This window comes from Rhododendron vialii, chromosome 2a, assembly GCF_030253575.1.
Source record: "Rhododendron vialii isolate Sample 1 chromosome 2a, ASM3025357v1".
In the NCBI taxonomy this organism is placed as follows: Eukaryota; Viridiplantae; Streptophyta; class Magnoliopsida; order Ericales; family Ericaceae; genus Rhododendron; species Rhododendron vialii.
This window is the reverse complement of record NC_080558.1, coordinates 44,198,532-44,342,710: the sequence shown is the minus strand read 5'-3', so window position 1 is coordinate 44,342,710 and position 144,179 is coordinate 44,198,532. Positions and strand designations below refer to the sequence as shown.

Below are 144,179 nucleotides of genomic sequence, written 5' to 3'. Positions count from 1 at the left end.
CTGGCTGTGATGGAGGAGGATTAATTTATTCAACGCTGATTTTTGCACACAAATCGCGCACATATCACGATGTGGGATCCACTACGGATCTCACACAAACGATCTGAACCATTTATTAAATTTAAAATATTTTTTCAAAAGTCCCTATGAAAAATCAGCTCAATCCGATACCTATAAGTTCTCGATCCAATCATTCAATTCATTAAGATTTTTCGGATAATAAATAGTTAGATGATTCCATCGAACACTTGGAGCATTCCCAATGTAATAATCAAATTGGTATGGATAAGCAAACTTAATAACAATGCTAAAAAAATACCTCACATTGTAATAAGCAAAGTTACAAGTCTTTTAGCAAATAACCAAATTCTACTCATTCTATAACCAAACTTAACAACTTTTACCAATAACCAAAACTCAATAACCAAACCCAATAACTAAACTCAAAACTCAATAACTAAAAAATACCACACATTAGAATCGTCTCATCGAAACGAAGGGGGGGGGGGGGGGGGGGGGGGGGGGGTTTTTAGGGATGCAAAAATAACCAATGTGGAGGTAAAGGTTGTTAAGTTTGATTATGAACTAAATGGATAATCAAATGCTGACGTAGCACATTTTAGTTATTGATTTTGATTATTTCCATTGCGGATGCTCTTATAGGTATTAGATTGAGCTGATTTTTTGCAAGGATTCTTGAAAAAAATGTTTTACATTTAATGAAGGCGTAGATCGGATCATTTGTGTGAGAACCGTAATGGACCTCACACTGTGATCTGTGCATGATTTATGTGCAAAAAATCTGTGTGTAGACTGTAATTCATTAATGAATTTAGTTTTTCATTTGTTTTTGGCATGCATATTTATAAATGAATGACTACTAATTAATTAAAAAAAAACAGCGACGGAGCTAAAATTTTGATAAGATATATATTTTTTATCGGAACGTATACTTTTTATATGATAAGATTTTTGCTTTCCAATTCTTTACATTGTACATTGAAATGATTATTTAAGCTGCTTCAGTTGTCACGTGCTTATTTTTTATTATTTATGAAAAAGTTGGGAAATGAGAATGTAGAGATGCAAAAATAACCAATGTGGAGGTAAAGGTTGTTAAGTTTGATTATGAACTAAATGGATAATCAAATGCTGACGTAGCACATTTTAGTTATTGATTTTGATTATTTCCATTGCGGATGCTCTTATAGGTATTAGATTGAGCTGATTTTTTGCAAGGATTCTTGAAAAAAATGTTTTACATTTAATGAAGGCGTAGATCGGATCATTTGTGTGAGAACCGTAATGGACCTCACACTGTGATCTGTGCATGATTTATGTGCAAAAAATCTGTGTGTAGACTGTAATTCATTAATGAATTTAGTTTTTCATTTGTTTTTGGCATGCATATTTATAAATGAATGACTACTAATTAATTAAAAAAAAACAGCGACGGAGCTAAAATTTTGATAAGATATATATTTTTTATCGGAACGTATACTTTTTATATGATAAGATTTTTGCTTTCCAATTCTTTACATTGTACATTGAAATGATTATTTAAGCTGCTTCAGTTGTCACGTGCTTATTTTTTATTATTTATGAAAAAGTTGGGAAATGAGAATGTAGAGATCAAATCGAATCAAGATTATTAATATTATAAGTAGCTATACACGAATAATTATCCATAATATTTAAAATTAGATATATGCAAAATACAAATTTTAAAACTCGAATGCTCGGGGAGCTAGGGTCGGGGCCCCAACATAGCTCCGCCTCTGAAAAAATACAAAAAAAAAGTTTTATACAAAAAGTTTACAAGAATACAAAGTGCTCAGGAATTCGAGTATTTCCGCCTGTGCGAGGTGTTTTTTCCCTTGTATTTATTGAGATAAAAAAGAGAGGAAAACTCAGCACCATAGAAGTCCTATTTTAATTTAGTACTAGTATAATGTTTCTGGATGCTAGAATTTGTTTTTCAAAAAACGATATTTTTGGATGAGAGATCATATAATTTAGGAGCCACAACAGTGAAATACATTGATTATCAAGTCCATAGGCCATAACCCATTATGATATTACACTGAGAAATGCTACAAGCGATAAAAAAGAAGAAGGAAGAAATGCTTGACGTCTGAGGTAGGCCTGTTAATGGACCGGATCCGATCCGAAAAATCCAATCCGATAATGTCGATTCGATAATCCGAATCCGGTAATCCAAATACGGATCGGATCAGATTCGGATTAAATCCGTTATCAATCCGAATCCGAATTTTTTTTAATTTTTTTCAAAAAACAGTAAATTTTTTATTTTGAAAAAAAAAATGTTTAAGAAGTTGTATTTTTTTTTTAAATTTTTTTTTGGAAAATATTTTTTTTTTTGCTAAAATTTTTGAAGTAAAAAAGTTTTCGGATCGGATCCGGATTAACACTATCGGATTCGAGTCTTATCGGATTCGGATCTATCGGATCGGGATCGGATCTAGCCCATTGACAGGCCTAGTCTGAGGACTCGAAGGTCAAATAATGGATTTTTAGATATTGTAATGGTTGCATTTTTTTGGGATAACTATATGCTTACATTTTGTAATGGTAAATCTATTGTAATGGTTTTTTTAATGAAACTCTTTGTAGACCAACTTTTGTATAAAAAATATAAAGAGGCCTCATTCAAGAGGTTCGTTTCCGGCCTCTAAAACTTATGAGCCGGTCCTGTATAGTACGTACCTAAGCGGTGCTGTGGTAACGGACTCACCTTTCTAGACAGTAATTATGACTCAAATTGAATATTCCATAGTGGGTCGGAACCCCTATGATCTCGCCCAAGGACAGTTGCTACGCTAGTCGTCCTTTCCCACCTTTTTTTGCAGTTCAAAAAAAGGAAGAAAACTTCGTGAGTTTTACGTTTTGCCATTTCTCAATTTTTAAGTTGCACATATTCATTCTTAGCTATTTGGATTTTTACTTTTGTACTACTAAATTATGGAAGATCATCATTCTGCACGATCACTGCGCCACTTCATTTAGCAACATTTGAAGAAAAAAAACAGAAAGATCTTGTGAATCTTGTCGACCGTATTCTCATCATTCTCATCACAACGAATTTGCCCATATTTAGTTCTTTTTTTTTTTCCAGTCGATCGAGACAAATTGGAAAAATTAAATTTTTTTTTTTTTTTGTCAATATTGTATACACATCAGTAGGAAAATTTCTTCCATATTTTGGATAGGTGTCAATTAGACTCAATAACTTAAAGTTGCTGATCAAAAAATAACTTAAAGTTGAATAATTTAGAGATGACAAACGGAGCCTAAGTCAAATAGCAAACAAAATTCAGCTACAACATGAAAACACAATCTACCCATAAAAACCAATGACCTCTAGATCCAAGCTGCACGTGAATCAATGACAAAGCCTATTCAGGTAGGATTATCTTTGATCCTAAAGCTCATATTTTCCTTCTAGAATCCTCCTAGAACGAGCTAGCTAGACACAAGCTAAACAGAGAGAAGAGAGGAGGGCAAGAGAGCTTCTGATCAGAAGGAAGAATTTAACAAAAGTTCAAGTAGGTAAGCGATATCGTAAGGAATTAAACCAATGATTAAAAAGAAATAGCTCCAACGAATATATTAGGAGTGTTCAAGAAAACCGCCCGAACCGTAAAACCGGTCCAATCTGGACCAAACCGTCCTATTTGGTCTGGTTCTGTGGTTCTATGGTTAGGTTATGGTTCCAAAAAAATAAAAACCGTTAATTTTGGTTCGGTTACCGGTTCTCAATTAATGAACCGTGGTTAGAACCGAACCGGACCGTTTAAAACTAAGATAAATATAGTAAGACATGTGTGTGTGTGTGTGTGTAATTAAATATATATTTGAATTTGGTAGGTTAATCTTTTTTTTGCTAAACTTAATTTATTTAGAGATGAAATCTCATTTGTTAGTAGGGAAAGCTTTTATTTTTCTTTCTTTATTTCTTATTCCAGCAGATTATCTTCCTATTTCTTTAATTTTATGAGTTCATATTTTGTGAATAAGTGTTTGAATGCTTATTGGATAGAACCGGAATCGAACCAAAACCGAACCGGTCTTGCGGTTTGGTTTTGGTTAGGTTCCATGCATATTTTGGTTAGGTTCTGGTTCCCATTTTTTAGAAACGTTTGAAATGGTCCAGTTACTGGTTTTCTAGAGAACCGGACCAATCCGGACCGTGCACACCCCTAAAATATATATAGACGATGAAAATTGGAATTAGCCAATTTTAGGGCAATAAGATCATATCCATAAATAACCATTTCGTTTAATTGTTAAATCAATATTAAGACCCAATTTGATGCCAGTTTAAAACCAAGTGCGTACAAAGATTTTGTTCAGTGGCAGTACTGCTATTGTTACTACTGTAACATTCATCTTTCATTTTCCTTTCGTTTTTTTTTTAATTTTTGTAAATAAATTTGCAATCTCTCCAATAAATATTTGATAGGTCCAGCCAACAACTTTTGCGGCTATCTCACCCTTCACGGCTAGTGTGAAACAGCTATGGAAGAGATTGTATAGAATAATTCGAGGTGAGCGCAAGCCCGGAATTACCAAAAAGAAAAAACAAAATAGCATACACATACGTACTCTTCAACGAATCTCAAAACATTACTCCTATTTTGTGTATTATTTTTAATTTCAACATTTTCTCTTTTAAATAAAAAGTAGTAAGCAATTTGTCAAATCATACTAGTAACGTAAAACCAAACAGGTCCCTGTGCTTTAATTTGGAAATCAATAAATCTAGCACCACAAAGATTGTGGTCAAAGGCGACTCACTTGAGATTTTTCAGGCATTGACTCAAGAAGGGAAATCTTCTTAGACTGTAGCTCTGTCATCTCTGATTGCTTAGAGCTACTACCCTTATTCTCTTCTTGTTTTTCATAAACATTAAGCGTTCTTGTCATAGGGTAGCCCACGAATTGGCTAAAGAATCCGTATTAGGTTGTAATAGGGTAGCCCAAGAATTAGCTAAAGAATCCCTATTAGGTGTAAAATTGGAGAATTGGAGGGGGGGGGGGGTGGTGTTTGGTTTCGGCCAATTAGTCGATCTTCTAACTAATAAAATCTCCTTTTTTCGGGAAAAAAAAACACTCACACACACAAATACACAAACTCTCTCATATTAATTGTGGGCCTACACACTTGTATGCATGGGACTCACAATTAATGTGAGAGAGTTTGTGTATTTGTGTGTGAGAAGAAATTTTTCAATGCCAAGGGAGTACCACGTGGTACCTGCTCGGCGCAACTGGACCGTCCATTTCGGTTTTGGACGACTCGGATTTGGGGAGGGAAAAAGGAGATAGAGTGTTTCAATCGTGAAATTATACAATATTCCGAGAATACCGCCACGTGGTACTCTCTAACACTTTACAACCACACATTCATGTTGGATCTACCACTAAGTGTATGGACCTCACATAAAAGTGTGGTTATAAAGTGGTAGGGAGTACCATGTGGTGGTACTCCCGGACTACCTAATAATTACTCGTTTCATCCGATCCGAACTTCCTAAATTCGAACTCCCGCGCCTATAAATAAGGACTCATTCAAACTCTCGCCACACTCACTTGCAGAAGACCGTGGAGGAACGACAGCGACCACTCGCTCCTTTCGTCCTCGCTGCCCCTTCGAGTCCTCTCTCTCTTTCAAAATTGTTTGAGTTGAATTACGAAATGCATCTGAAATTGAATTGAATTTCGTTAGCTTCACTTTATCTGTATTCCAAATTTGATTTGAAATCGATCTGAATTCGATAGGATCAGAATTTCTTCGTACATCAATAAGCAGAGATTTGTCTGTGTGTGTTCTAGGTTCGTATTTGAAATCCGGAATACAAATACTCAATAGATAAGAAAAAGTAAAATCAATCCGTTCAATTGAAACAGAAAGCGTTCTTAGTCTCACAATCGATTTGAATAACAAAAGCAAAACCTTACACAAAATATAAGGAGTTTTTAAATATTCATCCTAGAATCTCATCGCATATAAGTATTCATCCAGGTCATTTTGAACAGTTATGTTTTAATCCTCATTTTTAAATAATTCCAAAATTAACCATTCTTATATAAATACATTGAGTATTAGTCACATGTGTAACTCTAGAATATCTTTATGAAATATCTAGAGTTTTTTTTTTTTGAGCATTAGTCACATGTGTAATTCTAGAATTACCTCAAAATTTATCTTGTATAAAAATATTTTTGTACTGGAGTCTTCCATCTTGTATAAAAATATTTTTGTACTAGAGTCTTCCATGAGTTAGTATAAATAGGGATGAGTTCTAGCCATTTTGTACTAAGCCAAATTTTTTTTTGAATTCAAGTGTAATACAAATACTCTTCTTCCCACTCTTATCTTTAGTATTCTCTCTCCCAAAAATTTTGTCCAACTAAATAATAAATCCTAAGGATGAACCGATCTCGATTGGAAATTTTCATGTGTATCTTTACATTCCTAGTTGTATTTTAATTTACTGTATGAAGACTATAGGGGTTATGTCCCCAAGACTTGTATCAGTTTAAGTTTTCTTAATGTACCTTTGATTACCCATCACCAATGCTACTGGTGACTCAAATATAATTCCTCCAATTCTCTCTTCAGATCTGATCCAGCCATCAAAACAGAAATATTGTTTGCGAGATCTGCAGGTCCACGATCCTCAAGTCCCGATGGCTTTCACACGGAAGCAACTCTATGGTTCAGTATTCAGCAAATGACTTAGACTTTACGAGCCTTCTTACGGTTGCATTTGTAGAGCAAAATAAATTTAGATAAATTGATGTGTTAATGAGATAGCGGTTTACTCCTTGATAAAACCCTTTTGGTAATATTTGTATTTTGAACATGGAAACATTTACTCCTTAATAAAATAGTAAATTTTAGCCAAGGAAAGTTGGAAACATTGATAACTTGGAGAGGAAGGTGAAGCATGATGTTATTCGGTGCTTTTAAGGACTCCTCCCCATTACAAAATCCTTCCTTTTTCCCTTCCCAAATCCAACTTGAAATCAAACTCGAGTTGCTCAATCAAATCCACAAAAACCAAGTCTTTGGTTTTTCTGCTTTTTTTTTTCTTTCCCTTTTTCTTTTCTCTGGGCTAAGGTATAGGCATAACAAACATATGGCAAATTGGGCAGAGCTCAACCAGGATCTTCTCATTCTAATTGCTAAAAGAGTGAGTTTTTTAGAAGATTTTTCAACTTTCGGTAGAGTTTGCAGATCATGGCGATCTGTAACAGTGAAGAAGAATTTCAAAGGGTCTCAACAGGTTCCATGGCTTATGATTACTGAAGAGACCAACGACGAAAAACCGATAACAAAGTTGCTGATTATCGTTGTTTCGTTAGCGCCGCAGACGGAAACTTAATCGGCAGATTGATGCTACCAGAAGCAAAGGGAATGCAGTGTTTTGAGTCACTAGGCTGGTTCGTAACCTTATCCGAAACTGGGGATATGAATCTACTCCATCCGTTATCCCGTGTTCAAATTCCTCTTCCACATATCTCTGCTCTCTCGAGAATCGCAATTAAGTCAACGCAGATACGTTGTTCAAAAATAAGAGTAACTTTTCTAGAATTTATAAGGTTGTCTTGTCTTCACGTCCTTCTCCTTCGCCGGAAGACAACTATGCACTCATGGTTATTCACAGCAAACGTATTTTGGATAGTATGAGCGCCCTGGGTTTATGGAAACCGGGGATGAAGGCCTGGACCACCATCAAAACCCGTGGATACACTGCTATGGATATGACCTATTACAAGGGCCAATTTTACGCGGTTACTGATTGGTGGATTTTAATTTTCGACGTTTGGGGAAGTGATCATCCAACCTTTATTGGAAAAAAAAGAATACCGAATCTAAACGGCTTGGACAAGAGCCTATACATAGTGGAATCAGAAGGGGAGCTATTCATAATTGTTCGATACGTCACCGAGATTCATTCTGATTGCCGTACTGGTGAGAGGGTGGGCAGAAGCAAGGGCAATGGCGTAAATATCAACGACGACGAGCTTAGGATTGGAGGGACTGAGAAATTTAGAGTATATAAGGTGGATTTAAGCAACTCGGCATTGGCGGAGTTACAGAGCTTAGGCGACAATACCCTGTTCATGGGGTACAATGGCTCCATCTCCGTTAAAGCCTCCAATTTTTCGAAAGGAATTACGCCCAATTGTATCTATTACGTGGACCTTTGTTGGATAGTTGGGACAACATTATTTTCCAACGGAGGAAGACTAGTGGTAGATGCGGGAATTTACAACATGTACGATCGAAGTGTGGCTCCTTGGTATGATCAAAGCGTGGCTCCTTGGGATGAAGGCGGGTCTTTTAGTTGCATCTGTCGACCTCTATGGGTCAAATTCTAGTATTTTTGACGTGTTGCATTGCTACAATCGTAACGCGCGGTTGTCCTATTTTTCCTGTTTTTCTAGTTTAATAATACACTCTAATTTTGAAAATACACTAACCAGACGAATTTATCCCATCACTAAGTTATCGATGCTCGATCTACTTGACTTTTTTAGAGTTGTTTTGTGTTTGTGAAGCTTTACAAAGTGAACTGTTTATATTATAATTTTAAGGTTGGTCGGAAGGAAAATCGAATGGAAGGCACGATAGGTCTTGTCACTTTATGTTGTTATACTAGCGCATGCTCCGAATGGATGGTCAAAAAAACACATTCTTTAATATCCCCCTAACCTTTTTAACGCAAAGGCCAAAAAAACTCAACAAAGCATTCTCCTTTACTCATCAATTTTGTAAGACCCGACTTTTTTTTTAAAAAAGAAAAGAAAAGAAGTAGGCTTATTAAAAGTGAATTTTATTTTTATTGTGGGCCTTCACTGTGATTTCCTAGAACTATTGGGTTCAAGGTGTAAAATAAAAGAAAGGCATGTGCTGTGTGTGCACGTGGAGAGCCCTTGTTGTGCATGTGTGTGATACAAACCTAGTGGAAAATTAAAAAAAAGGAAAGAAGAAGAAATCGTTCAGGAGAAGAAGAAAAGAAAAATAAGGCGCAGTGAGAGGCAACGAGGAAGATAGGTTTAACGATAACATAAGTTCTAATTTCGGAAGGTAATTCTTAGTTTTCCATATTGATCAGTAACATATCTGTAATTGAATTGAGTAATTTTAGGATTTTGAGAATCAATTGGGTTCCAAGTTCTCCTAACTAGGGTTATTCCTTGTTCATTTTCTCTGCTGGAATTGTTAGTTGTGATTGCAGGTATTCTTAGTCTCTCTAATATGAAAGATTTGATTTTGGGGTTAAATTTTGATTAAATTTTGTTAATGAGGAGAAGCGGAGGAAAAAAAAAAAAAAAGGAACCGACTTGGGGCAGTGTTGTTGCCGTTGTTTGTTGTTGCTGTAAAGTTGCTAATGATACTTTTGGAAAAATTATCCTGCGTGAGGGAATTATTAATTTATCTTGCACCTAGGTTGAAAACATTTCTAATGGGGTCTAATAAAGCTTTGTAATGGCTGTAAAAGAATGCTGGAAATAGTTTTTTTTGGATGTTGAAACTGTGAGTAATAGGTGCTGGAATTTTTATTAGTTGCTGGAAATTCGAATCCTGTGCTGAAAAATGGTTTATAGGTTGCTGAAAGTGATGTTTTATGTTGGAAACTGTTACTTAGGTGCAGAAATTAAATGATGAATATTGGGAATTGATTGTATATGGTGAAAATCTGAATCTAAGTGTTGAAATATTCATTTAAGGTTGTTATAGCTGAAAATCATGTGCTACACTTGACTGTGGGAAGGAGTATTTGAGTTATTGTTTGTTATTTCCTTTCGATTTAAACTCCATATTCACATGTGTGGATTTGTGTGTTCCACGCCAGGTTCGGAAGCGGCAACGAGCACCGCGACTCCACGTAGGGAGTGAGCTCGTGTTGGTACCTTTTTGGCTGGACCTCGAGGTGGGTGTTCTTATTTTTAATAGCAGAAGATGAGACACGGTGTAGAGTTGTTTTTCGTATTGAAATGGTTAATATTTGGCTTGAGCTCCTAAGCGAGAATATGATCGTAGCCTTAGTGGCGTTATAATATGGCCTTAGTGGCGTTATTGAATATTGCCTTAGTGGCGTGGATAAATATTGCCTTAGTGGCGTGACGACTCTTGCCTTAGTGGCGTAAAGAGAATTGCCTTAGTGGCGTTGATATGGAATTTGCCTTAGTGGCGTTATGAATATTACGTAATGGAACGTTATTGTGGGCAGAATATTCTTGTTTAAATTGTTGGATAGCCCTTGTCTTTATTGCTTCTCTTATTATGGATAAGTACATTCACTGAGCAAGTTGATAGCTCACACCCCCACAGTATTTTCTTTTCAGGTGCGTGACGGCACGTGGGTCCACTGCAGAGTCTAGACAGGAGTTGTGTATATAGAAGTCTAGCTTTTTGACTCTTTTGATTATGTGCCTATTTTTGGTGGTTGTATATGTTGTAAATATATGTGGGCACGTCTTGTATGACAGTTATTTCCGTATATATGCAAGTTAAGTTTTTTTTTATGAGCTGGACACCTAGCTGGTGCTTTTATTTACTTTTTGAGCAGGGCCAAGACGTGGGTCCATCCCATTCGGAAAATAAATTTAGTGTGGTATTTTTTTCGGGATGGGGTGTGACAATTTTTGGTATCAGAGCCTATGGTTATTAGGTTCTGTAGACATTTTTGAGTCTAGAACTTGCAGTGGACCATAGGGAGTCAGTTGAGTTAGTGGTTAGCTTATTTTTGCTGGCATGATAAATATTGAACTGCAATGATATTTATTGCTTATCTTGAGTTCAATGGCAGATAAAGTTATGGATGGTCAGGAGAAAGATTCAGGGGGTCAAGCGGGTCAAGGTGAACCTAGTGCTCAAAGTCAATCAGATATTTTGCAGGCTCTTGCACGGTTTATTGAGTTTCAAACGGGTGCACAAGCAAGCTCATCAAATCAGCCACGTAGTACCGTTCATGAACAGTTTATGAAACTTCAACCTCCAACATTCTCTGGTGGTGTGGAACCATTGGAAGCAGAGGAATGGCTAAAGAGGATGGAGTCTATTTTTGATGTCATGAGTGTTTCTGATGATCAAAAAGTTACTCTAGCCCCTTTTATGTTAAAAGATCAAGCTCGATTTTGGTGGGAAGCTACTAAAGGATTGCTGACTACACCAGCAATTGGGGAATCGGAGCCTCCAGTGCCGAAAAAGGTTACGTGGAAAGAATTTATCGCAGCTTTCAATGAGCAATACTTTCCTCTGTTGTATCGATATGATATGGAGCACGAGTTTTCTAGTTTGAGGCAAGGAAGTATGTCTGTTGCTGAATATGATGCTAAGTTCATCAAATTATCTCGGTTTGCACCAGACTTAATCCGTACAGAGGATGCTAAGTGTAGAAGATTTCAATTTGGTTTGGATCCCGACATTCGAGCTGGAGTTGCTACTCATGAAGCAAAGAGATATTCTGACTTGGTACATAAGTCAAAGATTTCAGAGAAGAGTGTTATTGAGAAGAAAGAAAGGCAAGCACAATATAGGAGGGGTCAATTTGAGGCTAGATCATCTAGACAGAGGTTTCAGGGATCTCAATTGAGCGGAGTTCAGGGTAGGCCACAACAGAATGTTCCATTTGGTGGTCACCAGGGGAGTTCTCAAAAGCAACAACCTAGACAACAAACCAGTGTTTCCTCAGGTAGTGGTACACGAGATATTACTTGTTTCAGTTGTGGAGCGAGTGGGCATATGGCACGAGATTGTAAGGGAAAACAGCAAGAGAGATGTTATCGTTGCAACCAACCTGGGCACAAGATTCGTGATTGTCCTGTGACATCTGTTGTTTCTCCATCGGTGGGTAGTGTGGCTAGTGGCAATACAGCGTCATCTAGGACTCCTCAGAGAGGTGGGGGATCTTCCAGTGGACCTCGCACTCAGGCCAGAGTATTTGCTATGACTCGGCAAGATGCTCAGGCGACACCTGATGTTGTTACAGGTACACTAAATGTTTCTAGTAGGGATGCACATATTTTAATTGATCCCGGCTCTACTCATTCGTATGTGTCCCTATCATTTGGCATGTGTTTAAATCAGCCCCTTACATTATTAGATCATTGTTTATCTGTGTGTACTCCTATTGGGGAAGTGGTGTTGGTAGATGTGACATATAGGGGTTGTGTGGTACGTGTGGGTGAAAAAGAATTACTTGTGAATTTAGTGCCTCTTGACATACATGATTTTGATATAATATTGGGCATGGATTGGTTGGCGTCATATCATGCTTCTATAGATTGTTTCAAGAAAGAGGTAATATTTCGGGTTCCTAATGAAACTGAGGTTAAATTTTGTGGCGAGCGCAATGTTACTCCTACTTGTCTTATATCAGCAATTGAAGCCAGGAAATTGCTCAGGAAGGGTTGTGAATGTTATTTGGCGCATGTGATAGATACAACAAAATTAGAGGTTAAATTGGAGGATATTCCAGTGGTGCGGGAATTTACAGATGTGTTTCCAGAGGAGTTGCCGGGAATTGTGCTGGATAGAGAGGTAGAGTTTTCTATTGAGTTACTTCCAGAGACTGCTCCTATATCTATAGCACCGTACCGAATGGCTCCTACCGAGTTGAAAGAATTAAAAATTCAGCTGCAAGATTTGCTTGACCGAGGTTTTATCCAACCTAGTGTGTCACCTTGGGGAGCTCCAGTGTTGTTTGTTAAAAAGAAGGATGGCACATTGAGATTGTGTATTGATTACCGTCAGCTCAACAAGGTAACAGTGCGCAACAAGTATCCCTTACCTCGGATTGATGATTTATTTGATCAGTTGCAGGGAGCTATAGTGTTTTCAAAAATTGATCTTCGATCAGGGTATCACCAAATAAAAGTGAAAGATAGTGATGTTCCAAAGACTGCTTTTCGTACGAGATACGGGCACTATGAATTCCTGGTTATGCCTTTCGGGTTGACTAATGCTCCAGCCGTGTTTATGGACTTAATGAATCGGGTATTTCAGCCTTATCTTGACTCGTTCATTATTGTCTTTATTGATGATATCTTGATATACTCACGAAGCAAGGAGGAACATGTGAAGCACCTACGCATTGCATTGCAGACTCTACGAGAAAAGCGATTGTTTGCAAAGTTTAGCAAATGTGAGTTCTGGTTGGATAGAGTGGTTTTCTTGGGACATGTGATATCTGGAGATGGAATTTGTGTTGATCCTGCGAAGGTGGAAGCTGTAGTTAAATGGGAATGCCCAACGAATGTCTCTGAGATCCGAAGTTTCTTGGGTTTGGCGGGCTATTATCGTCGATTTATTAAAGGTTTCTCAGCGATTGCTAGACCATTGACTAGATTGACTCAGAAAGCAGTGAAGTTTGAGTGGACTGACGCTTGTGAGCGGAGTTTTCAAGAGCTAAAGGCTAGATTGGTTTCAGCTCCAGTTTTGACTATTCCTTCTGGCGCGGGAGACTTTGTTATCTATAGCGATGCTTCACACCAGGGTTTGGGATGCGTGCTGATGCAGCGTGGAAAGGTAATTGCTTATGCTTCAAGACAATTAAAGAACCATGAACGCAATTATCCAACTCATGATTTGGAGTTAGCGGCAGTTGTGTTTGCATTAAAGTTGTGGAGACATTACTTATATGGCGAAGCTTGTGAGATTTTTACCGACCATCAGAGTTTGAAATATTTGTTTACACAGAAGGACTTGAACTTGAGACAAAGACGATGGATAGAGTTAATTAACGATTATGATTGCAGTATTCACTACCATCCTGGAAAAGCAAATGTTGTGGCAGATGCTTTGAGCAGAAAATCTTCAGGTAGATTGGCATGTGTTCAATGTACTCGTGTTGATATTTTTACCGAGTTGACTTCGATGGGTGTGCAGTTAGCCATGACAAATACTAACGCTTTGATAGCTCATTTTAGAGTGAGACCTCTATTGATTGATTGGATTCGGGAGACTCAATATCGAGATCGAAAATTGAAGAAGTTTATCGATGGAGTGAGAGATGGGACGCGGACAGACTTTGTTATTCGGGATGGGTTATTGTTATTTGAAAATCGATTGTGTGTACCTAGGGACCAAGCTTTGAAGAGAGAGATTTTGGAAGAGGCACATAGTTCAGCTTATACTATGCATCCGGGTAGTACCAAAATGTATCGTGATCTTAGGGAGCACTATTGGTGGATTGGGATGAAGAGGGAGATAGCTCAGTTTGTAGCTCGATGTTTAGTATGTCAACAAGTAAAGGCCGAGCATCAACGACCCGCAGGTTTATTGCAACCTCTTCCTATTCCTGTATGGAAGTGGGAGCATATTACGATGGACTTTGTGAGTGGACTTCCTCGTTCTCAAAAAGGCTATGATTCTATTTGGGTGATTGTGGATCGATTGACTAAGTCCGCGCATTTTCTACCTGTTAATACCACCTATACAGTTGATAAGTATGCTAAATTGTATGTTGATGAGATTATCCGTTTGCACGGGGCTCCAGTGTCGATTGTTGCTGATCGAGATCCTAGATTTACTTCCAGATTTTGGCCGAGTTTGCAACAAGCAATGGGTACTACTTTGAAGTTTAGTACAGCTTTTCACCCTCAGACCGACGGGCAATCTGAGCGGACTGTTCAAATTTTGGAAGATATGTTGCGTGCTTGTGTATTGGACTTCAAAGGCAGTTGGGATGCTTATATGTCGTTGATGGAATTTGCTTATAATAATAGCTATCAGACTAGCATTGGCATGGCACCATACGAGGCTTTATATGGTCGGAGGTGTAGAACTCCTGTATGTTGGAGTGAAGTTGGAGAAAGGTGGTTGTCGAAACCAGAGTTGATTCAAGTCACTGTCGATAAAATTAAAGTGGTTCGTGATCGCTTGAAAATTGCACAAAGTCGCCAGAAAAGTTATGCAGATAAGCGGAGGAGAGACTTAGAATTCGCAGTGGGTGATTGGGTGTTTCTTCGAGTATCACCATGGAAAGGGGTTATGAGGTTCAAAAAGAAAGGCAAGTTGAGTCCACGATATATTGGGCCGTATGAGATCATTGAGCGGATTGGGTCTACGGCGTATCGCTTGGCATTGCCACCGGAGTTAAGCCGACTCCATGATGTGTTTCATGTCTCCATGTTACGAAAGTATATTGCGGATCCATCTCATGTGTTGACTTCTGAGCCGATAGAGCTAAAAGAGGATCTAACTTATGTGGAGCAACCAGTAGAAATTTTAGATCGCAGAGATCAAGTTTTGCGTAACAAGACTATCCCATTGGTAAAAGTCTTATGGAGGAGTCACGCGGTCGAGGAGGCAACTTGGGAGACTGAGGAAAGTATGAGAGCTCAATATCCACATCTATTTCCATAAGGTAAGTGAATTTCGGGGGCGAAATTCTTTTAACGAGAGGATAATTGTAAGACCCGACTTTTTTTTTAAAAAAGAAAAGAAAAGAAGTAGGCTTATTAAAAGTGAATTTTATTTTTATTGTGGGCCTTCACTGTGATTTCCTAGAACTATTGGGTTCAAGGTGTAAAATAAAAGAAAGGCATGTGCTGTGTGTGCACGTGGAGAGCCCTTGTTGTGCATGTGTGTGATACAAACCTAGTGGAAAATTAAAAAAAAGGAAAGAAGAAGAAATCGTTCAGGAGAAGAAGAAAAGAAAAATAAGGCGCAGTGAGAGGCAACGAGGAAGATAGGTTTAACGATAACATAAGTTCTAATTTCGGAAGGTAATTCTTAGTTTTCCATATTGATCAGTAACATATCTGTAATTGAATTGAGTAATTTTAGGATTTTGAGAATCAATTGGGTTCCAAGTTCTCCTAACTAGGGTTATTCCTTGTTCATTTTCTCTGCTGGAATTGTTAGTTGTGATTGCAGGTATTCTTAGTCTCTCTAATATGAAAGATTTGATTTTGGGGTTAAATTTTGATTAAATTTTGTTAATGAGGAGAAGCGGAGGAAAAAAAAAAAAAAAGGAACCGACTTGGGGCAGTGTTGTTGCCGTTGTTTGTTGTTGCTGTAAAGTTGCTAATGATACTTTTGGAAAAATTATCCTGCGTGAGGGAATTATTAATTTATCTTGCACCTAGGTTGAAAACATTTCTAATGGGGTCTAATAAAGCTTTGTAATGGCTGTAAAAGAATGCTGGAAATAGTTTTTTTTGGATGTTGAAACTGTGAGTAATAGGTGCTGGAATTTTTATTAGTTGCTGGAAATTCGAATCCTGTGCTGAAAAATGGTTTATAGGTTGCTGAAAGTGATGTTTTATGTTGGAAACTGTTACTTAGGTGCAGAAATTAAATGATGAATATTGGGAATTGATTGTATATGGTGAAAATCTGAATCTAAGTGTTGAAATATTCATTTAAGGTTGTTATAGCTGAAAATCATGTGCTACACTTGACTGTGGGAAGGAGTATTTGAGTTATTGTTTGTTATTTCCTTTCGATTTAAACTCCATATTCACATGTGTGGATTTGTGTGTTCCACGCCAGGTTCGGAAGCGGCAACGAGCACCGCGACTCCACGTAGGGAGTGAGCTCGTGTTGGTACCTTTTTGGCTGGACCTCGAGGTGGGTGTTCTTATTTTTAATAGCAGAAGATGAGACACGGTGTAGAGTTGTTTTTCGTATTGAAATGGTTAATATTTGGCTTGAGCTCCTAAGCGAGAATATGATCGTAGCCTTAGTGGCGTTATAATATGGCCTTAGTGGCGTTATTGAATATTGCCTTAGTGGCGTGGATAAATATTGCCTTAGTGGCGTGACGACTCTTGCCTTAGTGGCGTAAAGAGAATTGCCTTAGTGGCGTTGATATGGAATTTGCCTTAGTGGCGTTATGAATATTACGTAATGGAACGTTATTGTGGGCAGAATATTCTTGTTTAAATTGTTGGATAGCCCTTGTCTTTATTGCTTCTCTTATTATGGATAAGTACATTCACTGAGCAAGTTGATAGCTCACACCCCCACAGTATTTTCTTTTCAGGTGCGTGACGGCACGTGGGTCCACTGCAGAGTCTAGACAGGAGTTGTGTATATAGAAGTCTAGCTTTTTGACTCTTTTGATTATGTGCCTATTTTTGGTGGTTGTATATGTTGTAAATATATGTGGGCACGTCTTGTATGACAGTTATTTCCGTATATATGCAAGTTAAGTTTTTTTTTATGAGCTGGACACCTAGCTGGTGCTTTTATTTACTTTTTGAGCAGGGCCAAGACGTGGGTCCATCCCATTCGGAAAATAAATTTAGTGTGGTATTTTTTTCGGGATGGGGTGTGACAATTTTTGGTATCAGAGCCTATGGTTATTAGGTTCTGTAGACATTTTTGAGTCTAGAACTTGCAGTGGACCATAGGGAGTCAGTTGAGTTAGTGGTTAGCTTATTTTTGCTGGCATGATAAATATTGAACTGCAATGATATTTATTGCTTATCTTGAGTTCAATGGCAGATAAAGTTATGGATGGTCAGGAGAAAGATTCAGGGGGTCAAGCGGGTCAAGGTGAACCTAGTGCTCAAAGTCAATCAGATATTTTGCAGGCTCTTGCACGGTTTATTGAGTTTCAAACGGGTGCACAAGCAAGCTCATCAAATCAGCCACGTAGTACCGTTCATGAACAGTTTATGAAACTTCAACCTCCAACATTCTCTGGTGGTGTGGAACCATTGGAAGCAGAGGAATGGCTAAAGAGGATGGAGTCTATTTTTGATGTCATGAGTGTTTCTGATGATCAAAAAGTTACTCTAGCCCCTTTTATGTTAAAAGATCAAGCTCGATTTTGGTGGGAAGCTACTAAAGGATTGCTGACTACACCAGCAATTGGGGAATCGGAGCCTCCAGTGCCGAAAAAGGTTACGTGGAAAGAATTTATCGCAGCTTTCAATGAGCAATACTTTCCTCTGTTGTATCGATATGATATGGAGCACGAGTTTTCTAGTTTGAGGCAAGGAAGTATGTCTGTTGCTGAATATGATGCTAAGTTCATCAAATTATCTCGGTTTGCACCAGACTTAATCCGTACAGAGGATGCTAAGTGTAGAAGATTTCAATTTGGTTTGGATCCCGACATTCGAGCTGGAGTTGCTACTCATGAAGCAAAGAGATATTCTGACTTGGTACATAAGTCAAAGATTTCAGAGAAGAGTGTTATTGAGAAGAAAGAAAGGCAAGCACAATATAGGAGGGGTCAATTTGAGGCTAGATCATCTAGACAGAGGTTTCAGGGATCTCAATTGAGCGGAGTTCAGGGTAGGCCACAACAGAATGTTCCATTTGGTGGTCACCAGGGGAGTTCTCAAAAGCAACAACCTAGACAACAAACCAGTGTTTCCTCAGGTAGTGGTACACGAGATATTACTTGTTTCAGTTGTGGAGCGAGTGGGCATATGGCACGAGATTGTAAGGGAAAACAGCAAGAGAGATGTTATCGTTGCAACCAACCTGGGCACAAGATTCGTGATTGTCCTGTGACATCTGTTGTTTCTCCATCGGTGGGTAGTGTGGCTAGTGGCAATACAGCGTCATCTAGGACTCCTCAGAGAGGTGGGGGATCTTCCAGTGGACCTCGCACTCAGGCCAGAGTATTTGCTATGACTCGGCAAGATGCTCAGGCGACACCTGATGTTGTTACAGGTACACTAAATGTTTCTAGTAGGGATGCACATATTTTAATTGATCCCGGCTCTACTCATTCGTATGTGTCCCTATCATTTGGCATGTGTTTAAATCAGCCCCTTACATTATTAGATCATTGTTTATCTGTGTGTACTCCTATTGGGGAAGTGGTGTTGGTAGATGTGACATATAGGGGTTGTGTGGTACGTGTGGGTGAAAAAGAATTACTTGTGAATTTAGTGCCTCTTGACATACATGATTTTGATATAATATTGGGCATGGATTGGTTGGCGTCATATCATGCTTCTATAGATTGTTTCAAGAAAGAGGTAATATTTCGGGTTCCTAATGAAACTGAGGTTAAATTTTGTGGCGAGCGCAATGTTACTCCTACTTGTCTTATATCAGCAATTGAAGCCAGGAAATTGCTCAGGAAGGGTTGTGAATGTTATTTGGCGCATGTGATAGATACAACAAAATTAGAGGTTAAATTGGAGGATATTCCAGTGGTGCGGGAATTTACAGATGTGTTTCCAGAGGAGTTGCCGGGAATTGTGCTGGATAGAGAGGTAGAGTTTTCTATTGAGTTACTTCCAGAGACTGCTCCTATATCTATAGCACCGTACCGAATGGCTCCTACCGAGTTGAAAGAATTAAAAATTCAGCTGCAAGATTTGCTTGACCGAGGTTTTATCCAACCTAGTGTGTCACCTTGGGGAGCTCCAGTGTTGTTTGTTAAAAAGAAGGATGGCACATTGAGATTGTGTATTGATTACCGTCAGCTCAACAAGGTAACAGTGCGCAACAAGTATCCCTTACCTCGGATTGATGATTTATTTGATCAGTTGCAGGGAGCTATAGTGTTTTCAAAAATTGATCTTCGATCAGGGTATCACCAAATAAAAGTGAAAGATAGTGATGTTCCAAAGACTGCTTTTCGTACGAGATACGGGCACTATGAATTCCTGGTTATGCCTTTCGGGTTGACTAATGCTCCAGCCGTGTTTATGGACTTAATGAATCGGGTATTTCAGCCTTATCTTGACTCGTTCATTATTGTCTTTATTGATGATATCTTGATATACTCACGAAGCAAGGAGGAACATGTGAAGCACCTACGCATTGCATTGCAGACTCTACGAGAAAAGCGATTGTTTGCAAAGTTTAGCAAATGTGAGTTCTGGTTGGATAGAGTGGTTTTCTTGGGACATGTGATATCTGGAGATGGAATTTGTGTTGATCCTGCGAAGGTGGAAGCTGTAGTTAAATGGGAATGCCCAACGAATGTCTCTGAGATCCGAAGTTTCTTGGGTTTGGCGGGCTATTATCGTCGATTTATTAAAGGTTTCTCAGCGATTGCTAGACCATTGACTAGATTGACTCAGAAAGCAGTGAAGTTTGAGTGGACTGACGCTTGTGAGCGGAGTTTTCAAGAGCTAAAGGCTAGATTGGTTTCAGCTCCAGTTTTGACTATTCCTTCTGGCGCGGGAGACTTTGTTATCTATAGCGATGCTTCACACCAGGGTTTGGGATGCGTGCTGATGCAGCGTGGAAAGGTAATTGCTTATGCTTCAAGACAATTAAAGAACCATGAACGCAATTATCCAACTCATGATTTGGAGTTAGCGGCAGTTGTGTTTGCATTAAAGTTGTGGAGACATTACTTATATGGCGAAGCTTGTGAGATTTTTACCGACCATCAGAGTTTGAAATATTTGTTTACACAGAAGGACTTGAACTTGAGACAAAGACGATGGATAGAGTTAATTAACGATTATGATTGCAGTATTCACTACCATCCTGGAAAAGCAAATGTTGTGGCAGATGCTTTGAGCAGAAAATCTTCAGGTAGATTGGCATGTGTTCAATGTACTCGTGTTGATATTTTTACCGAGTTGACTTCGATGGGTGTGCAGTTAGCCATGACAAATACTAACGCTTTGATAGCTCATTTTAGAGTGAGACCTCTATTGATTGATTGGATTCGGGAGACTCAATATCGAGATCGAAAATTGAAGAAGTTTATCGATGGAGTGAGAGATGGGACGCGGACAGACTTTGTTATTCGGGATGGGTTATTGTTATTTGAAAATCGATTGTGTGTACCTAGGGACCAAGCTTTGAAGAGAGAGATTTTGGAAGAGGCACATAGTTCAGCTTATACTATGCATCCGGGTAGTACCAAAATGTATCGTGATCTTAGGGAGCACTATTGGTGGATTGGGATGAAGAGGGAGATAGCTCAGTTTGTAGCTCGATGTTTAGTATGTCAACAAGTAAAGGCCGAGCATCAACGACCCGCAGGTTTATTGCAACCTCTTCCTATTCCTGTATGGAAGTGGGAGCATATTACGATGGACTTTGTGAGTGGACTTCCTCGTTCTCAAAAAGGCTATGATTCTATTTGGGTGATTGTGGATCGATTGACTAAGTCCGCGCATTTTCTACCTGTTAATACCACCTATACAGTTGATAAGTATGCTAAATTGTATGTTGATGAGATTATCCGTTTGCACGGGGCTCCAGTGTCGATTGTTGCTGATCGAGATCCTAGATTTACTTCCAGATTTTGGCCGAGTTTGCAACAAGCAATGGGTACTACTTTGAAGTTTAGTACAGCTTTTCACCCTCAGACCGACGGGCAATCTGAGCGGACTGTTCAAATTTTGGAAGATATGTTGCGTGCTTGTGTATTGGACTTCAAAGGCAGTTGGGATGCTTATATGTCGTTGATGGAATTTGCTTATAATAATAGCTATCAGACTAGCATTGGCATGGCACCATACGAGGCTTTATATGGTCGGAGGTGTAGAACTCCTGTATGTTGGAGTGAAGTTGGAGAAAGGTGGTTGTCGAAACCAGAGTTGATTCAAGTCACTGTCGATAAAATTAAAGTGGTTCGTGATCGCTTGAAAATTGCACAAAGTCGCCAGAAAAGTTATGCAGATAAGCGGAGGAGAGACTTAGAATTCGCAGTGGGTGATTGGGTGTTTCTTCGAGTATCACCATGGAAAGGGGTTATGAGGTTCAAAAAGAAAGGCAAGTTGAGTCCACGATATATTGGGCCGTATGAGATCATTGAGCGGATTGGGTCTACGGCGTATCGCTTGGCATTGCCACCGGAGTTAAGCCGACTCCATGATGTGTTTCATGTCTCCATGTTACGAAAGTATATTGCGGATCCATCTCATGTGTTGACTTCTGAGCCGATAGAGCTAAAAGAGGATCTAACTTATGTGGAGCAACCAGTAGAAATTTTAGATCGCAGAGATCAAGTTTTGCGTAACAAGACTATCCCATTGGTAAAAGTCTTATGGAGGAGTCACGCGGTCGAGGAGGCAACTTGGGAGACTGAGGAAAGTATGAGAGCTCAATATCCACATCTATTTCCATAAGGTAAGTGAATTTCGGGGGCGAAATTCTTTTAACGAGAGGATAATTGTAAGACCCGACTTTTTTTTTAAAAAAGAAAAGAAAAGAAGTAGGCTTATTAAAAGTGAATTTTATTTTTATTGTGGGCCTTCACTGTGATTTCCTAGAACTATTGGGTTCAAGGTGTAAAATAAAAGAAAGGCATGTGCTGTGTGTGCACGTGGAGAGCCCTTGTTGTGCATGTGTGTGATACAAACCTAGTGGAAAATTAAAAAAAAGGAAAGAAGAAGAAATCGTTCAGGAGAAGAAGAAAAGAAAAATAAGGCGCAGTGAGAGGCAACGAGGAAGATAGGTTTAACGATAACATAAGTTCTAATTTCGGAAGGTAATTCTTAGTTTTCCATATTGATCAGTAACATATCTGTAATTGAATTGAGTAATTTTAGGATTTTGAGAATCAATTGGGTTCCAAGTTCTCCTAACTAGGGTTATTCCTTGTTCATTTTCTCTGCTGGAATTGTTAGTTGTGATTGCAGGTATTCTTAGTCTCTCTAATATGAAAGATTTGATTTTGGGGTTAAATTTTGATTAAATTTTGTTAATGAGGAGAAGCGGAGGAAAAAAAAAAAAAAAGGAACCGACTTGGGGCAGTGTTGTTGCCGTTGTTTGTTGTTGCTGTAAAGTTGCTAATGATACTTTTGGAAAAATTATCCTGCGTGAGGGAATTATTAATTTATCTTGCACCTAGGTTGAAAACATTTCTAATGGGGTCTAATAAAGCTTTGTAATGGCTGTAAAAGAATGCTGGAAATAGTTTTTTTTGGATGTTGAAACTGTGAGTAATAGGTGCTGGAATTTTTATTAGTTGCTGGAAATTCGAATCCTGTGCTGAAAAATGGTTTATAGGTTGCTGAAAGTGATGTTTTATGTTGGAAACTGTTACTTAGGTGCAGAAATTAAATGATGAATATTGGGAATTGATTGTATATGGTGAAAATCTGAATCTAAGTGTTGAAATATTCATTTAAGGTTGTTATAGCTGAAAATCATGTGCTACACTTGACTGTGGGAAGGAGTATTTGAGTTATTGTTTGTTATTTCCTTTCGATTTAAACTCCATATTCACATGTGTGGATTTGTGTGTTCCACGCCAGGTTCGGAAGCGGCAACGAGCACCGCGACTCCACGTAGGGAGTGAGCTCGTGTTGGTACCTTTTTGGCTGGACCTCGAGGTGGGTGTTCTTATTTTTAATAGCAGAAGATGAGACACGGTGTAGAGTTGTTTTTCGTATTGAAATGGTTAATATTTGGCTTGAGCTCCTAAGCGAGAATATGATCGTAGCCTTAGTGGCGTTATAATATGGCCTTAGTGGCGTTATTGAATATTGCCTTAGTGGCGTGGATAAATATTGCCTTAGTGGCGTGACGACTCTTGCCTTAGTGGCGTAAAGAGAATTGCCTTAGTGGCGTTGATATGGAATTTGCCTTAGTGGCGTTATGAATATTACGTAATGGAACGTTATTGTGGGCAGAATATTCTTGTTTAAATTGTTGGATAGCCCTTGTCTTTATTGCTTCTCTTATTATGGATAAGTACATTCACTGAGCAAGTTGATAGCTCACACCCCCACAGTATTTTCTTTTCAGGTGCGTGACGGCACGTGGGTCCACTGCAGAGTCTAGACAGGAGTTGTGTATATAGAAGTCTAGCTTTTTGACTCTTTTGATTATGTGCCTATTTTTGGTGGTTGTATATGTTGTAAATATATGTGGGCACGTCTTGTATGACAGTTATTTCCGTATATATGCAAGTTAAGTTTTTTTTTATGAGCTGGACACCTAGCTGGTGCTTTTATTTACTTTTTGAGCAGGGCCAAGACGTGGGTCCATCCCATTCGGAAAATAAATTTAGTGTGGTATTTTTTTCGGGATGGGGTGTGACAAATTTATTCAAAAAAACTCAAAATAGTTCCTTTTTTTCCCGAAGAAACGCGTAGAAATTTTTTGTGTATTATGATAAAAAGGGTTGTTTTCTTCTCGCGTTTGAATAAAAAAAAATGACTGTTTCCTTTTTTACCATAGGAAAATCAACCTAAAAAGATTCAACTTAAAAGCAAATATTGAATTGAATGTAAAAAAAATCAACTTTAGAGAAATTAATTGAAGAAGGAAGGTGAGTCTATTTCTCTATGAGGGAAACGTGTAACTTCTTTGTCTCACATTAGTGTAGGTGGATATAATAAGAAATATTCATTCAATCCGACAGCTATAACCTTATCAGAAAGTACGATCGAACGACTACAGATTCTATTTTGTGTGTATGACTATAGAGATATATCCATTTAAGTTATATAAATAAACCTTTGTGAATGAAAGAGGGATCTACTTTTTGTGCTCGATTCCTGCCCGTTTTCCTTTACTATGCGTACAAGTATGAAGGTTAAATAGGTCTTCTATTTGGGTCACGCTATAAATTACATAAATAATTGCTATATACAACAACCGATGCAGAGATGCTCTACAGTGCCAAAATTTAAACACATCTAAATAACATTAAACCAGGCATAAGCCAACAATCATATTAATATTAGAGTTTGACCAACTAAGAGCATCTTCAGTTTTGACCCAATTTTTTAATCCAAATTTAGGTCAAAATTTGGGTACAAACTTATTTCGGGTCAACCGCACTCCAATGGCAAAATGATATTTTATCCAACTATATTATTTTTTAAGTATTCAATGGCAATAATGTAACTAATTAGAGAGGGGAACAAATTTGATTTCGGGTAGAGAGTGACTACAGTGTAAAAAAAGAGAACTCGCCCCACCTCCATAACCACCGCGAACATCTGAGGTTTTTCTCCCCCAAGGCTACCCGTGCTCTGGCAACCACCAATCACCACAACCCTCCGGCAATCACTCCAACAGTCCACCACTTACCACCACCCAAAGAACTCTGATCCATGTATTTACCTTTCTTTTCCATTTGTAAGAACTCGTTCCGGCGGTAGCCATGTGAATCTCCTAATCTCCGGCTCCGATTTCCATCATAGGAACTCGTTCCATCTATACGTCTCTCTCTCTCTCTAACTAGCCATTGGAAAAATAGAAAAAAGGGTTTTGGGTTGTCTTAAATTTGAGCAAAGAAATGGGTAAAACCCAAAATGAGGAAGGGTTTGGGTAGAAGATTGGAGATTTTTAAGATTTTTGTCCAAATTTTAAATTTGGGAAGGGTTTGGATCAAGATTTGAGATGCTCTAATAAAGTAAACTCAAAATGGGAAAATGATGGACCAGGACGTGTTTTGATAATTAATACCCTCCAAAGACATGCTAAGAATATTTGTTAATGTTGAAAATGTCCTTACCGGATATTAATTATCAAAACACGTCATTGACCGTCATTTTCCCAAACAAAATAATTGGAGAATTAAACCCAATTAATTCTGTGGGATAACTTGGACTTACGCATTCTTTGTGAGCAATAAAGTCACAGTGTGAATTAAAATTTGTTCCTGCATGCACAGGAGAAGCAATCAAATCTCCAGGAGCCGTGAGTGTCTTCGGTGTGGTGTGGGCGTCCAAAGCCTTCTGTCAAGCCCCTCTTACACGGATAGCAATAGTAGGCCAGCTAACTCATGCAACCGCCCTACCCAAGTATCAAAAAAAGAAGAAGATAGTTTTTGTCTTAAAAACGTTAAAATCATATTAGTTAGTCCGCCCAATATTTTTAAAAGAAAATCTAACATCCATCAATTCAAGATTTTTTTCTTAAAATCTTGGAGTGCCATCATAAAAAATTAAAGTGTCAAAATCATTTTCCTTAAAATAACTTCCTCGAAAGACATAAAGCATGTAAGGCCGAATCCAGTTTCCCCCACTAGCCCATGTTGTAAAAAGTGTATACACATACACAAATAGTGAAATGAAAAAGAAAACGAAAGCACTTCAAACTTTTTTCCTTTTTTTAATTTCTAGAGAGAATTCCATTAAAATTGAATAAATTACGGTAAAAAAAAAAGAATAATTCATCTTGACCAGCTATTAAAATAACCATATTGCACGAATAATTTATTATTCTTTACAAAATGCGGTGGGCCACATACAGAATTAGTAGCGATCATTGTAATTTAAATCTGAACTGTACGTTCACTATGTAGATCGAGTTTGACGCGTAAACAAACTTGGTTTTTTAAGGGTTTGTTTTACCCACATGTGGTTTGATCTTTGGGTTGGCTTTTACTCTTTTGTAGCTTTAATTAAGGGAAATGATATTGGCACTCCAAAAATTGATGCAAGCACTCTAAAATTAGTGAAACTCCAAAGCCATTTTCTTTTGTTTTTTGGAGTGCCTGCATCAATTTTTGGAGTGCCATTATCATTTTCCTTAATTAATGAGCCTATTTAACAAGCAAAGACTTCACATTAATTCTTAAGGGTTCTAATTACCTTAGGTTTCGGTTCTTCCTCTGATGCCTAAGATCGGGCGTTTTCAGTAGTGAATAAGTTTTGAAAAAGAATTTGTTGCAATCAAGGTGTTAGGTGTTTTCGGTAGTGAATAAGATGTGTCAAGTTATTTTCAATAGTGAATAAGTTGCATGTAAATGGGTTTGTAAGTAGAATTATTGTAGTAAGAAAAAATTTTGCTACAAAAGAGTAAAATTGGAAAACTATTTTCGATTGCCGGACACCGCACGCTGTGAGGGCCCACTCCGGCCTTGCACGGATGATCCGAGTCGTTCCATAATTTTAGAAAGAAAAAACAAGTGGATATCACGAAAAATTAGCTAGATCCGATATGTGTAGGTGCTCGGATCAAGCTTTTCATCTTTGAAAAATTGGAAAACCAATCTTTCTATTTTTTCCGAGTTTCCAAAAATGAGAAGCTTGATCCGAGCACCTACACATTCGGATCGAGTTGATTTTTCGTGTGACCCACTTGGTTTTTTTTTTTTTGTTAAATTATTGAACGACTTGGATCATTTGTGTGGGGCCCGGAGTGGGCCCCAAACGACGTGTGGTGGCCGGCCATCGCATTTTGCCTTGGATGACTGTAGCACTTCTCAAACAACAAGAAGCACGTGGTTGCTTCACTGATTTCATTGCTATTAATAATAAAGCCCATTTTTTGAACTTTATCTTGGATATTTGAAAGGATTGTGATTTTGGCATTCCAAAAATTGATGGATGAGCTCTAAAACTGAACTGTATTAATACACAAAATGACGTCGTTTTGGAGCCCCTCCATCAATTTTTAGAGTGCTAAAATCAATTTTCTATTTAAAAATATATTAGTGTATAAGTAAAAGAAATTTATTTTTTCGATTTCTCTCGTGGTGAAGATTTAATAATCCATAAGAGTTTGTTGCAAATGAACAAACGCGAAAAAAATATGAATAAGGACAAAAGGAAAAAAAAACCCAGAAATCTCCTCAAATGAACAAGGCCTAAGATAGTACTCATTGCGTTTGGTTCACAGTTTTGGAGTGAAAATTTTGTGTTAAAATGTAAAAACATGTGATTGAATGCCTCATCTCAAAGATGAGTGGGTCCCATTGACTCTCTCAGAAGAAAAAAAAAAAGTCTGTTCTGATCTCGTTCTTAAACACAAGCGTGATTTTCATGGTCTAATTAATTAATCAGTAGTCATTCATTAATTAATAGTATCAATATGCACGCGAAAAACAAAATGAAAAGTCACCCCTAACAATCTAGGCACGAGCCTCACGGTTTATCGTAATGACTATCCAAAGATTAATTTAATTGGTTAGATTTGACGATTGAAACTAATTACTAAGTAAAGAAACAGATGAAAATCGTGCTATTGAGATTTGCGAGAAACTAAACAAACAGTGACCATACTGACGTTGCACCGACAGCTACGCAGGGTCCATGGAGGGTTTTGCGTGAAAAATTCGAGCCATTCAATGATTTTTTTTTTTAAAATTGAGTAATCCCAAGAAAAATCAGCTCAATCCGATATGTGTAAATGCTCGATCCATTTCTCCAATTTTTCAATCAGATAACAGAATTGAACGACTCGGATTTTCCGTGCGAGACCCGTAGTGTGCCCCATGTAGTCGTCGGTACAAGTTCGGTATGGCCACCTAATAAGCACATAATATTGTATATTATTGTGCTTAATTCATCATGTTTATCATGTTATTATAGTTATTATTAATGTTTTATATGATATTGCGCGTGAAATATGTTTTTATTGGTTTCAGATAATTTAATATAAAGTATATCTGTTGACACCAAAATTTGACTTGACCACTCGCGCTCACAAAATGAAGCCGCTCTTGTTTGGGCCATGCAGGTGGATTTGAAGTGCAAAGATTAAAGGAATAAATAATGGGAAATTGAAAGTGGAAAGAATTTTTTTTTAAAAAAAGAAAGGAAATTGGAGGTGCTCATTGAATTATAACTACCCAATATACTCCTTCCGTCCCAAAATATTTGGTATTTTTCGATATTCGCGCCGTTCTTTAAACTCTTATATCTCCCAATTTATGATATTTTTTATAATTTTAAAAACTTTGTATTATAGATCTAATCGAGAACTATCAAACAAGATCCATATTGCATATTGTTAGAGATTCATATTGGTAGATACAAATGATTGAAAACTGACATAAATATCGAAAAAGTCCAAATAATATGGGACGGAGGGAGTAAGATCCATTTGCTTCAAGATTTAAATACGCCTGAAATGCCAGTGGCAAAATTCTATTATGCTTTCCGAAGTGAAGTGTACGCCCACGTGGCAGCTTTTCATCCGTTGGATCATCCCATGGTTAAGTTTGACTTCTCATCTGGACCATTGATCTCTTTGCTCACCTAGGCGCAATGCACTGGATAATTTTCCAGCCCTTGGTCTTGTTATAATAGACGACAACATATTTATATTGCTGGCATGGGTTCTAATTCAGCAGTAATGAATGAGCTTCCATAGGCCACGTGGTGATGGTCTGTACGTCCGATCGTGCTTTGGTTTGGATCTCGGCCGTTTATTCATTTCTCAAAGTATCGTGTGTGCGCCATACTGGATCATTTTGCTCTAAGCTCTCTCAGCCGACACCCTCACTCATGCATACACTCACTCATTTATGTGTATATATATGCATGGGTATCCGTCCAAAGGGAGTGGGGAGGAGGAAAAATTCCAAAAGCCTTCTATTTTGCCTATGTTCCACTCCACAAATGGCCAACTAAACTATCAGCTTAGGATGTAGGTAAGTCCTAGCTTTATATCTATGGTTTCTTTTATTTTGTAATTAGATCAATTAAATGTGGTGATGATTGTATAATCCAGAGGATTGTCTTAATCATTGGTTTTCATTGTCAAATCTCAACCATGTGTTTATTTTCTGTGATTATTATAAATGCAAAGGTTATACAATTGTTTTCACGTCACTTAGTATATTGTAAGTTAAGACAAACTATGCTCGTGAGAAGACGGGTTGTGCCCATGACCCTAGTTAGTGTTAGTTTAGCGTGGACAGCCCGTGCCTAATCAAAGATGGTTTGTTCTTAATTTACATGTACAAGAACTTCTTGAAAGATAGTATTTTGGCTTGTAGCTAGAATATATCACTGCCACATTGATTGACCTAATTATGAAATTAGTTCAAAATACCTCAAACCATTGATTATAGAGTTAGTGGCGGATCTGATACCCTAAGTCGTCCTTTCATTTGATAAAAATCTAAAACCTCTTGTTTTCAGTAAATTTAGTTCATAATCTAAATCACCAAATCTCTGCCTTTTAATTATTTTGAAAGTCAATTTTTATAATTGAGGCAATTCCTAGTCCCTGTAGATCGACACCCGTACTCCCGCTTTACTACTAAATCCATTTGCATATTTTACGGGTTAAATTTATCTTGATTTGTCTTAAGGAAAGCATGATTCGCGTGCCATCTATATTTTTTTTCTGTAATTTGTTTTCGTTTCGGTTTTTCCCGATTTTTTTTTTAAATTATTGAACGACTCGGATCATTTGTGTTGGGCCCCAAACGGCGTGCAGTGTCCAGCCATCGCATTTTGCCTTGGGTGACTGTAGCACTTCTCAAACAACAAGAAGCACGTGGTTGCTTCGCTGATTTCATTGCTATTAATAATAAAGCCCATTTTTTGAACTTTATCTTGTACTGTATATTTAAAAATATATTAGTGTATGAGTAAAAGAAATTTATTTTTTCGATATCTCTCGTCGAGAAGATTTAATAATTCACGAGAGTTTGTTGCAAAATGAACAAACGCGGGAAAAAAAAAAAAAATATAAATAAGAACGAAAGAAAAAAAAACCCCAAAAATCTCCTTAAAGGAACAAGGCCTAAGACAGGACTCATTGTGTTTGGTTCACAGTTTTGGTGTGAAAATATAAAAACATTTAATTGGATGTCTCATCTCAAAGATAAATGGATCCCCTTGACCCTCTCAGAAGAAAAAAGTTTGTTCTGATCTCGATCCCCCCAACCCCCCCCCCCCCCCCCCCGGCGGGGGGCTGCTATTCCGGATTTTTGGGCCCACTCCGGTCTCGCTCCGATGATCGGAAACGTTCACTTTGTAGAGCTTATCGAGTAGAATAATTATACAAAAAATCAGCTTAATTGGATATCATTAAGTACCTGATCAGAACCTTTTTATTTTAAAAAGAATGGATCCGAAACACTGAATCAAATCCACTGTAACCCATGGACTGAGAGTTATATGGGCTCCGATCAGGCACTTAATGATATCCAATTAAGCTAATTTTTTGCATAGTTATTCTACTCGACGAGCTCTACAAAGTGAACATTTCCGATCATCGGAGCGAAACCGGAGTGGACCCGAAAATCCGGAACGGCACCAGCCCCCCCCCCCCCCCCCCCAATTACTCATTCCACCCCCCTACACAGCTGCTCTCTCTCAGATCTCTTTTTTTCAAAAGTAATTGACAGAGAACGAATCTCACACCTCTGTCCGCCTCTTCCCTTGGTCTCTCCCGAACTGCGAATCTCTCCTGTTCGTGCCTCTGTCCGCCTCTTCCGCATGTCTCCCTTCTGTGAATCTCTCACGTTCGTGATTGGAATTTTTTGACCCATCTTCTCAAATCAGAAGGTAGCTAGTATAATCTTCAAGTGGGGAAGCCCAAAATGTTACGTGTAGCATCAATAGGACAATTTTTGGGTATTTCTAGGTATCTTACCTGGTTACATATTATTTGCAATTTCAATCAATCTTCAACAACTCCAACTTGCCAATGGACTCTAGTTCAATTGGCATCTTCTGATCCTCTCAATGTGTTAGATTAAGATTTGAGCTCCTACAAGCGTTTGCGATTCAAGGCTAAAGTTAGCCTCTAAATATCAAAGTAGACTAAACTACTAAGATCTCGCTATCCCCCGCTATTGATGTATTCAATATTGCAAAAAAAATAAAAATACTCCCAACTTGGTTGTGTTTCGGTCAAGACTTGTGTATCTGATGTTCAACTTCCAAACAGAACTTATCGGTTTTACTAATCACCGATCAAATACTCATGTAGGCCCCATTTGTTTGGGCGTAAAATATTTTCCGGTAAAATGTTTTACCCATTTTCTGGTGTTTGGTTGCGTAAAATATGATAAAAATATTTTACAAGTAAAACATTTTCCATTAATTGGATGAAAATGACTTACCCTTAAATCTTCCGTAAGTTATTTTCCAAAATGAACCCGCTGCCTTCTACTACAATTTTCACTACTCAGTTTCCATGATCGTCCGTACATACTGACCCATGTTCAATTATTCCAATATTCTTAGATCTCTCCATCGTTTAAGCTACCCCCCCCCCCCTCTACACTAATTTGTCGATTTCTGAAAATATTTTTCAAGTGCCAATCAAACACCGAAAAATAAAATTTTGAAATTTGTTTTCTGAAAAAATATTTTACATGATACAACGAAACAAACGGAGCTGTAATGTCAACAGAAAAAAAAAAAAAAGAATTCCATAACATTTTACACAACCCAAACCTCGGGAGAACCAGCACGGCCAAACCAGTCATGGCTCCTCACTTACTTTTAAGATACTCATCCGGTGGAGAATCAAACCCCTGATCAAGGAGAGTTCTCCCTAAGTCAATCACTCGCCCTTACCAATGGTGCAACCCGAGTGTGTGACCGTAAGCATTCTGTAAAGATGAATGGCTTTACAAAGGGCGAACTAATCCTACATTCATACGCTCTCTTGTGATATTATCTAGAAACTTAAACACAAGCGTGACTTTCATGGTCTAATTAATTAATTAATATCAATATGCACGTGAAAAACAAAATGAAAAGTCACCCCTAACAACCTAGGCACGAGCCTCACGGTTTATCGTAATGACTATCCAAAGATTAATTAATTGGTTAGATTTGACGAATGAAACTAATTAAAGAAACGGATGAAAATCGTGCTAATGGGATTTGCGAGAAACTAAACAAAGAGCCCTTCTACGGCCACATACGATGACCATACTGACCTTGTATCGACAGCTACGCAGGATTCATGGAGGGTCCTGTGCGAAAAATTTGAGTCATTCAATGATTTTTTTAAAAAAATGAGTGACCCCGAGAAAAATCAACTCAATCCGATATGTGTTGATACTTGATACAATCCTTCAATTTTTCATTCAGATAACAGGATTAAACGACTCAAATTTTCCGTGCGGAACCCGTAATGTGCCCCGTGTAGTCGTCGGTGCAAGTTCGATATGGCCACCATTGGTGGGCATAACATTTTCGAGAAACAAAATTAACACCATTAATCCAAAATTGGAAAACCGAATCAGAGGCACAAGAACACCGGTCCTAATATCAACCCGTTGCCAAGAAACCGAGCTCCGAAAACTCTAAGCAACGTGGTGGGGGTCTTTAAGGAAAGCAGGATTCACGTGCCATCTATATATTTTTTCTGTAATTCGTTTTCGTTTCGGTTTTTCCGTAATCAGTCAGTTTCGATCACTTTGTTTTCTGTATTGTGACTCTAGACCATCTATTTTCTTTCTCGGACTGACAATGGATACTAACACTTTTGCTATTTAACTCCCCGTCCAGAGCCTCAAATCACCAACGCCTTTTTGCTGTCTGGCCAGCCACACCGAATAAGTAAAGACAGCCGACATTCAGAAATTTCCATTCCTAGAAAGCAAATATACTCCAGGTAATCTCTCTCTCTCTCTCTCTCTCTCTCTCTCTCTCTCTCTCTCTCTCTCTCTCTCTCTCTCTCTCTCTCTCTCGGTCCCCTAACTTAGATTAATTAGCAATAATAAGTCTGGGATATTTGACCTCGACAAAATCTTCATGAAATTGAAATGACAAACAAGAAGGAACAATAGTAAAAGAACTAAAGCCGAATGGGTGATCCAAAGCTGTCTTAGCCAAGATGTCGGCTCATTTGTTGGCCTCCCGGAAGTCATGGTTGAGTGACACGGTTGTGAAGCTCTCCATTAATGGCCTGCAGTAAGATCGAAATTAGATTACTCAAAGGATGAGTAACTTCACATGTTCGGTCTTGGATGAGGTTAACAACAGTGATAGAATCAACACTAATACGAACGCAATGATAGTCAAGATCCTTTGCCAGCTTGAGACCATCTCTCAAACACCATAACTCGGCTGCCAAACCTTGAACAAGAACCAATCTTCCATTGGAAACCCACCAAGAGATTTCCACTGTGATCTCGGATGAGCCCCTGGATGCTGCATTATCCAAATGATCCAGTGCTCCATCCGTTGTGTGATACTTATGTTCTAATCGGCTAGGATTAGTTCAGTTAGTCACCCTTGTACATTTCGGAATGGGAGTGACCTCGGAATGGGAGGTCACGGGTCGATTCTTGCCGGGAGCAAAGATTGATTATGTCTTCCCTTTCAATGTGGGTTCTTTGTTAACTTATTTGTCTCGTTAATGGGGCTGTTAGTGGGGCTTAGTGTAATTGTGGGCTTATGCTTGGTTTAATGTAATTTAAATATTTGTTTTCTTCTAACGCTTGTAACAATAAAAGTGATACGGATGTTCTTGTTACTCTCAAAATTTTGGTAATTGTGAGTATGTACGATCTATATTTATTTTATTTTATTTTATTTTTTTGAAATTTTGTTGTCAAATGGTAGGAGAAATATACAAGTATAAGAGTTACATGAAACCTGAAACAATTCTACTATGAGAGTGTCTTTTTCACGAAGCCTCAATGAATATCATGTTTATGGAGCTGTTCAATCTCGCACATCTATTTCAGTTTTGCACGATCTAGATTTTAATGAAACTTTTTCGGAGAAAAGTTAATCACAATCAATTATGACCGGTCATAATTAGTTTTCAATCAGAATTGTCCAAAAACATTTTAAACGGTTGTGATTGAGCTTCGTAACTTCTTCTTTACGGAACAACCTTAAATAAGATTTTCTCTTATACTATTATTATAAGTCAAAGCCAACTACTAGGCCCCACAGGGGAAGACAAATAAATCTACAATCAGTATAAGCTCAACTCAACTACTAGTCCCACTAGACGGATAAATAATCTCAATAAATACAAAGGGAGTAACACCCACACGCAGGTAGGGGGATTCGAAATCTTAACCTCCTAATGAGATATAAGAGTACTAGCCAACTAAACTAGCCCCGGCTAGTTGGTTTGTTTATGGGAATCTAGATGATTTTTAGGGACGGAACCAGGATTTTATAAATGTGGGAGCGAACAATGAACAACATTTTGAAATTTCAAGGTTCGGAAATCTAATAGTTTGTTTGGTTTAGATTTTGCGGGAGGTTTTTTTGGTAGTAAGTGGAGAGAGACAGAAAAAAATGAGATTAATAATTGAAGAAAAAACTTATGGAAAACCGTGTGTAGAGAGAAAAATTGGGGTTTGAGATCCGAAACGAACACATTCTTAAAGCATTTAAGACTCTGTTCGTTTTGGGATTTTGGATTTATAGATAATGAGTGTAGAAAAAAATAGAGTAATGATTGAAAATATGGGTAATAATTAGAGAGAGATATAGAGAAAAAATGAGAGTAATGATTGAAAAAAAATATGATAATGATTAGAATCCAAAATCTAAAACCCCAAAACGAAAGGGGCATAAATGTCTAAATAATACCCAATACAAAATACAATAGTTAGGCGTTCTCAGCAAACAAAAAAACCTACAACTACTATTAATATTCATTTTTAAAAAAAAAAAAACACCCCGAAACCGCATGGGGGCTTGGCCCCCCGTATGCCCACACTTAAATCTGTCTCTGATGATATTACGTACCGCAATTACTGAGGTCTAGTTGTGCAATGGCTAGCTGAATTCCAATGGTAAAACAAGCGTGGATTTGATTCATGTCTCAGTTGGTTTGAGAGAAATACTTGTTGCTCAACATTTATGATCATTTGACTAAACTTGGAAATCAAAAACCCCTTTTCCTAGCTAGCTAGTAAAGTGGTAAACAACTGATCGATTTTCTCTGCGAAGTGTGAAGGACTAAAGATTTCTCGCGCGTTACAAATTCATTTTGTGTTTGTATGTTGATTTCACAGGGGCACACCATGTCAGGACTTCTGTCCCACGTACGGGGTCCATCGTATTGCATTCGCTCCGAGAACATCAAATGTATGGTGGACTGCAGCAGTTTTGTTTCCAACATAGGAAACAGTTCGGATGCACCCAAAACGGACACCCACCTTATAAGTTTCCCGTCCTTACGATTAAAGACGACGACAAGGATGATCATGCAGAGATTACATTTAGAGAGTTCTGGTTCTGGTTCTGGTGTGCAGTACTACAAACGAGGGCACCGTGTCATTGTCGGTGCGAGCCCGTCAACGGAGGCTGCCGCGATTGCTACAGCGCCACTGAAGAAAGAGGATCTTGTCGCATACCTTGCTTCCGGGTGCAAGACTAAGGAGAAATGGAGGTTCAATTTCTAGCTCTTATTTTGGTACTTTTAGATTCAAGTGGCCGGCATCGATCTCTCAGTTACAAATTTACTCAGCATAATTATGCTGAGTAAATTTGTAATTGAGACATTATGTTGTTTTGTTTGTTCGTCATAACACGACTATATTCTTTCTTAGTAGTAAGTGAGACAATTGTTTGGAAAATACAGCAATAAAAGAATTCTAAATAACAATTTCATTGACAATAGCGTAATTACAAGTTACATAAATAAAAGAGATTACAATGAACGGATATACAAACAGATTTACAGGAATATTAATCGTGTTCTGTGTGATACCTTAGTCTCCTTAAGAACGATTCACCGCCTACCAAGGGTGTTGTAGGATGCGTCGGTGTCTTCCTCCCAGGGTTGGCTCAGCTAAACCCCAAGCCTCCGGAACACCTCCGTCGACTGCCTTGGCGAACTGAACGAACATGTCACAAGAACGATATATTAGAGTGACTTTAGGAATTCGTGAACTTTTAGTACAGAATGAAGAACGGACTGCCCATCATATACACCTCAAGTAGCCTTTGTAACAGCTAGGAATTGAATTCACAGCAATTGAATTGGGGAAAATTGCTGTATTGAACAGGAGCTTCAATTCTGTCATCAACCATACATTATGGGGTATTAAGCAGCTGAAAACTGCTGAAAATTGAAGGACCTCGTCTAGATACAGTGAGGGAAGTCTTTCGATTGCCTCAAAAGACCCTCTGAATGCCCTTATTTTCATTTACAATATCTGGAAATTTCCCAATAACAATCACATGGTTAGGCTGTCACCCCTCTTATCTCTGAGACAAATCTTGAGGGTCATGACTTAGTGAGCATAGCCTAACGCTTCTACCTATTGACTATTGCTAAACTAATACAAAGGCGAAACCAGAAATTGATTTTGCTCTGAGCTAATTCAAATTTTTTTTTTCGGTGGGCAAAAATAGTGTAAATAATATCCATACGGGCAATCTCTAATAAATAAGGCCTGTAATCTATTTCATGCAGTGCACATATTGATAGCATCATCATACCATTAACCTCGCATGTTGTGAATGCATGTCCAGATTGTAACGAATGAGGACATTAGATATCTATTACTTAAGAGTTAATGCAGTAGTATCTTTAACATGCACAATATAAAAAAGCGCTCCCGTAAAAACCCTTGGACATCAACTAATCTCATAACAAATCTTAAAAAATACTCCAGATTTTTTTCCCAATTATACTCCTATTTTAAACCTAAAAGAGTAAAATTTTAAGAATCAACATTTTAAATTTAAGCACACCAGCCAGTATTCTGTATCAACTAAATCAATAAAAATCTAAGTTCATCAGTCAGTGCTCTGCATTTAAGAATATAAGAGCAAATCTAAGCAAAACAGCCAGTGTTGCATTTAACAACATAAATACAATTCTAAGTACATCAGCCAGTGTTCTGCATAATACGAAAATACTTACGAATCTAAAGCCTCACGATTCGAATCCTTGAATAGTATTCGGGGAAATGAGAGGCCGGTCACATTTTTCTGTTGGGGTTTTGTGCCAACCATTTTTTGTCATGCTAATTCAGTCAACGCCCATTTTATAAATGCTTTTACTATTTTGCCATTGTCATATTTTTCACCCACAGAATTTACACCCCAAGAATTCACAACTCTCAGAATTCATACCTCCAAGAATTCACAGGCCCAAGAATTCACACCCAGTTCCATTCTTAGGGGTGTGAATTTTTTGGAGGGGATGTGAATTTTGGCGGGTGTGAATTTTGAAGGATGCAAAGAGTCCTTTACAGAATTCACACTCCCAAAATTTCATACACCTTTACTAAATTCACACCTCTCAGCAGAATTCACACCTCTCAAATTACATAAATATGTCTAAATACAAAATTCACACCTCCAAAAATTCACACCCAGTTCCATTCTTAGGAGTGTGAATTCTTCGGAGGAGGTGTGAATTTTGAAAGATGCAAAGAGTCTTTTACAGAATTCACACTCCCAAAATTTCATGGGCGCTGCTATTCGCAGCCCTCTATTTACTCCCATAGCCCGTTAAAATTTTTTAATTATACTCGACAGTTAGTTACCGAAATTGAGATATATTTTCAGCGTCCAATTACCGAAATATAGTATTTTTTTCAACAGATGTTTACCGAAAATGCATGTTCGGCAGTTGTTTACCGAAAGTTGAACATATTTTCGACATGTAGTTACCGAAATATAATCTTGTTTTCAACAGCAATTTACCGAAATGTTATTTATGATTTTCAACAATCATTTACCGAAATTTAATGGGCTACGGGAGTAAATAGAGGGCTGCGAATAGCGGCGCCCAATTTCATACACTTTTACTAAATTCACACGTCGCAGCAGAATTCACACTTCCCAAATTACACAAATGTCTAAATACAGAATTCACACATCATTTGCACAATTCACACTCCCAAATTGATCAATCCACACTTCTAAATACAGAATTCACTCCCCTACATTACACAATTCACACCTTTTTAACAAATAATTCAATGCAACTTTCACTCTTCATTCCATCGCCAAGTCACCGGATAAACCAAGCTCGAAAACAATAGAGGGGAGCAAATCAGCACTTTTACAATGTTTTCACTTCGACTGAACATACGTATTTACCTGTTCATTGTTCAATGAAAGCCTTTGAAATTTCTAACATAAACTGTACTACAATACTACTGCTAAAATTGTGCGAAATACTCTAGATCCAAAACAAGTACATTAAAACACGATGACCGCTACTGATAGATCCAAAACAATGGTCACAGATCACATTATTTTAGCAGAAATTTTCAATATGCAATTTTGCAAGTAAAAATAACTTGTACTCAACGTCGGAAATCGAGCAATCGCAACCTAATATAATAATATATTACAGTGGAACCCATACGAATGTGGTGGAGAAGATCTGGAGCATCGAGCTCACTGATTCTTCAAAGCCTTTACATCTGCATCTTGTTTGAGTAAACTCTCGTCCTCGAGAGCCATCTGGATCAGTGACGATCCAAGCCCCTCAACGATCGCGAGCATGATCTTTCTCATCTCCAGCCAGAAATCCTTCAGATCGACGGTCTTGCTCCCGTCGCAGTTGAACTTCTCGAAGATGGAGTCGTAGAGCCGCGCCAGCTCCTCCAGCGCCATCACCACGTCGACGCCGATGTGCGTCTCGAGGAGCCGGAATGACTCGAACGCCTTGCGCAGCTTGGATCAGGACAGGACGCCGTCGTGGTTGAGGTTGAGCGATGAGAACATCTCACGCTCTTAGGCTCTGTTCCAGAACGGGTTTAAGTTCTTATTTTTTGTCTAATAAGAAGGGTTGTTCCACAAAATGGTGAACAATTACTTATTTTTTAAGAAGATAATTTCAAGTTCAAAAATTATGTGCTTACGCAAATAATTTTCTTATGAATATGGATTTTATTTGATAGATCTCATTGAGATATTTAATACGGTGCAAAAAAAATTAAAAAATTACTTTTCATTTTCGTTATTTTTGAGTTTGAAAATGTGAAATAAACTGCTTATTTAAGTTTTGTGGAACAATCCTTCTTATTTTTCTTTGAAAAGTTACAATAAGTACTTATTTTATAAGAAGGTTTCTGGAACGGAGCCTTAATCTGCTTCTGCTTCTCGTCCATGGCTGATTCGGGGAGAGAGAGAGAGAGAGTAGAAGTTTTCTTTCTCTCTTCTCTGGCGGGTAATAAAGGTGAGGGTATTTGGGGTACTTCACTTAGAAAGGGGCTTATGTGGGTAGAGTTTGACATGGGGTGGACCTGGGTGGATAAACCAAAATGTTGCTGGTACAGCAGCTTTCTGTACAGATAGCACGTACAGCGGCCATTTGGGCTCGTCTTGGGTCCAACAAAGATAATCGGAGCCGCTCATTTTGTTCAATATATTTTTCTTAAGGTCCCTGCAAAAAATCAGCTCCATCAGACATCGTTAAGAGCGTTTGCGAAGCATTCAAAATTGCTTTAGAAATTTTTCTATGCAATTTTGGACGCTTCGTAAACGCTCTTATCGATGTCGGATGGAACTGATTTTTTGCAGAGACCTTAAGCAAAATATATTGAACAAAATGAGTGGCTCCGATTATCTTTGTTGGACCCGAGATGGGCCCAAACGAGCGTTGTACGCGCTGTCTGTGCAGAAAACTCTGTACCTGTAGCAGCATTCGTGGATAAAAGAGGACCGGCCAATAAGAACCCTAATTGTATTGGGAAAATGACGGTACATGACGTATTTTGATAATTAATATCTGTCAATGACATGCTAAAATATTTGTTAATACTGAAAATATCCTTGGCGGGTATTAATTATCAAAGCACGTCTTTGACCGGCATTTTCCCATTGTATTTTTGCATAAACGTAGAAATTAATGGGTTGGTGACTTGGTGGGTTGGGCTAAATAAATAAATGAGTTAGGCTAAAATTATTTGGATTAAAATTTTACATAAACTTTATTTATGAAAATTGATTTTGGTGCTCCAATTTTGTACGCAGGCGCTCTATTTTGTATATAACTTCACGTTAAAAGTTGGAGAGCGTACTTCCAAAATAGAGCGCGCTAAAATTAGCATCCTTTATTTATTTTTCTTTGATTTTCTGAAGTGGACCTGGGCTACACCCAAACCCACGGTGGGTGTACTCCTGCCCGGGGACCATGAACACTCTCAGAACACACACTCTCTCTCTCTGTCCCAATTTTGAAAAAAAATTCTTTCAGTCAAGAGATGTTTTAAAATTCGGACTATTGATTATCCGAAAGAGATTTGCCGCCTCTGTGAATAACGTGAATAAGTTTTTCTCCACGTACACAAATGCTCTTCCTTGAATACCGCTTTCTAGCACTTTGTTTGTCATCAGTTTTAAGAAAGTTGAAGTAGGTTTTTTTATTTTTTTTTATTTTTATCAGACCGTTCAAGTAGATTTAATTAGGAGGAATTCGGTTGCCAGGAGTCATAATTTCAATCTCACAATTGGTAAGTGTTAAGGGTATGCTCTTTGGGGTCTTGCTTCTAGATCCTATTTCATTGTTTGGTGCAAAATAGCGGTGAAAAGAAAGGGAAGTTGGAAAATTTTCATTTCCATTATTTAGTTGGAAGAAAAAAAGAGAAGAAAATAAAAATTTCAAGTTGAGTGAACAGTAAATTTTTCCTCTTATTTTCTGCCCATTTTCTTTTCCTTTCCTTTTCTCTAGGTTCCAAACAGAGCTTTAGTCCTTGTAGCTGACATTTCCCCCAATCTATTTTATTCTGAATTGTTAAACTTAATCATGTCCTTCTTGCAGAATAGGTACAGAAAATGAAAAGTTTGGCTTTGAGATAAAAACTTTGAGGCCAATGAAGTATGAACAAATAGCAGATTTGCTAAATGGTATTGCTGAGAGATTTAATTGGGAGAAAATAATGGAAGGTGACAACATTATTGGACTAAAACAGGTAAAATTTTATTCAATTTTGTTTATCAGAATTGGAAAACTTTTCTCGTGAATACCTTTCTTTGTTGTGGATGTTGATGCCTGATATATTTGGTTCAAAACCAATGAACGTGTTTTGCCTACTTGTTATTTCTGGATGCATTTCTCTGTTCTTGAAGTAGCACTTGACATGTTGATCTCTTCTACTTTTGGCGGATTCTCAAGAGCTTCTTCACATTAAATGTTGTGCAGGGAAAGCAAAGCATATCATTAGAACCTGGAGGCCAATTCGAGCTCAGTGGCGCTCCTTTGGAAACGTTACATCAAACATGTGCAGAGGTTAATTCACACCTTTATCAGGTATGTCGAAGTGTTTTACTCTAAGCATATAGGTAATGTGTAATTGTTCTATTGACGAGTCTTCAAAGATTTATGCTTTCATGTCAAAATGATTAGTTGTTTGTTTTAATTCTTTTTTTTTACTAATTGCTAAGCCTTTGGGTATGATGGTTCTTTACCGGCTAGACGGCTAAGCAACTTAGTACTTTGATCACATTTATGATTATAATTAAGGAACACTGGACAAACCCTATTTCAGGATCATTTGTGAGGTTAAGAATAGACATAGGTAATGATATATATACTCACAAGTTGTTCGTTTGAGTTTGTATGATTTCGATTGTTAGTAACTCCGAAGCAGTAATGAACTTTTCCATCCTGGAGGCTTAACCGCAAGTTTATTGTACTATCCAAATAAGAGCAGCGAGAGAGCATTGGATGCATAAATTTTCTGAAAATTTGACGTTGGAGATGAGTTTCTGGTGTTACAACTGAGTTTCCAGTATTTACCAGGTCGCTGGTTGTGCTCTGCAGCCCTTATTGGTGGAAACGAATCATCTACTATTCAATTGAGTCATTCAATGTATATTGGGCCCAAGTGATGTGATGTACTCTTTTCCGTTACTCCATACAAATTAGGCCTTGAGCACGCAGTGGCGGGTTGATGCATCGGACAAACTCCCAACAAGTACAATAAACGGGGAGAAAAACAAAGAGTTGGATCGACTTAATACAGGAATTCTAGTCACTTTCCAACAATGTCTATCCGCATGCAGAGCCCAAATTTAAGCCCAACATATCGAGTTTCCTGTGCCAGTTTCTTGTGTGAATTCTCCAGTCTACCTTCTAATAGTTGAAAAGGCAGGAATGCTGTCATGAATCATTTCTACATTTTTGTGGTGCTTGTTAGCTTTTTTCTCCTTGCATCGTGTAATACTAGTATTTTTAGGTTGATTTTTGAATTTTATTCTTCTTCTTGTTACATAGCCATATTATTTTATGCTTCTCCTTAGACACATGACAATGCTCTCTCACTCCCTCTCGCCAGAAATATTTCCCTGCACGGTTGTTTAAGACAGAAACATGTACTAAATTGGACGTTACCGGTGCCTTTTCCATTTACATTGATGAGCAGGTCAAAGCTGTTGCAGAGGAAATGGGAATTGGATTCCTGGGAATTGGTTTCCAGCCTAAATGGGGCGTAAACGACATACCTGTAATGCCCAAGGTATCACCTCTTGGTACTTCCACCTTTTGGGTTAGGACATTTGTCGTGTGCTGCAGGATCTCTTACTTCTCAGCTCCACTGCTAAATGTTGAATTCTATCAGAGGTTGAAAGTTAAATCTTGCAACCAACAGTGGCTGGTAAGGAAGCATCAAGGAAAATAGGCAAAGAAAGTAGTTAAGAGGAATAAGAAAAGAGAGGGAGAATTCTAGGCACTCTCACTAAATTCTCAAGCGATCAGACCTAAGAAAAGGTGCATCACAGACCACATATAATAGCGAGCCAAACATTTTTCATTCATGATCCCCAATTAGCTTAAGCAGCACAAATATATAGAGGGCTAATTGGTGGCCAAGAGAGCTTCCAAACTGAGAGCATGTGAGAATCGGTGGTTGTATGCGGGGTTTTATTTGGTGTCTCTAGTATTGTTGACCAATGGAATACCCTTGAAAAATTGCATCCATTTTATGCCAAGTTCCGAGAAAGTTGATGATAGAGGTTTCTCAGGACTTAGGGCATCTAGATTGCGAAATTCTTCGGGCTGGACATGAAATAGGAAGGAGAGTACAAATAAAACACATGCCTGACAGATACAGATTGGACTGGCTGTCCACAGAAGTAGTTGATGTTTCCTTGTGGAAGTTAGTTTTACACATATCTCTCAACCCTGCATCTTTTTTATCTATACCAATTTCATGTTCTGTGCTCTCTCGCTATCGGACTAGAAAGGAGCCATTATCTTAGCTTTTTTTTAATAGGTATAGGAGAAATTGTATTTCTCATTGTATAAAACCTGTAATTCTTGGTGTTTGCTCAAGGTTAACTTTAGTGAATTGCTAGTAGAGACTCACCTTTACGCTTGCCTTCGACGAAGTGAGAAACTCTGAGCCATTTAGTAGTCATGTTAAGCTTTTGATCTTTCTTTCTGTTTCTGATCTAAGGCTTTTGTTGAAAGAACCACATCATACTGATTTCTTCTTCTTCTTCTTATTTTTTGATATATTGCTTTACATCTGTACAGTCTCATTCCATCGGGTCACGATTCCTTCATCATTTGATCATTTTATTTTCTAAGTGTTGAATTTTTATGCTAATTCCCATGCCATTTTGTCCTACAAAACTATTATGATGTTTGTTTTCTTATGCCATTTATTCAAACGTAGAATACTTCTATTACCTGTGTGTACTGACATAGTTTTTTGGCTCAGGGAAGATATGAAATAATTAGGAATTACGTGCCTAAAGTTGGTTCTCTGGGACTTGATGTGATGTACCGGACATGCACCGTTCAGGTACAGGAAATGTAAATGTAACAGTTTTTGTGTGGTGGTTTTCTTAAAATCAAGACTCTTGAAGAAACTGACCATTTTTGTTTATCCTAATAATAGGCTTGTTCTGAATGAGAAATGATGGATATCTTTTCTGGCTTTAATAGGTCAATTTGGACTTCAGTTCTGAGGTCGACATGATCAAGAAATTTCGTGCTAGTCTTGCCTTGCAGCCTGTATGAAACCTTTCTCCTCCTTGTTTTTCCTTTGGTTCCCTAGAATCTAACGAGCATAGTTAATGAGACAGATCGCAACAGCACTGTTTGCCAATTCGCCTTTCACTGAAGGAAAGCCGAATGGTTATCTTAGTATGAGAAGGTTACCATAACTTACCTTCTACTCATCAATTTTCACGTTGCAGCAATTTCCCACTGGGTTTAACAGTTTCCTGTATGTTTCACCAGTCAAGTCTGGACTGATTACGATAACAATCGCACTGGCATGCTTCCCTTTGTTTTTGATGACTCCTTTGGGTAAGTTTACATTTTCTTTAGAACATTGTACTGTATGTGTTGATATTTTCTGGGGTCTCTTCTAGAATGTAGAATGGTTTTATAAAGCTGGGTTGATGAATAATTACCTAAGCACAAGAGGTATACACAAATTAAATGTTGGATGAATGGAAATCTTTTTTCTTTTAATAATAATCCTAAGTAGGGAATATTTGTTATGGTGAATAAGTTGATGGCTTTGTATCTATCTGTGCTCTATCATTCAGAAAGATGAAGATTGGATCAGCCATGGCCCATGAGAATACTCTGCCATCTATTTAATTGGTTTAGTTCTTTTTATTACTTGTTCCTTCCAGTTTAGCACTAAAAATTTAAAAAACCTATGTTGTTTCTTTTAGTATCTTTAAATAGTCTGACCAATAATAGCAATGATAAACCCTTACATTTTCTTTTCTGGGCATAGGTTTGAACAGTATGTAGATTATGCGCTTGATGTGCCGATGTATTTCGTCTATCAGAAGAAGAAGTATATTGATTGTTGTGGATTGTCCTTCCGGGTTATCATCTACCTTTGTTAATTTCTGAACTGATTTTAGGCTCTCTCTATATATCAACTTTGCGATTTTGGCCTTTTACATTTTGCTTAATATATCTTTAATGCTTCGCTTGTGATGATGTTGCAGGACTTCATGTCCGGAAAACTTTCTCCCATTCCTGGTGAATTGGCAACCCTCAATGATTGGGAGAATCATTTGGCAACAATATATCCCGAGGTTTGTGGTTGCTGAAGAGATAACTTTAGGAAAGTTCCCAGTATTTTGTTATGTTTCTCGCTAAAAGCCATAGTCTTCTTATCCCATGCAGGTCAGGTTAAAGAGATACTTGGAGATGAGAGGAGCTGATGGGGGCCCTTGGAGGAGTTTATGTGCATTGCCTGCATTTTGGGTATTTTGCCTCTTTGACCTGTACTCTTATAATAAACACATTTTGTGCAGAACTTCTCCCCGAATTAAACTTGCTGCTATCAGGATTGTTAAGAGAATGATACGATGTGTTGATTTGATTTCTTGTCAATGCTAATTTAGCCATTTTGTCAGGATTATGAATTTGCATACCGTAATTTTTTTGTAGGTTTCATTGAGTACACAAGATTAGATAGAAATGAAAGTGTTAATTGACTACTATACTACCATACATTTCGAAAAATCTATTCATTGTCATCTCATTCCATTTGTTAGCTGATTAATTGTCACTCTATATATCTGATACTTTTGTTTCTTATCAAAACTCTATCTGATACTTGACAGCTTGCATTGCTGAAATGATGATTTCTCTGGTTAGATGTAGTTACATATGATGTGGATATTTATATTTCAGGTGGGTATATTGTACGATGAGGTTTCTCTACAAAGTGTGCTAGACATTACAGCTGATTGGACCCCAGAAGAACGACAAATGTTGAGAAATAAGGTACATATATAAGCCTATTTCTATGCAAAAAGGATGGTACTCATGCTGCTATGATCTGCATCTTAAATGTTTATGCATTTCCGACTATACAATAAAAGTCATTGAGGAGTTGTTGAATGATAAGCTAGAAATGAAGGATGCGTGGTTTGGATCTTGCAGTTTATGGAATTTTGACAATCAAGTGGTTAGGATAGAGTTATATATCTGAGATGGGATTCAACTCCATCTGATATATGTGTACATTATGAAACTTACAGTTGTTTTGATTTCTGTAGTAGTGTGGTTGATTACTAGAAATATCTATTCAATATTCATTAACAAAGAACACAAATGTGATTCCAAATGATAATTCATAGGTACCAAAGAGTGGCCTAAAGACTCCATTTAGAGATGGATTGCTGAGGCATGTAGCAGAAGAAGTTGTAAAGTTGGCAAAGGTGACTTGGGATACTTGTGCTATTTTCGTCATAGATGCCGAAAACCATGCCGATGATATTACAATACACGGTTTCTGTATTCTTTTGCAGGATGGGTTGGAAAGGAGAGGCTTCAAGGAATCAGGATTTTTAAATGAAGTGGTTGAGGTGGTTAGAACAGGTAAACTTAACCAGGTCTATTAAAGATGGCATACTAAAATATCCGTTTTTCGAGTTTTCATGGTGTTGGAAACTTGGGAGTGGGTTGGTAGTTGGGGAAGATGCCAACCACTTATTTTGAGATCTGAGGGGTGGATGGAAATCATATGCTTTGTATTCTATTTCTTTTTGCACCCGAGAAACTGGTTAGTTGTGCGCTTGCTTGTGGGGGGTGTCATCACTTACTGTCCTCTCTCCTTTTTGTTCTCCAGTATTCGTTGTCTGTTGATCACACAACCATTCTCGAGGTGCCTTTGAATATAAATATTTATCTTTGTATGTTTGTTTCCAAATATTTTGATGCATGTGTGCTGCTTGCACATTTGCAAGATAGGGAACATATCGAAAACGAGGAAAAAGGGTTGGATGCAGCATGGGATCTGATAGCGGTGGTTGTTCAAGTGAATTGGATAGATGGATAGAGGGATAGATCTGTACACGGATAATCGTATATACATGAGACACAGGGACAGCAAGTGGGTGAAAGACATGAGAAAGAGAAAGGGGGATGGCATTCGTGTTGGATTCAGCAGTGGGGGGTGGTAGCCCACTTTGGTGGATTGATGATTGCTGGGATGTGTGTACGTATGAGGTGGAACAAGTTTTCGATCTGAGTGATTATCCTCATCAACCGTATACTAGAAAGACATTTATTGGTTACAAAATTTGTAACATCTTATAAGTAAGAGAACCATCTCCGCGGGTATAAGTTGCACCCCGGTCCTTGCTGACTGCCATCATAGTTTTACTATATTTGCTTACCTATCAAAGAGAAATATAAAGCGGTCACTCCCAAAACAGATCTCCTCCTTAATGTCGCAGGAGTACATGTTTTTGCCGTGATTCTATTGTCTAAAACGGGAGGTCGATCTGAGATGGTGTGCTTCTTTTTCTGGACCATTATCCTAATGGATGCATTACTGAGCTAGCTGATTTGATTTTTGTTGTTTTGGCAGGAGTAACACCAGCCGAGAAGCTTTTGGAGATGTATCACGGAAAGTGGGGGGGACAATCCGTTGATCCTATTTTTGAGGAGCTGCTATACTGACAGGTAAATTAAAATGTATCGTCCAGCCGGCGCTTCATGGGCAAGGTTCAAATGTTTAGGTTGTAACGTCGATTGTTGTTGTCCTGACAGAATCATTTTCGGTCTACACCGTCCGGCGCTTCATGGGCAAGGTTCATCCCAATGTTTAGGTTGTAACGTCGATTGTTGTTGTCTTGACAGAATCATTTTCTGTTGATAACCCCCGGACTCCGATTTTAGAGGAATAATCTGGATGTCTATCCTTGGCACGAAGCTAAGCTTTTCAAGCAACTCATTTTCTAAATGTTTGTTTTCGGCGGTGGTGGAGTCAGGATTTTGGCCCAGGGGAGCCAGTTTAATAGACTCTTATTTTTTATCGGAACGTGTATTTCTTATATTATAAAGTTTTTGTTTTTCAATACATTACATTGGTGCATTGAGATGATTCTAGCCTAATGTAATTAAAGTAAAACAATCATTTTGTTTTTTTCGTCTAGGCTACTTCAATAGTCATATGTTTATTTTTCATTTATGAAAGAAATTGAGAAATGAAAATGTTCAAAAAAAGAAAAAAACAAATTTTTTTTTTATCAAATCAAACCAAAACTATTAAGATTATATGAAGTTATACACAAATAACTATTATTAATACTCCAAATCAGGTATATACAAAATAAGAAATTTAAAACTCGGCAGCTCGAGAGAGGCTGGGGCTCCCCGGCCCCAATATAGCCCCCGCCCCTAGTTTTCGATCGGCCATATCTAGCAATTGACTAAAAATGTCAAACCATTCTTTGGAATTGTCCGTGCTTGAAGACACAACGCAATGTAGTACTCCCTCCATCACTTTTTAAATATCCACTACGGTTTTGCGTATCATTTTCAATTACATATATCTCAATTCCTACAAAGCAAGGAAGGAGTTACATTCCAATTCCTGCATAAAGAAAAAAATCACTGGAATTAGGAAATTTCCCCCATGAACACACTCTATCTTTAATATGAGCCACTATAATGGAAAGAACATCTTCAGAAGTGCAGGATTTTTGAGAGAAGATCCTAGCATTTTGTTCCAGCCAAATGTAATAGAGTGTAGCCGCCAAAGATTCTAGGCCCTAGCTGTTATTTTCAGTCAATCTTTCAAGGCTACAATTAATTTTCAACTTTGAAAGTTCAAGCCTGGCTAATATTCCACGACTTTTACGTTATAGCAACTAAAGCATGATCTCAGCTATTGTAAATATAGAAATGACACGTGCCTGAAAACACGCACGAATGTAATTCAGCTTCAACTTAAACGGAGAAACACCTGATTGATCAACTTGAATTTAAGTACCATAAAGAAGAAGAAAACAACAACTGCAAGTGGACCATCCGAGTTGAAACAAAAGAAAAATATCTCTTTGTGCAAAAAAAAAAAAAACCTATCTTTACGTGAAAAGCCGAAGTCTCCAATCACGTTATAAGAATTTAAATTCAATCAAAAAAATATACTCTATATCGGGTCAACATTCGTAAAACCCAGCCCGAAAAAAAAAAAGGCAACATCTCCAATCACGTTATAATCAGTCTTGTAAAACAATGATACTTGGGAGAAAACGTTGAACTAATAAGGACCAATCTACATTTATACTAATTCACACCATCAACCATTCCTACTAACTCTAAAAAATGAGAATATATTGCAAGATGCACTATGAAAGACCATTTCAGAGTCAAAACACATGAGAAAATGAATGGGAAAAAAAAAAGAAGAACTTATACAAAATCCCCACACTGATACTTCAAAGCTCCACTTCTGGTTCAACCTTCTAAATCTAACAAACAAACTGCGAAATTTCACCAACTCATAAAAGAAATATAAAGCATTAAGAGCGGAACTCAATGAATGACAAATTAGAAGCTTACAAGAATTCTAAGAGAGTCACATAACCAAATGAAGATAAATCGCCATCAATTTGAAGTTGTTCAGTTGCTTGCGTGCTCTGTTCGGTTTTTTTCATGGGCCTAATGAATATAAATCTCCCTATTATTGGGTTATTTTGGTGGGATTGATCTAAACGCTGGTTTTGCAGATTTCATACCACCTTTATTTCAACACGTCCCTTTAGTATTTATTTTCAGATTCTATTTAACAATCCCCTGCGTCTCCTTAGCTCAAGTTTTGAAGAATGTGTGCTCTGTTTGGTTGAGTTTTCACAATCAAGTTTGTAGAAATGCTTTTGCAAGTAGCTAGGGGTGCAAGTGAGTTGAGCCGAGCTTAGGGTATTCAAGCTTGTCTTGTTTAAAATTCAGTTAGCTCGAGCTCGATTAGTATTTAATAACTCTAGCTCGGTTCGAGTACTAAACGCGCCTTTATATATGAGCCGAGCTCATACATACAAGCAAAATACATAGAGCAGAGCTCCTATAAATGAGTCGAGCCCATACTCTTACGGAATCCCTTAGTATAGACCTATTGTTGTGTCTGGTCTGGAGACAGGGTACCCAACTCATGATTCAAACTACTATCCGTTTCCGCTGCCAGGTTCTGCACTCTCTATTATGGGCTGTCCACCCGTATGACGGGGTGAAAAATAACGAGCTTTGCTCAGTTGGCCTTGCTACGAGAAGCTAGCCTAGCCTGACGAAAGCGCTAATGCGTGTTCTTCGAATGTTGCATTTGTGTTATGTTGCTTGTCTGTTCTTCTACTGCTTTAGTTTGGTAGGATTGATCTAAACAGTCTGTATGCAAATTTTGTACTACCGATACTTCTACAGTTACTTCAGTATTACTTCCAGATTTTATTCAGTAATCTCCTGCCGTCTGGAAAGTCTTTCACAGCGAGTCGAACTTCATGGTGTCAGAGCTTGGCTCGTTTAAGCAAACCGAGTCCATACATACAAGTTGAGTTCATCTACACGAGGGGAGTTATAAAATACGAGCCGAGCTTTTCTAAACGAATTGGGCTTTGCTGTTCTTTCCCAACTAAATTTAAAAAGGCTGTAGCTGTATCACATCCAGATGATACATCGAGATGTCCGTTCGTTCTCTGCCCCCAATGAGATGGAGAATTTCAAACACCCAATTTAAACTTTTGGTTCCTTAATCTTGCTCGAAGTTTGGCCCGGCTTGCGTTGTTCCAGCAACCGAACAACCGGTGGAGAGCACCTCAGTATATGATCGCCCGCAGTACGAGCAAAGAATTTCGTTGCCGAACTTTCGAAGGCTCGTGGTTTCTTCGGATGCATCCCATATCAAACTTGATTAATCAAGCTAGTGCTAAAATTCCCAGGAGTCTTTAATCATTCACTACAAGAGAAGGTTACAAATCAGCATCAGAGGAAAATCATGGACAGCATTCTAAAGATTGGCTAAGCTCAATTCAATGCTCATACTTTTTGACTACGCTCAAAAAAAAAAAAAAAAAAATCTTTTTCGTTTTGTGTGTTTTGTTCGTCTTTTCTGAATTTTTGTTAGATTCGCATCATATTTTTGGATTAATTATTCGTCTCAACGAAAGGAATCAAAAAAGGATTAAAATGTAGGCCGATGTTGAAAAAAATTCATGTAAGACAACGCTTTAGACTAAAAAAACAGCTGTTTGGTATTTTTTTTGTCTTTAGTGAATTTTTTTTTTTTTTGCTTTTGGTTATAATTTTTTACTTTTTTAGACTCATCTCGTCAAGACGTATAAGTAATCCCAAAAATCACAATAAAAAGCTCAACAAAAAGTTATGAAAAGTAAAAAGAATACCAAAAAAAAAATTTAGCAAAATTTTTACAAGAATGCAAAAAGGTCAAGAGTTCGAGTCTTTCCAATTGCGTGTGGTGTTTTTCTCCTTGTATTTGTTAGGATTATTTTCCCCCTTAATGGCCCCTAATGAGGCCTTATTGGGTTGGGTTTATAGTGATTGTGATCTTTTTATGGGCTTATTATCTTGTTGGTGACATCTTTTGCTAAAAAGTGGTTATTTCTCAAAATACTTTGGTAAAAGTAAAAAAAAATTACTTTTCCGTTTCCTCTCGTGCATACGAATCAATAACCCACAAAAATTTAGCTCAAAACTAACAAATGAAAAAAAATTAAATAAAAACAAAACTCCTAAATTTAAGTTAAGTTCAAGAGAACAGAGTATGAGAAAATTTCTTTTATATCCCTTCTACTTTGACCAAAAATTCATTTTGGTTCTTCGCCTTTCAATTGCAGCCTAAAAATACTTCAACTTTCCAATTTTTTTTAATGTCATCTTTTAGGGATATATACATATGTACACGAAAAATAGGGAAACACCCTATACACATCGGATGCCATTGATTCCCGCGTTGGCCCCCTCGTCTTTTTTCTATAGAATTTTTGAACGGCTCAAATTGGCCGTCCGGTGGCCTGAGACGGCTCGGCGCAGCCGTCGGTCCCTATAGTAGGACTCAAAGAAAATGGATTCCTTCTAAAGGATGACATTGAAAAAAATTGGAAAGTCAAAGTATTTTTATGCCGAAATTGAAAGGTGAAGGACTAAAATAAATTTTTGATCAAAATCGAAGGGATATAAAAGAAATTTTCCCAAAGGGTATACTATAACTTTTATTTTTGGATGACAGATTATTGTACAATTCATATCATAGTTTTTATGATTGCTGGTGAGAAGCAGCCAGAAAAGCCCAGTCACGTCCCCATAGAAGCACACGCGGTTACTTTCCAAACTACCAAAAAAAAACAAGATGCACACGGTTGCTTCACTGATTTCCATATCCATACTAATAATAAAGCCGACTTTTTAGGTTTTATCTTGAATCTTTTAAAAAATATTAGGGTAAAAGTTAAAAAAATTTACATTTTCGATTTTTCTCGTCGAGACAAATCAATAATTCACAAACGTTTGTTACGAAACGAACAAATGCAAAAAAAAAATAAATTAAATAAAGACAAAACAAAAAACTCAAAAAGAACTACTTTTGAGGAACAAGGTCAAAGTGGTAGTATTATCTTCAAGTGGGGAAGCCCAACATGTTACTCCTGTGTAGCATCAATAGGACAATTTTAGGGAATTTCTTGGTATCTTACCAGGTTCAAAGTTATCTTATTTGCAATTTCAATCAATATTCAACTTCCAACTTGCCAATGGACTGCTCTAGTCTAGTTGGCATCTCTTGGCCTCCCATATAAGATTCGAGTTTCGTCGTGGGCGTTTGAGATTCAAGACTATCGATAGTCTCTGCAATCTTTTGTGGACTAATTTACTAACACTTTGCTAACTTGGCTGATATAAAAAAACAATTTGGTTGTGTTTGGTCAAGACCGATATATGATGTTCAAATTCTAATCACAAATGATCGGTTTTACTAACCGCCAATCAAATACTCATATCATGTCAAAAAAGTTAATTTGAATTTATAAAATTCAACATACATATGTTTGCAGGTATCATTAGTACTGTACTTGTTTTGCACATATATCATCCATTGTCATATGCACGAGCGTAAGCATTTTGTAAAGATGTATGCAAGGGCACAATCAGAAATGTAATCTGCCCTCGGCTGAAATGGATTCGTGAGTGAAATGGATTGGGCTAAATTTTACGTATCATTTTTTTGTTTTATTTCAAAGTTGGCCTGGGTTATAGCCCACCCTTTTATACTCATAATTTTCGCCCTTGGATGTATGGCTCTTCAAAGGGTGAACTAGTTAATCCTATATCTCTAAGGGCTAGCCTGAAAATAAGTGCAGTGGCTGAGTTAGGATTTGTAAGCCCTTAGAAAATAAGTGCAGTGGCTGAGTTAGGATTTGTAAATGGGAGGGGCCAAACTAAGAAGGAAAAAAAGGGCAACAGAAATAATCTTTTGAGTATTTATTTAAGTTTATTAAAAATAGAGTTTAGAATTCAATTAAGTAAATTTAAAAAAAGTCCTGACTATTGAAATCATAAAATGGGTGAATTTTTTTCTTCAAAAAGAAATTTTTTAAAGTGGCTATGAGAGTGAGATTCCACCTTCTTTTTTTTTTAATCGGGAGTTTTATTCTACTTCGCATGTGGCAAATGAAGTGACAGTCAAGTGGTGGACGTTCTATACTCTTTGCACTAGATGAGGGTTCAAACCCCCGAGGCTCATCCCCTTTCCCCTAGATTAGTAGTTGTAGAATAGGATTTGTCTTGTCGGGAAAAAAAATAAAAATTGGGGGCCGTGGCTACCCATTCCATACATAGCTCCGCCCCTGAATAAGTGGATGTACGAAATTCTTGGAATATGAGTGATAAAAATTTATAGGGCAGTGATTGTTTTGATTGGGATTGTGACACACATTTCTTGTTTTGTCCAAAACAAGAAGCTTAATGTACCAGGACACAGGCCATATGTGTTGAGACATGAATTCCCATCCGAAATGACAACATCAAACACTGGACTTTCATGTCGATCCCCACAATATTACTACATGATCGATCTCCAATTCCACCATCAAATCTCCTAAACAAACAGGTCCTATTAAATTAGGACTCTACAGAGTCCCTTGTCAAGAAAAGGTGAGAGAAACCAATCAACATCTACAAGGTTTAATCCCAAGGAGTTTGACTAAAGTAATAAGTGTTTGTCCTCTATAAAATCGCATGTTCGAATTTTACGGAAGCTAAACATTTCAAAACGGTATCAAAGAGTTTGTCCGGTCGTTATCTTTAGAATTCTAAAATTAGTTGAGATACGAACAAGCTGATACGAATATCCAATTATTACCGACCGAGTTTTGTTTTGGATTGTTAAAAAGATGTGTGCAGTGCATGCACCTAGTCGTGATCGCATGTGGTTCTCGACCATAATGATTGGAGTATCTTTTGGGGGCCGCCACATTTTGTTTTGAATCATTGCCCGGCACTACTTCTGGATAAATTAACACACGGACCTATCATTAGTAGTCATTGATTACATAAGCACGTCAAAAACAAATGAAAAGTCACCCTTGTGGCCCCATCAACCTAGACACGAGCCATGACCCTTGAGGTCTATTAGATCGTTTTATCCTGGGAGACACGCGACCAAAAACTCCAAGGCACCGTGGGAGGGACCGAATTTGTCTTACGGAAAGTATGATTCATGTTAAATCACGTCGTGCCTCACTCTATAATATTTCTGTAATCCATTTTCGATTCGGTTTATCCGTAATCCGTCAGTTTCAATCACATTTTTTGTACTCGTTTTGGTAAGTTAGCATTCAATTTGAGTTTGAATTCTTCAGTTTTTAGAAAAACGTGTTTACAACATCCTTAGCACCTGGGTGAACCCTTTTATCCATTTCAAACAGTCAAATTCCATGAACCTCAAAGAGGTTTTGCATGGCCAAGTGATTACGAGAAAGTAATAAGTGTTTCTCTATGAGGTCACAAGTTCCATTTTCATAGAGGTCAATATTCTAAACCTCTAGGGTCCTGAAATTAGTCAAGGTGCACGCAACTGACCTGGACATCCAGTTATCAAAAAAAAATTCAAATTCCAACACTCTATAAAGAATTAGAGCACATGATGCGTCATTACATACCTCATCATGCTTCAATCGAAATTATGAAAGTTGGATTAGTGGTTTGTGCAATTACGGTTGCGGGTTGCCTCTCGAGGGGAAAAAAAGGTAATACTTCAACGTAATTATGAAAGTTGGAGTGTATGGAGGAAAAAAACAATACAGGGAGTGTGTGCTGTGCAGCTTCGTGCTGCACAGCGTGCTGCACGGCCTCCGGCGAGACTTTTCCGGCATCGGTCCGACGATCGGAGACGTTCACCGCGTAGAGCTCGTCGAGTTCTACATGTGCACCAAAAATCAGCTCGATCAAATATCGTTAAAGGCCTCATCGGAACATATATAACTTGAAAAAAAACGAATCCTAATGGATACAAAACATTGGATCAAAACCACTAAATCCATTTTTTTCAAGTTATATATGTTCGGATGAAGCCCTTAAAGATATTTTATCGAGCTGATTTTTGATGCTCATGTAGAACTCGACGAGTTCTATGCGGTGAACGTCTCCGATCGTCGGACCGATGCCGGAAAAGCCTCGCCGAAGGCCGTGCAGCACGCTGTGCAGCACGAAGCTGCACAGCACACACCCCCTGTCCAAAAAAACACTAGTACTATTTGAGAAGGGGGCGACTATTTGCAGCACTGTATTTTCTCCCTTAGCCCACTACATTTCAGTAATAGTTGTTGAAAATCATACATAGCATTTCGGTAAATAGCTATTGAAAACAAGATTATATTTTGGTAACTACATGTCGAAAATATGTTCAACTTTCGGTAAACAACTGCCGAACATACATTTTCGATAAATAGCTGTTGAAAAAAATATTATATTTCGGTAATTGTACACTGAAAATGTATCTAAATTTCGGTAACTAACTGTCGAGTATAATTGAAAAATTTTAACGGGCTAAGGAAGAAAATACGGGATTGCTAATAGTCGCCCCTTTGTGAAAAAAATTAATTAACATGCTGAGTACATAATTAGAACTATTTTTCATTTCTCAAAAATCTCCTTCTATTGGATAAAAAGCCCCTGAATTTTGCAGATATAACAAAAATCTTCTTTAGTTCAAGTTTAATTTGCGATGGTTGGTAGAAAGTAGCAGTAAAATGAAGGATTTTTTTTTTAGGGAGGGCAAGAGGGTAATTTCACATATCAAACTCACCTAGGCAATTGCTGACTAGGGAGAGGTAGAGTGAACCCTTTAAACACACACACACAAATCCAAACTCCCGATGTGGGAGCCAGCCCATCTGACGCAGGCCCAAGAGCCTTGTCGCGAAATGCAGCACAACGACAGCGGGCCCAAGGGGCGTACACCAGAGGTCGGATCCCTCCACAACGGGTGGGCACGACTTAGTTTGTAAAATGAAGGATGGTAACTTGTATTATCTACAAAACACAGTGGTGTGAGTTCCACTCAAAAGACACGTTGTAACGGCTAGGATTGAATTGATCTACTGGCTGATATGTGAACTCCTATTCTTAAGAATGTACCCACACTCTTTCAAATATATTACAAAAACGCTATCAGTTTGTTTTTTTCCTCTACCAACCAGCTTCTATTGTGTTGATAAAAAAAATTTAAAAAAAAACTTAGTCGACATTTGGGTTTCCCCTAGTAATCTGCATCATTGACCAGGAGTTGAGTTTTGTTCACCATTCACTTAAGAGGGTGAATATTACCCTCCTTCCTATTGGTTGAAATGGTATGGATTTCATCACAAAGTGATGTCATGCTTACCAAAAAGTGTATTGCGGGGGTGAAACCTACACCATTTTCAACTAGTAAGAGAGAGGGTAAATGTCCACCTTCTTTTAAGGAGGGTGAACAAAATTACACTCAAAAGAAAAGGGTTTCCTGGTAATCTTTTCTCTCTCTTTCTCTCTCTCTCTCTCAGATTTACTCCGACGAAATCCACCTCTTTCATTGATGTGACCGGCGACGAATTCCACCCTAGTCATTGCTGTCATCGGCAACGGATTCCATCAAGGTCTCGACGTCAAGAAACGTTACTTATATTAGACCACTTAAAAACATTACGTATTTCTGAGTGCATAGAATTACCGAGTGGTGCATTAAGAATCCATGATTTCTAACCATTTCTTCTCGGCACAACTCTCCCAAATCAGATGCGAAACCCCCAAATATCACTAAAAATTTTGAACTGAAACTTTTTCTTTGTTATTTTAACTAAAACTACACAAAGTTTGTGAGATTAGATTCTACTAGCTGGGAAGGTAAAGCCAATCAAAAAAGAAGATCAAAAATGAAAAAGAAGAATATATAGGCTATCATAAGGAGACAAGGAGTAAGGACGGCAGGAATGCCAGGAACTATAAACGCTTGATGCTTGAGGAGTCGGGGGGGGGGGGGGGGGGGGGGAGAAAGACAACAATCAACGGCCGTGGACGGAAAATACTTGCACACGGAATTCTTTGAGGCCTCTTTTTTACTATCTCCAACTCTCCACCTCTACCAAGTAAGTTTTTTATTATCTTTGCCAAAAGATAAAAGAAAGTCAATTGATGTGTTGAATTACTTGAAGACATTGGATGGTTGTTTCCCGAATGCATGGATTGCATACAGAATATTGTTGACTATACCGCTTACAGTTGCATTGGGGGAAAGAAGCTTTTCAAGTTGAAATTAATCAAAAATTATCTTTGGTCAACCATGTCTTAAGAAAGATTAAATGGATTGGCTATGTTGTCTATCAAGAAAGAGTTGGTGAAGAAGCTTGACTATGGAGACTTAATCAGTGTGTTTGCAGCAAAAGTGCGAGAAGAATAATTTTCAAATGATGGATTTTGAGGTATGGTAAATCTTTTGTATTGGTTTTTTTTTTTTTTTTTCTAACTCTTTGTAGACCATTTTTATATGAAAAATATAGGGTGGCCTCATTCAAAAGGTTCGCTTCCGGCCTTCAAAACTTATGAGCCGGCCCTGCTCAGTGCTACTATGTAATGTAAAAAGTTTATCACACATTTACCAAGCTTTGTCTGCTACACCAAAATTATACACTATGTTGATGAAATATTAACCAACGATTGATCCACTACTGCAATCAATTTATCGTTCCGAAAGTTGTAAGATGGACTATCCATAACATTTCATTGAACATGTGAAATGCAAGTAGAAATGGGGGATTAAGGGTGTTCACAAAGGCACACGGAATTTTGTGATATCAGGGGAGCAATTTATCTATTCTCAACAAGTGTTTCAATCAAGAAATTGATGGAAGGTTTTAAAAGGTAATATAGATACCGAATTTTGCAAGGAAACCCGATGCCTCCTTCGGAAAACTGTTGCCGGTTCGGTAACCCAGTGCGCTCTTCGGGATCCTTCGGGAAACCGATATTTCCTACTGGCGATTTCGTTACAAAATGCTTTTCTCCGTTCCATTTTCACCGCATGCAAAGGATCCCAGATCCCAATTTCTCTTCTCAAATTACTCTCAAATACAGACGCTCGTAATCTAGAACGGGAAAGAACACATATTCCACTGAAGTAACCATGAGTAGCAGTACCCAATTTCTGTATCAACGAAACCCCAACGGAAGATTGAAACTTGGAAAGCAAAAAGAAAATGCATCCAAGCCAAAGAATTAGAGAACCGATTACGTCGAATTTGAAGCATGGAACCCAGGGAAAAATTAACAAGAAGAATCAACAAAACGTTTATCTAGGAAGTGAAATAAATCAGGGATCTAAACACGGCACAAAAATCGCGCTCAATCCGACCAATTCTGATATCGAAGAGAGTGAGAGAACTCGAAAATATTGAATGGTTGCTTCTCCAAAAAACAAACAATGAACGGTTATCGAAGAGAGAGAGAACTCGAAAATATTGAATGGTTGCTTTCCCAAAAACAAACAATGAACAGTTGTCGGTTTTTTTGGTTTGTTCCGGCTGGCTTTGAGACGTTTCGTAATTTTTGTTTCGCGGGTTTTCCTTTTATTTCAGCATGAAGTTTTTTTTTTGGTATTGCGTCCGTTGAGAAGAGGCATAAGATGGGGTGGGAATTAATTGCAAGTGCTTGGGGTATTTTTGAAAAACAAAAAGTAGAAAACACCTTCGTACATTTAAAAGAAGTAGTATAGATAAGTCCAAGATTAAACTCATTCAATCCCATATATAATTTGGCCACCAAACTACACAAAGTTTGTCTAGCCAAAACTTAAACCGATACATAGAAGTCATAAATTGTGGTTGAGAGTATTTGACGAAAACTGCCCTCCTTTTTCTTTCGTTAAAATATAATCGAAAATTGTTTATAAACAATTTTATTTTACCATCTAAAGGGCCACTCAGCCCTAAGACGGATCAAAGACAAGGTTATGACATACTAGTATCAATAGATTGTTGAATAATGGAGTGATAATTCAGTGCTCTTAGAACACCGCCATGTGATACTCCAATAGGAATTAGTATTTCTCCTAAATACTAATGGTAGGGGTGGCAAATTGAACCCAGACCCATTAACAAACCTATACCCATCAACTAAAAAATAGACCCAACCCAACCCATTTTTTAGTTGGGTAAAAATGGATCCAAACCCAACTAACCCATTATTAATTGGGTATTAATTGAGTCAACTTAATGACCCAATGGGTCATGCAAGTAACCCACCAAAAAAATAAAGCTGAACGGTAGAATGGAGTCGTCCCCGACGGAATCATGGCTTTCACGTAATGGCCCAGGAATGAAAAGATTCTCCCATGGGAAGGATCTCTCTCTCTAGTGTTTATTCAATTCTTTTGTGTTAAATCACTCGCATCTAAATATATTTTGGACGATATTAAAAATCAATTGTGACTGATAACAATTATTTTTGACCAGTCAAAAAATTGAAAACACATCTCATTCATTGATTGCGCGAATAAACTGGTGAAATTGCGCGTAGTCATGGCTCCACTGTAAATTAAGTTTCTCTCGTGGTATTTAGTCCCGCATAGGATTTGGATTAAAAAGTTAAGTGACTTATTTTTTTGTCTTTATTCAAATTTTTTTTGCATTTTTTTTGTTTTACGTCAAACTTTTGTAACTTATTGATTCGTTTCAACGAGAGGAATCGAAAAAGTAAAAAAATTTGATCGATACTTATATTTTTTTGAATAAAAACAAAAATAAGTCAATAAGACAAAAAAAATACTTGTTCTTGTCTTTTTGAAAAAATTTATGAGTTTCGATTATAACTTTTTTATTTTTTTGATTTTTCTCAACGAGTAAGTCACAAAAGTTGGCTTGTTCGAGGCTTGTTTTATTGTCCTTATTCAATTTTTTTCGCATTTGTTTGTTTTTCATTAATTTTTATGAATTATTGCTTTGACACGCTAGGAGGAATCTAAAAAGTAAAAAATTATGATCGAAACCTAAATTTTTTGAATGAAGAAAAAAATAAGCCATTTTTTTGTGTTTATTCAAAAAAATATAAATTTCGATCGTAATTTTTTACTTTCTAGATTCTTCTCGTCATGACAAAGTAATAATCCTTAAAAATTTGACAAAAAACTAACAAATGCGAAAAATATTTGAAAGATAAAAAAAAAAAACCACTTAGATACGTTGCGATTCGGTAATTAAGAGCGACCAATATGGTAATTAAGTGTACCAGGGTAATTTGGTCATTTTTGTAGTAGAGGGATAGTATGGTAATTTTAGTGTACATGGTATTTTAGTCCTTTAAATTTACAGGGGTAATATGGTCATTTTAGTATACATATGTATTTTAATCATTCTAGTATATAGTATGTAATTTGGTTAATGAGTGGGTCGGGTTTGCTTTTAAATAGATGGGTTGGGTTGGGTATGGGTAATTAGACTTATAATTAATTCTAAATGGGTCAATGACCCATTAAAGACATAATCCACTTGCAACTTACCCATTTTGACCCAAACCCGCCCATTTGACACCTCTAACTAATGGTAACACACACACACACCAAAAAAAAAAAAAAACAGAGTCGGAATAGGAATAACTACAAGTTGAGGGGGTACCCAGCCAAATTTCACCGGAATCTTGATTTGCGCTGACGTGTCATACATAAGGCCGGGGGACCAGACGGGAAAAGGTAGGACAGTGCCGCACTATATTAAACTCCCTGTCGAGGGCCTCAAATCCCCAAGGGATCCCAAGTTCCCAACGCCTTTTTGCTAAAGTACAGCAGCGCATCTTTCGGAAATTTCCCCTCTCTCTCTCTCTCTCTCGCTGATTGATATTCTTCCATTTCCAGAAAGCAAATACCCCGGAAGATAAGCACAATCGAAACAATTTCTAAACCCTAGAATTCACTCTCTCACTCATTCAGGTACTCTCTCTCTCTCTCTGTATAGTTTGCATATTAGTTTTCAATTGCTCGTACAGTATGATACATATACGTGGCTTACGTGTATGCGTACGTTTGTATGGTCAGGAGTATATGTATGTGCATTTGTTGACGTTGAAGTGATACTCATGTTCTAACCAGCTAGGATTAGTTCAGTTGGTCACCCTTGTACACTTCGGAATGGGAGGTCACGGGTCAATTCTTGCCGGGAGCAAAGATTGATTATGCCTTCCCCTTGAATGTGGGTTCTTTGTTTACTTATTTGTATCGTTAAAGGGGCTATTAGTTGGGCTTAGTGTGATTGTGGGCTTATTTATGCCTGGTTTAATGTAATTCAGATATTTGTATTCTTCTAAAGCTTGAAATAATAAAAGTGATACGGATGTTCTTGCACTCTCAAAATTTTGGTAATTGTATATCTTTATATATTTGATTTTTTTTTTTTTTGAAATTTTGTTGTCAAATGGTAGGAGAATACAAGTTTAAGGATTGCATGAAACCTGAAACAATTCCACAATCACTATAAGTCAAAGCCAACTACTAGGCCCTATAGGGGAGAAAATAATCTCAAATAAATCCACAATCACTATAAGCCCAACCCAACTACTAGCCCCACTAGGCAGAGAAATAATCCCAACAAATACAAAGAGAATAATTCTTGACCTCCTAATGAGATACAAGAGTCCTGACCAACTGAGCTAGCGAGCTCCCAGTTGGTTTATTTATTTGATTGATGTATGGGATTCTAGATGATATTACCGCAATTACTGAGGTCTAGTTGTGCTATGGCTAGCTGAATTCCATTGGTAAAATAAGCGTGGATTTGATTCATGTCAATTGGTTTGAGAGAAATACTTGTTGCTCAACATTTAACTAAACTTGGAAATCCAAAATCTTTTCCTAGCTGGTAAAGTGGTAAACAACTGATTTTCACTGCGAAGTGTGAAGGGCTAAAGATTTCGCGTTACAAATTCATTTCGTGTTTGTATGTTGATTTCACAGGGGCACACCATGGCCCTTCGGTCCCAGGTGGGTCCATCGCATTGCATTCGCTCCAAGAACATCAAATGTATGGTGGACTGCAGCTTTGTTTCCAACATAGGAAACAGAATGGATGCATCCAAAATGAAGGACACCCGTGTTAGTTTCCCGTCCTTACCATTAAAGGCGACAAGGACAATGCAGAGATTGCATTTATACAGTTCTAGTGTACAGTACAAACGAGGGCACCGTGTCATCGTCACTGCGAGCCCTCCAACGGAGGATGCTGTGATTGCTACAGCGCCACTGACAGAAGAGGATCTTGTTGCATATCTTGCTTCTGGGTGCAAGACTAAGGAGAAATGGAGGTTCAACTTCTAGCTCTTATTGTACTTAGATTCAAGTGCATCTCTCAGTTACATATTTACTCAGCATACTATGTTGTTTTGTTTGTGTGTCTTATCTCATATACAACATGACTAGATTCTTTCTTAGTTAGTGAGACAATCACATGGTTAGGTTATCATAGTCTGTTCATCCTCTTATGCTTGCTAGCAACATGCCACCTTGTCACCCCACTGTCTCCAAGATGAATCTTGAGGGTCATGACTCATTAGCATAGCCTAAGCAGGGGCTCTATCTATTACCATGACCATGATCTCTCTCTCCCTCTCACACACACACACATACTCACACAAACACACATGCTCTTAGTTCTCTCTTCCCCCTTCACTGGCTGTAAGTCCTTGCGATTGAATCGCTGGGCATCTTCCTAGAAGGACATGTCATGCCCTCTCCAACACACCTACAGATCATAGTATTTCATCAGATTGAATACCACTTTCTAGCACTAGAGGAGTCTCTTGCACTTGGTTTGTTATCAGTTTTAAGACCGGTGAAGTAGATTTAGGAGGTATTCGGCTTCCAGGAGTCAGAATTTCAATGTCACAATTGGTAAGTCAAGGGTATGGTTCTTTGGGGTCTTGCTTCTAGATCCTATTTCATTGTTTGGTGCAAAATAGTGGTGAAAAAACATTTGAGTACTTGTAGCTGACAGTTCCCCCATCTATTTTATTCTGAATTGTTAACTTAATCATATTGTTCTTGCAGAATAGGTACAGAACATGAAAAGTTTGGCTTCGAGATAAAAACTTTAAGGCCAATGAAGTATGAACAAATAGCAGATTTGCTAAATGGTATTGCTGAGAGATTTGATTGGGAGAAAATATTGGAGGGTGACAACATTATTGGACTAAAACAGGTAAAATGTTACTCAATTTTGGTTTTCAGAATGGGAAAACTTTTCTGGTGATTACCTTTCTTTGTTATGGATGTTGATGCCTGACATATTTGGTTCAAAACCAATGAATGCTTTGCCTTCTTGGAAATTCTGAATGCATTTCTGTTCTTGAAGTAGCACTTGACAAGTTGATCTCTTCAACTTTTGGCGGATTCTCAAGAGCTTCTTCACATTAATGTTGTGTAGGGAAAGCAAAGCATATCATTAGAACCTGGAGGCCAATTTGAGCTCAGTGGTGCTCCTTTGGAAACATTGCATCAAACCTGTGCAGAGGTTAATTCACACCTTTATCAGGTATGTAGAAGACTTTTACTTTGAGCATATATGTAATGTGTAGTTGTTTTATTGACGAGTCTTTAAAGATATATGCTTTCTTGTCAAGTTGCTTTAGTTCTTTTTCTTTACCTTCTATGTAGGCATCTATTTCGCTATGGATTTTACCGGCTAAGCAACCTAGTACTTTGATCACATATGATATTAAGGAACACTGGACAAACCCTATCTCAGGATCATATGTGAGGTTAAGAACAGACATAGTTAATGATATATATCCTCACAAATTGTTCGTTTGAGTTTGTATGATTCACTTTTTAGTCACGCCGAAGCGGTAATGAACTATTCTATCCTGGAGACTTTAACCACATGTTTATTGTATTATCCAAATAAGAGTAGCGAGGGATTGTTGGATGCAGAATAAAATTTGAGGTTGGAGATGAGTTTCTGGTGCTGCAGCTGAGTTTCCAGTATTTACCAGGTCGTGGGTTGTGCTCTGCAGCCCTTATTGATTTAAAAGAATCATCTACTATTGAAGTGATTAGTAATGGATTTTGATTTATGCTAGAGTATATTGAATGATGTCTATCAGCATGCAGAGCCCAAATTTATGCCTAACAGATCAAGTTTCCTGTGCAAGTTTCTTGTGTTAATTATCCAGTCTACCTGCTAATAGTTGAAAAGGCAGGAATGCTGTCATGACTTAGTTCTATGTTTTTGTGGTGCTTGTTAGCTTTTTTCTCCTTGCATTGTCTAATACTAGTATTTTTAGGTTGACCTTTGAATTTTTTTCTTCTTGTTGATTAAACAGCCATATTATTTGATTCTTCTCCTTAGATGCATGACAATGCTCTCTTATTCCCTCTTGTCGGAAATATTTCCTTGCACCGTTGTTTAAGACAGAAACATGTACTAAATTGGGTAACTGTTGCCTTTTCCATTACATTGATGAGCAGGTCAAAGCTGTTGCAGAGGAAATGGGAATTGGATTCCTGGGAATCGGTTTCCAGCCTAAATGGGGCCTAAAAGACATACCTATAATGCCCAAGGTATCACCTCTTGGTCCTTCCACCTTTTGGGTTAGGATAGTTTACGTGTGCTGCAGGATCTTTTACTTCTCAGCGCCACTGTTATGTTAAATACTGAGGTTGGGCTGCACTTTGGGCAGGGATGACTGTGAGACAGGTTAGACAATAGTTTTGGGGTCTTGTTAGTTATGGAATATAATGCTACATGTTGAATGCTATCGGAGGTTGCAAGTTAAATCTAGCAACCAACACAGTGGCTGGTAGGGAAGCACCAAGGAAAATAGGCAAAGAAAGTAGTTAGAGGAATAAGAAAAGAGAGGGAGAATTCCATGCACTATCACTAAATTCTCAAGCGACCAGACCCAAGAAAAGGTGCATCACAGACCACAAATAATAGGGAGCCAAACAATTTTCATTCATCATCCCCAGTTAGCTTAAGCAACACAAATGTGTAGAGGGCTAATTGGTGGCCAAGAGAGCTTCCAAACTGACAGCATGTGAGAATTGGTGGTGTATGCGGGGTTTTATTTGGTGTCTCTCGTATTATTGATCAATAGAATACTCTTGACTAATTTTATCCATTTTATGCCAAGTTCCGAGAAAGTTAATGATAGAGGTTTCTCAGGCCTTAGGGCATGTAGAGTGCGAATTTTTTTGGGCTGGACATGAAATAGGAAGGAGAGTAAAAATAAAAGACACGCCTGACAGATACAGATTGGACTGGCTGACCACATGAGTAGTTGACGTTTACTTGTGGAAGTTAGTTTTACATGTATCTCTCAACCCTGCATCTTTTTTGTCTATACCAATTTTATGTTCTGTACTCTCTCAGCACTATTGGGCTAGGAAGGAGCCATTATATTAGCCCTTTTTTTTTTTATAGGTAAAGGAGAAATTATATTTTTCTCATCGTATAAATTGTAACCTGTAATTCTTGGTGTTTGCTAGAGGTTAACTTTAGTGAATTGCCAGTAGAGACTCACCTTTACATTTGCCTTTGATGAAGTGAAACTCTTGAGTCATTTAGTAGCCACGTTAAGTTTTTGATCTTTCTTTCTGTCTAGTATCTAAGGCTTTTGTTGAAAGAACCACATCATACTGTTTTCTTCTTTGTTTCCTTAAGATATTGCTTTACATCTCTACAGTCTCATTCCATCAGATCATGATTCCTTCATCATTTGATCATCTTATTTTCTAACTGTGGAATTTTTATGCTAATTCCCATGCCATTTTGTCCTACAAAACTATTATGATGTTGGTTTTCTTATGCCATTTATGCAAACTTAGAAAACTTATATTACCTGTGTACTGACATAGTTTTTCTTGGCTCAGGGAAGATATGAAATAATGAGGAATTACATGCCTAAAGTTGGTTCTCTTGGACTTGATATGATGTTCCGGACATGCACTGTTCAGGTATGGGAAATGTAAAGGTAACAGTTATTGTGTGGTGGTTTTCTCAAAACCAAGGCTCTTGAAGGCACTGTTCATTTTTGTTTATCCTAACGATAGGCTTGTTCTGAATGAGAAATGATGGATATCTTTTCTGGCTTTAATAGGTCAATCTGGACTTTAGTTCTGAGGTCGACATGATCAGGAAATTTCGTGCTGGTCTTGCCTTGCAGCCTGTATGAAACCTTCCTCTTTCTTGTTTTTCCTGAAGTTTCTTTGGTTCCTTGGAATCTAACTGGCATAGTTAATGAAATAGATTGCAACAGCACTGTTTGCCAATTCACCGTTCACTGAAGGAAAGCCGAATGGTTATCTTAGTATGAGAAGGTTACCATAACTTACCTTCTACTCATCATTTTTCACGTTGTAGCAATTTTCCTTTGGGTTTGATAGTTTCCTGTATGTTTCACCAGTCAAATCTGGACCGATACCGATAACAATCGCGCTGGCATGCTTCCCTTTGTTTTTGACGACTCCTTTGGGTAAGTTTACATTTTCTTAAGAACATTGTACTGTATGTGTTGATATTTTCCGGGGGTCTCTTGTGGAATCTAGAACGGTTTTCTAAAGCTGGGTTGATGAATAATTACCAAAACAAAAGAGGCGCTATACACAAGTGTTGGATGAATGTAACTCTTTTTTTCTCTTCATAATCTTAAGTAGGGAATTTTTGTAACGGTGAATAAGTAAATGGCTTTGTATCTCTCTGTGCTCTATCATTGGGAAAGATGAAGATTGGATCAGCCATGAGAATACTCTGCCGTCTATTTGGTTTAGTTCTTTTTATTACGTGTTCCTTCCAGTTTTGCACTAAAAGTTCTAAAGATCTTTATTACTTCTTTTAGTCTTTTTAAATAGTCTAACCATTGATAGCAATGTTAACCCCTTACCCTTTTTCTTTTTTTCTTTTTTTTCTGGGCATAGGTTTGAACAGTATGTAGATTATGCACTTGATGTGCCGATGTATTTTGTCTATCGGAAGAAGAAGTATATTGATTGCAGTGGATTGTCCTTCCGGGTTATCATCTACCTTTGTTATTTTCTGAACTGATTTTAGGCTTTCTTTATATATCATCAGCTTGGCCATTTTTTGGCCTTTTACTTTTTGCTTATTCGCTTGTGATGATGTTACAGGACTTCATGTCAGGAAAACTTTCTCCTATTCCTGGTGAATTGCCGACCCTCAATGACTGGGAGAATCATTTGACAACAATATTTCCCGAGGTTTGTGGTTGCTAAAGAGTTAACTTTAGGAAAGTTCCCAGTATTTTGTTATGTTTCTTGCTAAAAGCCATATTCTTCTTATCCCATGTAGGTCAGGTTAAAGAGATACTTGGAGATGAGAGGAGCTGATGGAGGCCCTTGGAGGAGGTTATGTGCATTGCCTGCATTTTGGGTATTTTGCCTCTTTGACCTGTACTCTTATAATCAACACATTTTGTGCAGAACTTCTCCCTGAATTAAACTTGCTGCTATCAGGATTGTTAAGATAATGATACGATATGTTGATCTGATTTCTTGGTCAATGCTAATTTAGCCATTCAGTCAGTATTATGAATTTGTATACCTTAATTTTTTTGTAGGTTTACATTAGATTAGATAGAAATGAAAGCATTAATTGACTACTATACTACCATACGTTTCTAAAAATCCATTCATTGTCATCTCATTCCATTTGTTAGCTGATTAATTGTCACTCTATCTGATATGTTTCTAATCAGAACTCTGACACCTGTTTTTTTTAGTTTGCATTGCTGAAATGATGATTTCTCTGGTTAGATGAAGTTACATATGATGTGGATATTTATATTTCAGGTGGGTATATTGTACGATGAGGTTTCTCTACAGAGTGTGCTAGACATTACAGCTGATTGGACCCCAGAAGAACGACAAATGTTGAGAAATAAGGTACATAAGCCTATTTACATGCAAAAGGATGGTGCTACTGCCATGATCTGCATCTCAATTGTTCATCCATTTCCGACTATAAAATAAAAGTCATTGAGGGGTTGAATGATGAACTAGAAACGAATGATGGATGGTTTGGAGTCTGGATCTTGCTGTTTATGTAATTTTGACAATGAAGCGGATAGGATAGAGTTATATATCTGAGATGGGATTCAACTCCATCTGATATATGTGTACATTATGAAACTTACAGTTGTTTTGATTTCTGTATTAGTGTGGTTAATTACTAGAAATATCTATTCATTAACAAAGAACACAAATGTGATCCCAAATGGTAATTCATAGGTACCAAAGAGTGGCCTAAAGACACCATTTAGAGATGGATTGCTGAGGCATGTAGCAGAAGAAGTTGTAAAGTTGGCAAAGGTGACTTGGGATACTTGTGCTATTTTTGTCAAAGATGCCGATCACCATATTACAATACATGGTTTATGTATTCTTTTGCAGGATGGCTTGGAAAGGAGAGGCTTCAAGGAATCAGGATTTTTAAATGAAGTGGCTGAGGTGGTTAGAACAGGTAAACTCAACCAGGTCTATTAACTATGAAGTACTAAAATAACAGTTTTCTTGGTGTTGGGAACATGGGAGTGGGTTGGTAGTTGGGGGAAGATGCCAACCACTTATTTGAGATCTGAGAGGTGGTCGGAATGGCGGAATCATATGCTTTGTATTCTATTTCTTTTCACACCGGAGAAACTGGTTAGTTGTGCGCTTGCTTGCGGGGGGTGTCATCACTTACTGTCCTCTCTACCTTTTGTTCTCAAGTATTCATTGTCTGTTGTGATCACACTACCATTCTCGAGGTGCCTTTGAATATAAATATTTGTTTTTCTATGTTTGTTTCCTAATATTTTGATGCATATGTGTGCTGCTTGCACATTTGTAAGATAGGGAACATATCGAAGACGAGAAAAAAAAGGGTGGATGCAGCATGGTACACGATAGCGGTGGGTGTTTAAGTGAATTAGATAGATGGATGGAGGGATAGATAGGCATACGGATAATTGTATATACATGAGACACAGAGAGAGGAAGCAGGTGAGAGACATGAGAAAGAGAAAGGGGGATGGCACAGGAGACACAGAGAGAGGAAGCGGGTGAAAGACATGAGAAAGAGAAAGGGGGATGGCAGTGGCGTTGGATACAGCAGTGGGGGGTGGCAGTCACTTTGGTGGATTGATGATTGCAGGGATGTATGTATGAGGTGGAACGAGTTTTTGATCTTAGTGAGATTATCCTCATCAACCGTATAGAAAGCCATTTATTAGTTACAAAATTTGTAACATCATAAGTAAAGAACCATCCCCGCAGGTATACGTTGCACCCTCTTGCCGTCTGTCATGATTGTTTCAGGTGGAATGATAGATCTCAATGATATCTATCAAACACTGCAAAAAAAATTTGGAAAATTATTTTTGTAAGCCCATTAATTTTAAACTTGAAAATAGGTCTTTATTTTTTAAGTACTTATTTGAGAATCTGGAACGGACCCTCAATATATTTGCTTACCTATCAAAGAGAAAGAACCATTTCCTCGGGTATAATGCCATTGCTCCAAAACAGATTTCAAGAATATTTGTTTCGTCGCAAGAGTACATGTTTTTGCCGTGATTCTATTGTCTAAAATGGGGGATCTGAGATGATGTGCTTCAGTTTCTGGACCATTATCCTAATAGATGCAGTACTCAACTGATTTGATTTTTGTTGTTTTGGCAGGAGTAACACCAGCCGAGAAGCTTTTGGAGATGTATCACGGAAAGTGGGGACAATCTGTTGATCCTGTTTTTGAGGAGCTGCTATATTGAGAGGTAATTTTAGTGTCTCGTTCGGCGCTTCATCGGCAAGGTCTCACGCGTGTAAAAACTCATCTCAATCTTTAGGTTGTAATGCCGATTGTTGTTGTCCTGAATTATTTTCAGTCGACACCCACCGACTCCGATTTTAGAGGAATAATCTGCGATGTCGATTTTAGAGGAATAATCTGCAATGTCTATCCTTGGCACGAAGCTTTTCGTGTAACTCGTGTTTGAAATGTTCGTTTTTGGTTGGCCATATATAGCAAGTGACTAAAAATATCAAACCATTGCATGTTGCAAGTGAAGCAATTTAAACCATGAGATTACTATCCCGAGATCTGGGTGCGCGATTGTGTAGGGATTATTATCCCCGTCCGGGTAAAATTTTAGATTCTTTTTATTTGTTCAACCAGAATTAGGTTATTGACGCCCTCATAATTCTTGATCCTTTCATGGATTTTTTCCCATGCTATGATGTATGTGTCTAAAGCCCAGACCATCTTATTGAAGGTCATAACCTAAAAGTCACAAAATTCTCTGATAAAAAAACCCAGAAGTCACGTAATTCTTGGGCGTGTACGTGAGTAGGAGGCAAGCGTGAAAGCGTCTTTGAAACACATTCTAATCTACTAGTAAAATTTGCGAGAGCGTGAGTTCAATGTAGTGATTGAGAGTGCAAGCGCTGGATATGTTGTAGGAAATCATCGATGAACTTTAGCGATACCCCCTCATTTTCACTGAAATTCACACCTTGTTAGATATATCCCCACTTATTCCAATTTAAATTTATCTTGATACTTACTAGAATATGGGATTTAAAAAGATTTTAATCTAGTCACTTCAAACAAACCACCACCCACTGCATATTCAACAATATTACGAATTTCGATTGTATTCTTCTCTTTCTTGAATTTTTTTCCTTTCATTTTGTAATACCGTATTACTTTCCAATTCATCATGATAAGAGCAATCTGAAAAATACTACTCTTCCGTCTCCAAATAATAGTCTAATTTTTCATTTTGAGTTGTCTTTTAATTAATGTTTATTTTGAAAAGTTAATGATTAGAAGATTGTATAATTATTGTTGTCTTTTTGAAAAGTTAATAGATAAAGAGTTAATGGAGAAAGTGGAGGATAATTTTGAAAAATAGAGATACAAGTTGATGTGGTTTATCCTTAATAAGTTAAAATTACAAGACTAAATAAACATTTAAAAATGGATAGATGGAGTATTACATATTTTTAGTTACTCCTGTATTATTCTGGATTTCATGGGGTTACATGACCCCACAATGTTGAAGTAATCATTCAGTGGTTTTGGGGCACCGCCATTAGTGCCCCACCAGCATTTTTATGGGGTCATGCGATCACGAGAAGTCATTCCTCTATGTCCCAAGGGTGAGTCCGACTGGTCGGTGGACTTGTTCTCCTTGCAATTGACCAGGGTTCTATACTCGAGATTAGCCCACAAAGAAAGTGATTTCTTGTAAATTTCTCAAACCACTTGACCAAATCCCTTGGCGTTACAAACAATTTTACACTTGCAAAGGGTCTAATTAATAGTCAGAATGAGAAGCCCAAATTCTCCATGGGACGGGGTCACAAATTCATTTTTTTTATTACTTAGAGTTTCTTAGTCAGTTTACGCACATCTCAACTAATCTTTTGAAGACCAATCCTACTGTTGAGCGGGGGTCTCAATTAAAACCCAGGTCACAAATGATGAATCTTCACCTGAATCAGAAGTGAAGTTCTTAATATCAAGAAATAAATAAAACTTGGTTACACAGTAACTTAAGATTGAAAGTATATAGAAACTCTGAAGTCACAGAAAAAACTTAAAACCAGTGAAGTTCCTAACAATTGGAAACCCAAAAATAGCTCTAAAAGATAACTTAAAACCGCGAAGCCCAACCCAAGTACAAAAGCAAGAAAATAAAAAATAAAAAAATAGGACACCATAACTAACAACCAATATTCTACGACCACATCTAAAATCACACACCCAAATATACACCGTCTCACAAAACACAAGGGTCCCACACACTATGTGTGCAGTGTGTGTGGGACCCTTGTATTTTGTGAGATGGTGTATAGTTGGGTATGTAATTTTGGGTGTGGTCGTAGCATCTCTCAACTAACAATTAATGCAGCACATCAGAAATTTGATCTCACCCGTGGAAGTGGACAGATGTGACTAAAAGATCCACCTTTATGGCAAGGAGCCTAGCTTCGATCTTCCATGTTGTAGATGCCTCCTTCTCGCTTGGAAACTTGGGATCCACCTATATACTCTAAATTGGAGGCTCTTATAGAGATGTGACTAAAAGATCCAATTCCTTGGAAATTGGAGGCTCTTATAGAGATGGAAGAATTGTGCCCCACGAACAGAGCATTGTTGCCTAAGCTGTGTAACTCCACACATGCCAAATCTTTTAAATCCACCTTAAATACTCTAAATTCTTTAGTCCCGTAATCAAGAACGACTAGCAATAGGTCCACTTCTGATTCAACTATGTATGGGTGCTCGCTCGGGCGGGTTATATCCCGAAAAATACGTCCAACTATCGTTGCCATGGTTGGATCACGTCCCCAAACGTCGCAAACAAATATCGTTCCCCTAGACTGATCGAGTAAAATTGGCCCTTGTAATAGGTGATATCCATGAAGTATCCTCTGGTTTTGATGGTGGTCCAGGCCTTCTCCCCAGGTTTCCAAAAACACAGCAATCTAAAACCTTCGTAAATAACAATGAGTGCGTAGTTGTCTTTCAATGAAGGTGAAGGACATGAAGTCAAGACAGCCTTTTGAATTTGAAGAGAGACACTAGTCCTGGGAAAGTCGGAAGCAGAGATATGGGGAAGAGGAATTTGAACCCGGGATAATGGATGGAGTAGATTCATATCCCCAGTTTCAGATACGGTTATTAACCAACCTAGTGACTCGAAAAACTGCTTTCCCTTTGCTTCTGGTAGCATCAATTTTCCAATTAAGTTTCCCTCTGTGGTGCTAACGATCAAAAAGTAGTTGGTTTCTTGTTTTTCTTCAGCGAGCATAAGCCATGGAAGGTGTTGGGACCCTTTGAAATTCTCCTTCACTGCTACGGATTGCCATGATATGCAAACCCTACTGAATGTAAGAAAATCTTCAAGAAAATCCACTCTTTTCGCAATAAGAATGAGTGAATTTTGTTGGCGGGTAGTTGGTGATTATCTTTGTTTTGTTTGGGTGAGTAGTTGGTAGGCTTTGTTTTCTTGTTGTTGTTAGGGTAGGAGCATGTTCCTAGCCCCTTTTCCTTTTTCTTGGCTGTATGCTGTGTTCGGGGGTAGCTCCTCTGTTTTGTTTTAAATTTTTATCTTACCCAAAAAAAAAAGAATGAGAGGATCTTGTGGAAGCTCTGCCCAATTTGCCATATGTTTGTTATTCCTAGACCTGAACCCAAAATTCTGAGAATCGTATAAACAGAGAGAGAGAGAAACCGAAGACTTGGTTTTGTGGATTTTATGAGAAATTTTCCGGTGCCGGGTGGGTATATTCCACATGGTATCCGCTCGGCACATCTGAACAGTCCAACACACTTTTGGACGGCTCAAGTTGAAACCCTCTCTCTCCTCTCACTCCAACACTTTCTCTCTCATTTTTCTCTCTCCATATCTGAGCCATTCAAAAACACAATAGACGGCTTGGATGCGCCGAGCGGGCACCACACGGTAACCACCCAGCACTGAAAAATTTCCCTTATTTTATTGAGCAAGGGGTTAAACTTAAGCCTCTCGAGTTTGATTCCAACTTGGATTTGGGAACGAAGAAGGAAGGATTTGGTTATGGGAAGGAATCCCAAAAGCACCAAAATAACATGTAATTAAGTACCTTCCTTTCCAAGTTATCAATGTTTTATATGTTTTCACTTTCTAAAACTCTATCCTAATACAAAACAAAAGAACACGAAATCTTAACTTAGAAAAAGAAAAAAGAAAAAAGAGGAGCAATTAGAAAGAAAAAAAAAGATAGTGAACATGCCTTCTTCATTTTGAAAGTTAGAATCAAAGATTAACATAATTAGTGGCTAGTTGAGTTTTAGGGTGTTTGAGCTCGAGCTCGACTTTTGTTAATTCAATGAGCTCAAGCTTGAATCGAGCCCAAATATTCAAACTCAGACGTTTCAATTAACCCTTTTGGCTGAAGCTGTTAGAGTTCCTAGAGAGCAAGCTGGTGATGCTCATGATTCATTCTGTGATGACTGGCTTTGGTGGTGTTAATATCCTAGTGTTTGAGAACTCGAGCTTTGTTCGAGGCTTCGAGCACTAAATGAGCGGAGCCTTTAATTTACGTACGAGCCTTTACGATCAAAGCGTAGCTGGTTTCTTCTTTTTCTTGGGCGAGCATAAGCCATGGAAGGTGTTGAGACCCTTTGAAATTCTCCTCCACTGCTACGGATCGCCATGATCTGCAAACTCTACTGAATGTGAAAAAATCTCCGAAAAAATCCACTCTTTTAGCAATTAGAATGAGAAGATCTCGCGGGAGTTCTGTCCAATTTGCCATATGTTTGTTATTCCTAGACCTGAACCCAAATTTCTGAGAATCGCAGAAACAGAGAGAAAAAAAAATGCAGAAAAAGCGAATACTTTGGTTTTGTGGATTTTATTAAGCCTCTCCTGAGTTTTGATTCCAACTTGGATTTGCAAACGAAGAAGGAAGGATTGGGTTATATATGGGAAGGAATCCTTAAAGCACCAGAATTATAATTCACGATGGAGTAGGGACCACATATCTCTACATAAACCGTTGGATTTATACACATTTTTATATATTAATCTCCGCCCTTCATTCATTTCCAATCATTTCCAAATCAGAGCTTTTCACGCATGGAATCTCTCCTCACTCTTTTAAAAGGCCAAATCATTTCCAAAATCGAGTTTCTAAACGGTGCCAAATCATTTTACGCATGGAATGATTTCCGTTTCACTTTCTCAAATAAGTACTTAAATAATGACTTATTTTCAAGCTTAAAAATAATTGACCTACAAAAATAATTTTTAAATTTTTTTTTGCAAGGTTCATATTGCATTTTTTTTTATTTCAGTAAGCCTATTATTTTTAAACTTGAAAATTATAAATAAGTGCTTATTTTTTAATGGGGTGAACTGGAACAGCACCGTCATAAGGAATTGGGGTCATATATTTCACACATGAAAATGAAAACAGTAGTGACATAAGGGTCAATTCAAGTTTTCTTGGTCATAAGGAATTGGGGATTTTATTTTTCGTTATGCTTTCCATTTGTGCAAAAGTAAGATTTTGCCTTACCAAAAAAGAGTAAGATTTTTCGGGGGCTTTTTTTTCCAGTAATTTCGTTATGCTTTCCATTTTTTCTTTTTTCTTTTTTCATTATGACTTGATCATGTGGTCTTGAAGGTTTGACTTGATAATTTGTTTTAAAGTTGTTTGGACGTTTTCAGTTATGGGCTAGCTCGATCGGGATTTTACTGTAGAAGAAAGTCCACAGTCCAAACGACGAATCGCAAGACTAAATGGCAATGGCTGTGAACAAGTTTGTAGTTTCACAGTCCCTAAACTTCACTGCTATATGCTTTGACAGCGAAACTGTTCTTATTGACTACTTAGTAAGTGGGACTGGGTTGCCTTCACTGAGGGAGACGGAGCAGGAGATCGAGCCCATTCATTTTCATTGTTGTTTATTAATTTATTTTCCTGCGACCTATTTACTGTTTTAGTGAGAACCATTTTGTTTCTCGTGCCATTTAATAGGAGCCTCTAATGTTCCAAGATTTAGCTTGATGACACAGTTTCTTTAGCCATTGAATTATGTGATAAATGATATTGCTTCTGCTCTCAGACATTCGCTGATAGAAAATGTAATTTTTTGTGTGGTTTGTTGTAATTAAGTTGTTCATTTTGTTTGCAGTTTTTGTTGAAATGCCCGTTGATCGATACAAACAGGGGGGCTTAATAGTTGTGGTCTTGCCGCTGGCTTGTAGTTGGATATGTGGATTCGAATCTATTGTGTGAAGCCCTAATTTTTTTTTTTTTTTTTGTTCTCGAAAGAAAAGCTTAATTTTTTTCTGGTGAATATGTAAAGCCTTAGTTTGAACTTTAAAGAGTATGTTTTTTAGTGATTTCTGAACCGTCCCTCTGGATTGCATGACAGGTGCTTGATTTGGAATATGGGTTGGCTTCTTCATTTGGGGCTAGGGAGTAGGGTCACAAGGGTAATGAAGTAATTTCACTAGGAGTGAGGGTTATCATGAATCATGATGGGTAAAAATTAATGAGTTGCTTTCGTATTCTATTTTTGAATACATTGGTTGCCCTTTGAGTTAGGTTTTGATTTGTGTGCTTGGATATTGATGTCTTATATGTAGAATATTGAGTTGTTAAAATGTACGTTCAAGAATTGGAATTGGTTTTATGATACCACCACACCCACATCCAAAACATGGTCTTTCGAACTCAACGGGGATCGACGACATAAAAAGGGTTAAGGTAACCAATCTCGAACCCATATTTGGCCTTTGTTTTGGCTGATTGGAAATGGTCCTCTTCGATTGTGTTAAGAGACTCATGATGCATTTATGGCCCATTATTTTGCAGGGATTTTTGGGGAGGATCCCTAGAACTATTCCCATGTTAAAGCATTTATAAAATGCAATTGGTAACCAGTAAGGAAACATTTGAAAAAATATCACCATGAACATTTTATAGTTTGATATAGCGAAACCGAGATAGACGAGTCACTTTCCTTTTCCTCCCATATCATTTATTGGACTTGCTTAGAAGTTGAATATGTGATTTCTATGGCCACTTGGGTACTCCGTTCATCAGTTTTCAAACTTTGAACTGTAGCTCTGAATACAAATTCTTCCATCCATGGTTCTAAACTTTTAGGGAAAAAAGAGAGCTCCTTTTTATATGCATGGCTCTTGAGTCCTGAGCAACACTGCAAATCATTCCTAAGTTCCATTTCTCATTTTCGCAGGTGTGACGAAGTTGCTTCTTGCTAATTCCTAGAAAAAGGGTAGACGCGAAAAAATGGTATATGCTAGTATTAGAATTTGGCAGATGATCCAAATTTGGTAGACGCGACAATATTTTTTTTTAACTTTGGCCTAAGTTCCCACCATTTAGATTGTGTTTAGAATTTACTGTATAATTTTTTCACGACACATTTTTTATTATGTGATTAAGTTGGTGCTTTGAAGATGAAGGAGGAAGCTTCATTATATGATTGGTGTTTGCTTTGATCACTGTTTTTGTTTGTGTTCTTACTGTATTTTTCTTTCATGTACAAATTTGTTGACATGTTTACGGGAAAAAAATAGCGGATTTGTTGATGTAATCTTGAATAACAGCTCCCTAATTTTTATTTTATTTTTACAATTTTGCATTTTCTTTGATTCCTGGGTAATATCTTCTATCGAGATTAAGTAGTTTGAGTGTTGAAGGTGCATGAAAAATTTTCATCATTTTATGTTTGCTTTTGAATTAGTGCCTTCAGACACGGGGGACCATTTTCAAAATTTGAATAAGAACACTCGAGTGTGTAGGAGTTTAAATAGTTTTATACCAACTCAAATATGTAATGAAGAATTGGAAAAATTAAAATTGGACATTTTATTTTAGTGCAAAAATTAAAATCCGCCCGCTTTTTTTTGTTTTGCCACAACGATAACAGATAGTATTATTAAAACCAATAACGAACATTAAGCGGAAGACCCGTCCCAACAAAAACGATCGAGTAACCACAACGGCGGGGATGCAGTCCAAAGACAAGACCCTGAACCATTCACACCTTTTCCAGCCAACACATGAGCAACCTTGTTACTAGCCCTACGTACAAAAGAGTAACTACAGCAGTGGAAATTTCTGCTCAAAACCTGAATATCATGAGTAATGACCTCCACCTCTTGACTGATAGCTACTTTGCCATGAAGCATATTCACCATCAACTGAGCATCACTTTGCTAAATGTGAATTGCTAGTAGCTAGATATTGCACACATGATATAATAAATAGAAAAAAAGGCTAATATATCACTATTCAAGAAGACAGACGTCAATGTTGGTTAATTGGGTTTCATTCTCCCATTATTTTGTTTACTTATTTGTCTTGTTAATGGGGGGCTATTAGGTGGGCTTAGTGTGATTGTTAGCTTTTGCCTAGTTTAATGTTTTAGATGTTTGTATTCTTCTGATGCTTGTAATGAGGAAAAAAAAGAGTCACTTCGTAAAGCTTCACAGGCACAAAACAACTCTGAAAATGTCTGCAAGTAGATCGAGCATCGATAACTTAGTGATGGAATAAATTCGTCTGGTTGTGTATTTTCAAAATTTAAGTGTACTATTAAACTAGAAAAGCAAGAAAAATAGGACAACCATACGTTACGATTGTAGCAATGCAGTACGTCAAAATTAATACTAGAGTCTGACCCATAGAGGTGGACAGATGCAACTAAAAGACCCGCCTTCATACCAAGGAGCCACGCTTCGATCATACATGTTGAAGATTCCCGCATCTACCACCCGTCTTCCTCCCTTGGAAAATAATCCGAATGCTGTCCCACTAATATCCAACGAACGTCCGCGTAATAGATACAGTTCGGCCTAATTCCTTTAGAAGAATTGGAGGCTTGAACAGAGATGGAGCCATTGTACCCCACGAGCAGGGTATTGTCGCCCAAGCTCTGCAACTCCGCCCCTGCCGAGTTGCTTAAATCCACCTTATATACTCTAAATTCCTCAGTCCTGCCAAACCTAGCTAGTCTCGTCGTTGATATTTACGCCGTTCCCCTTGCCCTTGCCCTTGCCCACCCCCTCACCACCGTAATCATCAAAAATAAACACGGTGCCGTATCGAACAATTATTAATAGCTCCCCTTCTGATTCCACTATGTATAGGCTCCTGCCCAAGCCGCCTTGATTCGGTATTCTTTTTTAATTCTCCAACAATGGTTGGATGATCACTTCCCCAAACATCCAAAATTGCCCGACCCACCCCCATCAGTAACCGTGTAAAATTGGCCCTTGTAAGAGGTGATATCCATAACGTAGTATCCACGGGTTTTGATGGTGGTCCAAGCCTTCTTTCCCGGTTTCCATAAACCCAGGGTGACCGTACGTTTGTTGTGAATAACTATGAGTGCATAGTTGTCTTACGGCAAAGGAGAAGGACGTGAAGACAAGACAGCCTTATGAATTCTAAAAAAGTTACTTTTTTCTTTTCTTTTTTTTGAACGGCCTATCTGCGTTGACTTCGTCATGATTCTCCAGAGTAGAGATATGTGGAAGATGAATTTGAACACGGGATAATGGATGAAGTAGATTCATATCCCCGGTTTCGAATAAGGTTACGAACCAGCCTAACTACTCGAAACACTGCTTTCCTTTGCTTCTAGTAGCATCAATCTGCCGATTAAGTTTCCTTCTGCGGTGCTAACGAAACAATGATAATCAACAACTTTATTATCGGTTTTCCGTCGTTGGTCTCTTCAGTAAGCATAAGTCATGGAACCTGTTGAGACCCTTTGAAATTCTTCTTCACTGCTACAGATCACCATGATTTGCAAACTCTACTGAAAGTTGAAAATCCTTCTAAGAAACCCACTCTGAATGAGAAGATCTTGGTTGAGCTCTGCCCGATTTCCCATATGTTTGTTGGATTGGGAATTCCTGCAGTGCGGCCAGCACTACAGGTAGGGTGGCCGATCTGGCCGTCCATTTTGACACTGACGGCTTGGATTTAATTCGAACTCTTATTGATCCAAACCGTTCATTGTTTGAATTAAAATCCGAGCCGTCCAATGCGCTCTACAAGAAGGATTTTGTAACATCATGCTGCACCTTCCTTTCCAAGTTATCAATGTTTCCAAGTTTCCTTCGCTAAAACAATTTTAGCGACAAAAATGGTAGGCGCATAACCGTTGTGTTGGTTATGAGCGTAATTCTCAAAATCGTTGTGTTGATTATGAGCGTAATTCTCAAAATAAGGAGTAAATGTTTCAATGTTCAAAATATAAATATTACCAAACGGCCCTAAGCATCTTCAGCTGATGCTTATTTTCCCTCAACTTAAAAGAAGATACTTGATTATTCTAACAGCCGTAGGAACAAAAGCAAACTCAAATCCATTTATTTCTCTAGTTGGTCACCAAATGAAAGAAGAAGAAAAAAAAACGAAACACTAGTTCATTGTTTTTGTCAGCTGCATGACCCTCCATAGATGAAACTATCCATGAAAGGAAATGAAGAATCTAGACCGTTCATTTCATTTCATGGACATTTTCATGTATCGAGAGTCATGTATCCTAGTAACATTTTTAAAGTAAGAAATTTAGCATAGGAAATTAAGGCTCCATTTGTTTGAAGATAAAATATTTTTGCCAAAAAACAAGTTTGACTCTCTCTCTCTCTCTCTCTCTCTCTCTCTCTCTCTCTCTCTCTTTTTGGCAAAATCCAAGTCCACATCTCTCTCTCTCTCTCTCTCTCTCTCTCTCTCTCTCTCTCTCTCTCTCTCTCTCTCTCTCTCTCTCTCTTTTTGGCAAAATCCAAGTCCACAAATGTTCATTTGGATTTTGCCAAGCCATTGTGATCTCTCCTGCATCATGTAAGTCCTTTGATTTGCACTAAAAAAACGAAATGAGTTTAATCCAATAGCATTGTTTTAGATTCTACCAAAATGACACCAAACTGGTATTTTTTTTTGGCTTTATTTATAATACCGTAGCAAGCCTTAATTGCATTGCAAAGGGAAAGTAAAGCTTGCCGGTCTTAATATTTCTGTATGGGCTAACGCTGAACTAACTGACTGATTACAACTACACCCGGTGATGTAAAACCGCTATTTGAACAGAGAAAATTCAGAATGTGAAAGAAAATTACAATGTACTGCACACAGAGTGACACAGTTCTGATTCCGAGGTAGAATTTGAGCAGAATTACAGTACTTCTCCATCAATTCCAACATAAGTATCTCATTGTCTGATTTTGTGGAAGCAGGATACCAAACAAAAATCCGTGTCATGAGAGCTGGGAGAACTGATGTTGTTGCGATTCGGATGGAGAACTGATGTTGTTGCGATTCGGATGGTTCTGAAGTTAAATCCGATGCCTCCCTACTGGAACTGATGGAGAAGTAGCTGTAATTCAGCTCAAATTCTACCTCAGAATCAGAACCTTGCGTTACTCTGTGTGCAGTACATTATAATTTCCTTCCATATTCTGAATTCTCTCTGTTCAAATAGCAATTTACATCACCAGTAATCAGTCAGTTTTTGTTCCTACGGCTGTTAGAATAATCAAGTGCATCCAACTCGTTTTCATTTTTTGTCTACTCTATAATCAAGTCCAAGATCCGCATAAATCTTTGGTCTTTAGCGACGAATTCTTTTCTAAGAGCTACCATGTGAGTTGCTATTTGTTACCATCTTTGCTGGTCTCCTTCTTCTGGTGGCGGAGCTATGTTGGGTGTGCCCCTGCCCCGAGTTTTAAATAGAATCTTTTAGTTTTTTTTTCTAATTCTCCTTGCGGAACAGGAGTAAATGAAAAACCCTCAACAAATAGAGTCTAAACAACAATACATCAATAATCAGCACAACACTTTCTCAGAGAACGATCTAGAACAAGATCATAATGTGAAGATTGACAAATATATTCGAGTTTAAATAAGAACACGATCATGGATTCAAAATTAAACCTAAATTCAAGTTAAATTCTCAGATCCATTGAGCAGTTGTGTCGGCTGCAAATGAACCGACCTACTCGTGGCAGCTCGTTAAGGAGGCTCGGCTCGGCTTGCAAATTTGAAATTCAAAAGAATTTCAAGGGCTCTTCATATCGAAATCGTTTTTTCTCAGTAAATTTGTAACGCCCCGACTTTTCGGAAGCAATATAAAATAAAATTTTAAGAAAATTTGCTAAATAAATATAATTTTTCAAAATAAAGTTTAGCTATTACAGTCACAAGATAAATTTACTGATTCAAAATACATTAACTTCAGAGCTGACTATAGGCTTGATACAAATCCGAAGCATACTAGATCTTCGTTCTTGATATTCTTTCTGTGTTGAACTGCACCATCTTTGAATCATCTCCATTGAATCCTGTGCCCACTGGCAAATTGATCGCCGAAGCAAACGATTTGCCAGGATACAAACGTATCCGTGAGTGATAAAACACCCAGTAGAATAATCCAACCCAACCACCTCTCTTACTTTACAATTAGCAGGTAACAAAATAATATTAAATCGAAGAAGCCAAACAAATATTCTCCACATAAGCCAGTTCATTACTATCCATAACTTAATGTGAAATCTAAGATCTCTCCGCGAGATCTTTCCTCCCCAACCGCTAGCTATGCCCTGTCCCATGAGCTCACTTTCTTTTATTGTCGCGGATTGCACTTCAGTTATGTACCTAACGTGTATCCCTCTCATTACAACAAAAGAAAGCTTATCATGCCCGAATCATAATTAGGGTTCGCTTATCTTATATACCACTTCACAATCATCACTGGGCTTACTTTGCCAGTATCAATACATCATTCATCATTGGGCTTACTTTGCCAATCATCATTCATCAATAACACTGGGCTTACTTTGCCAGTTTCAAACCATCACATCCAACTCATCACATCTCAAAATCCTACCTGCAGGCAATCTAAAAATAGAACTTTCCAATTTATCCATTATCTAGCATCGTCTAGATGAGTTCTATTTCGCAACACCACCCCATATCTCTAGGGTCTCATCTAGCATTTCAATTAAGTAATAGTGCAATATATAATTAAAACGAATAATAATTAAAACAAACTACAAGCAAAACAATCACACAACCTCTTATGAATGGGCCGTTGCCCTTAATATCGTACGGCCAAGATGATAATAAGTAAAAACTTTTTTTAAAAGAATTTAAAAAATATATTTTTCTAGGCTCTCATTAATTATTTCTAAGTAATTAGATTAATTAAAAACTAATTTGATTCATTAATTAGGTAAAAAATTAACGTGACCTGATTAAGAGTCCGAGAGGTCCTATGCAACCAGTTGAGTATTAAAAGTTGGGTTCGGAGGGTCGTGGGATTATTTTAAATAAAGACGTTAAATAAAGTGGCCGAAAGTGAAGTAAATAAATAATAAATAATTTACTAATTAAAATATGTTAAGGTTAACAAAGTTTCATCTTCGGAAAGTAGGGAGTCTAAATAAAATTACTCGGGCATTAATAATATGGTTTATAAGGTCGTAAGGAATTTTTGATTGGAAACGCTATAGAAATAATAATAAATGGTAAATTAAATAAATAAAATATTAATTTTAACAATATATCATCTTTGAGATGCAAAGAGTCTAGAAAAAATTAGTTTGGGTGTTAAAACGTTGTTTGAAAGGTCGCAAAGATTTTTCGTTAGTAAACTTGATAGATAACTAATAAATAATTCAATAAATAGATAATTAAATAAAAAAATATGATCTTAACAAGTTATGATCTTTCACGTGTGAAAAGTCTAGGAAAAATAGTCCGGGCATCAAAAATGAGGTTTGGAAGGTCGCAAAGTTGTTTCGAAACATTTAAAACTAACTCAATCTACCAGATAAATTAAACTGATATAATTAATACGTTTTATACTAAGATGATATTATATTGGAAGAAAATAATATCGGATCAGTAGTTATTCATAATATTAATATCATAGGGATTGTAAAATAAATATCAAAAGGGTCATCTTCTTCGTAAATAATTATAAATAAAGTGTCGGGCTTAAAAATAATATCAAATTGGTGAATACGGCAGAAAACGTAAACTATATTTTTTCGTTCGGGACATAGGGTTAAGCATATAAACGCTTAATATACTTAGAGAAGATATTGGAATGAATTATAATACCTTTAATCGGATCGAATAGATTTAAAACTGAATCTTGAATTTTGGGAAAGAAAACTTCGGGTTCTTTGATCGGAAGACTTTGGAATCGGATTGAGGCTTGTTTATGGATGCTCTGGGTTGTGGGAAGAGTTTGGAACGATCGAATTGGATTTCGGTCGGGTCTTGGTACAAAACCCACTTTTCTCTCTCTCTCTCTCTCTCTCTCTCTCTAAAACTCCATGGATTGGAACTTGGTTTTCTCTGGTTTTTCTCTCTTTTGGACTGGTGGGACGTGGGGAATATTGTGGTGTAAATTTCGTGGGTCAATGGGGAGGGGTTATATAGGTGAATTTGGAAGATGTTGGATAAGAGTAAATTTAATGGAGTTGGGTTCATGAGATTTGGAATGGACGAATTTGGCTTGGTTTTTGGGTTAGGGAGAAAGTAGAGACTAAGTAGGAGACGGAGAGACGGAAGGAGTTTGTATTTGTGCATGCATGTAATTTGTGTGTAGGAAAATTTTAAAAAAGAATACATGTATATATTACATGCATAATTGTATTTTTTTAAAAAAGAATTGCATTAAGGAAAATAATTCTAAATAATATTATATTTAGAAAAAAAAATTAAGTCAAAAATCCGGATCGTTACAAAATTTGATCTTGCGTGTAGAGTACCTATACAAACGTAGAACACACACACAGAGCAGCTCAATCCAACAAATCTGTGCTTATTGATGTACGAAGAAATTCTGATCCTATTGAATTCAACTCGATTTCCAGATCAAATTTGGAATACAGACAAAGTGAAGCTAACGAAATTCATTTCAATTTCAGATGCATTTCATAATTCAACTCAGAAAATTTTGAGCGAAAGAGCATAGTTGTTAGAAACCTACAATACATAATACGCATCCTACGATTTGTATCGTCTCCTTCAAAAAACGGTACATATCACACATTGTATCTCTTTTTTGTATAAAAATCCTACGATACGACCGCGTATTCTACGATTTATACGCGTATCCTAATTCTGTATATATCTTGCGATTACTTATTGAAAAAAAGTCGAACCTTATTTCAAGAACAAGAAGCAGAATCTCAAATGCATTAATCTAAGCCGTTTAATCAACTTATGGCATCTTTCAAACCATTAAATAAAAATTTAACCTTAATGTAGGACTTGTATAGAAGAAAGAACCATATTTCGATTTTGTTTTGCCTGACTTTCTTTCCATAGCAAAGAGAACAAAAAGCCTTAATTTAATAGGTCCTAGTTAAGAGACTTAAAATTTTGCATTTTAAAAACTTTTTTTTTTTAAATGTAAGCATTGTTTGTTGGCGTTATTAGATGTATCTACTTTTTAATTGTATATTAATTATAGTTAACATTGTTGAGGTATAAACTAACTTTAATATTTTGGCACAAGAAAATTAACTCCAAACAAGTTCAATTGACAAAATCCAGTGATGAAAGATATTATTAAAGAATATATAAATATCTTATTTTTAGAAACTCTAAAATATCTATCTCTATAAACTCTAGAAAATCTTTGTGAAATACCTAGAGCTGAGAATGAGTTACATGTGTAATTCTAGAATTACCTCAAAATTTATCTTGTATGAAAATATTTTTGTACTAGAGTCTTCCATGGGATAGTATAAATAGGGATGAGTTCTAGCCGTTTTGTACTAAGCCAAAAAAAAAAGTTTGAATTCAAGTGTAATACAAATACTCTTATTCCCCACTCTTATCTTTAATATTCTCTCTCTCTTGAAAATCTTGTCCAACTAAACAATAAATACTTTGTTTGGTTGGCTTTTTGAAAAAAAAATTCAACTCAAAAAATATTTATTACCCCTGCTTCCAATCATTACTCTCATTTTTCTCTCTACTTATTACCGTATCTCCAATCATTATTCTCATTTCTCTCTCTATCTCTCTCCACTCATTACCCTTATCTCAAATTATTACCTTAATTTCTCTTTTCACCCGTTCCCCTAAGAATCAAACTAAAAAATTCTCAAAAATCCATCCAAACACAGCAAAAACTCCTACTCTTCCACCAAACATGCTCTCGATCTCCAAGGATGAATTGATCTTGGTTGGAGATTTTCATGTGTATCTTTACATTATTCCTAATAGAATTTTTAATTTACGGTATGAAGACTCTATAGGGGTTATGTCCCCAAGACTTGCATCGGTTTAAGTTTTCTTAACGTACCTTTGATGAGGACCTAAAGGGTCAGTGAGAACGGAAAATTGGAGCGAGGAGACGCGGAGGAGAACATGGTTGTTGTTTTCGCATGGTTTTCCGCTTCAAGATAGTGTGATGAGAGTTTTAATTATAGGCGCGGGAGTTTAAATGTTGTGTAACTCACAATAACCACTTGACAGCAACCTCTTTATGGTTTCTTCTTGTGAACTCTCTGTAGTTTCTTCTTTCGATATTATATCAGGAAGGATAAGCTTACCCATCACCAATGTTGAAGTATCATTAACTGTAAATAAGCAATATGCCCCTTTCCAAATAAGCTTATGTTAGAGTATTACTTTATTTTTGAACAATAAGCAAATAAATCAGCGAACCAAACAGGTCCTTATCACATTCATACATGAGTTTTTTTTTTCCTCTAATGTCATGCTAATAACTTCCCAGAAATCATATAAATGCCACGCAAAAGCTTTTATACACTTAACATATTCTTAAACACTTGTAACATTTTCTAACTTGTTCATTTTATCTTCTCTTATTTTGCACATTTTAGAGAAGAGGAAAAAAAATTTACATGTTCCGCATCATCATCTTCTGGTATATGAGAAAATCTTCTTCACGGCTATTCCGGAAAGAAGTTACGGAGCTCAATCGCGACCGTCCAAAGTGTTTGTGGACGATCAGAATTAAAAATCAATTATAACCAGTAATAATTGATTGTGATTAACTTTTCTCTGGAAAGTTTCATTAAAATCTGGACCGTCTAAAACCGAAATGGACATGCGAGATTGAACAGTCCGTGAAAAAGACACTCTCCTGGTATCTAGGAAGCTTTATATATAGCAAGATGTTATGTCATACGTCTTGCCTAATGTGGCGGCCGGTGTACTAAGAGCCCATTCCAAAATATCTTCTTAAAAAATAAATATTTATTTCACATTTTCAAACTCAAAAATAATAGAAATGAAAAATAATTTTTCAATTTTTTTGCACCGTATTAAAGATCTCAGTGAAATCTTTCAAACAAGATCCATATTGCATATTTTTAGATTTCAAAAAGTCCATCATTTTTTAGCTTGAAATTTGTCTTCTTAAAAAATAAGTACTTATTTGACGTTCGGGAACGAAGCCTAATTAAATAATGCGGTGACAATCCGATAGATGCTTGTCGATCTTGTTTAAATTAAAAATAAGACACAAAATAGGAGTAATGTTTTGAGATTCGTTGAAGAGTACTACGTGTATGCTATTTTGTTTTTCTTTTTGGTAATCCCGGGCCAGCTTGCACGCATCTCGAACTATTCCATACAACTTCTTCCACAGCCGTTTCACACGCTTACGTGGAGGGTGCGGTGGCCCAAAAAGTTGTTGGTTGGACCTATCAAATATTTCTTGGAGAGATTGCAAATTTTTTTACAAATTTTTTTTTTTTAAAAAAAAAACACGAAAGGAAAATGAAAGATGAATGTTGCAGTAGTAACGATAGCAGTGCCACTGAACAAAATCTTAATTTGTATGCACTTGGTTTTAAACTGACATCAAAGTGGGTCTTAATATTGATTTAACAATTAAACGAAATGGTTATGGATATGATCTTATTGCCCTAAAAATTGGCTAATTCCAATTTTCATCGTCTATATATATTCGTTGGAGCTATTTCTTTTCAATCATTGGTTTAATTCCTTAAGATATCGCTTAATTAATTACCTACTTGAACTTCTGTTAAATTCTTCCTTCTCATCAGAAGCTCTCTAGCTCTTCTCTATTTAGCTTGTGTCTGGCTAGCTCGTTCTAGGAGGATTCTAGAAGGAAAATACGAGCTCTAGGATCAAAGTTGATCCTTGGATCTAGAGGTCATTGGCTTTTGTGGGTAGATTTTGTTTTCATGTGTAGCTGAATTTTTGTTTGCTATTCTACTTAGGCTCCGTTTGTGATCTCTAAATTATTCAACTTTAAGTTATTTTTTTTCCGGCAACTTTAACCCCGTTCCATAATACCGTTTTAAAAAATAGTACTCCACTTTATTTCAGATTTTCAAACTCAAAAATAATATAAATAAAAATAATTTTTTATTTTTTTGCACCGTATAAAAAATCTCGATTAAAATCTATCAAATAAGATCTATATTACTAGGAAAATTATTTACGTAAACACATTATTTTTGAACTTGAAATTACCTTAAAAAATAAGTACTTATAATGGGTTTTGAAATGATGTATATACAATGTTGGCAAAAAAATCTTTCCATGAAAGCGCATTGGAAACACTGCTTTCTTTTGCTTCCGGTAGCATCAATCTGCCGATTAAGTTTCCATCTGCGGTGCTAACGAAACAATGATAATCTACAACTTTGTTATCGGTTTTCCGTCGTTGGTCTCTTCAGTAAGCATAAGTCATGGAACCCGTTGAGACCCTTTGAAATTCTTCTTCACTGCTACAGATCATCATGATTTGCAAACTCTATTTGAAAGTTGAAATATCTTCTAAGAAACCCACTCTTTTAGCAATTAGAATGAGAAGTGCACTGACGGCTCGGATTTAATTCGAACTCTTATTGATCCAAACCGTCATTGTTTGGATTCAAATCCGAGCCGTCTATTGCCGAGATGGACGGCCAGGATGCGCTCTACAGGAAGGATTTTGTAACATCATGCTGCACCTTCCTTTCCAAGTTATCAATGTTTCCAAGTTTCCGTCGCTAAAACAAATTTTAGCGACAAAAATGCTACGCGCACAACCGTTGTGTTAGTTGTGCACATAATTCTCAGAAAATAAGGAGTAAATGTTTCAATGTTCAAAATACAAATATTACCAAACGGGTCCTAAGCATCTTCAGCTGATGCTTATTTTCCCTCACCTTAAAAGAAGATACTTGATGCCGTAGGGACAAAGACAAACTCGAATCCATTTATTTCTCTCGAAAATCCTCTTGGTACCGTAGGGAAAATACACCGATGGCCACCGGACGGCCGTCTCCGGCCACCGGACGGCCGATCCGAGCCGTCCAAAAATTTTAAAAAACAAAACTGAGTGGGCTTGCGCGAGAATCAATGGCATCTGAGGTGTGTAGGGAACTTGATCCGAGTACCCCTTTTTTGTGTATATACACGTATATACATATATAGACGAAAAAGGGGTGCTCGGATCAAGTATCCTACACACCTCGGATGCCATTGATTCACGCGTAAGCCCACTTGGTTTTGTTTTTAAAAATTTTTGGACGGCTCGGATCGGCCGTCCGGTGGTCGTTGGTGCATTTTTCCTACGTTACTGTCGGTACCAATAGCAGTACTCTATTTCTCTAGTTGGTCACCAAATGAAAGAAGAAGAAGAAAAAAAAGAAAGCGAAACACTAGTTCATTGTTTTTGTCAGCTGCATGACCCTCCGTGGATGAAACTATTTATGAAAGGAAATAAAGAATCTAGACCGTTCATTTCATTTCATTGACATTTTCATGTCCCGAGAGTCATGTATCCGAGTAACATTTTTAAAATAAGAAATTTAGCGTAGGAAATTAAGGCTCCGTTTGTTTGAAGATAAAATATTTTTGCCAAAAAACAAATTTGAATTAAGCTGAAGAAATTGGTGAATTTTGATCATAGGAACTAAGGTTTGAAAACGAATTTGGTAGAGTAAGTCCACCTAGCCACTTGGGGTGCGAAAGCCATAACTTGACTCTCTCTCTCTCTCTCTCTCTCTCTCTCTCTCTCTCTCTCTCTCTCTCTCTCTCTCTCTCTCTTTCTTTATTTTTTTGGCAAAATCCAAGTCCACAAATTTTCATTTGGATTTTGCCAAGCCATTGTGATCTCTCCCCGCATCATGTAAGCCCTTTGATTTGCACTAAAAAAATGAAATGAGTTTAATCCAATAGCATTGTTTTAAGATTCTACCAAAATGACACCAAACTGATGTCGTTGCAATTCAGATGGCTCTGAAGTTAAATCCGATGCCTCCCTAGTGGAACTGATGGAGAAGTACTGTAATTCAGCTCAAATTCTACCTCAGAATCAGAACTGCATGTGTGTCACTCTGTGTGCAATAAATTGTAATTTCCTTCGATATTCTGAATTCTCTCTGTTCCGATAGCGGTTTACATCACCAGGCGTAGTTGTTATCAGTCAGTTTTTGTTCCTACGGCTGTTAGAATAATCAAGTACATCCAATTCCTTTTCGTTTTTTGTCTACCATATAATCAAGTCCAAGATCCGCATAAATCTTTGGTCTTTAGCGACGAATTCTTTTCTATAAGAGCTACCATGTGAGTTGCTATTTGTTACCATCTTTGCTGGTCTCCTTCTTCCGGTGGCGGAGCTATGTTGGGTGTGCCCCGGCCCCGAGTTGTAAAATTTTATTTTTTATATACCTTATCTTGAATATTATCAATAATTATTCGTATATAGGTACTTATAATCTTAATAATTTTAGTTTGATTTGATAAAAAAATCGGTTATTTTGCATTCTTATTTCTCAATTTCTTTTACAAATAAAATTTTAAAACAAAAAGTTTACCAAAAAGTTTCTCCTCTTGTTTGTGGGCTGGTAAAGGTGGTTTTCTACCAGAAATTAAGCAACCAAACTTGGTCAGATCATCAGAATCTCATTAACACACCGATTTATCTAAATTTATTTCTCTACAAATGCAGCAACTGTAAGAAAGCTTGTAAATTCTAGATCATTTACTGAATACTGAACCGTAGAGTTGCTTCCATGTGAAAGCCATCGGGACTTGAGGATCGTGGACCTTCAGATCTCGCAAGCAAACAAGCGAACCTCCATATGCTTTCATCCATCATTTCTTGTCCAAACCACTTGCACGTCGTTGCGAGATTCGCCAGAGATTCACCGTCCAAGTACTTGGCAATTTCAATCCATGGGATTCTGTCCGTCCTTTGTAAACAGAATAGAAAAAACACCGATCAGTACGTGCAGCAAATGTAAATACAATGAAATAGAACTAGTCACCAATGTAGACTACGGTTAAGTTATAAAATTTCAAATAGAAGTTCAAAGTCTGAAAAACGAAAGAAGATGAAAAGTATGAGTTTGTGTCTTATGATCAATGAAATTCAAGAAGTACCGAGCCCTAGGTCACGTAATCCTTTGGAAGGTAGGACTCCCCCTACTAAGACTGTTTGGCCTGGCTCATTAGCGGCGGCTAAGAAGGCGCTTTCATTCTCGCACCCGTAGCTCACGCACGCACAATATGTGACTTAGCCAGGTTGGTTCACATAATCCTTTGATAGGTAGGACTCCCCCAGGTTGGTTCCCACATGTTTAGTTACAATCACTTATTTTCTAAGCAGTGGCAAAAGGAAAAATAAATAGAAGCTTTTAGTTTTTTTCTAATTCTCCTTGCTGAGCAGGAGTAAATGAAAAACCTTCAACAAACAGAGTCTAAACAACAATACATCACTTATCAGCACAGCACTTTCTCAAGTTAAACCTAATTAAACCTAGATTCAAGTTAAATTCTCAGATTCAGTGAGCAATTGAGTCAGCTACAAACAAACCGTCCTACTCGTGGCAACTCGTTAAGTCTCGGCTCGGGTCGCAAATTTGAAATTCAAGAGAATTTCAAGTGCTTTTCATATCGAAATATATTTTTCTCGGTAAATTTGATCTTGCATGTAGAGAACCTATACGAACGTAGAACACACACACAGCAGCTCAATCCAACAAATCTCTGCTTATTGATGTACGTAGAAATTCTGACCCTATCGAATTCAGATCGATTTCCGGATCAAATTTGGCATACACAAAATTCAATTCAATTTCAGATGCATTTCCTAATTCAACTCAGAAAATTCAAGTTAAATTCTCAGATCTAGTGAGCAGTTGAGTCCGCTGCAAACAAACCGACCTACTCGTAGTGGCTCATTAAGTCTCGACTCGGCTCAAATTCAGGAGAATTTCAAGTGCTTTTCGTATCAAAATCGTTTTTTCTCAGTAAATTTGATCTTGCATGTAGAGTACCTATACAAACCTAGAACACACACACAAACAAATCTCTGCTTATTGATGTACGGAGAAATTCTGATCCTATCGAATTCAGCTCGATTTCCAGACAAATAAAGTGAAGCAAACAATGCATTTTGTAATTCAACTCAAAAACAATTTGAGAGAGAGAGAGAGAGCATAGTTGTTAAAAACCTACGATACATGATATGTATACTACGATTTGTATCGTCTCTTTCGGAAAACGATACATATCACACCTTGTATCTCTTTTTTGTATAAAAATCCTACGATACGACCGCGTATTCTACGATTTATACGCGTATCCTAATTCTATATATATACTGCGATTACTTATTGAAAAAAGTCGGACCTTATTTCAAGAAATAGAACCTCAAATGCATTAATCTAAGCCGTTTGATCTACTTATGGTATCTTTCAAACCGTTAAATAAAAATTTAACCTTAATTTAGGGTTTTTATAGAAGAAAGAACCATATTTCGATTTTGTTTTGCTTGACTTTTCTTTCCATAGTAAAGAGAATAGAAAGCCTTAATTTAATAGGTACTAGTTAAGTGACTTGAAATTTTGCATTTTAAAATTTTTTTTTTTTAAATGTAAGCATTGTTTGTTGGTGTTATTAGATGTATCTACTTTTTAATTGTATGTTAATTATAATTAACATTATTGAAGTATAAACTAAATTTAATATTTTGGCACAAGAAAGTTATGTCCAAACAAGTTCAATTGACAAAGCTCCAATTGACAAAATCTAGAGATGGAAGATATTATTGAAGAATATATAAATATCTTGTTTTTAAAAACTCTAAAATATCTAACTCTATAAACTCTAGAATATCTTTGTGAAACATCTAGAGTTTTTTTTTTTGAGAATTAGTCACATGTGTAATTCTAGAATTACCTCAAAATTTATCTTGTATGAAAATATTTTTGTACTAGAGTCTTCCATGGGATAGTATAAATAGGGATGAATTCTAGCCATTTTGTACTAAGCCAAAAAAAGTTTGAATTCAAGTGTAATACAAATACTCTCCTTCCCCACTCTTATCTCTAGTATTTTCTCTCTCAAAAATCTTGTCTAACTAAACAATAAATACTTTGTTCGGTTGGCTTTTTGAAAAAAAAATATTTATTACACACATACTTTCGGTCATTACTCTCATTTCTCTCTCCACTTATTACCATATCTCCAATCATTATTCTCATTTCTCTCTATCTCTCTCTACTCATTACCCATATCTCCAATTATTACCTTTATTTCTCTCTTCACCATTACCCCAAAAACCACACTCAAAAATTCTCAAAAATCCATCCAAACAAGATACACAATGCGTATCCTGATACGATCCATACAATTGAAAAAATGATATACGATACGTATCCTGATTTGAAAAAACACTGAGAGAGAGAGGACCTGATAATCTGGGTTATCACCCACTCAGTAACATCATCTTTGATTGCAAGTTCCTAATGGAACAATTTGAAGGGGCAGCGAGGAAGTGGAGCGGGTGGCTGCTCCATGGTCTTCTGCAATTAAATTGAGTGTGATGATACTTTGAGAGTTTGAATGAGTCCTTAATATAGGCGCGCGGGAATTCGAAGTACAGATCAGAGCGAGCCAGATTGAAACGAGTAATTATTAGGTAGTTCGAGAGTACCGCTACGTGGTACTCCCTACCTTTTTATAATCACATATTCATGTGATGTCCTTAGTGGTAGACCCAACATGAATGTGAGTTCCATGTATACAAGTGTGTAGCCCACAATTAATGTGGGAGAGTTTGTGTATTTGTGTGTGAGATTGGGTTTTTTTTTTTTTTTTTGTCCCGGAAAAAGGAGATTTTATTATTAGTTAGAAGATCGACCAATTGGCCGAACATCATCAACGGCAAGATCAACAAGTGCACGGATGCTCTCGATCTCCAAGGATGAACCAATCTCAGTTGGAGATTTTCATGTGTATCTTTACATTCCTAGTTGTATTTTTAATTTAATGTATGAAGACTCTATAGGGGTTATGTCCCCAAGACTTGTATCGGTTTAAGTTTTCTTAATGTACATTTGATTACCCAAAAAAAGGGACCTAAAGGGGCAGTGAGAATGAAGAGGAGCGAGCGAGAATGAAGAGGAGCGAGTGGCCGCTGTCGTTTCCGCATGGTCTTCTGCAAGTGAGTGTGATGAGTGTTTGAGAGTTTGAATGAGTCCTATTTATAGGCGCGGGAGTTCGAATTTACTAAGAATGGTGCTATTGACACAAACATTCCCAACACAGATTCTGCACAGATTTAACGTAAGGCCCACTACGGGTCCCACACAAACGATTCGTATCTTTATTTATAGGCGCGGGAGTTCGAATTTACTAAGAATGGTTATGGATATGATCTTATTGCCCTAAAATTGGCTAATTCCAATTTTCATCGTCTACATATTCGTTGGAGCTATTTCCTTTTAATCATTAGTTTAATTCTTTACGATATCGCTTTCCTACTTGAACTTCTGTTAAATTCTTCCTTCTGATCAGAAAGCTCTCTTGCTCTTCTCTCTGTTTAGCTTGTGTCTAGCTAGCTCATTCTAGGAGGATTCTAGAAGGAAAATACGAGCTCTAGGATCAAAGATAATCTAGAGGTCATTGGTTTTTATGGGTAGATTGTGTTTTCGTGTATAGCTGAATTTTGTTTTCTATTCGACTTAGGCTCCGTTTGTGATCTCTAAATTATTCAACTTTAAGTTACTTTTTGATCAGCAACTCTAACCCCGCTCCAGAACACCTTCTTAAAAAATAAGTACTTATTTCACATTTCTAAACTAAAAAATGTAAATAAAAAATTATTATTTATTTATTTTTTTGCACCGTATAAAAGATCTCGATAAGATATATCAAACAAGATTCATATTTCTCGGACAATTATTTGCGTAAATACATTATTTTTGAACTTGAAACTAACTTCTTAAAAAATACTCCCTCCGTCCCATTTATATTGTCCATTTTCGTTTTTCGTGCTATTCTTTCAACGCTTATATCTTCCATTATGAATCTCAAAAAATATGCAATATGGATCTTGTCTGATAGTTCTCGATTAAATCTATAATACAAAGTTTTCAAAATTATGAAAAATATTATAGATTGAGAGATATAAGCGTTGAAAGAACGGCACGAAAAACAAAAATGGACAATAAAAATGGGACGGAGGGAGTAAGTACTTATAATGGGTTCTGGAACGGGGCCCGTTCCACTTTCTCCAAAAATATTCTTTTTCAAAAAAAAGGTAATTTCAAGCTCAATTATAATGAAAATAAAAAATAATTTTTCAATTTTTTTTGCTCCTTTTAAAAGATCTCAATGAGATCTATCAAACAAGATGCATATTGGTAGAAAATTTATTTGCATAAATATATAATTTTTGAGTTTGATATTACATTCTTTTTCAGAAAATACTTTTTTCGAGAAACTAGAACACCCCCATCTAATTAACACCTATCCAAAATATGGACGAAATCTTCCTACTGATGTATATACAATGTTGGCAAAAAATTCTTTCCATAAAAGCGTATTGGAACTCCCGGCAAATTGACCTGAAGAGATGCTCATGCACTCCACTACCATCCCATTGGCTGACCTTAGATTTTCCCTTCTGAATATGATACATACACACCCAAAATACCTAGATCCGACCATTCACTCTCACATGCATGTGAACCCCACAATGTGGATCCCATTTGTAAGATCCACATGTATGTTAGTGGAATTAGTCAGATCTGCGTATTTTTGGTGTGTATATATCATTGCTCTTTCCCTTAACATATGAACAAAGGGTGTTGGGATGCGTGGAACCAGGGAGTAATAATTATACCAATAATTCCAGAGTCACACACCCACACTCACAATTTTTGGCGGATCCCACACACTGGAGGTGTAGTGTGTGTGAATCCTAATATAAATACGAGTGTGTTTGCGTAAATGTTTGCATAATTGTTTGTGGTTATAGAATGATCGTAATTATAAGCTAGGCTTCACAAACACTTTATTTTGGGTGTTAAGTTGCGCTGCTCCCGGGCCTTCAACGGTGTTTCTTTACTTCTTTCATAATTGGGTCGGCTTCGAAAGAATAAATGGAATACAAATTCACCCTGGTACAAAATTTCAAATATATAACCTTTTATCATCACCAACTAAAGCAAACTCCAAACTCGCATCAACAAAAGGATGCACCTTTTATAATTCAATTTGCAAATAGAAAAATACCATCATTCCTGCGACCCGAATATTGAACTTAAAACGTGCAATGGTCTTTCAATACCTGCCTAGCAAGATCAAGTGCTCCAGTCGTTTTTTAGATCAAGCGGAGATTGTAAGCTGCTTCTCTTCCGAGGTCACAATAATTCTTCTTCTGATTATCCATACCATCAGGGTTCTCGTTGGGAAGCTTTGGGATTGGATAATCCTTCTCATGGATTGCAAGCACCTTTTCATAATAAGCAGCAGCGAGTGTAACAAGGCCGAGATGATGATGTGCCCGAGCTATGTTATATAGTGCTTCCTGCAAGAGTTATCACAATGAGTTTATTATCCACTGCATACCATGTTTGGAATGATTGTCTGTTCACTACGGGAAGAAGTGATTTTAATGAAATCAGTCTTGTGATATCATTCACGATATTTGCATCCGTCATTGACCATCGTCTGACTATAGAAATATATCCTTTTACTGTTTGATGATTGGTACTGAGGAGCTTTTCCTCACAAGTGGAGTCAAGGTTTATAGGTGTTTACTGGAGCATATCGTCGGGTTTATACCCACTCTATATCTCCCGTACGCCATCACTGAAAAATAAACTCAGGTGTGCCGTTTTTAGATACGAGAATTATGAAAAAGGGATACTGTTCAACCACCAAGGATTATTCAAGTATGAATTCATGCATTTAACAGTCCAAATCATTGAAAAGCCATCATCCAAATGAGAGCCTCAAATGAAACAAGAAAGAAAATAGTAAAACCTGGCTGCTTTCACAAAGTCGCAAATTGTTGTAGAGGAAAGCTAAACCTTGCAGCAGGCACCGATGTTTGTTCTGAAGTCTGAGCCCAAGTGCTAGGTTGATCAAGGCAGTTCCTAAAATGAAAAAGAAAAATGATTACAACAAAAAAAAATGTCTTAGCAACTTCAAATAGACAAAATGAAAGGGGAAAAAAATCATACCAACACACAGATTGACCAGGGGACTGTCTGGCATCAGTTTATATGCTTCTAGGTATTCTCTTGCAGCAGCTTGATGCTGGCTGATCATGTTAAGCTGATGTCCAGATATGATAATGGGAGGAATGCTATCTTTGTGTTTGACTCGCATGCCATGCAGGAGCTTGTTATGTTTTGAATACCGATTCCCCAATCTACAAATAAAGCAAACCAAAAACTACACCAGTTAAAATACAGTGGAGTCAGTGGACATGCAGAAAAAATCCCATGCATGATATTATGCTCATGATATGCCAATGATACATATCTATAACCTGACATTTGGCAGAGCCATGAGTTAGCCAGCAGGCTAGAAACATAGTATTCTTTCAGCTTACATTATTACCATAAATATAATGATACCCTCACGGCTTCACGAAATGTTTATTTGAACCAAAACACTGCCTTGGCCTTGGATGTATACAAAGAAACTTGAAAAAGCTGAGAGGACTGAGACTAGGAAGAATGGCTGGGGGAGTAAAGGTTATGGGGTATCTATTCCTAGCCAGTTCTAGACACTGATTTCCCCAAAACCCTCTAGATGCGAAGACCGTCGAATCACACATAGTTCATTCCTGCAGATGAAGAACGTGGTCTTCTGATGGATTTTTCCTTCAATTATGAAAGGCGTCACCCCTGTTCACGATTTCAGGGTCCTAAATCCAAAGGGGAAACATGATTCCCTCCCTCCCCCCTTCTGTCAAGCTGTCCAGTTTCTTGCATCACCCTATGATTCTCAGCCAATATGTACTCCCAGACCTCAGATGCAACTAATTATCTAAAGACGATATGTAAGCAAAATATATAGTGGAAAAAAAGAAGAAGAAATGAATTCTGTTATATAAGAAACAAGGTATTTCTTATATGCCAACTTACATGGCTAATGTATAGTTTTGCGAACCTAGTATTGATACTCAACTTCAACCGTCACTACTATGATAGCTGTTTGTCGTTGGCTTCTTTTGGGGAAGGTCATAGAAAGAGTGTTTTCAGGGTTCAAAGGCTGCACCATTATGCCTTTTGTGGAGTGATGCTGTAGGTTCAAGGGTATGTATGTCATTTTGAGTCCTTTGTAGTAGAGGGTCTATAAATAGGAGTCTAGAGTGCTCATTAGGGAGTTTTTGATATTTGAATAAGTATATTTTGATTGGTTTGCATCATGGAGTATGTGGGTAGGATTCATAGGAATCCAACAGGTTCCCGTGACAGTTACTTACAAAACACCAATATAATACTTCCATAATGTGGCTAATGTGTGCTTGGCAAAGTGTCCTGAAATTTTCCTCATCTCAGCATCATGTCATGTGTCCCTTTCTGTGCAAGCTTAAGCTAAATGTCTGTCTCTCTAATCTCAATGAAGCTCTCATCTACGCTCTCATCTGCGATCTGTATATCCCAAACACATCCCATTTATTTATTCTTTTCATGTATTTCAGCATGTCCTCGCGAATAAACAGAAGAAGCAATGTTAGACAGAGATTAAACTTCAATATATGAACTCATTGAGTTTGATAAAGAATACAAGATTCAACTTGAGTGTATTGTCCCTAAGATTTTCAACTTGAGTACTGTCCCTGAGATTCCAAATATTTAGCCTAAAACAACCTTCTCCAAAAGTGCAAGAGATTTTACCAAAGAACTACAAAAGGTAGCACCAATTCAGAACAATCTTATGCAACTCAAAACACAGATATATTTCAGAAGAAAGCAAATCGATGTAACGAAATGATGTAGTTTTCTGATTGATACTACGGTGTTATATTACCAAAAAGCATAGCAAGGTACTAAATACCTTGAAACTACTTTGTAGTAGCAATTCCAGGCAGCAAAGCTGTAGGGATTTTGATTAACTATGTGCCGTGCATAATCCCATCCATGTGAAGGATCAGTAATATTGTAAGCTATTTCTGTAGAATATTGAAAAACAATAGAGTGCTTTAGCGTCACAGAAATTAGTAATGATTTCTACTGTAAGCAAGAATACATAATCTGAAGAAATTTTGAATGCACACTTAAGGAAATTCAGGACAGCAATTTTACAGAACAAAGGTTGCATTGGATGATGGTGACTACAAGAATAGGAATATTTAAATACTACTTCGATCGAAGACTTATGAGCACTTCAACCCATTACAAAACACTTGCGAGCTCCAAGAGATTGAAGCTCCTCCGTCTTCTCAACAGACAGTGTCTTCGAAGCAAGTTTCAGTGTAAGATTGATAACCTCTATTGCTTCCCAATATCTTTTCAAGGACGCCAACAACTTGCATAACTATGAAACATCAAACTAATGAGGAGTTAAGCTTGACAAAGAATTAGTAATGATTATAAAATCAGTAACGACACAGAAGATAGTAGAAGCGTTGAATAAGGAATTGCATTGCACTCCCAAAAGGAAAACCGAAAAAACCAAATGGGAACATTATCACATTAAAGAGGAAAATTACAGAAAACCAAATGGGAAAGTAGTTGCCATGAGGCTTCAACAGAATAGATTGACTAGTAGTAGAATAATTCTATTTTAAAACGTCAAGTTAGTAAGAAAGTCTACTAACATCGATAATCAGATGGTGATGCTCCTCATCTTTCAGAAGATTAGGCAAGGGTGGATCTCTCATTGCTTGCTGCATATATATGACATGAAATTCAGATGCTCAAGTAATATAGTTTCTTCTAGTGGATACAATTGAATTCTCATTGCAGTGATACAACAAAAATTGTTTACCAGAGAATCTTCATCGGAATTTTCACTTTTCCAATCAAGCCCAGCCTTCTTTTGAAGCAATCTCTTGGCTCGGGAAGCTTTTGATCTATAGTAAAGCATAGATTAAAGAGAATTAAAAACTTGGCTTCAAAACTAACAAAATTTAAACACGGAAGATGACTATTGGAAAGTTGATTTGTGGCTTTCTCGCAAACTCGTCTTTGGAAGATACAGACATATATATGATTCCGATCAGATGACTAAGTAAATCATCAGGGTAGGATTCATCTCTTTCTCACATCTAGAGGTGCACAGGCACCGAGCGAAAAATATTCATATTCTTCAGAATTCCTATTTAATTCTCCAGAAGTAAATGTGATTTCAAGGTGACATAAAGCATTCCATGCAATACATGGAAGTCTCGTGCATATATTAAACTAAAGTTACTAAACCATAATTTGTTAATCTAGATTCCAATTTTAAATTCAAGTTCTAGTTTAATGAAGCATTAGCTATGTTACCTGGATTTGGATACGGGTGTCGGGTATCTGTCTGTGTCGGATTCTTCTAATTTTCTCCTTAGCAATTGGGAACAAGCGAAAATATTCCTATTCCTAGTATAGTACTTTTATAATACAGGCTAAATGGTATTTACAAGGCCTTGGGACAATTCAAATTCAACACAGGAGTTTGATTCATGGTTAATGGCGAGTTTGAATACAAACTATTGTCATGTGGCCGCCCACCCCCCATATGGAGTGTTGAGTGTCCGACACAGAAACTTTATAGTTCATACAATAAGAAAAGGGACGGTGACAACATTTAACCACGAACCGTAGAAGCAAAGACCATTCAAAAAAAGATGTAAAAACACAATGATCTTTGTTGAGATTAAACCTAAATGTGGAAGCTAAATATCAGGCATAAAGCCACTAAAAAATTTAATGTGGTGACATTTAATCGTCAGATCCTTCTTTCATCATAAGGCACCACTTTGAAACATTGTTCCAACTATTTTCCATTACCCATATCAATTCTATTCTTCCATGTCACTCTACTAATGGCTTGAGAATCAATTAAACCACAACGACCATGCATTCTCATAATTACTTAACCAGTGTTGAGTTCAATCATTCACTTCTTTAGCATTACCCTGCATGTTGACAATGTTTATCTTTATATATTGGTGCAACTATCAACCTCCATCACACATGGCTAAATTATACCAACTAATCACTTTATTCGTTCGTCACATATACCTTGGGGCTAATGTGGGATCTGCCCAAGGACCAACCGGCTTAGGTATATTGTGATACATAACATATTCTGTTACAACGACTTCTGAATGTAATATGACACGTTACTCAAGTCCCAAGCAAGTACTCAGTTTATATATGGCCATCATATCGGATTTCACAATCATTTTACTAAAATTTGCAGTCTCAGCTTACAGTCATTACTACACGCAACTGTATATACGTATAAAACTCCAATAATCAATGAAAGGAACATCTACAAGATAGCAATTACTCTAAGAACTTCATAACTTGGTTAAAAATTCAAGACAATTGAAGTTTTGTTAATCAATTTCCCCAGAGTTACACCACCCAAATCTCTATTTTTACAAAGAGTCGCACTTGAAATGTATTGTGAAAAAGGAAAGGTTATTTGCATGTTAGAATGCGTGAACAAGCCTATTTTTATTTAGGATCTAGCCGGATAACAAAACATTGATTTTCCAATCTCCAAGACAACATAAATAGATCTCCCATAACCTAGAAAAGGATGAAGAAGCATATACATTTTAAGCTTAAAGGTCTTAACAAACGGGTATTAGCCGAGTTGACCACAACCCATTTCCTCAGTAAACAGAACCCTTTCACCTCATTAAAAGGTCAAGGAGTTTCAACGGATTACTTTGTAGCATTCAAAATCAGCACAAACGGCTAAGCTTGCAAAAACAATAGGGAGAAAATAAGATTCCATGGGCATAAAAAGTGGAATGGAAAAATCAGCAGGCATCTAAAACTTCACTTTATTACTTCAGGCACTGAAAACAAAAAGAATCCCTTACAATCTAAATGGAATACTCACAAATCTGATGCTGAACCTACAGCTCTGAATTGTTGAAATAAATTACCGGCGTGACAAGCATCCAATACCTTGTCTCTTTCGAAAAGATCACTTTTGGGGGGCCTTTTTCTCCTTCTAACCTAAATTAGAATAATGAGCTGAGACAATAGTAATGAGACCATTGCCACGTGATGACTGTTCAGTACCAGTTGACAAAAAAGATTCTCAAAAAAGGTTATTCATTTACCACATGCTTGCATCTACCATCATTCCTTCAAGTGATACAAGGTTTTAACACCGAATTTCATGTGCACATATAAGCTACCTTGTCCAACACCAGAAAAGATCATAAGACTAGTAACCATATAACTTATCAAACATAATTACCAAACATGATTTGTGATTATTGGTCTTGTTAGAACTTGTCCCAAAGTGGGTAATTTCATCCTCCAAATCTGCATATAAGCCTAGTAAGCCTCTCCACCTATTGGCAATTAGTTTTGAGTTGGACGCTTCAACGTGGTATCAGAGCTAAGCTTTCGAAGGCTTTTGGACATGATTCACTTGATTGGTTTCCAATTGTATGTTAGAAAATAGTAATTCCTAAGATACAGATCCTTTCTTTACAAGTAAAGGGTCGGTTGTGCGGGAGAATGTTAGCATTTTGCCACATTGATTAATTCTGAATTCCAGTGCTAGTATATGAACCTGGGCGGCATCTCTATTCATTGCCAACTGGTTTTGAAATTCCCTCCCCTTTATGTCCCATGAGACAAATTTTGTTAGAAGATTGGACAATCCAGACAAACTAGGCATCTTAGTGTAGCTTTTTCACAACATTACTACCAAGGCATGCCATCATGCCATGTAAATTGTTGTTGATTTCGACCTTGGATACCACCATATCAACAGTGGGAAAAAGGGAAAAATGAAAATGAAAAATACTTGTGCAAAGGTATAAAACGAGCTATTTGTTAGTGCCTTCGTATGGCAAACTAATATATCTTCCCATCCCTAAAGTGTAGGAAACAAATTCTTGCAGAGTTCTTTTGCTTCCCAAGAATATTTCACCACTATTTAGACTGGAACAAAGGCATACTCAGAATCAAAAGAACACGGCAGAGAGAACCTAAATTGGAAGGAAAGTCTACTTCTTGACTTGTTTGAAGTTCGACCATCGATCATCCAGAACCTAAGCTATTTCCATACATTATGCTGAATTTTTATTTCATATATTGCCAGCTACAGAAGCTGATAAAGTTGAATCGGTTCAAAGCATACATCTGTCAGGTTGGTAGGAAGATGTTTCAGAAGAATATAGGAGATAGAACAAAGAGGCATTAGTTGGACTAACCAAAGGTTCTTATTGCACATATTATACTAGTTAGTATGGAAGACCATCAACCCTACAAAAACTAATGAGAATTGAGGAAACTTTATATCCAACCCAAAACCAATTGGCAATGAGTGGAGAGGTCCCAACATTATATTATGTGACCACCCATTCCACTCCCAAGCAATGTTGGACTAGATTTATTTGAGTCTTTTCTCTGGACTTTACTTTGGACTCGCTGTAGCGGTTGAGCTACTAAACTTTCTCGAACCCACATGGTCATGTAAACCTGAAATGCCTCGTGTAGACCACTGACCCAATAACTTGTTGGAGCCTGACAACATGACCCAAAATGCTTAAGCCCAAGTTACAAGTAGTAGCTTACATGGTTCCTTATATACCAAGGATCACCCATGTAGACTTCTGATGTGGTATGGGTGGTTACAGTATATATTCCTCTCTTCATTATATTCCACCACAAAGAAAGATTCATTTGGCCTGGGATTCTTCTAGTATTATCCATTCAGTCCAAAACAGATCACTACAACTCTTGGAACCGGTTGACTACTTGATTCTACATTATTCAACGTAAAAAATACACTTCAAAAGAAAATGTTACTCGATTTCAAGAAAGAACTTTAATATTTCTGGTCTTTTAGATGTAGGGTTTCATGCGGATCACACTTTTGTTTTCACATCGTTGTAACATACTCAATCACGACTAAGAAATGACAATAAACTGTACATCAGTTAATCTGTCCTCTAGTTGAGATATATTCTTTTGTAGCAATGATGCATTTTTTCCCCTTCTCCTCTTGAATCTCGTGTATTCCTTATCATGATTAATAAAATTTCATTTTTTGCTGTTAAAAAAGAAATAAAGAGTACATAGCGACCAATCTAATTTAGACTAGCCAAGTTTACTTGTTGACAGTGGCGGACGTCGAAGTTCTGTCTAGCAGAGGCCCGAATCACGTGTATTTTCATATTGATATAAAAGATATATTTTGTGAGTATATACTACTACTTGCAAGGTCTGAATAAGAGACGATATTGTGTGTATGTGTGCAGCCACCATTTAATTTTATACATGCAACCTAAAAAATGATTGATACCTTGAATTTTGGGAATTTTTAGCCCACATATAGAAATTTCAAGAAATTATTTTCACTCAAAGAACTTGCAGGGGCCAATCCCATAGAGTTTTTTTTTCTAAGTAAACTAAAAATTAGTACAATACGCAAGCGTATTTGGAGTTGTGCAGGAGACCGGGTCCTCCTTGCACCCCTTGGGGCCATCCCTGCTTGTTGGTACACATGCTTCACTTTTGCACATGCATCACCCACACGAGATTACCTTTGGTTTTGTAGCATTGTGACCAAAAGGGTGTGTGTGTGTGTGAGAGAGATTTGCAGAATTACCTTTTGTTGAATAGTTTCAAGAAACAATGATTCTCGAACAGAGGGAAAGATAGCATCAACAAAGGCCTCTGTCATTCCTTTGGTCTTGTAAATGCGACTAAGCTTCAGTTTTATCTGCCAATTAAGCCACCACGGCTTGGTTTTATCAGAATTTAGTCCTAATTGTGAATCTGGAGAAACAATAAGGAGATTATAAAAATTGAGATACAAAATATGCAGGTATAGAATACTCCAAGTGAGCTCGCAATAATGGCTATCAAAGATACCTGTACTTTTGCTGGGAGAAAGAACTGAAATGGCTTCATCTTGTTTATCATCGTCAAGAAGAAGTAAGGCCAGAGTTAACCGAGCATCAACACTATCCTCCATTACACATAAAGCTGAAGACAAAATCCATATAAATTTTGAAGAACGATTTATTCTAACTTAAGGTATCAAAAGAACTTACAATCCACTGACCAATACACGTGTTAGGTAAACACATTCTCATAAGGATGGTGGTTTCATAGTCCGGTTAGCAAGCGTGCTCAAAATGCCCCAATCAAAGCACCATGCACATGTTCTCATAGTCTAAGAGAACTGCACTATATTTTGGTTTCTCTCTTCAGATAGGAAAAACGGTAATGCAATTACAAATGTCTCATAGTTTCTACAGCTTGATACTTGATCTTCCCTCAGATGATAACAAATTCTAACTTGATTTTGCTTTCTGCTTACAAATAATATTATGAACCATACTATTTCTTGGTAGCTTAAGTTACAAAATCAAATTCACTAGTACAATAAGTCCATTAAAGTGAGCCAAAGTCTGGTCATAAATACAGAGCAAAATATATTTACCGTTGTCATCAAGTCAACATCAAAGGTTTACATGTTCAATCAGCAATGGATATATTGGAAATCGGAAATTCAACTTCATGGAAATAATCTATAAGATTTTAGTGTCACCTCCATAAGCATGAATTGAAGTTGATTTTCTTTGCTGGTTTGTGATTTGAACGTGAAGGTAATCCAAAAGATTTCAAACTTTGAGTCTTTTGGCATTGGTAGCATTCGGTGATCCATTATATATCCCTCACACTCTCCAACCCACCAATATGCAAAAAACATGGGGTACTGAACGATATGCTCTCTTCTCTCTCTCTTCTCTCTACTCATATTTGCTTGCGTTGCTTGCTTATATTTTTACTGTTTCTACAGTGATTTCCCCTCTTGCCATAATCATAAGGTGATTGATAGAAAAGTTAATTGCTAAGAAACTAGCTTTAATTGATATGTCATGGATTGTATCAAAATAATAACCCTAGCATGCCTTTATATAGGCTACAAGACTTGATGACTAAGAAACCCAAACGAACTAGGAAAGACTCACAATAAAGAAACCAAGACTAACTAGGAAACATGAATAATTGCAAAGACTAAATAAGAAGCATAATAAAACCTAGATTACATGGTAACATAATATTTCCTCATATTATGCTAACAGTGATTTCTTTTGGGCAAAGAGTTTGTGTATCTCAACTGATTTTTTCACTCTCTTACCCTTTCTTTAAAAACTAGTTAAGGAAGAAGAAAGGTAAGAAGTAGACGCCATACCTGAGTATAAGTATTCAATTGCTCTTCCTCTATCACCCACAGATAAGTAGCATTGAGCGATGCTTACATGTAAACTACCCTAAAAAGAATAAAAAAAGGCACGATTTAGTCATGAAATAGCCATGGTATATTGACCACCCCTATGAAGGTAAAAACTAATGTTTCATTGTGACCATTTCACGACAATAACAAGCAATAAAGGTATTAACTATTAAGTCTTAACGAGGTTCATGTAATCTAGCAAACAAAGAAAATTGCAAGCAACAACATTAAAAACCTCTATCCCTGATGTCAACAGCCACTTTTGTGTATGATCTTCCAGGGAGAGTAACTACTTAGAGTTCCTTAACATGCACGGTCCGCTTAGAAGACTGGGAAGAGAGAGAGAGAGAGAGAGAGAGAGAGAGAGAGAGAGAGAGAGAGAGAGAGAGAGAGAGATGGCATATCAAATACGGTTTTCGAAGGACATAAAAAGCCCATCCCAAAACCAATGCACTTAAATTCAATAATCAAAAAATTGCAATATTATTCTATCTCAAAGAAATTAATAAATCAGCAAGCTAACGCCTCCGTCTTTCCAATCTTCCATTGCCCAACTCAAAAAACATAAGGTGAAAGACATTACACCAAAGTCCTCTTAGTGAATACATCCTCCAGGATATTCAAATCACAAAGGGCAGGCAACTGGAACTATTGTTTTATTATTAGTACAAAGAAATATCTAAAGAAAGACGATAAGGAAATTCAAACCATATGGATACAAAGGCCACCACCAAAATAGCCATATACAGATTATGTATAATGTCGGAGCTCAGTGAGGGTCCACAAAGACTGTCAGCTACCGAGCTAGGGGTCAATAAAGGCTGTGCTTGCAGTTTGGTTGACGATTTGTTCAGGGTTATGCTATTTGGGTTGCAGACAAAGGGAGAGAGAGAAAGTTGTATTGGTCACGCAATTAGGGTTGGGGAACAAAGGGGGAGAGAGAGAGAGAGAGAGAGAGAGAGAGAGAGAGAGAGAGAGAGAGAGAGAGATGGCTGGTGCAAATGGCTTCTACTGGCGACATGCAAAACCAACGTGGGTCAAATACCGAGTCAATAGTGCAATTAGTGAGAGAGGCAAAGGATAACTTCTATTACTAAATGATCAAATGCTACAAGACTAATGATTAACCAGCCAACAAAACAAAACTAATACAACCAACGATCTTAGGAGCAAGAGAAGGGGGAGCCCCATGAAGAAGCTCTAAGGCTATGTTTGGACACCCATATCTTGGGTAAGAATGGGAACCTTATTACCAGGAATCAAATACCGACTATTAAATACCTAGGGTAATTTCATTTCCAATGTTCAGTTGGTCCAGCATCCAAGATTTTTTTAATTAGAAAATTTATAAGAGTCAATATTTCCTTTATTTACGGCCTGAGCCAAAAATCTAGGCTTACCATAGAGGAGGGGAGGGATAGATTTCCACTATGTTTGGGAACCTGGTTAGATATGTCATCACAAATCGCATCCCTATTCCAATCTGTTCCAAAAGTAGAATCATAGGCCATGGCATCACATTCCCATTCCGTCTTGGGGTTCTTGCCATCTAAAATGAGCCTAAAGGAGTATTAAACAGGAGAACAAAGCACAAAATGTTTGTAATGAGACAGATGCAGTAAGAATAACCTCACCTCAAAGGTTTACGGGATTCAATAGTCAATAGTGTAAAGAATTGTTAGCAACGGGATCAGAGAATGGTTATGCTAGGTAAGCTCACAAGTATCAGAATCTGTTATTCCTAAAACACTATATCGGTAGACTAGGAATGAATTTTTCTAAGCACCAAAAGAAGGATGGCCTTAACATTCTTCATTGTTGATAAAAAAGATCCCAAAAAAACTATGCCACAGATCCAATAGTTGAAGTGCAGATCCACCATCAGCCTGAAAATCCGGATCAAAACATAACAGCTAAGAGGAAGTTTTGATTTTGAGAAAGCAAAGACCACTATGAGCGGTTCCAATACCAATGATTCTACCTGTTTCCAGTCCGTGAAAAACTAAGTGCACCGGTGAGAATATCACAAAACAATGCTAAATTGGTATTACTAAAAAATATAGTAGGGAACTTCTAACAAAAAAAAAAAAGGTAGATTAGACCATATATGAGATAGATATAGAAATAGAGTAAGAGATAAAACATTACCGGTTATAGGTGACAAGGAACCATCAGCCACTCTTCTTTCAACCTTACGACGACTGCGCGTGTAGGTGTACAAAAATTGGAAACGCCCATCATAAGTTCAGCAGGTCCAGCATCTACTATATAGTGACTATAACAGGAAGAAAGAGCAATCGTGGAGGAAGAACTACAAAAGGCTAAGGCTGATGAAATATCAGCTGTATCTTGTACCCCTAGCTCTAGACCAAGGTGGAACCTGAAGCATCAGAAATATGAGCATGGGATTGCTAAGTAAACCTATTTATTTCCAAGAAAAACCTCTAGTAGAACGGTCTTTCCACAGTAATCAATAGGCTTAGACTGACCTGGTCTACCACTCCTTGTAGTAAGGCTAGGAGTAACAACAAAAGCAAAGCAATCCTGAATTCGTGTATGCACAACGGCATTTCTCCTAAGCTAGACTCTTTGTACCAAAAAATGCTTCCAGGGCCTTAAGATTCAGACTTCGATTCACCTAGAAAAAGTTCAATTCACCTAGAAAAATGCATACAGATTAAGGCTTAAAATCTCCACATATCTTCATCACAAGAAGCAAGCAGGTATATGCAATGAATTTGCTTACATATTTAATCCTTGAAGCAATCCTAATAGTGCTATATTTTTTAGCAAAAAAGGAATAATGCTAATCAACTGATAATCAAATGGACCTAAAACCGAAGACCATGACAGATGACAATCGGCTCCCCTAAATCAATTTGATCATGGAGATATATCAATTACCGCATGCAGGCAGAAAAGAAAGGAAATGGTATACCGTAATAGTTTGAAATCAGAAAATGCAGATAAAAACACAAGGACAATTTCCTACGAGGTAACCAGAAACAGATTCTAGTCAAAGCAAGCAAAAATAAAATGCAAGGTCATTTTTCTTACATCCTTATCTTCACCAATTCCTTCTAACATCATATAGTACTTCAGCGCATATTTGTAGTGCCCAAGTGCCATTAATGAGTCTGCAACTTCACGAACTAGATGAGGATGTTCATACACATTCTCCCGTTGTAAAACACTGAAGATACTCTGTAAAGCATGACATCATCACTGAAATTATAAGTACTTCAGCAACAATTTAACATATATGCATACCCAATAAGCCTGCATATGTCATAATTGTACTCTTGTCGGTCACACATGGCCAGTCCAAAGCCCAGACAAAGGAGGAAGGTTGTGTGTTTCCAGCACGTAAAAACCCCAATCGTCAGACCTTCTATGAACATGAATCCAAATACAAAGACAAACGATCATGTAGCGAGTCCAATTGACAGGGACATAATGCTTACTTTGCTTTTATCTATCTATCTATCTATCCATATACACACACACATGCACATGTGTGTGTAAACACACACACGCACATACATACATACATACATATATGCACATGCATACGATATATACAGCATGCTTGAGAAAACCCACAATACAATAACTTTAACAAATAGAATCCCAATGCAAACTCTGCCCTGTTATTCTTACCCAATATAGAAAGGAGAATGCAATTGTCATCAATCCGTGCTCATACAAAAATGAACTAACAATTCTGCAAGGCTAAATGGACTCGTGTATCGTATGTGCAAATAGGTATCAAAGCATCACATCACCTAACTATTTCAATGTCACAAAGACACTATCCTCCTTTAGTTTCTTAAAGGGTAAATGGTGTAGGTGACTTAGACATTCAATTGCATGTAAGAGATGTTCTGCATAACTTAAAGGAAAATCAACATCCTCCATTGTTTGGGTGAATATCAGCTACACCCAAGTGTCGAGTGTCCAACACGGGTATTTGCAGACCTTCAAAAGCATCCGTTAAACAAAGCCACCGCGTTTTAGCAAGAACCCAAAAAAAAACCATAGAGAAGTAACCCACCTCTGCCTTTTTATCATCTCCGAGATGAACAAGGCATATGCTTGCTCTGATACTCAAGTAAAGAGGCAATTCTTTCCCAGCACAATAAACATGATGTGCACGCTCAATATGCTGAAGAGCTTTGGTATGTGCCCCATTATTCATGCATGTTGAAGCTAGCAGATCAACTACACCTAAATCGGCGTCACTTGGATGACTTTTAAGATAGTCCTCCAGAATGCTAACAGAACGCTCCTTCTGACCGCATTTTTGGTAACACTAAAAAGATAGGCAAGAAATCAGTTTCCTTGATAAAGTGATGTGCACATCAGCAGAACTATCACTCACACTCAGTATGAAACAAATAAAAGAAAATGGGGAAAAAACATCCTGCCAGAATCTGTGATCGGGAAGAAAAAAATAATCAACAAGAACAAAATGCAATGAAATCAAAATCAAAATTCTTATATAACCAATCAGCAAGTAAAACACACCGACTAATATGGATTTCAGAAGGAGAAGACAATTTAGTCAGTGAAAACGAACACATTTAGATAAACGTATTCAATCCACACTTCATGGAGAGATGATAACCACAAGGGCAGCTTTTTCTAAGATAGCAAAATTCTCAGCTAGATGGGCCTTGATTAGGAATAAAAACCTAGAAGAAAGTATTGAGTGGAAACATGTTTCTTTAAGAGAAAAACATGATCTCTCTTCTCATGATAACATCATCATAATAACAACAAACCACCACATCCAGCAACAGGACCAGTGTCACATCCAGCACTGGAAACTGCCAACAAAACCACCGCAACTGCCATTCCTGGTGATGTTGAAGTTACCAATCATCCCAAAAGCTTAAGATGCTGGGAAAAAAGTACGTGAACTGTTACAACAAAGGAATATGGCAACAAAGCAAATAGAAGCAATTCACATCTGTAACTATACAAAACACAAGGCAGCAATCTGGGAAATGATTATTAAACCATTCTGAGGTAAAACTACAATGTTAAGTGATGCAAGATCAAGTAAATAGTTAACTGAATAGGCAAGTAAAACAGATGTGACAACCATTGTGGCTGTCTTGAGTGCTTCAACATTCTCAGGACAGAGTCGTGAAATCTGCTCATATGATTCTGCAGCTTTCTGATACTCCCCAAGCTCAACATACAGAGAAGCACGACTAAACCTAAGACTCATATCTGCAGGATCTGCTGTTATAGCTTTCCAGAGGCAGTACCTTGCCTGAACAGCATTTCCTTGCTCTCTGCATAGTTCAAATTTAAGAAAATCACAACATGATCACAAAATCACATCTTCTGTCATCCATCTAAGAACCACTCGATTAGTGAATGAATATCTATGAAGCACAGTACTGCAAGAAAGTCCCCAGACATATACGTGATAAGGATTTGGATATGGATATGTATACGGATATTGATATGTATACGGATAGATGTTGATCACCTCTATAAAGTATCCAAATTTATTTTTTATTTTTTGCAATGGCGAATCCAGCATGGAAACCAACAACAGGGGAAGGATACATTTTCATAGGCCTCCATAACAACCCTCTTTCTCTCAAAATGCTTAAGCTCTCTTCTTCCCCACCCTTAATGATCTTTGGCAAGCTTAGTACCCTCCATCTTTCCTAAAGGCCCACCCCGGCCACCTCAACAAGCACCATCCACACCTATGGAATTCTCCATTCACTTCAAATCGCGTGTTCCATCTAAACACTAATCGTTTTTATGCATAATGCTCCCAGACTATAAGCCACATCTTGAATCTCTGTTTCGTAAAGATAATTAATCCAAAACACCAGAACCATGTAACTTCGTCATCTCGGAATATCAATTTCACTTAATCCTCAGTTTAAAACTAGTAGGTTGTATGAGTCATATCTAACTAACCTAACCTTTATTCCAGATCAACAATTGATTCGTCAACAAAATATGTTTGCAAAGGTGTGTAGTAAGTTCATCCATGCAGTTGTTAAAGAGAAGGACTTGATGACAATCTTTGGATATGGCATTGCATCTCCTTGTGAAGACATCACACACATAATTTACTTTTGACTTTCCAAAGAGATCAATACAAACACCAACTAATATCATCCAGGAAAATTACAAATTTCAGAGGAAGGAGGTTTGCTTATTTTTGGCGATAAGACGTACCATAACACAGAAGAAGAGACAAACCATATTGAGTAACTTCTGTGAATTACTTTATCGGGAGGAAAACAAACTTGAGCTGTCAGATATTGTCATAAAAAAAGATGAGGTAAAAAGCCTTGGCAAAACTCACACGGACCAAGTCACGAGGAGTTTCCAAAGTGATGAATCCTTTGGTGTCAAATGTGCAGCAAGCATGTAGAAATTCATAGCTTTCTTCTTGTCCCCAATATTGCGGTAGATAAGGCCACGGGTATGATACGGATCAGGCAAGTTTGGTGCAACCCGAATAACTTCTTTTAACACAAATATAGCCTACAAATCAATTGACGAGAATGGTTGAGCAAAACATATCTATAAAATGTCATAACCAAGATAGCATTTCTTATCCAAGATGCAGTAGGACTATTTCCCGCGAATCTAAGTTCGGGAGCATTTGTAAACATATACATGAATATTATAAAGAATATGAGCTTCTTGTTAGTCTTAGTATACATGTCAATTGGTTATTGGTGTAAATGTTTTAAGTATTATTTCCTTTATAAGTAATTGAGAAAATTTGAGTCAATGTTTTTGTAGTGCTTGTCGTCACTTCATATTTTCTCCTGTTTGGATGCTCTTCATTGATTTCTTTTGGAATCATCTACTTGAGGGATTCTATCCTAGTTGGAAGCGCACTCCTTTCTCGATGGGAGAGAGGAACCGAGGAGATTCTGAATTGGGAGCACAGGAAAGAGGTTCTAAGGTGGATTATTGACCCCGATAGGAGGATCCTGCAATTCAGGACACACGCATAATGGTGAATAATTCAGTAAAGGCAGTTTTTTCCTCTCATTCTACATATCGAGTCCTGTTTTCAGTCAGCCAAAGCAAACTGGTGTATCAGCTCTTTTGAGTTTTTTAGTTCAAAAGAATATTCATGGGTCTAAAGTTTCCGGAGTCAACCAAAGATACTAGTTGATATCAGATTTAACCCATAGGTTGTCTAAGCTTTCTTACGTTTCTCTACCATGAAGTGGATGTTTTGAGGTATCATCAGGATCCAAGTTATCATCTCATGCCTGGGTTATTGATATAAATCTTGCTCTATTATCTTGTAATGCCTTCACGTATGGATCATCGATAGGATTAAATGGTAATGTCACCAATTTTTTTTGATGCATTCTGTCTTCCTGCTATTGTGTATAGTTGGAGGTTTCAAGGTTTTACAAATATCAATGGTCGATTGGCCACTTAGATTTTGGGAGATTAGGTATTGGTTGCCACTCAGATGTTATACCATTCTCACTTTTGTTTTTAGCTATCATTTTTATCTCTTCAAAGATGATGGATCTTCTATAGATGAGAGGAAAGTGCTGAATCTGGCAGTTTAAAGACTTGAAGGCAAAGAAAATTGGGGAAGGATTGCTGGAAGATTCGCGCCAATAGTCCTACTCATATGTGTCGATTCCACCTTGCTAAGCACAACAGCACAACCTCTTATTATTGGCATTGCACCTAGTAAATTTTTTTTTTGATAAGTAATTTATTAACAAAAAGGCATAAAGGGAATGCCGCCCGTGTACAAGAAAGGCCACGAGACAAAAAGGCCCTATACACTCTCCTATGGAAGGAGCAGTTCAAACCATTCTAAAAATTGGGCAATAGAAGGATTACAATCTCTCTTGTCCCAACTATACAAGCTATTCAACAAAAAGCTTTTAAGTCTAAACAAAGGCTTTTCAACCCCTTCAAAACATCTCAAGGTCTCAGGTCTAACGCCAAGAGTATTATAGTCATCAAAACAATATTTTAACTCCTAAACATGTATACCCACAAGAAAAAATGTTCAACATGCACTCATTTTGGTCGGCTTTTACTCAAGGGGGTGCCCTTCCAAAGCGAATATCCCTTATTTTGGTACTAATCAATTGTAGTGTTGTCGTAAATGTCGGCTAACGCACTAGTGAAGAAAATTCAAATTAGAAACAATAAAAACCAAACTATTAAGACAATTGTACATTGTACAACATTTACAATTATTCATCAGGTCCTCAAATCACGTTATTTGTTCTTTAGGTATCTGCCATTAGGATTGAATAAAATTGACCCCAATCATGCTTCTAGATCTAGCCGGTATTGGCCAGGTACGGACTAAGACAGAGTCGCAAGGCCAATATGACAATAACGCCAGCTCTGGTTTTTGATAACTATGGTTCTAACCTATGATGCACCGACACGGACACCGAAACCGACACCGGGACACGGGAATTCTAAAAAAATGGGGACACAAACACGGCGGGGGGACACGCCACGTGTATATTTATTTATTTATACAAATAAATAAATAATTATAGTTTACCACCCAAAAATTTTAAAAATATTATAATTTGGCCCCAATTTTTTAAAAAAATTACAATTTGACCCCCAATTTTTTCAAAATTTACAGTTTGGCCCCCAATTTTTTTTTTAAAATTGCAGTTTGGCCCCTGCTGTGTCCCCATCGGTGTCCCCGCCGTGTCCCCATGAAAAATTCAAATTAAATTATGGGACACACCACGTGGCGTGTCCTGTACATGTCCCCGTGTCTGACACTGCGATACCTCGACCTCTAGAGGTGTCGGTGCTTCATAGGTTCTAACAGTCCATGGTTTCTACATTGACAAAGATTCATATGGCAGATACAATCCTGGCACAAGTTTTTGCTATATTTTATGCTCCTAACATCAAAGGCAAAACTGTAAAGAAGATATGTACTTCGATTTAATACTCTTAGCCTACATTGAAAATAGGTGACTTAGCCTTCAAGTAATTTATCGTGAAGTAGCTTTTCTAGTGGTTGCTCGGTCTAATGGGTAACTAGCGTGTATGAAGTCATTTGTCCAGCATGTCTTTAGCCCTTCTCTCTTCTTCATCTTTTCTTTTCCACTGACTTTCCGGTAAGTCTACCACCCTCTTGAGGAAACTGTCACCAATATCAGTAGTAAAGCAAAACCATGAAGATAATTATCATGTAGTACACAAAATCCACTAAGGTACATATATGGAAGATTGTATAAGCCCTTCCAAGGTAAGAAAAAGGCTCATCTTCAACTGATTCTAGGATTGACACTTTGGAATAGAAGCTTCATATAACTCTTGAAAAACTGAAGCATCGCTCTGTACATAATCATGAAACAAGTTCTTCAGTGCAGTGCTAAACCAGATTATATATCCTACACAACCAAACTATCCGCATCTTTGAGCATGCCTCCACCATTCTCCAGGATTCAACCCCATCACCTCTCAAGAAATTCTTAAAACATAAAATTATGGTTAAGAATCACTGTTACTACTCGAGGGGGAAAACAAGGTTCTTTGAGCTACTCTCGGCAACCTAACCACATTCTTCTGACTGCATACCAGCCATGCATACGCAGATATGAGGATTTCTCGAGGAATATCAATACTGAGGTGCCATAAGTTCACTGGGATGTGATCTCGATACTTATCTAGATTGAGTTACTGTACACACATAATATTCGGACACTATTGAAACTATAAATTGGATACTATTAAGATAATGTCTACCCTAGAAACCATAAACAATAACCTATTCGATCGGTGTCAATCTACCACAAAAGCTCTCTAGCCTTTTTCCCAATAAGCACGGCTGTCAAAAGGGTTTTGCTACAATCCATTTGATATGGAGAATAGATATAATCTAAGAGTCAGACACATCAAATGTAGCATTTGAGGATTCGTAGATATGGATACTGATACGAATATGTTATGGCAATCCGCGCACTAAATATTTAGCATTACATTGTCTCATACACTAAGAGTTCAATTTTGGCCAAAAGCTTTTTCTGTATAAAATTTGTTAGACCTTAAACATAGATAAGCCAATTAAGGCTCCAAACTTCCATAAAAGATAGAATAGCACCGCACCTCTTCATATTGGCCATGTGCATAGTGAAGTGTAGCATCACCAAGCTTTCGTGTTACTTCTGGATTTAGTTTATTCTTTGATCCCTTCCGCCTCCCTCTCTTCCTAGACTGTACAGGAAAGAAAAGCAAGTAGTACATAGAATGAGAACAGAAGGTGATATAACATGCATTGTAGATGTCACATGCCAACTATCACCAAAATAAGTAAGTTGGATGCAATATTTAACAACAGGAAAGAGAAAATTATGAAAGGGATAAGGCCACACCATCACGGTCTCGATATTAGTAGCAAGGAGCTCCTAAAGTGGTGTCACTTCCACCTTAGGAGTGTGCTCCTACGCTCCCAACAAAGGAGCTTGACGGGAGCCCACTCCCACTAAGATGAGAGCACACTCCTTGAGAAGATGGGAGCTTTTGTACGATCCTTGTGCCGGAAAATAGGGATTATCACTTGACTTTATTAATTGGTCTTTGATGAACTCATACATCTAGCCCAAGTGATGATATCTGGAAAAAAAAAACCATATATTGTAACACTAACCCATTTCTTAACTTATGGTGGAGTTGGCCCATATTTTTACTCCCTAAAACAATTGCACTTTTAAATTTTATATTCTATGCTACATAATTTCGTAATATATGTACAAGTTTCTTTCACGCTCACAACCTTGGGAGTTTATATATTCCCCCACTCCGTGCAACTAAGGTCTGATTCCATACTGCAGGATAATTGATTCATATGATTGCTTGCAATGAGGGAATTAAGTGTACATAGCTTAATCTGCGGGAATCGGTAGCTGTTCCTTTTATAGAATATATATTCCAGATTACAAGGAGAAGGTCTTCCTGAGGAAATAAAATTTGAATTTTTTCCAGAAAATATCCTTACTCTCATAGACTTGTCAGTTTTAACTAAGGGATGGAAAACCATGTTGGACAATATTCAATGAGTTGAGAGGCATGATAGTTTGGACGTTGCACTAAGTCACTAACAATGAATGAGGTGGTGTAGTGATTTATGTAACGAGGAACAAATCATTTTCAAGGCAGACTTTGAGAAACCCTTTAACCATGTCAATTGAAGATTATTGGGTTTGGGGTAAAAAGTAAGGTTTTGGAGACAGAGAGAGAGATTGCATTAGTGGGGTTGCATTCTAGGACCTGTTTAAAGCTACTGGACGCCTCAGACAAGTGAGTAATCCCCAGTATACCAACATTATAGGCAGATATGTAGGCATAGTCTTGCTGATAAAGCCAAGAAGTGGGCTTAGTTAACGCTCTTGGTAGGGATTGTGTTTAAGTTTCACATTACGGACAATAATGATACCATTTTTCCCTTCTCGCAAGAAGGCTAAAATGGTATGCCAAGATATCTGAGTTTACTGCCGATCAAAAAAAGAAATCCGAGTTTACCATCTATTAATTCTTAAAAATCTGATATCTTAGAAGTAAAATGTTTTGTCCCCTTGTAAACACCAACTAAGAAAATAAATAAAAAGATAAGGAAATGAAAATATTTGTGTCCTTGAAAATATTAATTGGTTGAATCAAACACTTTAAAAAGTACCAACATTTGGCATAGGTATGTGGGTCAGTAAACACCATGTGAGAATATGGAGATGAATCAATGGTTGTTGAAGTGCTTAATAATCTCTACAAGGATCTTAAAAAATGCTTGAGAGCTCTTGCGAAGCGTTTGCCCAAAGAGCAAGGTAACATGGAAACCCCTAAACTTGAACTTTTCAATTGATGAGATTCCTAATTCCAATATAAAATAAAATGTCTCACTTCGAGAAAAAACCTTGGATTTGATTAATCAAATTCATGATCCCTTGTCAACATTTTCAGATGTCAGGGACTCACACCCATAAGTTGATCCAATCCACCCATATTCTTAAAGACTTAAAAGTGATCCATCCATGTTTCTTGCTTCAGGGTGACTATTTCGACTTTGATAGACCAAGAAACCTTGTTTATCCTTACTAATTAGATGGAAAGTGGGTCGTCTCAAAATTAGTGTCTGCAAGAAAACTTACTAAGTCGTAGCATAATCGTCTTGATAATTGCTTCTTTTTTTTGTCTTCCAACTCTCACACTAGTAGGTTTAGTGGCTACTACACGCCGAGGAGGTTAACTAACTATGAAGTTCTAAACTATAGCTGTGAAGAAATGACCAATAATCACAATACCTTCCTTGATTTCTTCTGTCGACCATAGTTCATGACTTCCATTATTTCTTCCATGCTCGCTCCATTGAAACCCTCTTGCCTTGACTTATTAACTGGGCTTTCACTACCAAAGAAACTTGATAAAATGAGAGTACACTTCAAGTTTGCAATGAGTATGGCCAGAACACTGATCATTTAGAAGTATTCATCCAAAAACGGACACAAACACCAGCCAAATTACAGGAGCACTAAGGCCAAGATAAACTAATGAAAATAATACTTTGCAAAAATAAGATGTTGATTGGGAGCTGTGTGCCTGCTCGAAATCCAACCAACAACTGCCAGCTATGGAGTACCGACACTCCTAAACGCTACCATATCCAGCGACACGTATGGGACACGCCAAATGGATGCCAACAATGGATTGAAAGATCATGGCACTCAACAATGTGCACAAACAAATTCATACACTAGGCATATAGCACATGGATGTTGTGAGTTTCCATTCTCTAGTGTTTCTCTCTGCTAATGATTTGATTGTGACATTAACCTCCAGGGATTGGACAAATTTGACATAGTCTGGCCCAATCCGTCACTTCAGAATGAAAAATTGGGGTTAGGGTTATCCCGCCAAATCTAGAACTGCAATCAAAAGATTCAAAACAGCCAATACCAGCACCAAAGCGCTGTCCACGTGTAACGTTTCAACGAAAGAGCTATCACCAGGTAATGTTTCAACTTTTCAGTAACCTCAAAGGAAATTGAATGGGCAAGGTTATTTGGCTTCAATTTTTGCCGCCTTTTTTGTTGTTTGCTCTTAATTTTTACTAGAATTGGGCCAAATATTTCCATTGCATCATTCGGAATAGGAAAAGTATAAAAATAGAGCCCTAAGTGAGCTATAGACACTTAAAAAGACGGTCTTTTTAGCGTCATCTTATATGAAGCATTTTTTTACAACTTTTTGGGTCATATTTCTATATTCTTCCGTTTGCTCTTGTCAAGATGAACTATGTGATGACCGGAATCTAGTAAAAATTAGGGGGAACAACCAACAAGACAGTACAAAAAAGACAGCAAAAATTCAAGCCACTTACTGTTTCAAGTATGATAAGGACCATCGTAAAACCCTAGGGTAAAAGAGAGCAAAATGAAACAAAAATACAAAGCAGGAGAAGTAAATGCCGAAGCTCCATACTCGTGCTCAAGGCGCTCAAATTGCTGATAAGGCTGGACTCCGAAAAGTAAAAGCCAGAGGATCCATCTCCCCCTCGAATCTGAATGCACACGCACCATCTCCGTCTTCTTCTTCGTTGTCAGTTTCATCCTCGTATTCACCATTGTCATCCTCATCTCCCTCTTTCTGTTCTTGGTCGTCTTGCACTAGTTCCATTCTGCTATCTCGTTCGTGGGTGTCTATGGAATTCAAATTGGTGAATGAATTGCTCCTTTCTATTGTTTTGGAGAATGAATTACTTTCGCCCATTTTTTTTTTTTTTTTAATCCGCTACTTTCGCCCATTCAAAACCTATGATACACGAATACACTGTACAGTATAGGTATCCTACGATTTCTACCACTCCTTCGGAGAATAATATGTATCACATCATGTATTTCTTCATTTTAAGAAATTCTATAATACGATCATGTATTTTATAATTTATATGCATATTTTAATTTTGTACCTTATTTCAAAAAAACAGAATCCCAAATACATTAATCAATTTAATCTAAGCCTTTTTGATCTAATTATGGTATCTTTCAAGTCATTTACTAGAAATTCATCCTCAATGTTGTAAAAAAGAAAAATCATACTTCGATTGTATTTTGTGTGACTTTTCTTTTCCTAACAAAGGGAACATAATCCCATAATGTAATAGGCCCAAACTTAAACTTTTGCATCTTAATTTTTTTAAAATGTAGGCTGCATAGTTTGTTGGTGTTATTAGTTTTATCTATTTTTTAATTATAAATTAATTATGATTAACGATGTTGAAGTATAAATTAAATTTAGTATTTTGACAAAACTCCAATTGACAAAACCCAAATATAATAGATATTATCGAAAAAGATATAAATATCTAGTTTTTAAAACTCTAAAATATTTAGCTCTAGAAGTTCTAGAATATTCTTGTGAAATATTTGGAGTTTTTTTTTGTGAAAATTAGTCTCATGTGTAATTCTAGAATTATGTTTAATTTCTAAAAGAGATTTTTAAAATGAAAAAGTTTTTTAAAATCCGTACTGTCCAAAACATTTTTAGATGATTAGATTAAGAGCGGTGAATGTTAAGCAATAATCGAAGAATTCTTTTTTAAATTTCTTTTTCTTTTTTTTTTTGTCTCACTTAACTAGGGTGATAAACGGGTCAAACAAGCCGAATAGGTAGCCGGTCAAACTTGGTTTGATAACTTAACGAGCTTCAAAAATATGTTTAAGCTTACTAGCTTAGCTTGTTTGTGAGACGAGCCAATGTCAAACGAGCTTTAATCAACTCAAATATGAGCAGATCTCAAGTTGCTTGAATCTTATATACACAATAAGTCGAACAAGTCGAGTACTACCTTGTTCAAACTTGGCTTGAAATCTTAACCAACTCAAAAAAAAATATTTGTTCAAGTTTGATTTGATTATGTAACAAATAAATCATAAACAAGCTGTAACGAACAAACACAAACACAAACGCAAACTCGAATGTCGAATGATGAGAATACGGTAGACAAGATTCACAAGATATTTCTTTTTTTCCTTCAAATGTTGCTAAATGAAGTGGCACAGTGATCGCGCAGAATGATAATCTTCCACAATTTAGTAGTACAAAAGTTAAAATCCAAATAGCTAAGAATGAATATGTGCAACTGAAAAGGGGGTGACTATTCGCAGCCTGTATTTTCTCCCTTAGCCCATTAAAAATTTTCAATTATACTCGATAGGTCGTTACCGAAATTGAGATACATTTTCAGTATATAATTACCGAAATATAATATTTTTTCAACAGCTATTTACCGAAAATGTATGTTCAGCAGTTGTTTACCAAAGGTTAAATATATTTTCGACATGTAGTTACCGGAATATAATCTTGTTTTCAACAGTTATTTACCGAAATGTTATATATGATTTTCAACAACCATTTACCGAACTATAGTGGGCTAAGGGAAAAAATACGGGGCTGCAAATAGTCGCCCCCCTGAAAAATTGAGAGATGAAATAAGTAAAATACTAAAATTCACGAAGTTTTCTTCTTTTTTTTGAATTGCAAGAAGGGTGGGAAGGAACGACTAGCGTAGCAACGGCTCTTGGGCGTGACCATAGGGATTCCGACCCATTGTAAAATATCCGGTTTGAGCCATAATTACTTACTATCCAAAAAAGTGAGTCCATTACCACAGCACCACTTAGATAATAAATGGACAAAGCGCCCTCCATGCAAGTCCCATAGTTGGCGGGACTCGAACTTGGACGGATGACGTACGGGAGGGAGGAAAACACTTAAGCCCACTCAATTTGAGCAATAAAATAAATACTTGTGTGTATAAATTGTTAAATTTATAGTGCTAAAATCATAACCATGACAACCCATCCCATTACCCGTTTTGTAATCTCAGAGTATTAAAAAATCTTAATAAAAAAAAACACTTCTGTGTATAAATTGTTAAAATTGTTCACACCAAGTTAAAAAAATTAATTGAATGCTATTTTAAATTAGTGCAAAAAAATTTAAAATTTGTGTCCAAAAGTTCTTGATTTGTTTTGTTTTGAAAAAAAAAAACCACGACGGGAGTAACTCAATGGTTAGAATTATATATTTCCTAAGAGTCAAGAAGGGATGAACTAATGATGAAATTAGGTTCTGATAAAAAAAAAAAAATTAGGTTTCTTTCTGGCAGCTTGAGATTGCTAAATGTTAATTGCTCGTTGATATTGTACAGAATTATAATTTGAGTACAAATTAGTAACATTAAATGCCCATATATATACAGCCATAATACTTTAATTAGAAAAAAGTGAAGTTCATAATATCAAGAAAAAACAAAACTTAGTTACAGAGTAATCTACAAGATGGAAAGTACATGGGAACTTTTAAGTTACATAGAAAAAAATCAATAATTCTAATTACTCAAAAAAAAAAAAACTTTGAAATGACCCCGATAAGGTAAATCAACGGTGTAGATTTACTCACTTCTAAGTGAATCTGTACCGTTGATTTACCTTTTCGGGATATACTTTCTGTATACCTAGCATTGCTCTAAAAACATAGGACACCATATAAGTATATAACAATGCAGCACATGACACCATAAGTAACAATAGGTCTCGGTTTGGGTAGATATTTGTTAATGTGTGAACATGATGATGTTTTCTTGTTCCTTTTAATCTTTGTAACAATTTTAAGATTAATAAAATTTATTTTTTGTTGTTTGAAAAAAATAAGAAAAAATGTAGCACATTAGAAATACGGTCTCACCCATAGGGGTGGACAGATGCAACTAAATGACCCAGCTTTATAACAAGGAGCCACATTTCGATCTTCCATGTTGTAGATGCACATGTCTTTCCCTCCTTCTCGCTTGGAAAATGTGTATCCTGGCCAAAAATCCTCCGTGTAGTGGATACAGTTTCGTTTAACCCCTTTGGAATTGGAGGCTTGAACAGAGATGGAATCATTGCACCCCACGAATAGTGCATTGTCGCCTAAACTCTGTAACTCCACCCATGCCAAATTGTTTAAATCCACCTTAAATACTCTAAATTCCTTAGTCCTGTAATCAATCACCCCCTCACCGAGGTAGTCTCCCAAATAAACCAGCTGATGCCCATTTCGAATGACTATCATCTATCAATAGCTCCCCGTATGGGCGCTGGACTCCATTGGGTAATATTCTTTCTCCAACAAGACGTGTCATAGTTGGATAAAGGCACCAAACATCGCAAACAACTATCTTTTCGTGTCTAGTACCTGCATAAATTGACTTTCTCATTCTTCAATCTCCATAGTAGAGACACGTGGAACAGGAATTTGAACCCGGGATAATGGATGGAGTAGATTCATATCCCTAGTTTCGGATACTGTTACTAACCAGCCTAGTGACTCGAAACACTGCTTTCCTTTGCTTCTGGTAGCATCAATCTGCCGATTAAGTTTCCATCAGCAACACTAACGAAAAAACGATAATCAGCAACTTAGTTATTAGTTTTTTCATTGTTGGTCTCTTTAGTAAGCATAAGCCATGGAACCTCTTGAGACACTTCGAAATTCTTCTTCACTGCTACGGATCGCCATGATCTGCAAACTCTGCTGGAAGTTGAAAAATCTTCGAAAAACCCCACTCTTTCAGTAATTAGAATGATTGAGCTCTGCCCAATTTGCCATATGTTTGTTACTTCTAGACCTTAGCCCAAATCGAAAATTGACTTGGTTTTTTGTGGATTTGATTGAGCAAAAGGGGTTAAACTTTTGTTATGGGGAGGAGTCCTTCCTTTCCATTATTTTCATGTTTCCTTGGCTAAAATTTCTTTTTATTAAGGAGTAAATATTTCAATGTTTCCACTTTCTATATATATGCTATGCATGCTAATACCAAAAAAAAATCTAAAACAAAGAATCTATGAAAAAATGAAAATTTAGGTATTATGCAGAGTCTTATGCGGTGAGTATTTTATAAATTCCTTCCGCCGGGTGCAGAAACTATGAGTTTTCCACCACCATTATTTTGGGCCTCATGGTGCATTAATAATCGATCGAAACCGTTCATCTTGTAGAGCCCACAGAATAGTATTTTAAGTCAATAAATTAGTTTCACCGGACATCAATAGGTGTATCAAAGTTTAAATTTTAATTTATAAAACGAATGGTCATGGAAAGTTTATCTTGTTAAGTTGTTTGTTACCCAAGAGCATCCACATGAGCGTGCTTAAAATCTTAACCAAATTATACAGAAAGCCACTTTCACAATACACAACATAAAATGAGATTAAATTCTTTCTGCCGGTGGTGGAAACGGTGGGTTTTCCACTGCCGCCCATATATTGTGGATCCCATCATGCATTTGTTGTTATAATCGGAACCGTTCATCTTGTAGGGTCCATAGCGCAAAAAAATCACGTTGATTGGATATCGATAAATCAATCAAAAGTTGAATTTTAGTTAAAATAAAATGAACGGTTTGATCCAGTCTCCCAATTTGTACTTTGTGTAATGTAGCTAGAACACCTAATTTTAAAGAACCAAATGTGGAGATGCCACTATTTGTAAGATGAAAAGCTCTTAAAAAAATTGCACACAATTATAATTTCACCACACATTAGTAACATTAATGGCCACCAAGCAGACAAAGAATTTAAACCTCGGTCCTTGATTACAAAACGTAGCAGTCGATAATTATTAAGTTTTGCACTTTCTGATTCTGTTACGCCCCGATACAGTACTGACATACGGATGATAGTGATCGAATCTATTCGTCTTGCTATGTATTTTTGTGATTGAATTGTTATTTATCAAATAAAGACAAACGTTGTTTTGCGCGGTACTACCAAGCGAATGATCGGGATCATATTTTGGTGCACAATAAAAGGCCTCTAAGTTGGAATGCAGCACATCAGAAATACGGTTTGACCCATAGAGGCGGACAGAAGCGACTAAAAGAGCCGCCTTTATAGCAAGGAGCCACGCTTCGATCTTCCATGTTGTAGATACCCATGTCTTTTCCTCCTCCTCGCTTGAAGTTGGGGTATGATGGCAAACAATCGTCCGTGAAATAGATACAGTTAGGTCTAATACCTTGGAATTTGGCGACTTGAACAGAGATAGAAGCGTTGTCCCCCACGAACAAGGCATCGTCGCCTAAGCTCTGTAACTCCACCCATTCCCTGCTGCTTAAATCCACCTTAAATACTCTAAACTCCGAAGTCCCATAATCAATCCTAGACTCGTCCAAATCACTGTCTTCGTCCAAACCCTCATCACCATAGTCTCCCAAAAAAATCAAATCATGCCCGTCTCGAACAACTACCAGTACCTCCCCTTTTGATTCAACTATGTAGGCTCTCTTGAACCTTAGTATTTCACGAGGTATTCCTCCAACGACATGTGCCACCGTTGGATCACGTCCCCCAACGTCGCAAACAAATATGTTTCCCGTAGTATTAACTGCATAAAACTGGCCATTGTAATATGTTATATCATAGAAGGCACCCTCATGGGTTTCGATGGTGGTCCAAGCCTTGTCCCCGGGTTTCCAAAAACCAAGGTAACCGCAGCCTTCGTGAATAACCATGAGTACAAAGTTGTTTTCTTTTGATGAAAGACAAGGTTGTGAAGACAAGACGGCCTTTTGAATAAAGATGAAATTGTTAGGGAAGAGGTATTTGAAACCGTGATATAGGATGGAGTAGATTCATCTCCCCGGTTTCGGATAGAGTTACTAACCAGCCCAACGTCTCGAAACACCGCGTTCCCTTTGCTTCTGGTAGCGGCAAGTTACCAATTGGGCTTCCCTCTGTTGCAGTAACGAAACGACGATAATCATTGTCGTTGTCCTCGGCGAGCATAAGCCATGGGAGTTGTTGAAATCCTTTGAAATTCTCCTTCACCGCTTCAGACCGCCAAGATCTGCAAACTCTACCAAAAGACAAAAAATCTTCCAGAAAATCCACTCTTTTGGCAATCAGAATGAGAATATCTTGTAGTAGCTCTGCCCAGTTTGCCATAATTTTGCAACTGCAGAGAAAAAACTTAAACGGGTGCAGATGAAAGACAACAATGGAGGAAGGAATGCGAATTTATCGGTAAGGATTTAAGCCCTGACGAGTTTGGAGAAAGGAACGAGGAAACCCTGTACACCATCCTCTCTAAATTTATAGCCAAATTACCCCTTCAAAATTCGTTTTTCTATTTTCATTAGCTGCAGTATATTATATAGACACACTGCAGCGGTCTTTCTATTTTACCTTTATTCCTATGAGTTTCATTATTTCTTTATTCATCAAGCAATAAAAATAATATATTTTAACCATCGTACCGGATGTAACCCGGACCAACAACGGTGTTATCTGAATTGCTCATATCGGTAGTGTCGTTAAGAAGATCATCCATAAAAAAAGTCATCTTGATTGGATATTGATAAGTATCAAACAACATAATATTTAGAAAATACTCTTTTTTTTTTGGGTTTAGAGACATGTAGATTTCCGATTGAAATTTCTATTTTGCTACCAACTGAATAATCAAGCAATAATAGGAACGAAGAATAAACAATGGACATCGCCGGATATACATGAAAAAAAATCCTAAATGGGCAAAAACCATAGAAAGAAATCAAACAATATAAAAGACCTTACTACACAATTATGAATCCTCACCGATTGACTCAAGATCGATTGCAGCTACTCCATCTGCAGGCAGGAAACCGTGCTCCATATATGTGAAGACAAGCACAAACAATAAACGGCCGTTGTTTTCAATCCAATTGGATTAGTAGAATTCAACAGAGTGAAGGGCTAACAAGTTTACACTTGCCAAGGGTCTAATAGTTAGACTGAGAAGCACAAATTCTCCGAGGCATGAGACCGCAGATAATAGATCTTCTATAACTACTACCTCCCTCTGTTCCTTTTTAAGTGTCCAGCTTCGTAATTTCAACTTATTAAAAAGATATCATCATTACTCCTTTCACTTCAACTTTTACATCCAGTTTCCCTCATCCTCCATGGAAACATCATCATTACATTTTTAATCACTAATTTTTCAAAATAGAATATACTTTTAGAGGCAAAATGGAAAATTCACCAACTTTTACCCCACTAACTTTACAAATGGACATTTATTGAGGGACAGCTCAAAATGAAATACTGGATTCTAAAAAAAGGACAGAGGAATAAATAACAAAAAAAAAAAAATCTGAACAATGAAGTGCATAACATCTAGAAGAAACAAAACAAGGTTACAGGAAACGGGTGCAGATGAAAGACAACAATGGAGGAATGACAGACTCGGTTTTGTGAGGTTCACAAAAGGTGCCGTGAGTTTGAATCCAAAACTTGGACTTGGAGGAAGGAATGTACTTATAGGATAGGGTTAAGCCCGACGAGTTTGGAGAAAGGGAGAAATTTTTGGTTTTTTGTGAAAAAGGGGTATAGTCCACGTGGTATTCGAGCACGCATTTGAGCCTTCTAAATGTGTTTTGGACAGCTAGGATTTGGAGGCCAAGAAAGGAGAAACTTTTGGGTGAAAATTGGGTATAGTCTACTTGGTACCCGAGCATGCATCCGAGCCGTCCAAATGTGTTTTGAATGGTTATGATTAATTTAGAGGCCGCGAGAGAGGAGAGTGGTCGGCTAAGTAAGGGAGAGTGCTCGGATTTGAGCTGTCCAAAACACAGACGGCTCGGATGCGCATTTGGTACCCAATTTGCACCCAAAAACTTCTTGGAGAAAGGAAAAAGGAAACCTGTACACCATTCTCTCTAAATTCAATTGCCGAGGTGAGTTGGTAAGTGAATTTACCATCTTGCCCATTGACAAGAACCAAGGTCGGCCCACGTCTCGTGTGTGGTCAGCCGACCGGCGTTAGCCCCTTGGGCCCGTGAGACGTTGTATGCTTTGCGTTGCAGTAGGCCTTTGGGCCTAACGTCGATGCTGCAGAATATAGCCTGGGCGGGCTCCCACATCGAGAGTTTGGGTTTGTGTGTGTGTATAAAGTGTCTACTGATCCTCTCCCTAGTCAGCAATTGACAAGATCCTCTCTAACTTTTTTAGCCAAATTACCTATTCAAAATTCTTTTTTCTATTTTAATTAACTAGAGTGTTATTTAGACACATTGCATCGGTTTTTCTATTTTACCTTTACTCTCTTGAATTACTCTTTTCATTATTTCTTTATTCATCAAGCAATAAAAAAAAAAATTTCAATCATCACCAAATGTAACCCGACCATCAACGACATTATCCAAACTGCTCATATCGTTAGTGTCGATAAGAAGATCATTCATGAAAAAAGTCATCCTGATCAGATATTGAAAAGTATCAAACAACATATATATATATATATATATATATATATATATATATATATATATATATATATACGGGACGGTTGAAGGGACACCCAAAAAAACACCCCAAATCTCAAACTCATAGTTCCCGATCAAATTTTGATGATCCGAACCGTTCAATGTGTGCAGAATGTGATTTTAAAGGTGCTCGCTAAAAATTAACAAAAAAATCATCGGGAAAGGCTTGATTTGAGCAGTTTTTATTTGAACCGTTCAATAAAAAACTGTTCGAAACTGTTCGGATCAAGCCATTTCCGGTCATTTTTTTTGCTGATTTCTCGCGGGTACCATTAAAATCACATTCTGATCACATTGAGCGGCTCGGATCATCAAAATTTGATCGGGAACTATGAGGTATTTTTTTGGGTGCCCGCGGAACCGCCCCGATATATATATATATATATATATATATATATATATATATATATATATATATATATATATATATATATGTTAGACTGGTAAGGGATCCCTCACTGGATCCGTGGTGTGTGTGTGTGTGTATATATATATATATATATATATATTTGTTTAGAGACATATAGATTTTCAATGAAGATAATTTTTTCATGAATATTTTTCTCAACAAGTCGTAAAAAAATGATTCATCCCGTTATAAGTTCGATGATTGCTTACGAATAGGTTTCCATTGTTTGTTAAGTAAATTTGGGTAAACATGTGCGACGTTGCTTCCAATTCCCTAGTGCGGCATTATTAGCGAAATTATTGTTTTTTTTTTTAAAAGAGTCATTCATTCAATATAAGCCCATCGGGCAAACAAATTTCAGAACATATACAGGAAAGAATCAAAGCAATCTAAATGTCGATCCGACACCTACTGCCAAAGAGGCCCCACGATAACGCCGGTACAACAGAGGATTTAAAGAAATTCACAGCTCAAACCTTAAACAAATAAGCATCGCTGAAATTTGAAGGCAAAACAACAACAAAACTAGAATCTAACAGGTCTCATGCATGGACAAAAACCACAGACACCGGCCTGAACAGAATGAGAATCGAAACATCGGACCTTGGCGACCGAAGACCAGTCTTCATCCAACCTAATGCTGCTCAGCCCAAACAAACACCACCGGACCACCAGCAACTCACCAACACCACCGAAACCCACCACCCCAAAACAAACACCCAGAGACCACCAACACCGGACCATTCCTCAATAGGCGTCGTATTATTCGCCCACCACCATCACCCACCAGATCTAGAACACCCAGACTAGTACAGAATCGGACAGAGGGAAACCTGCCGATAGAAAAGGAAAACTGAAAAAACCAGAAGAAAAACGAAAACCCCAAACACCAACCGGACACCTTATTATACTCGTCACCGGACCATGAGCAAAACAGATCTGGAGACGATGGAAGAGGAGCGGGACAGAGGAGCCACCAACCGCCGGCGAAGCTGGTCGGAGGAACCCTTGCCGTCCTAACGAGCCGCCACCCGAAACCTGCAGGTCATGGAGAACATGGGAAAGAAAGAGAGGAGAGGCGAGGGGGGGGGGGGAGGGGGGAGGAGGAGGGTGGGAGAGGCGGAGGCCCCCCTCCCCCAGATCTGGAATCGTTATCTGTTTGCTTCTGTCTTAGAGAGAGAAAGAGCAAAGACAAAGGTTAGAGGAAGGATAGTAGTAAATGGAGAGGATTTTGACGAGGTTGGTGCAGCATGAATTTTGCCTCTTCACTTGGCCGAAAATTGCACTCTGCCTAGCCTTGTGCACTTGCTCTTAAGAGCCACTTTTTTTTTTTTTTTTGGTTACGTCGGAAATTCAATTAACTAATAATCCAAAGAACACAGCAGAGTCATAGCAAAGATAAATGATAGAACATGCTAAGATAAGGCCAAAGAACACTAGTCTAAAACCTACCTAAGAAGAAGGCTATCTCTAATCAAGAACTTCCGTAGGGAGATAGGAATAGTCACTGCAATAATCAGCTCGTCGTTTTGTTCGGCGCCCAAGCGAGCAAGATGGTCAACACATTGATTGGTATTGCGGTAAGTGTGAGATAGGTTGGTGCCCGTGCGGCTTAGCAGCCCATGAGCCTGAGTTATGATGATACTCTGGGCGTGGTTTCCTGGATTGCCTTCAGTGGTGAGCTCAACAAACTGTTTGGTTAGACTGGAAGGAAAATAATAGAAAGGAAACTATAAGATATTCCAAACTACAAAAAAGAGAGAGTATAAAATAGTAGAAAGGAAAGTATAAAACAATACCGGAAAGGAAAGTATCAAATAATTTGGTATTTCTCATCGTATTCTCAATCTAAATAATGAAAGAATTCCTTTTTTAGTTTCTTTTCTTTTTCTGTCCTGCTTGAGCTTAAAAAATGTTACGCGTACAACTGTCGTGTTGGTTGTGCACGTAATTCTGATCGTCCAGATGTATTTGTACTTTTGCAAAATAAAGCCTTCAAGAGTTTTACTGCCCTATTTTTTGGTTAAACAAATTGCTTGTTTTATTGGGAGAAGAACTCCTACTCTTAATCTTAGAAGGGCGAGAACCAACTACGTTTGCCATTATAGGCGGATATGTAGGCATAGTCTTGCTGATAAAGCCAAGAAGTGGGCTTAGTTAATGCTCTTGGTAGGGATTGTGTTTACGTTTCACATTACAGACAATAACGATACCATTTTTCCCTTCTTGCAAGAAGGCTAAAATGGTATGCCAAGATATCCGAGTTTACTGCCGATCAAAAAAAGAAATCTGAGTTTACCATCTATTAATTCTTAAAAATCTGATATCGTAGAAGTAAAATGTTTTGTCCCCTTGTAAACACCAACTAAGAAAATACATAAAAAGATAAGGAAATGAAAATATTTGTGCCCTTGAAAATATTAATTGGTTGAATCAAACACTTTAAAACGTACCAACATTTGACATAGGTATGTGGGTCTGTAAACACCATGTGAGAATATGGAGATGAATCAATAGTTGTTGAAGTGCTTAATAATCTCCACGAGGATCTTAAAAAACGCTTGAGAGCTCTTGCAAAGCGTTTGCCCAAAGACAAGGTAACATGGAAACCCCTAAACTTGAACTTTTCAATTGATGAGATTCCCAATTCCTATATAAAATAAAATGTCTCACTTCGAGAAAAAACCTTGGATTTGATTAATCAAATTCATGATCCCTTGTCAACATTTTCAGATGTCAGGGACTCACACCCATAAGTTGATCCAATCCACCCATATTGTTAAAGACTTAAAAGTGGTCCATCCATGTTTCTTGCTTCAGGGTGACTATTTCGACTTTGATAGACCAAGAAACCTTGTTTATCCTTACTAATTAGACGGAAAGTGGGTCGTCTCAAACTTAGTGTCTGCAAGAAAACTTACTAAGTCGTAGCATAATCATCTTAATAGTTGCTTCTTTTTTTGTCTTCCAACTCTCACACTAGTAGGTTTAGTGGCTACTACATGCCGAGGAGGTTAACTAACTATGAAGTTCTAAACTATAGCTGTGAAGAAATGACCAATAATCACAATACCTTCCTTGATTTCTTCCATCGACCATAGTTCATGACTTCCATTATTTCTTCCATGCTCGCTCCATTGAAACCCTCTTGCCTTGACTTATTAACTGGGCTTTCACTACCAAAGAAACTTGATAAAATGAGAGTACGCTTCAAGTTTGCAATGAGTATGACCAGAACACTGATCATTAAGAAGTATTCATCCAAAAACGGACACAAACACCAGCCAAATTACTGGAGCACTAAGGCTAAGATAAACTAATGAAAATAATACTTTGCAAAAATAAGATGTTGATTGGGAGCTGTTGCCTGCTCGAAATCCAACCAACAACCGCCAGCTATGGAGTACCGACACTCCTAAATGCTACCATATCCAGCGACATGTATGGGACACGCCAAATGGACGCCAACAATGGATTGAAAGATCATGGCACTCAACAATGTGCACAAACAAATCCATACACTAGGCATATAGCACATGGATGTTGTGAGTTTCCATTCTCTAGTGTTTCTCTCTGCTAATCATTTGATTGTGAGATGAACCTCCAGGGATTGGACAAATTTGACATAGTCTGGCCCAATCCGTCACTTCAGAATGAAAAATTGGGGTTAGGGTTATCCCTCCAAATCCAGAACTGCAATCAAAAGATTCAAAACAGCCAATACTAGCACCAAAGTGCTGTCCACATGTAAAGTTTCAACAAAAGAGCTATTCACAAATAATGTTTCAACGAAACAGCTATCGCCAGGTAACGTTTCAATTTTTCAGTTACCTCGAAGGAAATTGAATGGGCGAGTTTATTTGGCTTAAATTTTTGCCGTCTTTTTTGATGTTTGCTCTTAATTTTTACTAGAATTGGGCCAAATATTTACATTGTATCATTCGGAATAGGAAAAGTGTAAAAATAGAGCCCTAAGTGAGCTATAGACACTCAAAAAGACGGTCCTTTTAGCGTCATCTTATACGAAGCATTTTTTTACAACTTTTTGGGTCATATTTCTATATTCTTCCTGTTAGAAAAATGGGTCGGTTCGGACCGGACCCAACCCACATGCGTCATCCACATGGGTTATGTGATTGAGTTGGTTAGAAGGATGAGACAGACTCCTAATCTCTATCTGTTAGGAGAGTTCAAAGATAATAGATTACCTACATCTATTAGGAGACTTTGAACTCTAGGACTTTTATCTATAAATATAGTCCTGCAGATAATTGGAGAGATATACAATACACAGAGTTAGAGTTCTATCTCTCCTTCTCCTCTAGAAAATACTTTCCTGCGAAATATCTTCTCTCTCTAGGGTTTCCATCTAAGAACCCTAGGATTTGCTCTACCCGACGTGAAAAGACGACGGTGTTCGTGAACGTAATCGGTGCTTGTAGAGCAGGCCTCAGATAGTGAAAAGTTTGAAGCAATTCAATTCCGCTGCGCTTCAATCGTATGTGTAAGTCTTATGTGATTTATGAGTTTTCGATCCAACAAAATTAACACTTCCAATTGCTCTTGTCAAGACGAACTATGTGATGACCGAAATCTAGTAAAAATTAGAGGGGGAACAACCAACAAGACAGTACAAAAAAGACGGCAAAAATTCAAGCCTCTTACTGTTTCAAGTATGATAAGGGACCATCGTAAAACCCTAGGGTGAATCAAGCAGATGACTACAGAAGAGAGCAAAACGAAACAAAAATACAAAGCAGGAGAAGTAAATGCCGAAGTCGACTGCAGAAGAGGGCAAAATGAAACAAAAATATACAAAGCAAGAGAAGTAAATGCTTACCGAGGGGGGAGGAGGTGGTGGTGGGAAAGAGATTTACGCTTTCTCTCAGCCAAAGCTCCATGCTTGTGCTCAAGGCGCTCAAATTGCTGATAAGGCTGGACTCCAAAAGTATCGTCTTCAAGGAAAGCCAGAGGATCCATCTCCCCCTCGAATCTAAATGCACACGCACCATCGCCGTCTTCTTCTTCGTCGTCAGTTTCATCCTCGTATTCACCATTGTCATCCTCATCTCCCTCCTTTTGTTCTTGGTCGTCTTGTACTAGTTCCATTCTGCTATCATCACTACCTCTTTCGTGGGTGTCTATGGAATTCAAATTGGAGAATGAATTCAAATTTCTTTTGTTTTGGAGAATGAATTACTTTCGCCCATTCAGAACCTATGATAAGGAAGAAACATACTACTAGATAGGTCTTCTCCTACGATTTGTACGACTCCTCCTTCGGAGATTAATATGTATCCTATCATGTTTTTTTTTTTTTTAAATTCTATAATACGATCATGTATCCTATAATTTATAGATTACTTATTAGAAAGAAGTTGGGCCTTATTTCAAAAAATAGAATCTCAAATGCATTAATCCAAGCCCTTTTGATCTAATTATGGGAGTATCTTTTAAGCCATTTAATAGAAATTCAACCAAAATGTATGATTTGTAAAAAAGAAAGAATCGTACTTCGGTTGTATTTTGTGTGACTTTTCTTTTCCTAACAAAGAGAACATAAAGCATTGACGTAATAGGCCCAGACTTAAAATTTTGCATCTTAATTTTTTTTAAATGTTAGCTGCATAGTTTGTTCGTGTTATTAGTTGTATCTATTTTTAATTAAATATTAATTATGATTAACAATGTTGAAACATAAATTAAATTTAGTATTTTGACAAAGCTCCAATTGACAAAACCCAAATATGATAGATATCATCGAAAAAAGATATAAATATCTAATTTTAAAAAACTCTAAAATATTTAGCTCTAAAAGTTTTAGAATATCCTTGTGAAATATTTGGAGGTTTTTTGTGAAAATTAATCTCATGTGTAATTCTAGAATTATGTTTAATTCCTGGAAGAGTTTTTTAAAATCCGTACCATCCAAAACACTTTTAGACGATTAGATTAAGAGCGGTGAATGTTGAGCAATAATCGAAGAATTCTATTTTAAATTTCTTTTTCTTTTTCTTTTTTTTTTTTGGTCTCATTTAACTAGTGGTGATAAATGGGTCAAACGAGCCAAACAGGTAGTTGGTCAAACTTGGTTTGATAATTTAACGAGCTTCAAAAATATGTTTAAGCTTTACTAGCTTAGCTTGTTTGTGAGATGAGCCAATGTCAAATGAGCTTTAATCAACTCAAACACGAGCCGATCTCAAGTAGCTTGAATTTTGTATACACAATAAGTCGAACAAGCCGAGTACTGCCTTGTTCAAACTTGGCTTGGCTTGAAATCTTAACCAACTTTAAAAAAAAATGTTCAAGTTTGATTTGATTATGTTACAAATAAATCATAAACAAGCTGTTAACGAACAAATACAAACGCAAACTCGAATAGCTTGATTGGTTTAGCAGGAACAAAAATTATTGTCCCCCTTCGCTGTGATGAGAATGATAAGAATACGGTAGACAAGGTTCACAAGATCTTTCTTCTTCTTTTTTTCAAATGTTGCTAAATGAAGTGGCGCAGTGATCGTGCAGAATGATGACCGTCCATAATTTTAGTACTACAGTACAATCCAAATAGCTAAGAATGAATATGCGCAACTGAAAAACTGAGATAAAATAAGTAAAATTCACGACGTTTTCTTATCTTTTTTTTACTACAAAAAGGATGAGAAGGGATGACTACCGTAGCAACTGCCCTGGTTTGAGTCATAATTACTTACTGGACTCGAACCTGGACGGATCATGTACGGGAGGGAGGAAAACACTCAAGCCCACTCAATTTGAGCAATAAAAATAAATACTTGTGTGTATATCTGGAAAAGTTAACTTCAACGCCCCGGTTTTTTTTTTTTTTTGAAGATTCAACGCCCCGGTTTGAGTCATAATTACGTACTTGCCATATTCCTTTGTTGTAACAGTTCGCGTACTTTTTTCCTTTGTTGGAGGATAAATTCCTTGTTAAAAACCAACACTCGTGGATTCCTTTTTTAAAAGTTATTTTTTTTCAATTTTCAAACTCAAATATAATGAAGATGAAAAATAATTTTATGACTTCTTTGGCACCGTATAAAAGATCTCAATGAGATCTATCAAACAAAATCTATATTGGTAGGAAAATTATTTGCGTAAACACATGATTTTTGAGCTTAAAATTACCTTCATTTTTTAAAAGTTTTTTTTTAAGAAACTGGAACGCCCCGTATCCTACGATTTGTATTGTATACTAATTTTATATGTATTCTATGATTACTTATTCGAAAAAACTCGAACATTATTTCAAGAAGTAAAATGCAATAATCTAAGGCAGTAATAAGTTTTTTTTTTTTTTTGACATGTAAATAAAATCGGAATCGATCCATGACTCACGATTTGGATTGGAATCGAACCACGTGACTTTTGATCAGAAGAATTAATTTGCGACTCGCAGATTAGGATCAAATTCATAGAAATTCAATCCGACCTAGACCGTGACTAGCCGTACTGCACATTCCTTGTTAAATTTTCAAGAGAGAAATACCCTTGACATGCGCTCCTCCCGTCTTTTTCAAAGTAACTTAGGATGAGTTTTCTACTAGACTATAAAGTAATAAAATAGCTAAAAGGACTTATTTTTCTTTGTGAAGGAAAATAACCTTCTTTAGGTTCGTTGAAAAGCTCGACCTTAGAGTGTTCACAATGTTATATAATTAAAATTAAAAAAAAATTAAATTAACAATGTTGATAAAAAAAATGTGGCTCACAATGTTATAATCAAACTTAACAATCTCCAAATAATTAACTTTTGGGATTTGGATAACCAAAATTAGCAATTTTTTGATAATTACCAAATTTTATAGACCCTACATATTCTCAATCAAATACACCAATCATTATACAAAAATATTCTATATCTCTTCCCTTTTCCTCTCTCTTTCGTTTCGAACAATATTTTCTAATAAACAAATATTTTACTAAAAAATTGTTTTTTTTGGAAAACAGTTTTTTAAAAGTAGTTTTTTTCCAAAAAACAAGTTTCAAAAACTATTTTGTATTTCTAGGGAATAGTTTTTATTAGTTTCACAACTATTTTTAGAAAAATTATTTTCTAGTGTTCACAGTTTTAAATTTTTTGTTGTTTGAAAAGATGATGTAACAAGTTTTGACTATCCAATTTTGATTATGTCATTGTAGTCATTTACATTGCTAACCTTAGCAATCTCTTAAATGAAAATAAAATTGATGTGGCATCTTTTAGTTGTTAATTTTTTATTATAGTATTGTGGATACTCTTAGAGCATGCATATACACAAGTTTCTAGTTAAAAATAGTAGTGAACAGTACTCATTTTTCTCACTACTATTTTTATTTTACCTACGCAGTACTCACTTCGCTTTCAACATTTCAGGAATACTATTGTGGAGCAGTGTTCACTTTTCCCTCTTGAGCCCAACTCACTCATCCTCTTGATGATTTGGTCTTGGGTCTACTAGCTCTCTTCTCCTTACCGGCAGGAATACTATTGTGGAGCAGTGTTCACTTTTCCCTCTTGAGCCCAACTCACTTATCGTCTTGATGATTTGGTCTTGGGTCTACTAGCTCTCTTCTCCTTACCTGCACACGGTTAGCGCCTCCCGGCCGAGGATAGCTGGAGGGCACTCCGATACCTAAGTTAGTCTTGACTCAGAGAAGAGAAAACCAAAACTTAGTAGGATAAGGGAACATACCTGGGTAGGGTTTATCAAAGCAAATATAGTGGAGTTCCTGCCTTGGGGCCGGGATCAAGTTCGTGGGAGCACGGCTCCAGCGTGCCGAATGACATCACCGACCACCGATAACCTGCACCCATGCAGGGCCTGTGGGTGGTGCGCATTTGAGCTTGTCAGTCGGGGCAGTGTCGCAGAACCAGATTGGCGTTGTACCCCTGCACAACTATTCGCTGAAAGTCCAACCTGGGTTCTGTTGGGGACCGCTCCACGTGTCACCTTTCGAAGGGTGATGCGTGACCGGGTGTAGACACCTCATTTCGAACTTTTGAAGCATCTTTAAGTTTTGTTTTACTAGTGGGCTTTCCGATAATGAAATAAAGGAAAAATACCTAAGGTGGCTTGATGTATGGACTCCCAAACCCTCAGAAGCCTTAAACATAGCTACTGTCTTCAACCAGAACCTCGCGCGGTGTTCCAAAACATCACACGGTATACCTGCCAGAATAAACGCTCGGGTGGCGTTCCAATAACCAAGGCGGCGTTTCAAAAGATTCTCTGACACAGCTTAGAACCTTGTCGGCTTCGCCTGCTCAAAACCCACGCGAGCAAATAGCCCCTGGACGCAAAAACAGCTGCTAATGATAGAATACCTCCTGTAGCTAGCCTCGTATACACCTCCCCACGGCCACTCCTTCTTTGCTCCCTACTCGCATGTTTTCCTATAAATTGAGCCCATGGCCAGCCATTTTCAAAGGACGAGTACCACAAGAGCTACTAAGCAAAACTACTATTATTTTCGTCTCTAAAACTCCAGCAAAGCCTCTCACAAAAATCCTAGGGCTGCTTGCGGTCCGGTTCGGTTCGGATTTCTACAAATTCGATGACCGAACCGCTAGTCACGATTTTTACAACATAAAATCCATGTCCGGACCAAAAGTCTTACGTTCCAATCCGATCCGTGACTCGCGGATCGGTTACAGTTTTTGTCCACGGATTTTAGCAAAAATAAATCTCAAGCATATATCCCACAATAAATGAAAAGAAGGTGACATTCAGAATTAAGTTTAACACCACCAAAAAGTACTTGTTACATAAACCACCAAAGACTTACTTTAGAAATCAAATTCCAAAGAATCTAAAATACTAGTAGGATTGTCTCATTAATGTATATTACATAACATAAAAGAACCGGAAAAAAAAAATGAACTACTGAAACTCAACTAGAGTTATCCGTAATTTATACAAAAAACTACATTTACTCCTTATATTTTATGTTCATCTACACTATATCCCATTATTAAGATAAAATACTAAAATTGGTGGAAAAAATTATTAACATTACTAACAATTTATTATATAAATAAATACACACACACACATATATATTATTTATATAAAATAAATATCTCACGATCCGGTTCGGTTAATCCACGGTTTCGTAATGAAAATCCGTGGACCGAACCGCGAGTCATGGTTTTCTAATTTTTCAATCCGCGTCCGGACCATTAATCCACGGACAAAATCCAAAAGATACGGATTGGTTCGGTCCGGACCGGTTTCACGGTTCACTGGATTTTTTGAGCAGCCCTAAAAAAATCCCACTTAAAGTCACTCAAACCACTTGTGATTTTTGGCTTATTCAAGCCAAGAACTCTCTTCCGCAGTCGCACTCACCCTTCCTGGGGAGACTCTTAGTGTTCTTTTTTTCATATTTTGGTTTTTTTTTTTTTGGATATAACATGTTTTCCTGTTTTCTTTGAATATATTTACTTGAGACATGCATTTTCGGTGTTATGTATAGTTTTTTTTTTTTTGGTCATTGGTGTTTGGATAGTGTTTTTTGTTTTATCAAAGTTTTTTTGCGTTTGAGTTTGTACATGCAAAAGTTAGAGATTGAAAAATTGTTTGGTCTTTATTTGCTGATTCAAGTTAAACAAATCAATGAATATGTTTGGATTTTTGTTTTCCGGCTACAAAATTGAATTCATTGGACTGTGATTGATATAGGTTTCAATGTCCAGTATTTATTTGCGTGTGCTAACTGTTCTAGCCCTGTCTTCTGGCACGGATATGCACTAGTTAGACTATACACAAGCAAAAGACCCCATCCAGATAGGACTGAGGTATACCTAAGACTTGGAGAGCTCTTAAAAGCCATGCACCCCTACCATCTGATCGTCAAAAACCTTTACCTCTCCAATTTTACTTCAACCTTTCACGAAACTTAGATCCTCTCGCAGCATGTTTAATCACATGTATTACAAGGATATAAGCATATTACCAAAAAGTACATCTTCAAAAGTGAACAAATCAAAATATCAGCATATAGTTGCCATCTCGAAGCAATTAAATGGTTTCACTAAAATAGGATGCGAATGCACTATAGGATTTTCGGTTCCCATTAAGCTAGTAGCGCAACTGCGCTATAGGATTTCCGGTTCCCATCAAACTAGTAGAGTACTGTAAAGACTCTAAGTTTTTGACCTCTCAAATACCCTTCATATCTTGGAAGAGACCATGTGACCAAAAAATAACAAGCCCTAGGGAAAAAAAGGAACGATTTTAAGACACATAATGTATAAAAAAAGGACCCCGAATTGCAATATTTCCAGCTCAGAAGCTGAATGAGATCACCCAAAAAAGCTGCTTCAGAATAATCTTCCACCGAAACTTTACAAATCCATATATAAGCTCCAAATATAAATCCACATGCAATAGATCATGCTGGACCCAAAAAAAAAAAAAAAAAAAAAGGAAGGAAAACAATCCACAATTAAAAAAAAACTAACCACACACAAATCAGTTCACTCCACCATCTTGCGAAAACAATTTAAGACATAGCTGTCTGTTTCAATTATTGAATGATAGGTACATGGGTACCAATACCATCAACATGATTTTGCTCACAATCAAGACATTCAAGAGGAAGGATCACCTTTGGCTACTTTAGCATGATTTTATGGGCCAGGATTGGAGAGAGTTTACGGGTCAGGATCGGAGAGGAGCCGGACTCAAGAACTCCTATTATACTCATAATCTTAAAAGGATGAGAACTAACTACGCTAGTCCATCTGCCGATGCGAGCTTGTTCAGCTTGCACGGTGAACTATGGAGTCCTCATTCGATAAACTCTACACAATCTAGAGTCTCATTACCTCGAAAACCCTCACAATTGGCTCTCGTGGGTCCATTTGCTTGCGCAAGCCTATACAACTTGTGGGCCCCATCTTGTGTCGTGTGGCAGCAAGTCTCTTTCTATGTGGTAGTTGCTAGCCACATGTTAGTCTAACAACCTTTCCAAGTGTCGTAGGGTGAGTGGTCAGTCAAACTTCTTCACAAGTCAACAGTCATAATTTTGACCGCACCTACAATTACCCCACGTACGTTTGCGGTAACGTGTTGGCTCTGCCTCTTTACCAGCCCTATCTGTTCGACTTCAAGCAAGCAACACCACCGTGCCTCCACCCACGTCTTTTCAATCTCCCATGGAGTGTCATTATGTGAACAAATCCATGAGGCACTCCGGGCTTAACAATTAACTTGATTATTTTGCCCATGGTTTCACTAATAAAATAACTGAGTTTTGTTTTGTCAATTGCGCCTCACTAACCCACAACACTTTAGAAGAGTTTAAAAATGATTAAGCCATTAAGATGGATTAATATATAACACAATGACACACGCGTGATGTACTTCACATAATAAAAATGAACATGTTTGTCCTTTCGTTGACAAATTCAATCGAACAGCGACAAGGCACGTGAAATGCAAGATAGTGGATCAAACAATTAACGAGTGAGTAGCACTTCATATCAAATAACTGGAAGGCGCCCTAATTCAACAAAAAGAATGATTCAAACCTATATATGAGCTAAACAAAAGTTAGAGGCGGTGAAGTGCAAACATTAACAATTTGAGGGGGTAAAGTGTTCCCCAGGCATAACTTGGGGGTTTAACAGTAATTTACCTGAAAAGAAAGGAGATATTTGTGGGTCTACGTGTTAAAAACAGGTCAAGCTTTTCCCCCCAACTTCATTACGTTCAAGAGAGAGCATTTCGAGATCGAGAGAGAGAAAGTGAACGACTGGCGACTGTAGAAGAAGATCGACGAACTGAATTCTCACGCGAAGGAGAAGATCAGTTTAAGAACAAGGTATCTATCTCTCTCTCTCCCTCTCTCTTTGTCTCTCTCTCTCTCTCTCTCTTTAGAATTAGTTAAGATTCAATTTGTGATACAGGAAGCAATTAGGGATTGATGGAAAATGCTGCAAACAACAACGATAACCAGGGGAACACGCCTATTTCTGCTATCACTGTAACAAGTCATTCCACAAATTTAAAGCTTTGGATGATCACAACAGAGACACACACAAATATTGGGAGCATACTTGTTTTCCGTGCCATAACAAGTTCCAATATTTTAGTCTACTCATTAATCACAACACAAAACATCATCATTATTAAGGTACTCGATCCTGGCCTTTTTTGTTTATCCCACTTGTTCTGAATGAGAATGAGAAATGATTTGGATATCTTTTCGTAATAGGTCAAATTGGACAGTGCTAAAGCAAACATGATCAAGAATTTTCTTGCTAGTCTTGCCTTGCAGCCTGTATAAAACATCAAATATACTTGTCATGGTATATAAGTTAATGGCATGGTAGTCTTGCCTTGCAGCTTGTATGAAACATTTCTCTTTCTTGTATACCATGCCATTAACTTATATACCATGACAAGTATATTTGATGTTTCATACAGGCTGCAAAGCAAGACTAGCAAGGAAATTCTTGATCATGTTTGCTTCAGCACTGTCCAAATTGACCTATTACAAAAAGATATCCAAATCATTTATCATTCTCATTCAGAACAAGTGGGATAAACAAAAAAGGTCAGGAATGTCTTAATGATGATGTTTCGTGTTGTGATCAACAAGTAGACCAAAATATTGGAACTTGTTGTGGCAAGGAAAACTCGTATGCTCCCATCTATGTGTGTCTCTGTTGCGATCATCCAAGGCTTTAAATTTGTGAAATGACTTTTTACAGTGATAGCAGAAATAGGCGTGTTCCCCTGGTTATTGTTGTTGTTTGAGGTATTTTCCATCAAACCCTAATTGCTTCCTGTATCACAAATCGAACCCTAACTAATTCCAAAGAGAGAGAGAGATACCTTGTTCTCGAACTGATCTTTTGCTTCATGTGCGAGTTCGGTTTGTCGCTAGTCGTTTGCTTTCTTTCTCTTGATCTCGAACGCTCTCTCTTGAACGTTGAACGAACGTAATGAAGTCGTGGGTGGGGAAGCTTGACCCGTTTTCAACATGTAAACCCGCAAATATATCCTTTCTTTTTTGGTAAATTATAGTTAAACCCCCAAGTTATGCCTGGAGAACACTTTACTCCCTCAAATTGTTATTGTTTGCACTTAACCGCCTCTAGCTTATGAAAAGCTCATATATAGGTTAAAAGCTCATATATAGGTTTGAATCATTCCTTTTCCTGAATTAGGGCGCCTTCTAGTTGTTTGATATGAAGCGCCACTCATTCGTTAATTGTTTGATCCATTATCTTGCATTTCACTTGACTTGGTGTTGTTTGATTGAATTTGTCAACGAAAGGACAGACATGTTCATTTTGATCATGTGAAGTACATCACGTGTGTGTCATTGTGTTATATTAATCCATCCCTTAATGGCTTAATTGTTTTTAAACTCTTCTAAAGTGTTGTGCTTGTGGTGTGGGTTAGTGAGG

The 144,179-nt window shown here is 37.3% G+C and overlaps 3 protein-coding genes across 8 annotated transcripts; 2 read left to right on the top strand and 1 right to left on the bottom strand.

Annotated features, from left to right (window-relative positions):
• The first annotated feature begins 33,084 nt into the window (after nucleotides 1-33,084).
• LOC131315641 (glutamate--cysteine ligase, chloroplastic) lies at nucleotides 33,085-48,382 on the top strand. 3 transcript variants are annotated; one of them, XM_058344816.1, is made up of 17 exons: nucleotides 33,085-33,202; nucleotides 35,574-35,950; nucleotides 41,291-41,441; nucleotides 41,672-41,779; nucleotides 42,894-42,986; nucleotides 44,193-44,276; nucleotides 44,420-44,488; nucleotides 44,560-44,630; nucleotides 44,717-44,785; nucleotides 45,228-45,321; nucleotides 45,448-45,537; nucleotides 45,629-45,709; nucleotides 46,142-46,234; nucleotides 46,591-46,671; nucleotides 46,762-46,831; nucleotides 47,826-47,920; nucleotides 48,008-48,382. In XM_058344816.1, exons 2-16 carry the CDS (start codon nucleotides 35,583-35,585, stop codon nucleotides 47,915-47,917), a joined length of 1,614 nt encoding a protein of 537 aa, XP_058200799.1. In that variant the 5' UTR covers nucleotides 33,085-33,202; nucleotides 35,574-35,582; the 3' UTR covers nucleotides 47,918-47,920; nucleotides 48,008-48,382. The 3 variants fall into 3 exon arrangements, with proteins under 3 accessions (XP_058200799.1, XP_058200800.1, XP_058200801.1); XM_058344817.1 differs by lacking the exon at nucleotides 42,894-42,986; XM_058344818.1 differs by lacking the exons at nucleotides 33,085-33,202; nucleotides 35,574-35,950 and adding an exon at nucleotides 40,909-40,982.
• Nucleotides 48,383-61,555: 13,173 nt separating this feature from the next.
• LOC131315642 (glutamate--cysteine ligase, chloroplastic-like) lies at nucleotides 61,556-70,797 on the top strand. Of its 2 annotated transcripts, XM_058344820.1 has the most exons (17): nucleotides 61,556-61,697; nucleotides 62,718-63,064; nucleotides 63,807-63,957; nucleotides 64,183-64,290; nucleotides 65,226-65,318; nucleotides 66,630-66,713; nucleotides 66,857-66,925; nucleotides 67,006-67,076; nucleotides 67,163-67,231; nucleotides 67,674-67,767; nucleotides 67,884-67,973; nucleotides 68,065-68,145; nucleotides 68,565-68,657; nucleotides 69,003-69,083; nucleotides 69,165-69,234; nucleotides 70,434-70,525; nucleotides 70,637-70,797. In XM_058344820.1, the coding sequence occupies exons 2-16, from the start codon at nucleotides 62,727-62,729 to the stop codon at nucleotides 70,520-70,522; spliced, it is 1,581 nt and encodes a 526-aa protein (XP_058200803.1). In that variant the 5' UTR covers nucleotides 61,556-61,697; nucleotides 62,718-62,726; the 3' UTR covers nucleotides 70,523-70,525; nucleotides 70,637-70,797. The 2 variants fall into 2 exon arrangements, with proteins under 2 accessions (XP_058200803.1, XP_058200802.1); XM_058344819.1 differs by having other exon boundaries at nucleotides 70,434-70,797.
• A 25,919-nt stretch (nucleotides 70,798-96,716) lies between these two features.
• On the bottom strand, nucleotides 96,717-134,970 carry LOC131315640 (uncharacterized). 3 transcript variants are annotated; one of them, XM_058344814.1, is made up of 18 exons: nucleotides 134,592-134,970; nucleotides 119,297-119,399; nucleotides 117,108-117,215; nucleotides 113,332-113,513; nucleotides 112,096-112,291; nucleotides 111,043-111,300; nucleotides 110,046-110,192; nucleotides 106,947-107,025; nucleotides 105,617-105,730; nucleotides 105,351-105,520; nucleotides 102,618-102,736; nucleotides 100,545-100,629; nucleotides 100,375-100,443; nucleotides 99,965-100,091; nucleotides 99,612-99,726; nucleotides 97,784-97,974; nucleotides 97,584-97,696; nucleotides 96,717-97,125 (listed from the first exon to the last, which is right to left on the bottom strand). In XM_058344814.1, the coding sequence occupies exons 1-18, from the start codon at nucleotides 134,858-134,860 to the stop codon at nucleotides 96,919-96,921; spliced, it is 2,652 nt and encodes an 883-aa protein (XP_058200797.1). In that variant the 5' UTR covers nucleotides 134,861-134,970; the 3' UTR covers nucleotides 96,717-96,918. The 3 variants fall into 3 exon arrangements, 2 of the variants coding, with proteins under 2 accessions (XP_058200797.1, XP_058200798.1); XM_058344815.1 differs by having other exon boundaries at nucleotides 97,631-97,696; XR_009196835.1 differs by lacking the exons at nucleotides 96,717-97,125; nucleotides 99,612-99,726 and having other exon boundaries at nucleotides 97,631-97,696.
• Nucleotides 134,971-144,179: the final 9,209 nt, after the last annotated feature.

Coding starts and splice junctions, on each gene's coding strand:
- LOC131315641 (XM_058344816.1), top strand. CDS start 35,583: ATGTCAGGACTTCTGTCCCACGTACGGGGTCCATCGTATTGCATTCGC. Junction 35,951..41,290: donor AAGACTAAGGAGAAATGGAG/GTTCAATTTCTA, acceptor TCCTTCTTGCAG/AATAGGTACAGAAAATGAAA. Junction 45,538..45,628: donor TGGCAACAATATATCCCGAG/GTTTGTGGTTGC, acceptor TATCCCATGCAG/GTCAGGTTAAAGAGATACTT.
- LOC131315642 (XM_058344820.1), top strand. CDS start 62,727: ATGGCCCTTCGGTCCCAGGTGGGTCCATCGCATTGCATTCGCTCCAAG. Junction 64,291..65,225: donor TTAATTCACACCTTTATCAG/GTATGTAGAAGA, acceptor ATTGATGAGCAG/GTCAAAGCTGTTGCAGAGGA. Junction 65,319..66,629: donor ACATACCTATAATGCCCAAG/GTATCACCTCTT, acceptor TTCTTGGCTCAG/GGAAGATATGAAATAATGAG.
- LOC131315640 (XM_058344814.1), bottom strand. CDS start 134,860: ATGGAACTAGTACAAGACGACCAAGAACAAAAGGAGGGAGATGAGGAT. Junction 105,731..106,946: donor AATTGAATACTTATACTCAG/GTATGGCGTCTA, acceptor TTTTGTCTTCAG/CTTTATGTGTAATGGAGGAT. Junction 105,521..105,616: donor TTCTCCCAGCAAAAGTACAG/GTATCTTTGATA, acceptor TTGTTTCTCCAG/ATTCACAATTAGGACTAAAT.